Consider the following 138,272-nt stretch of genomic DNA (forward strand, 5'->3'; position numbering starts at 1 on the left):
AGCACCTCCGAGGTGTGTCTGCGTGTCTCTGACGGACTGATTTCCCCAGCGCAACAGCCGCTCAGTCACCATGTTGCCACGATGGTAAGTAAGATTTCATTCCTTTTATAAGACCAAGTCACGTTCCTCTGTGTCTGTGTGTCCATCTTTATCCAGTTGTCCCCGGTGGACAGCGAGGTTGCTGTCGTATGTCGGTGATGGTTTCCTGCACTCTGCCAACGCTGTTGCGTCTGATGGAGTCCCATCTGCTTATGTTCTGCCGTCTGCCCGGGGAGACACGTCAAAAGAAAATACTGCAAAGACCCACGTCACAGAATTCGCTGCTGATGTTTTCTCCTAGGAGCTTTATGGTTTCAGGTCTTACGGTTAAGCCCAGAGCCTAATCTGTGATGAGTTTATAGAGGTATATGCTCGTTCATAGTCCACACTCAACCACTGAGCCACGCCGGCCGGGCATCTTTCTAAAAATCTCTTAGGCACAGTCTGGCCCTGGTGTGTTTTTAGCCCTCGAACAAGCCGTGTTTCTCGTGGCTTGTTTTTCTGAGCAGTTGTCTCTATAGAGTCAAAAGGAGGCTCCACTGAGCCAGGCTGGCCGGGCACAGATGTATTAGGGTGGGTGTTGCAGGAGAGGAACGCGAAGGTTTACCTGCTGTGCGGTTTGGAAACTCAGCTCTCGGTCCTTTGCGATCTCCGTCGCTAAAAGCATCAGGTGCCCTTACCCTTCCGAGTTTTCTTCCCGAAGGCGCACCATCATCGCCCATCATCAGAACCGAAGTGGTTTCCATGGCAACCTCCTCCTCCGATCCATCATGCTTTCTGACGGTACCATTCCATTCCGTCCCTGGGATCACATGGGCGCTTTCAAAAAGTAATCCTAATAATAAAACTCTTGAAAATGAAGCCAGGAAAGTATCAGCAGGCAACAGGAAGGTAAATGTAATCCCCACAGACACCCTGAGACCATAAGACTGAGAGAGAAGCCATTCCCAGGTCGTGGTGGGTTGAGGGTGTTAATGAGTATTTCACATAAAGGGTAACATTATCGCCCTCGCCCGTTTGGCTCAGTGGCTAGAGAGTCGGCCCACAGACTGAAGGGTTCCGGGTTCGATTCCAGTCAAGAGCATGTACCTCGGTTGCAGGCTCGATCCCCAGCCCCTGTCACGTGAGGGAGGCAACTAATTGATGTGTCTCTCCCCATCCCTTCCACGATCTCTAAAAACCAATGGAAAAATACCCTTGGGTGAGGCTTAACAAAAAATAAAAACTGTGAGAGTAACATTATTAAACAGGATAAGGGGACGGAGGCAGCAGAGAGCCGGCCACAAAGAGCGAGATGGCACGGTGGTTGGGGGACAGCCTGCGTCTTCTCCTTGCCCCCCATCTTCTCTGGTAGGTGCAGGTGGCCAGCGTGGAAATGGAATTGAACTAGAGCTGCAGGGGAGGTTCCCACCGGGAAAGGTGTCCCTTGCCGCGTTCAGAGCGGAGCCGAGAGCAGCGACAGGTGCTCATGTGGTTCTGGGAGGTGAAGGCAGGCACCCCACCTTCCCATCACTCAGCCCTTAAGGCAGCTGGCAGCTTTGGGGGCCAGGCTCTTCCCATGAAAGTCAGGACTTGAAGTGGCTTGGGCGGTCTCCTTCCGCCTTGTTCCACTGTTATATTTCTTTATATATATATATACACACACATACATACATACACACACACACACACACACACGTATATTATTGATTTCAGAGAGGGAGAGAGAGAAACAGAAACATCAACGATGGGAATCATTGATCGGACACCTCCCCTCCAGGGGGTCACAGTGGGCATGGGGGGCAGGTAGGGGAGCCCTCGCTGCATGTTCTGTCCAGTTCCCCGGTTCCCATGGCTGTGGCTGTGCTGTCCACACACAAGTCCCTCATGTCCAGCACGGTGCCTGGTAACAGGCTGTCTGTCTCCATCTCTGTCTGGTACACATATGCGTAGTGTAAATACATGCGTGGTTGATATATATTACATGTGTGTGTGGGTGGATGGATGGATGGATGAAAGAAGAGACAGGCAATCTATGTGTCTATTTAGTACAGTTTATGCATAATATATATATATATGTATATATATATATGCATACTTGATATGTTTCTATATTCAATGTATGTGTGGACAGATGGGTGGATGAAAGAAGAGATAGGCAAGCTATCTCTAGTACATATATGTATATATTGTGTGTATCAGTGATGGCGAACCTATGACACGCGTGTCAGAGGTGACACGCAAACTCATGTTTTTGGTTGATTTTTCTTTGTTAAATGGCATTTAAATATATAAAATAAGTATCAAAAATATAAATCTTTGTTTTACTATGGTTGCAAATATCAAAAAATTTCTCTATGTGACACGGCACCAGAGTTAAGTTAGGGTTTTTCAAAATGCTGACACGCCGAGCTCTAAAGGTTCACCGTCACTGGTGTATATACACATTTAATATATGTATATATTAAACGTGTGGATGGATGATGGATGGATGAAAGAAGAGATAGGCAATCTATGTGTCTATTTAGTACAATTTATGCATAGTGTATATATATATGCATGATATATTTATATATCCAATGTATGGGTGGATGAGAGATAAGCAAGCTCTCTGTATCTCTAGTACATGTATGTATATATCATATATATACACATGCTTAGTATTTATTAAATGTATGTGTGGATGGATGAGTGAAAGAAGAGATAGGCAAGCTGTCTATATCTCTATTAGCACATATATGTATGTATATTGTATAGATACACATTTAATCTATTTACATATGAATTATCTGGGTGGACAGATGAGTGGATGGATGGGTAAACTCAGCAGGCATGATGGGAACGTTGCTGTACAAAGTGTTCCGCCTTCTTCCCTGTCTTTGTCTTATGCTCACGTAAGTACCAGAATGGGGGTGTTCACTCTAAGCCACTTGTCCAGGGGAGAGCACCTCTGCTCGCATCCCCCACATTTATTAGCTCACGGTGGGGGGGGGGGGGGGGGAGGCCTTTGTGGAGCCCCTTGGGCGGCAAAGAGGCTCCTGTGTATCCCGCAGGACTTGAACCTGCTGGGGAGACCCAGCTGACCTGGCTGCTGGGTGGGCCCTGCCTGTGGGAAGGGCCCCAGGCCCCGCCCTGAGTTATGCTAATTGCCCTCCCGGAGCCCATTAGGAAAAACACAGATTGTCAAGCTGAGGCTTTGAGAGGAAACAATGAATGAGTCTTTGCCTCCTTCTTTCTTTTTGCTGCAACTAATTGGGTCCATTTCTCTGCTCAGGTCCCTGGAAAGATGGATGCCCCTCCAGTTTGTAAAATAAACAGAAATCTCTCTTTTTGTGCCCATTACAGCCGCCGCCTCCTGATCGTGCTAATAGGTGAGTGATCCTTCACATCTTCTCGGGAACGTTTTTTCCTCTCCTCACAGCGTTTCCGGAGGACTTCCTTCTCCCCTGCCCTGCCCCTGAGGAGAGGAAGGAATGCCCGGAAGCCTGCCTGTTCCCGGAACCGCCTGTCAGCACGAAGGGACAGCACACTTCACCCCCCGGGCCTCAGGTACCATGGGCTCTAGTCACAGGAACAGTGAACGCGCAGCCATCATCGGGGAGGCCATCCTCCCGGCGTCCGAGGACGCCCCCCGATTTCGGGGGGCAGATCTGACAGGTCAGGCCTGAGGGGGGCAGGCGACAGGAGCCGGGGGAAGGTGCCGGGCGTCGTCCCCAGGGCACTCGGATGAGCAGGTGACGTGTGACGGTGAGTCTCTATCCCCACGTGTGGCTTGGTCACCGTGCTCCTGTGTGTGGATTTTGTTTTGAGTAACTGCTAATGCAGCAGCTTAGAACTTTATTTCACCCAACATGAGAGTCACCCCGATTTCAGGGTAGCCTGGGTCATGTGGACCCTGCAAATGTAACCAGAGGGGAGGAAGCTGGCCTGGGACACTTTTGCAAGCCCCCCAATACTCCATTAAGGTAAGACGCTGGATGTACCTTCATATTAAATCTCTGTCACACCCACAGCATAGCGTTCTCTCACACTGTATTTATTTCAGCAGCAGACAAGAGCCACCGCCCGGTGGACGGATGGATTAGCCCCAACAAGGGAGCAGTTCATTCACGTGGCCTACTCCCATTGCAGGTCACCGCAGACTGCGGACGTGGAGTGGGGCGCGTGGCCCAGAACCCAGGCAGGTTGAGGGCAAGGACGCCCTGTGCAGACACCTTGCACCACCCGGGCCTCACTCATCCGGGCGGCCCCACCATCCGTGTAAGCACCGCAGTCCCGGGAGAGGAGCGGCCCAGGCGGAGGGCAGTGTCTGCTTGAGCGCCCTTCCCTCCTCTCTCCACCGTGAGCGTGGCTCTCAGGTAAGAGTTCTCAGGTCACAGTTCAGTTACTTCGGTGCCTGCGTTTGCTAACATGGGGCTGGGCTCACGGCAGCCTTCGTCAGTCCGAGGGGCAGCAGGACACCAAAGAGGACCTTCTTCCAGGCAGAGGACACTGGGTCTTCGGTCGCCGAAGACGCTTCCTTTCAGGGGACGATCCCAGATGGTCACAACCTCGGAGGAGGAGCCGCTCCAGGTCCAGGGCCTGCAAGAAACACAGCGAATGCTGAGATGCCGCCAGCTGCTCAGGTAGGAAACTTCTGTGATCTCTCAAACCCTCTCGCCTGACAACACAGCACACACCAGAACATCCACAGGCACATTCTCCTCTCCCCGACACATCAGAGAGGAGAGAGGGTGGTCAGCAACAGAGGAGAGGAGTGGGAGGAAGATTAGAGATAGAGAGGGACACAGACAGAGGAGTGAGTGGATGAGTAGAGAGATGGAGGAGAAAATGAGGTCAGGGATAGAGAGATGAGAGGGAGGTTAGAGACAGGGTGGTGAGGAGAGAGAGGGGAGAGAGGTCTGAGTAAGTGGAGTAGAGAGGGATGTTAGAAGAAGGAGAGGGGGTCAGAGAGAGAAGAGGGAGGTCTGTGGAAGAGAGAGAGAGAGAGGAGACAGGAAGGGGGTTCTGAGAAAGTGGAGAGAGAGACAGAAGAGTGGCGTTTGGAGAAGGATGAGAGAGAAATAGAGGGGAGGGGAGAGATTGAGGTCAGAGGGAGAGGGAGGAGGTAGCGATCAAGGAGGAGATAGGGAGGTCAGAGTAAGGAGAGATGAGAGAGAGAAAAGAGAAGAAGGTGGAGAGGGCAGTCAGAGGGGAGAGAGAGAGAGAAAGGTCAGTGGAAGAGAGTAGAGGGAAGTCAGGGGAGAGATAGGAAGGTTAGAGATCGGGGGGAGAGATACAGAAGAGGGGTGTATGTCAGATAGGGGAGAGAGAAATAGAGGCAGAAGAGAGACAGGGCAGAGGAAGAGAAGAACGAGAGGGAGGTAAGATGAAGAGGATAGAAGAGAGAATGAGGTCATGGATAGAGGTGAGAGAGGGAGTTCAGAGAGACAGAAGTGAGGCAGAGGGAGGAAGATTAGACAGAGGAAAGTAAGATAAAGAAGAGAGGTGAGAGAGAAGAGCGAGGTAGAGGGGAGAGAAATAGGTGAGAGGATGGTCAGAGTTGAACAGTGAGGTAGTGGAGAAGAAATGAGGTATAGGGGAGAGAAGAGAGAGAGGGTGTGGTCACCAATAGAGGAGACAGGTGGAGTTCAGAGAAAGTGGAGAGAGACAGAAGAGAGGGGTGGAGGAAGATTAGACAGAGAGGTCTGTTAGAGATCAAGGAGAGAAAGATAGGGAAGAGAGAGGTAGAGGAGAGAGAGGTCAGAGATAAAGGAGGGAGGTGAGAGATGGAGGTTAGAGATCAAGAGAGAGACATGGAGGTCAGATGTAGAAGACAAAGAGGTACAAGAGAGTGGGAGGGAGGAAAATTAGAGATAGAGAATGGGTGATCAGGAATAAGAGAGAGAGGTTGGAAGCAGAGAAGAGAGAGGAGTGGGAGTTCAGAGATAGAGGAGAAGGTGGAGAGGACAGAGAGAGTGGTCAGCAAAGAGGAGACAGAGGGAGTTCAGAGAAAGTGGAGAGAGACTGAAGTGAGGCAGAGGGAGGAAGATTAGACAAGAGAGGGAGAGGAGTTCCCAGAAACTAGAGAGAGATTCAGAGAAGAGTCGGGGTTGGAGGAAGATGAGAGAGAGAACAGAGAATGGAGATAGAGGAGGGAAGTGAGAGATAGAGGGGAGGGAGGTAGAGATGAAGAAGAGAGAAATAGAGGAGAGGGAAGTCAGAGACAGGTGGGAGGATGGTCAGAGTTTATAGGAGAGAGCGGGAGGTTAGGGATCAAGGAGAAGGAGACAGAAGAGAGAAGTGCGAGTTCAGAGATAGAGGAGAGGAGAGAGGTCAGTGGAAGAGGGGAGATAGCGAAGTTAGAGGCAGAGGATAGAAATACAGAGCAGAGAGACTGAGGTCAGAGATAGAGAAATGCAAGGTAGAGGAGAGAAAAATAGAGAAGAACGGGACCAGACACCGATGGGAGAGAGAAAGGACAGCTGGAGGTCAGAAGGGGGCAGAGAGAGAAGAGCAAGGTAATGAAGAGAGAGAGAGAGATAGGGAGCTGTCAGAAGCAGTGGAGAGGGTGGGAAGAGAGGTTAGAGATCAAGAAAAAATAAGACGGAGGTAGAGAGGAGAGAGAGATATCAGTGGAGTAGGATAGGGAGTAGAGGGAAGTCAGGAATAGAGGAGAGGAGGTCAGAGTAAGAGTGGAGAGAGGGATGTTAGGATCAAGGAGAGAGCAGAGATAGGGAGGACAGAGGAGTGGGGGGTCAGAGGCAGAGTAGAGAGAGGGTGTTCATCAACAGAGGAGACAGAGAGATTTCAAAGAAAGTGAAGAGAGACAGGAGAGAGAGGATATAGAGGGTAGATTTAGAGAAGAGACATCTCAGAAGAAGAGGAAGAGAGAGAGAGAATGAGCGAAGAGGTAGAGGCGATAGAGCAGAAGAGAGGTCTGAGGAAGTGGGGAGAGAGAGAGGAGAGGGAGGTGTGAGTTTGAGGAGAGAGAAATAGGTGAGAGGGTGGTCAGATTAAAAGAGAGTTAAAGAGGAAGAGTTGAGTCAGAGAGGGAGTTCCCAGATAGTGGAGGGAGAGATAGAGAAGAGACACAGAAGTCAGAGATGGAGGAGAGCTAGCTCAGAGGCAGAAGAGAGAGATGTCATAGAAAAAGGAGGGAGAGAAAGGTCAGAGATAGAGAAGTGAGATGTAGAGGAGAGAAAGGGAGGTTAGCGATGGAGGAGAGTGAGGTAGGAGGAAGAGGAAAGAGAGAGGGCAGTCAGGGTGAGTAGTAGACAGAAGAGAAATAGAGGAGTGAGGTTATAGATACAGGAGAGCTAACTCAGAGACAGAGAAAAGGAGGTCAGAGACAGAGAGGTCAGACAAAGAGGACAGAGGAAGGGGTTAGAGGGAGAGGAAAGGTCAGAGATAGGTGACAGGGTAGTCAGAGTAGAGGGTAGAGAAGTAGTGGAGAGAGAGGGAGGTGAGAGAGGAAGAGGAGACAGAGAGAGTAGGAAGAGGAGAAAGGCAGATTTAAGTTGGAGGGGGAGGAAGATAGGAGAGGGAGAGAGGTCTGAGGAAAAGGAGATAGAGAGCGAGGGTGGTCAGCAATAGAGGAGACAGGGAGTTTAGGGAACGGGGAGAGTAGAGAGGGGGAGGAACATTAGAGATAAAAGAGGTGGGAGAGAGATACAGAGAAAAGAGGTACTGGAGAGGGAGATACAGAAGAGGAAAGTATGTCAGAGATCAAGGAGATAGACAAAGAGAAGAGCGAAACAGAAGATGGAGGTCAGAGAAAGTGAGAGAGGGTGGTTAGAGATAGAGGATGGGGGAGAGGAAGGTCAGAGATCAAAGAGAGAAACAGAAGAGAGATGGAAGTAAGGGGCTGAGGAGAGTGAGGTCGGAGATAAAGGACAGAAAGAGAAAAGACAGGTGGAAGTCAAAGAGGAGAGGGAGGGAGGGAGGAAGAGGAGAAAGAGGCCAGAGTTAGGGTAGAGATAGAGGAGACAGATGTCAGTTGAATAGGAGAGGGAGACCAGAGAGAAAGGAGAGAGACAGAGGTTAGAGATAGTGAGGAAGGTCAGTATAAGAGGAGAGACAGGGACGTTAGAGATCAAGGAGGAGAGGGAGGTTAGAAAGAAATGAGGGGAAAATGAGATAAAATGGAGAGGACGGTTAGAGATAACGGGGGGAGAGAGAAAGAAGAGAATGAATGTCAGAGATGATAGGGGAAAGAGAGGTTAGAGATAGAGAAGGAAGGCAGAGGAGAGGGTGGTCAGAGGAAGAGTTAGAGAGAGAGGTCAGAGATAAGGGAGGGAAGATTGAAGTAGATGAGCTAGAAATAGGTGGGAGAGAGGTTGTTGTAGAGGACAGAGAGGTAGAGGAGAAGCAGTGTTGAGGGAGGTTGGTCAGCTATAGAGGAGACAGGGAGGCAGAGGGAGGAGAGAGGTGAGACGTGAGAGGATGGTCAGAGTTGAGAACAGAGAGGGAGAGGAGAGAAAGAGAGAGAGATGAGAAATAGAATTAGAGGAGAGCTGATCATAGAGTACATGGACGTCAGTGAGAGAGGGGTTGAGAGAGAGAGAGAAGGATGTCAGAGGCAGAGGAGACTGAGTAAGAGAGGAGAGAGGATAGAGAGAGATGGAGGTTAGAGATCAAGTAGATAGATATATAGAAGTGTTAAGGGGATCAGAGAGGAGCTCAGGGATAGAGAAGAGAGGTAGGAGAGGGGTGGGTGATAGGAATAGGAGATTTGTGGGGGTCAGAGAGAGAGAAGAGAGATGGAAGTCAGAGATCAAGAAGAGAAAGAGAAAGGGGCCAGAGCAAGGGGAGAGAAATGGAGGTAAGATGAAAGAGGGAGAGAGAGATCATTGCGGAGGAGATAGAGATGAGAGGTAGAGGAGTAATAGAGGAAAGGGAGGTCAGAGATAGAGGGGAGGGAGTTTAGCGATCAAAGGGAGAACAGATAGAGGAAGGTTAGAGATCAAGGGGAGAGAGAGAGGGTGGTCAGTAATAGAGGAGACAGGGAGTTCAGAGAAAGGGGAGAGAGGAGAGAGGTGAGCGGAAGAGGACAGGAGGTTAGAGAGAGAGGAGTGAGAGGGTTATCAGGAATAGGGGAGAGAGAAATGAGGGAGATCAGTGTAAGAGGAGAGGGAGTTCTGAGAAAGTAGAGAGAGATACAGAGAAGAGTGGGGGTTGGAGGAAGATGAGAGAGAGAAGATGGATGTTGAGGAGAGAGAAATCGATGAGGGGACGTCAGAGATAAAGGAGGTTAGAGATCAAGAGAGAGAGAAAGATGGAGGTCAGAGATAGAGGAGAAGCGGAGGGAGGAAGATATCAAGGAGAGAGTGGAGGTTGGTCAGAGGAAGAGGAGAGAAGAGAGGGTGGTCAGAATAGAGGACAGAGAGGTAGAGAAGAGGAGGGAGAGGGTGGTCAGCAATAGAGGAGACAGAGAGGGAGTTCAGGGAAAGTGTAGAGAGAAGAGATGGGGAGGAAGGAAGATGAGAGTGAGGTGAGAGGGAGGGGAGAGGCAGAGGAAAGAGAGAAGTCAGTGCAAGAAGAGAGAGAAGTGGGGGTCACAGTAGAGGACAGAGTGTAGAGGAAGAGGAGAGAGAGAGAGAAGAGGGGAAGGTCACTGGAACAGGAGGGGAGAGTGAGTGAGGTCAGAGAGCAGGGAGAGGCTAAGAGGACGGGTAGATCAGAGGTAGAGGAGGGAGAGTTGTTTGGGTGAAGAGAGAGGGAAAGGGCGGTGGGAGAGTGATTAGAGGGGGGAGAGGAGTGAGAGTGGGCATGGGAGTGGGGAAAAGGGAGGTCAGAGAGGCATATTCTTGGTAGAGGAGGGAGGAGAGGAGCGCTGGCGGTCAGAGGGAGAACAGAGATTAAGGAGAGGGAGAGAGTGGGGGAGACTTCAGACAGAGGAGATGGAGAGAAAGAGAGGCCGGTTAGAGGAGATGAGGCAGGAGAGATACATAAGAGCAGAGAGGGTGGTTTGTGAGAGGAAATAGAGGGAGGTTTGTGGGACAGGAGGGAGCTGAGGAAGATGGAGGTCAGAGGGGTGGAGAGAGTTTGAAGAAAGAGGGAGAGAAAGATATCAGTGAAAGAGGAGCTAGAGGGAGGTCAGAGATAGACAGGTCAGGGAGTGAGGAGAGAGAGAAGGAGTTCAGAGAAAGTGGATAGTAAGATGAGAGGATGAGGGGGGGGGGGAGAGGGTGATCAGCAATAGTAGAGAGGGAGGTCGGAGGTCAGAGATAGGCGAGAGGATGGTCAGAGTTTAGAACAGAGGTAGAGGAGAAACAGAAATAAGGAGGTACAGGAGAGAGAGGGTGGATAGAGATTAAGGAGATAGAGGAGAGAGGGATAGAGAAGAGAGACAGATGAAGAGGAGGGAGAGAGAGAGGTCATAGGAGAGCGAGTGAGGTCAGCGATAGAAGATAGGGAGACTGAAGTTAGAGGAGAGGTGTGGGAAGAGAGAGTGCAGAGATATAGGAGAAAGAGGAAAGAGAGATCACAGATAGAGGAGAGGAGAGGTCTGAGATAGGTGACAGGGTGGTCATTGTAGAGGATAGAGAGGTAGGGAAGTTGGGGGAGGAGGTTAGAGTACAAGGAAGCAGAGAGAGGGGGACCTGGGAAGAGGAGAGAGAAAGGCAGGTCAGAGAAAGAGAGGGAGGAAGACAGGAGAGCGAGGGAGGTCTGAGGAAAAGGAGAGAAGGGAGAGGGAGGTCAGAGATACCTAAGAGCGTGGTCAGAATAGAGGACAGAGAGGTAGAGAAGAGAGTGAGGGTGGTCAGCAATAGAGGGGACCAGGAGGGAGTTCAGGGAAAGGAGAGAGAGAGAGAGAGAGAATATGAATAGAGACACAGGTCAGAGGAAGAGGAGCGAGAGGGAGGTTAGAGATCGCGGTGAGAGAGAGGAGAGAAGAGAGAGTGAGTTCTCAGATAATGAGGATAGGGAGGTCAGGAAGAGGAGAGGGACATTAGAAATCTAAGAGAGAGACTTAGAGAAGAGAGTGCAGGTGAGGGAGGAGAGGGAGAGAAGGGGGAGAGAGAGAGGTCACAGATAGAGGAGAGAGAGCAATGTCAGTGGAAAATGTGAGAGAGATCAAAGGCAGAGGAGATAAAGAGAGTGAGGTCAGAGATGATGGAGAGAAAAAGAGAGGTCAGTGGAAGAGGAGAGAGGGAGGTCAAATGAAGGAGGAGAAAGACATACAGGAGACAATAGAGAGGAAGAGGAGAAAAAGACCTCAGTGGAAGAGGAGATAGAGTGATGTTAGAGATCCAGGGAAGTGGAGATCAGAGGGAGGTCAGAGGAAGAGGATGCAGAGAGATGAGAGTGATGGGTGTCAGAGTCGTGCACAGGATGAGGAGAGAGAGTGGTCAGCAGTGGTGGGGAGAAGAGGGGGAGGTCAATGGAACAGGAGGGGAGAGTGAGTGAGGTCAGAAAGAGCAGGGAGAGACGAAAAGAGGACGGGTTGATCAGATGTAGAGGAGGGAGAGGGACAGGAAAGGGCATGCCAGAGTGATTAGAGAGGGGAGATGAGAGATGAGGAGGGTGTGGGGAAAAGGGAGGTCAGAGAGGCATATTCTTGGTAGAGGAGAGAGTAGTGCTGGCAGTCAGAGGGAGACCAGAGGTTAAGAAGAGAGAGGGAGTGGAGTGGGGGAGACTTCAGAGGCAGGAGATGGAGAGAGGGAGAGAGGCAAATTAGAGGAGCTGAGTGGCAGGAGAGATGAAATGCAGAGGAGAAAGGGAGAGGATAGAGAGAGAGATGCATAAGGAGAGGCAGATAGTGAGGTCAGAGTAAGAGGAGAGAGAGGGAGGTTAGATATTAAGGAAAGAGAGGAGAGGGGATCAGAGCTGGAGGTCAGAGGAATTGGAGAGGGAGTGAGAGAGATCAGAAGTAGAGAAGGAAAGAGGAGAGAGAGATTGAGAAGTGAGACCGATGTCAGAGAAAGGAAGAGCGAGGTAGAGGAGAGAAATAGAGGAGAGGGTAGTCAGAGGAAGAGGAGAGAAGAGAAAGTCAGAGGAAGAGGAGAGAAGAGAAAGGGAGGTCAGAGAGAGATGGAGCGAGTGCAGGGGGACAGAGACAGATGATAAATAGGGAGATGTTAGTGGAAGAGGGGAGTGAGGGAGGTTAGAGATCAAGCAGAGAGAGAGAGAGAAGAGAGACTGATTTCAGTGATTGAAAAAAGCCAGGTAAAGGAGAGAGAAATAGAGAAAAGAGAGAGAGAGGGGTAAGAGGAAGAGAGCAAGAGGGAGGTCAGTGTAAGAGGAGAGACGGGGAGAGTGGAGATGGAGGAGAGAGACACAGAGGAAACAGGTCAGAGAGAAGAGTTAGAGCAGCGGGAGGTGAGAGATCAAGGAGACAGACAGAGCGTAGGAAGAGGAGAGAGAGAGGCACATCAAAGTTAGAGGGGGAGGAAGATAGGAGAGGGAGAGAGGTCTGAGGAAAAGGATATAGAGAGCTTAGAGGAAGGTCAGAGAGAAGAGAAGAGAACGAGGGTGGTCAGCAATAGAGGAGACAGAGAGGGAGTTTAGGGAAAGGGGAGAGTTGGGGGGAAGGAAGATTAGAGATAAAGGAGGCAGGAGATATAGAGAAGAGAGGTATGGGAGAGGGAGATAGAGGTCAGAGGAGGTGGGGGGCAAGAGATGCAGAGGGCCCATCGGGTCAGAGATGGAGAGAGAGTGAGGTCAGAGATAAAGGACAGAAAGAGAAGACAGATGGAAGTCAAAGATAGAGGAGGGGGAGGTAGGGAGGGGGGTTTGAGGGAGGAAGAGGAGCGAGAGGAAGAGACTCTAGGGTAGAGATAGAGGAGAGAGATGAAAGGAGAGAGGTCAGTATAAGAGGAGAGACAGGGAGGGTAGATATCAAGGAGGAGTTATAGAGGAGAGGAGAGGGCGATCAGATAGAGAGGTCAGAGATAGTGGAGAGATATAGGAGGGGGAGGTCTGAGGCAAAGGAGAGGGTGGTCAGAGGAAGAGTTGAGAGAGAGAGAGGTCAGAGATAAGGGAGGGAAGGTCGAAGTAGATGAGCTCAAAATAGGTGTGAGGGAAGTCAGAGTAGAGGACAGGAGAAAAAGTGGAGAGGGAGGTTGGTCATCAACTGAGGAGAGAGGTAGAGATCAAGGAGAGAGAGATAGAGGTGGGACGTGAGAGGTTGGTCCGAGAAAGTGGAGATAGAGAGAATTAGAGGAGAGCTGATCAGAGGGAGAGGAGAAGAGAAAGAGGATGGTCAGCAATAGAGGAGTCAGAGAGGGAGGGAGGGAGAGAGAATGGGGGGAGAATAGAGAGGGGTCAGGAAGCGGAGAGAAAAAACAGTGAGGTCACGGGATCGTGAAAGAGAAAGAAATAGAGGAGAGGGAGGTCAGAGATGGAGGAGAGAGAAGTAGAGGAAAGGTATCTCAGGCAGAGGAGACAGAGTAGAGGAGATCACAGTAAGAGGGGAGAGAGGTTTGTGGAAGTGGAGAGACAGGTATGTTAGAGATCAAGTAGAGAGACAGATAGCATTGTTGAGGAGGTCAGAGATAGAGGAGAGAGGGTGAGTGATGGAAAGAGAAAGAGGGGTGATAGGAGATTTGTGGGGGTCAGAGATAGAGAGGGAGGTTAGAGATCCAGGAGAGAGAGATAGAGAGACTTAGTTCAGAAATAGAAGCGAGGTAAAGGAGAGAGAAATAGGAGAGAGAGAGGGTGGTTAGAGATAGAGGAAGGGGGAGAGGGAGGTCCGAGATCAAAGAGAGAGAGAGGGGAGCGGTGGAAGTCAGAGATACAGAAGTGGGAGGTGAGATGAAGAGGAGCAGTGGAGACAGAGAGAGGGAAGTCAGAGATCAAGGAGAGAGCAAGAGAGAAGAGGGAGGCCAGTCTCAGAGAGAGATGGCGGTAAGATGAAAGAGGGAGAGAGAGATCATTGCAGAGGAGATCGAGAGGGTAGTTAGAGATAGAGAGTGAGGTTAGAGATCAAGGAGGAGATAGAGAAGAGTGGTAGAGGAGAAACAGGAAAGGGAGGTCAGACAGAGGAGGGAGAGAGCAGAGAGAGGCTAGAGATAGAGGAGAATTAGGCAGAGAAGACAGAGTGAGGTCAGAGATAGAGAAGAGGGAGTTTACAGATCAAAGGGAGAACAGAGGGAGAAGGTTAGAGAGAGAGAGACAGAGAGGTAGGGGAGAAGAAGAGATAGAGGGTGGTCAGAGAAAGTGGAGAGAGAGGAGAGGAGGAGGGAGGAAGATTAGAGAGGTGAGGAGATGATGACAGGAGGTTAGAGATAGAGAAGAAGGGGGAGGATTAGAGAGAGGGTTATCAGGAATAGAGTAAGAGAGATTAGAGGAATAGCAAAGAGAAGAGGGAGATCAGAATAAGAGGAGAGGGAGTTCTGAGGGGGTTGGAGGGAGATCAGAGATAGAGAAGATGGATGTTGAGGACAGAGAACTAGGTGAGGGGAGGTTAGAGATCAAGAGAGAGAGAAAGATGGAGGTCAGAGGTAGAGGAGAAATGGAGGTAGAAAGTTCAGAGAAAATAGAGAGCGGGAGGGAGGAAGATTAGAGATAGGAGAGAATTTGTGATCAGGAATAGGGGAGAGAGATAGGTCAGAGGCAGAGGAGAGGGAGGGGGGAAGATTTCAAGGAGAGGGAGAGAGAGTAGTCAGTGTAAGGAGAGAGAGACGGGGGGTCAGAGAGAGGAAGTAGAGGGGGGTCAGAGGAGAGGACAGCTTGTAGAGGAAGAGCGTTGTCAGCAGTGGAGGAGAGAGAGAAGGTGTTCAGAGAGAGGAGAGAGAGAAGAGAGGGGGAGGTCAATGGAACAGGAGGGGAGATTGAGTGAGGTCAGAGCGAGCAGGGAGAGACTAAGAGAGGACGGGTTGATCAGAGGTAGAGGAGGAGAGTTGTTTGGGCAAAAAGAGAGGGACAGGGCGGTGCAAGACTGATTAGAGAGGGGAGATGAGGAGGGAGTGGGGGAAAGGGATGGAGTGGGCAAGACTTCAGAGGCAGGAGATGATGTAGAGGAGTAAGGGAGAGGAGAGAGAAGGACAGATGAGCAGTAGAGGGAGGTGTGTCAGACAGGAGAGGGGCACCTGAGGAACATGGAGGTCAGAGTTGGAAGAGGGGAGAGAGAGGGAGACTAGAGTGGGAGGATAATGGAATAGCAGGGAGGTAAAATTGGGAGAAGAGAGAGAGGGGGGAGGAAGGAAGATTAGAGACAGAAGAGAGAAGGTGATCAGCAGTAGTAGAGAGGGAGGTCAGAGACAGAGGAGTGGGAGGTCAGAGATAGGTGAGAGGATGGTCAGAGTTTAGAACAGAGGTAGAGGAGAAGAGGAACAGAAATAAGGAGGTATAGGAGGGAGAAGGAGATAGTGAAGAGTGGGAGGTCAGAGTTAGAGGAGAGAGAGAGAAATAGAAATAGAGGCAAAGGTGCAGAGGGCAATATTTGAGAGAGAGGTCAGTGGAAGAGGCGAGAGAGGGCGGTCAGAGATAGAGAAGTAGAGAAGAACGAGGCCAGAGACAGAGAGAAGTGAGAGAGGTCAGCTATAAAGGAGTAGATAGGGAGATTGGAGTTAAAAGAGAGGCATGGGGAGAGAGAGAGTGCAGGGTATAGGAGAGGAAAGAGATCACAGTTGGAGGAGAGGAGAGGTCTGAGATAGATGACAGGGTGGTCATTGTAGAGGATAGAGAGATAGGGGAGTCGGGGGAGGAGGTTAGAGTACAAGGAGGCAGGGAGGTTTGAGGAAGAGGAGAGAAGGAGGTCAGAGATACCTAAGAGTGTGGTCAGAATAGAGGACAGAGAGGTAGAGAAGAGAGAGAGGGTGGTCAGCAATATAGGGGACCAGGAGGGAGTTCGGAGAAAGTGGAGAAGAGGAGAGGGGGATGGAGGAGAGTGAGGTGAGTGAGGTGAGAGGCAGAGAGAGGGAGGTCAGATACAGAGGAGAGAAAGAGAAGAGAGAGATGGAGGTCACAACCCGGGGTTGGGGGGAGAGAGGGGAATAGAGACAGTCTTCAGAGGAAGAGCAACGAGAGGGAGGTTAGAGATCAAGGTGGGAGAGATAGAGAAGAGAGTGGAGGTCAGAATTATAGCACAGACAGGAGCGGGAGGTCAGGGAGAGGGGGGAGGAGAGACGAGAGAGGTCAGAGGAAGAGAGCGAGAGTGATGTCAGGAGAGAAGAGAGCGTGCACTCTCAGATAAAGGAAAGAGAGGATAGGGAGGTTAGATATAGATTAGAGGGAGGGAGAGAATGATCATAGAGGTAGATCAGTGGTTCTCAACCCTCTGGCCCTTTAAATACAGTTCCTCATGTGGTGACCCCCAACCATAAAATTATTTTCGTTGCTACTTCATAACTGAAATGTTGCTACTGTGATGAATCGTCATGTAAATATCTGATATGCAGGATGGTCTTAGGCGACCCCTGTGAAAGGGTCGTTCGACCGCCAAAGGGGTCGAGACCCACAGGTTGAGAACCGCTGCGGTAGAGGGGAGTGAGGTCAGAGGAAGAGGAGAGAGAGTTAGAGAAGAGAGTGTAGGTGAGGGAGGTAAGAGAGATAAGAGGGAGAGAGAGAGAGAATGAGGGTAGAGGAGAGTGGAGGTCAGACAGAGGGGGAGAGAGAGAAGTATGAGGAAGGGGAGAGGAGAGAAGGGTCACAGAGGAGAGAGAGGAATGTCAGTGGAAGACGTGAGAGTGAGAGATCAGAGACAGGAAATAAAGAGAGGTCAAAGAGAGGGAGGTCAGTGGAAGAGGAGATATAACGATGTTAGAGATCAAGGAGAGAGAGAGAGGGAAGAGAGTGGAGGTCAGATGAAGAGGAAGTAGAGATAGATTATGGAGATGGGTGTCATCCTATTGGATAGGAAGAGGAGAGATGGTCCTCAGCAGTGGTGGGGAGAGAAGATGTTCAGAGAAAGAGAGGAGAGGGGGACGTCAGTGGGACAGGAGGGGAGATAGAGTGAGTGAGGTCAGAGAGAGCAGGGAGAGACTAAGGGCGGACGGGTTGACCAGAGGTAGAGGAGGGAGGGTTGTTTGGGTGAACAGGGGGACATGGAAAGGGCTGTGCGGGAGAGATTATAGACGGGAGCTGAGGAGGGAGAGGAGAGAGTGTGAGTGGGGAAAAGGGAGGTCAGAGAGGCATATTCTTGGTAGAGGAGAGAGGGAGAGGAGCGCTGGTGGTCAGAGGGAGAACAGAGAGAGAGAGAGAGAGAGGGAGGGAGGAAGGAAGACTTCAGAGGTAGAGATGGAGAGAGGAGAGAAGATAGGGAGGGGAGTGGTAGAAGAGGCAGGTTAGAGGACATGAGTGGCAGGGCAGATGAAATGTAGAGGAGAAAAGGAGAGGAGAGAGAGAGATGCATAAGGATAGGGAGGAGAGGCAGAGAGAAAGGTCAGAGTAAGAGAAGAGACAGAAGTCAGGGAGCGAGGAGAGGGAGAAGTCAATGGGAGAGGAGAGAGAGGGAGGTTAGATATCAAGGAAAGAGAGGAGAGGGGATCAGAGAAATGTGGATGTAGGGGAGAGAGATGGAGGTCAGAGGAGAAGGAAAGAAGCAAGAGGTAGTTCAGAGACGGAGGTCGCAGAAAGAGGAGAGAGAGAGAGAGAGATGTCAGAGGAAGAGGAGAGAGAGAGAGGTCAGAGAGAGAGTTTAGTGGAAGAGGGGAGTGAGGGAGGTTAGAGATCAAGGTGAGAGAGGGAAGAGAGACTGGGTTCAGAGATAGAAAAAAGCCAGGTAAAGGAGAGAGAAAGAGGAGTGAGACAGGGAGATCTCACTGCAGAGAGAGAGGGTGGTTAGAGATAGAGGATGGGGAGAGGGAGGTGAGAGAGAGAGAGATGGAAGTCAGGAATAGAGCAGAGGAGAGAGAGATCAGAGAGAAAGGGGATAGAGGGACACAAAGAGAGGGGTGAGTGGAACAGGAGAGACAGAGGTGAGAGATCAAGAACAGAAAGGGAGAAGAGAGATGGAAGTCAGAGATAGAGGAGAGGAAGGGAGAGAGGGAGGTCAGAAGAAAGAAGAGAGAGAGTGGTGAGGGTCAGTGATTGAGGAGAGAGAGGTAAGAGGAAGAGAGCAAGAGCGAGGTTAGTGTAAGAGCAGAGACAGGGAGGGTAGAGATGAAGGAGGAGATGGAGGTTAGAGAGAGGAGAGAGCAGAGGGAGGTTAGCGATCAAGGAGAGAGACAGAAGAGACAGAGGTCAAAGGGTGAGAAGAGAGATAGCGGGAGGTCTCAGAATGTGGAGAGAGAGAGAGAGAAATAGAGGAGAACTTGCTGGGAGATAGAGGAAAGGGGGGTTAGAGGGGAGAGAGAGGTCAGTGAAAGAGTGAAAGGGGGTTAGAGAACGAGGAGGGAGGACGGGAAGGTCAGAGAGAGAGGAGAGGAGATCAGGAATAGAGGAGAGAGAGACAGAGGTGGAGAGAATTAGAGGAGAGCTGATCAGAGACAGAGGAGATGGAGGTCACAGAGAGAGGGGCTGAGGGAGAGAGAAGGATGTCAGGCAGAGGAGAGTGAGAGAGGAGCGAGCTAGAGGAGAGAGAAATAGGTTAGAGGGTGGTCAGAGTAAAAGACAGAGATTTAAAGAGGAAGATGAGAAAGAGGGTGATCAGCAACAGAGGAGACAGAGAATGAGTTCCAGAAAATGGAGGGAGAGAGAGAGAGAAGGAGGGGGATAATTGAGAGAGAGGGCAGTGGAAGAGGAAAAAGAGAGAGAGATGTTAGAGATCAAGGAGAGAGAGGAGATGGAGGTCTGAGAGTGAGGTCAGAAAGAGAGGAGAGAGAGGTGTGTGGAAGAGGAGAGTGAGGTTAGAGATAGAGGAGAGACACACAGAAATCAGAGGACAGAGAAATAGAGGAGAGGGAGGTCAGCGGAAGAAGAGAGAGAGAGAGAGGAGAGGGAGGTGATGAAGATCAGAGATAGAGGGAAATCAGACATGGGGGAGGTAGGAAGATTAGAGAATGGAGAGAATTGGTGATCAGGAATATGAGAGAGGTCAGAGGTAGAGGGTAGAGAAGTAGGTTAGAGGCAGAGGAGAGGGAGGGAGGTAGAGATAGAGGAGAGAGAGAAATAGAGGAGAAGGTGGAGAGGGACAGAGAAGAGACTGATCAGAGATAGAGACATGCGAGGCAGAGAGAGAAATAGAGGAGAGGGAGGTCAGAACATGAGGAGAGAGATGGACATTACAAAGAGGGAGAGGAGAAGAGAACTAGAGGACAGAGGAGAGAGAGAGAGGGTTGGAGAGAGGCAGAATGAGGGTAGAGGAGAGGGAGTTCAGAGACAGTGGGAGATATAGAGAGTGGTCACAGAGAAAGAAATGTCAGTGTGAGATGTGAGAGAGAATGAGGTCAGTGACAGAGGAATAAGGAGGAGGTTATAGATCAAGGAGAAGGAGAAAGAGGTACTGGGAGAAACAGAGAGGGGAGGTCAGAGAGAGGAAGAGGAGAGAGAAACATCAATGGAAGGGGAGATAGGGTAGAGTAGAGTGAGGTCAGAGAGCAGGGAGAGGCTAAGGGGAGGATGGAGTGATCAGAGGTAGTGGAAAGAGTTGTTTGGGTGAAGAGAGAGGGACAGGGAAAGGGCTGTGAGAGTGATTAGAGGGGAGATGAGACAGGAGACAGTGTGAGAGTGGGAGTGGGGAACAGGGAGGGAGAGGAGCTCTGGGGGTCAGAGGGAGAACAGAGTTTAAGAAGGGAGAAGGAGAGAGCGGGGGAGACTTCAGAAGCAGGAGATGAAGAGAGGAGGTAGGGGAGAGGTAGGTTAGAGGAGAGGAGAGGCAGGGTGGATGGAATGCAGAGGAGAAAGGGAGAGGGGCACAAGTAGAGGGGGCTGAGGAAGACGGGGTTCAGGGGAGGAGAAGAGTGTTTGAAGAAGAGGGACAGGGAGTTCAGAGTTTGAAAAGAGAGGAGAGAAAGGGAGATCAGTGGGAAAGGAGAGATGGAGTGGAGAGAGAGAGCCCAGAGTAGGAGGATAATGGAATAGCAGGGAGGAACAATTGGGAGAAGAATGAGGGCGGGAGAGGGGAAGGGACAGAGAGAGCAGAGAGAAGTGTGTGCAGGATGTGCTGGGACTCACTGTGCTGTCCTGTCAGGTTGGGCCTCCAGGGGTCCCGCGTGGGACTGGCTGGGACACCTACCTGCAGTGCTGCCAGTCATGAGGGCTTTGTACCTGCACGTTTTTTATTTTATTGATTTATTGGGAGAGAGTGGTTAGTACAATCTGCCGGGGCTGCGAATTTTATTTGCTCCGAGGCTTGAGGGTCTGCATGCAGGATGGAGTGGGAAGGAGGGTGTGGGGTTCCAGTGGTGGAACTGAGAACAGGGCACTTTTCTGAGCTAGTTTAAGGTCGCTATCCCCAAGGCCACTAGTGTGGAGACTGTGATTAGGTTCTGTTCCCTTTGGTCCCTTGCCCATGTGTCTACACCTCCCACACTCCATCCCCTGCCAGCGCCCCTCCCCCAAGAACCCAGCCACACTGCCTGGCGCCCAGCAGGTGCCCAGTCACCACAAGGTGAGTGCGGGTGACGGTCACCCGGGGCTGCCCCAAGTGAAGGTGAGGAAGAGTCCTGTTGGGCAGAAAGCACCTGTGCTGGGTGGTGCTGGGGAGAAGCGCGCTGTGATTGGTTGTGGTTGGCTGAGTGACACCGAGAGAGGCGAGCCCAGCAGAGCTGAGTTCCTGACATCACTGCTCCAGCAGAGTCCCCACCACCCTGAGGAGAGATACCGTGTTCCCGACACTCGTCCTTGGTGACTGGGTGGCCTCCTCTGAGTCCCGCCTGAGGACAGTGCCTCCCTGTGTGTTTCCCTGAAGCCCTGTGTGACCGGATGATGGAGAAGCTGATAAAACATGGGAGCCTTGCCTTCCTTATGTATGATCCCCCACCCCCGCCCTGAAATTCAATAAACATTTGTGTTATTTACATTAACCACATGACGACTGAGTCTTGCATTTGGTTTCCAGGGTTTGGTGACCCAATGAGTACAACGGGGCGTTTCACATCAAGTGGGGGCGGGGGGGGGGCAGACAGGGGAGGGAGGGTGCCCACCAGACGCTTTGTCACAAACCTTACTGTCAGCAGACGTGCTGCTCCACACAGACCTGGGATCGGATCCTGCTGTGACAGAGGGAACCTTTGAAATGGAAGGTTCCAACCTCCCAAGATGCTGGGACGGTGCCAGCAGCAGAGAGGAGCGGGGTGGGGGTGGGGGTCTCAGAGCTGCCGAGGCCTGGCAGCCCGGCGTGGGCACCCAAGACGGAGGCGTGCTTACGTCCCACGAGTTAATTCAGTCACTGCAGACACAGCGCGTCCCAGCATCACTCATTGTGTCCAAATGCAACAAAGACATGAGGCACCACTGTTCTATGTTCAATTCTGACGGGAGCCCTTGCTGCTCTACGCCCAGAGTCCCTATTAAAACCTCCATTTCCCTGAGGAAGGAAATGAGGCTCCGAGCAAATAAATAACCCCCCAACCTATACCCGAGTCTGGGTCCAGGCCGCGCATTCCTCAGCAGTGGGAGCGGGTGCACCCACACCACGGTGAGGAGTGACCGCTCACGTTCACACTGCGCCCAGGCCCCGTGCCCCGCCTCTGAAACCCCGGGAGGCTGTCACTGGGGAGCGGCTTACAGGCCCTTCTGAGAGGTTTGCAACATCTTCAGGCTCCAGAGGTGAATGAAGTGCCAATAAAAAATGAGAAAGTGACGCAGACATTTGCACACATGAAAGGAAGACCACTGCTTGCTTGTGTCCCTGTGTGAGCTCTGAATGCGAAGGTAGTGACGCACGGAGGACGCGGACCGTCTCACCCACTGACGCTCCTGGTTTGCTGATGACCAAGCACAGCAACGGCTGGGTGACAACCTCCTTCCCCGGCCCCTAACTCCCCAACGAAGGACCTGCCAGACCATCACTGTGCTCCCCTACGAGAAACGACGCCAGTTCCCCAATAGTTCTGCCGAGACGTGGGCCGCCCCCACATTGTTTCTGGAAGGACCTGCTCCCCCAAGGGGTTGTGTTGAAGAGACTTGGATGAACTTAGAGCCCTCGGTTTGTTAAACACCCGTCACTGTGCGTTACAGGCTCACCTAGTTGTCTGCCCAACCAAATGCAAGGGGGAGAGCGCGTTAAAGAGCATGTGGAAACACCCACAGATCAAACCTGAAAACCGGAAACCTCCCTCTCTAGGTCACCAGGGCGCTTGGCTGGTCCCGGTCCCAGCCTCCTGCGGGGGTGGGGGGGGGAGCATCAGCACCTCCTTTCTCCCAGGTCTCCGCACTGGAGGCTTTTATACTTAATCGCCCTGCAGGTGACATCAGCTAACCACACGTCCTTCAGTCCCGTCTCTGAGGCGGCGCCAGACCCCTCTCTCAGCCTGGACCGCCCCGATGGCCTACTCCCTGCGTGGTACCTGCGCCTGGGTCACTAGCACATACTTGACACTTTGTCCAGAACCCAGTTCCTGCTCTTCCCTCCGACCCGATGGCGCTGCATTTCCCTCTTCCCCTTTAAGGGCAGCCCCGCCTTTCTATCTTCAGGCTCAGAACTCTGGGGTCTGTCTCAACCAAACAGCCAATCCACCAGCAAACCCTTTAAAATACAACCAGAGCCCAGCCCCTGTGGCTCAGAGGTTGAGCACCCCTACTGGGGATCAAGCCCACAACCCGGCCACATGCCCTGACCGGGAATCGAACCGTGACCTCCTGGTTCACAGGTCAATACTCAACCCCTGAGCCACACCAGGCCGGGCACCACCGAGGTTTTAAATAGCAAGTCTACAGCCCTGAGTGCAGGTGCCGAAGCCTCACACCACGTGGCATCTCACACACACACACACACACGAGGACGTGAGGGTGAAGGGTGCTGAAAGAATAACCAGCAGAATTGCCAGCAGCCTGTCAGGACGGCTTCTCGGTCTGGCTCTCCTGTTCTCCTGTGCAGCTGGTCCCGGGGAGCGTCTGAGATTTCACTCAGTGCTGTGTGGAAGGCAGGCATCCCAGCCTCTGAAATAAGAGCTATAACGAAGGACGACATGCGGGCTGGGTTCCCCCCCACGGCCCCTTTAGGAAATCTGTCCAAGTCATTGAAGGGGTGTGTGTGATCAGGTTACACACACACACACACACACACACCGTCCACAGGGCATCTGAGGTTTGCGTCCCACACCCTCCATGATGCCCATCCCTGATGGCAGCCCTTCCTCTCGTGCCCCTCCCTTTCTCTCAGCCCCAGCCCCTATTCCACCTCCAGCCCGAAGCCCTATCTCCCTCCCCGCCACTGAGCAGCGACCGGACCTCTGCTCCTTTGTATGCAGCGGGCTCCCTGGGAGCACTGACATGATTTGCACATGGGCTGCGGGGAACATGGGCCTTTCGCCCCCGGGTGCCCTTGCTGTCAGCCCAGCCTTCCCCGCTGTTCCGTGGGAGGTTCCCACCAGAACCCGCCGACCGAGTTCACCATGTTTCCTGTATGAACTGCCAAGGTCTCAAGGAACAACCTTGTCAACAAAGGCGACGCTGAGGCGGTGCGGTGTAAGCCCGTAACTGCCTTGTAAAAGGTAAATGCCGGCTTCCGCCCACTGTTTCCCCTCTGTATTGATTTTATGTCTGGAGGCAAAACAGAATCCGTCTGCAAACTCCGTCTTTTCTCTTCCTCCACGTATTTCAGGGAGAGGGGACGTAGCCGACTAGGACGCAAGCGTACACGGCCCAGTGAGGAGGCAGAGGGAAGCTAGGTGGTCAGAGAGTGGGACCACCAGGGGTGGGAATAAAACCCGAAAACCCCCCGGCCAGCATGGCTCAGTGGTTGAGCATTGACTAGGAACCAGGAGGTCATAGTTCGATTCCCGTCGGGGGCACATGCCCGGATTGCAGACTCGATCCCCAGTAGGGGGCGTGCAGGAGGCCGCCGGTCCATGATTCTCTCTCATCGATGTTTCTCTCCCTCTCCCTCTCCCTCTCCCTTCCTCTCTAAAAATCAGTAAAAATATATGAAAACAAATAAACAAAAAACTGAAAACCCAGCTGAGCAGTTACTAGCACAACCTAACTGGGCGGAGAAGGAACAAACTTAAAAATGTATGGCTGTTGCTAAGACAGGCAAATTGCAGACAACCAATCACATGGGAGCAAGGTGTATCAACCAATCCCAAGGATGTTGCTAAGGCAAAATACTTTTGAAAGGACCAATCAGGAACTAATAAGCATCAATAAAAAGATTTTTTTTAAAGTTGCCTCGTCTAGAAGAGCGAATGGAGGGTACTCATTAACACAGCCAAAACCTTCCAAAAGAAATGAGTTCCCTTAACTCACCACACTTCTCTCGTTCTTTTCTTTTGAGTGGCAAAGTCTCGTGCCTTATTTCTAATCCGACATCTCGATGATTGGATTGTATGATGTACAACAATATCTTTTTTATGGAATTTAGGACAGAAAATAGTACATGACTGAGACAGTTTCACTAAGTGGTTCTCAACCTGTGGGTCTCGAACAATGAAAACCCATCCTGCATATCAGATATTTACATGACGATTCATAACAGTAGCAAAATGACAGTGATGAAGTAGCAACGAAAATAATTTTATGGTTGGGTCACAACATGAGGAACTGTATTAAAGGGTCGCAGCATTAGGAAGGTTGAGAACCACTGCATCTGTAGCTATAGGTATAGAGGATTAGATGTATAGATATAGGTGTACATATAGATGTAGGTATAGAATAGACACATAAAATAGATATACACATATAAAGACAGAGACAAAGACACAGAGACACTCACACAGAGACAGACAGAGACAGAGAGACATATCCATAGAGACAGAAACAGAGGGAGGTACAGAGACATATAGAGACAAACACAGACAGAGCTACAGACGTGTGGTCATACACACCCACAGATATGTGAGGATGTAATTACAGACATAGCTATGTAGGCCTAGAAGCAGAGAAGGATAGGTTTGTAAGTGAGCAGACAGCACACAGGCAAATCCCAGACTTATTCCTCACAGAAGTGCTTTCCTTTCCCGTCCGATTCTGTGTGTAAAGCCAATCCTGTACAACCTGGTTCCTATGAGCCCTAACTCCATCCTATTCTGAGCTTAGAGATAAGGGAGGCGATAGGGCGTTTAGGAATTCCTCCTTTTCCAATTAAAGAAGACGGATGAAAGCACTGGGGCGAGCGTATCCCTTTAAGATCAATGACTCCGGTCAGGCCAATTACCCCAGTCCTCTGGCTGTAAATTAAAGGCGACCTCGCTAACTGCAAGGTCTGGGAGATTAACTGGCCGGGAAGATCAGCTGTGATAAGGGGCCCAGGCTCCGGGTTCCCTCTGGGGTGCATTTGTCCCTTGCAGAAGGTCCTCCACGTGCCCCTGACAGCTAGCGCTGTGCGAGGTGGGGAGGGATGGTCCAGCTCTGAAGAGCCTGTGCTTCCGGGGACACTGGGTGTCAGTGGGGCCCTGGGACTCCACTGCCACAGGCAAGTCCCAGGGGAGCTGTCCTGTTTCTTCCCTTTTTTCTGGTTAATCCTCATCCAAGGACATTGTCCCATCGATTTTTATTTTATTATTTTAAAAATATATTGTTATTGATTTCAGAGAGGAAGGGAGAGGGGGAGAGAGAGAGAGAAACATCAATGATGAGAGAACCATGGATCAGTGGCTGCCTCCTGCACACCCCACACTGGGGATCGAGCCAGCAACCCGGGCATGTGCCCCGACCAGAATTGAACTGTGACCTCCTGGTTCCTAGATTGACGCTCAACCACTGAGCCACACCGGCTGGGCTCTCCACTGATTTTTAGAGAGAGTGGAAGGGAGGGGGAGAAACATCAATGTGACATCGACTGCTTGCCTCCCACACACGCCCTGACCAGGGCCGGGGATCGAGCCTGCAACCCAGGTAGGTGCCCTTGACTGGAATCGAATCTGGGACCCTTAGGTCTGTGGGCCAACAGTCTATCCACTGAGCCAAACCGGCTAAGGAGAAGCTGTCCCATTTCTGTTCGAGCCCCAACTCACCCAGATTTCCTGGGGACGACGGAGCCGCCTTTGGTGTCTAGACACCAATCCCACTTAAGACTCTCTCGTTACTGAAATAAGAGTTAATGTTGACTTATCACTTGTGCTGGGAAAACAAACACGGCGCACACGCCGGAGCCTAATTAGCGTGCTCGCTGCAGTTACGTGATGTTTACCAGCCATGCTCCCGCCCGTGCGCATGGAAACGGGCACAACTCCGCAGACCCTCGCCGCTGTTTAAGCTTTGACTCAGGAATGGCATTCCTGGGACGTTCCCCTAAGAAATAGCGTCGCAGATGTGAAAACACACACAGTGCTGATAACATATTCATTGTGAATTATTTAAAAGCTACGCAAAGCGACCCAAGTACCCAATTAATATGGGAACAGCTACGTGGATGCCACCCTCTTGAATTGGGATCGTTAGGGGGACGTTAAAAATAGGATGACCAAGAAAACAGAGGAAACCAAAATAGCGTATCATGTGGTGTTAATGAAAAAGCAGGAGAAAAAAATTGGCCATTTTTAATCACTGTGATTACAGAACTACCCAGACAGGAGTATAGGGTCATAGGCAAAAATGGAAATAGTTGGTATTGGAAATGAGGGAACTGTTCGTGAAATATTTTTCTTCAGAAGCCTTTATAATGTTGCCGTCACCTCATTTTTCTGTTTGTTTGACTTTAATGTGACTGATATTTTTAATGAATAAAATGTGTTCATTTTCATGTGCCAAATCTATTCTTCCTTCGGTGCTTCTAGCTAACATTGGTGAATGTTGACGGAAGTAAATGTTATAATGAAAAGCGTATTAAATTCACACAACTAGTATGCGTAAATATAAGGAGTTAACTGTTCAAATATGTGTTTGCAAGTGTGTAGCATTGATAGTCCTGAAAGTTATTAAGGCTTAAGTCTGCACTGAGACCTCTGGTTTGCACCCTGGCTGGGCAGCTCAGTTGGTTAGAGCATTGTCCCCATATGCCAAGGTTATGAGTTCGATTCCTGGTCAGGGCACATAGGAATCAAGTATGCATGAGTAAGTGGAACAATAAATTGTTATTTCTCTTTCGCTCTCCCCCCACCACTCCCTCTCTAAACCCCGTAAATATAAAAATCTTTTAGACGTATTTTTATTGATTTTAGAGAGGGAGTGAAGGAGAGGGGGAGAGAGAAACATCAATGATGAGAATCACTGATCGGGTGCCTCTTGCACGCCCCCTACTGGGGATGGAGGCCACAACCCAAGCACGTACCCTGACAAAATTCACCAAGGAGTCCTATGCTGAGAGGAATCCTGGATGCCACAGAGAGTAGAGAGAAAACCCAAAGATCTCGCGTGTTACAGACGACGTGATGTGGGAATCGCACCCACAATTACCCCTGCTTCTACAGACGCCTCTCCCGCCACGTGATCCTATTTGATGCACTTATTTGCAACATTTCAAAGCAGATCCTTACAAGTTGTCCTTGAGGACACCGGCCGGGCAGCCCTTTAGGAAAGGGAATCCCTTCAATCCGTAAGCACCACTGCTGGCTCCGGCCTGGGTCTCTTTCTCCCATTTATATAAAGCACGTTTGCTCACCAAAGAAAGTGCCTGCTCACCCTCACAAGTCCACATGTGTGGTCCGTAGTCTGGCTACTTCCAACCTTTCCAGCTATGATTTCTCTTTTTAAAAATGTATTTTTATTGATTTCTAAGAGGAAGGGAGAGGGGGAGAGAGAGAGAGAAACATCAATGATGAGAGAGAATCACGGATCGGCTGATTCCTGCACACTCCCCCACTGGGGATCAAGTCCACAAGCATGTGCCCTTGACAGGAATCGAACCCGGGACCCTTCAGTCTGCAAGCTGACGCTCTATCCACTGAGCCACACCAGCTAGGGCAATATGAACTCTTTGCTCTCCGGGGTCTCACCCTCCCAAGGGCCCGCCCTGGCAAGATGTCACAACACGAGCGGCGGTGGGGTTGAAGAGAAACAGGCGGGCTGGAGAGACCCAGCAGGAATAAAATCAAGGGATCTGGTACTAAAATTCCCAGAAAAAGGGGAATCACGCCTCTCTAAGGGTATCTAGCTCTCAGGGCAGAGATACGTCCACACGATTGAGGGGCACAAAAGTTTTCAGAAAATGAGCCCAGAGGTACATCAGTTCACTCAAGCGGGTGTTGTTTATGACTCGGGATAAACAAGTTACGCGACGTTGTGTGAAAAGCAACGCCAAGCATGGCTGGTGTGGCTCAGTGGTTGAGCATCGACCTGTGAACCAGGAAGTCACGGTTCGATTCCCAGTCAGGGCACAGGCCCGGGTTTTGGGGTCGATCCCTAGTAGGGGACCTGCAGCTGATCCATGATGTTTCTCTTTCTCTTTCTCTCTCTCTCTCTCTCTCTCTCCCCTCTTCTTCTCTGAAATCAAGAAAAATATGTATTTCTTAAAATCATCACTCTGTACACGCTGAATATATTACAATGTTATGTGTCGATTCTACCTCAATGAAGCTGGAAAGGAAATAAAATCAAATCTGACCTCGGATGATTTCTCCCCGTGTTCTCCATTCCATGCTTCCTCCATTTTCACAAAACCAAGTAAAGTCCCCCACCGGTTTCCTAACAGGTCTTTTCACCTCCCCGCCCGTGCGCTGGTAACAGTCTTAGTTATCTGTGTATCGCTGGCCGGGTATTGTGCGCGCTCAATAGGCAATCAAGAAATAGCTGCTGAACTGAATGCATTTTCCTAATCAGATTGGAGTGCTTTGGAAATAGACTCTTCCGCACAAGAGAAAAATGTGAAGACACTTAGTAGGAGCTTAATAAATATGCACGGGCTGGTCTGAACTGGCTGCCGGGTTTCATTCTCCGGTGAAATGAAATGAACGTCCATCGGGGGACGGCGCCTCCTCCCGCTCGGAGTGGAGAGGAATTATCCCATTGAGCGGTGAGATGCGTATCGGGCCTGGCACCCAGAGAGAAGGGAAAATTAGGTTTTTCAAAGAGTTTCAGGGTGAACAATGCAAGATGTTATTAGTGACACAAGTAAGGACTCGTTATTAATGCAGCCTACGACCTTTATCTGCATGTACGGGAAGAAGAGATTTTTACATGTGAATGGGGCGAATTGTTCATTTTCATCCAGGATCGGAAACAAAGGGCAGACATTCAAATTGGGAACCTTCAGGTCTAACTGAGGCCCGAGGGGAAGAACGCGTGGCCATGTCCCGAGGCCTGTGCTAGGGCTCCCCAACGGAGGCTGTCCCGGGGGAGAGGGTGTAGGCACAAGCAAGCGACTTTTCACATAAAATATGCAAATAGAATCCAACCATCATTTAAAAGAAAAACCCAAAACCCTCATGTGTCAACTGAATGAGATTTCTGAGGAGGGAAAATAAGATATTCTTTTAAAGTTTGCTTCACCCTGGCTGGTGTGTCTCAGTTGGTTGGAGCATCAACCAAAAGGTTGCGGGTTCAATTCTGGTCAGAGTGGTACCGAGGTGGTGGGTTCGATCCCCAGTCAGGGCGTGTGCTGGAGGCAACAGCCTGTAGCAGTTTCTCTCTCATGTAGATGCTTCTCTCCTCCCGCCCCTCCCCCCCTTCTAAAAATCAATACAATTAGCCCTGGCTGGTGTGGTTAAGTGGATAGAACGTCAGCCCATGGACTGAAGGGTCCCTGGTTTGATTCCTGTCAAGGGCAGGTACCTCCTACCTGGGTTGTGGTGCAAGGGGCAACCCATTAATGTGTCTCTTTCACATGGATGTTTCTCTCTCTGTATCTCCCTCTCCCTTCCTCTCTCTAAAAATCAATGGAAAAATATCAAGTGAGGAATAACAAAAATAAAATAAAGGAAGAGAATCAATATAGTTTTTAAAAAATTAAAGTTTTTTTCCATACAACAAGGCCTGTTTAACATACTCCTCCTCGGATTTAATAGAGGTTAAAGAGATTTAACCAATCTCAGCTGGGATTAAATATTATGCATGTTTTTATAAACGCAGGGAGAGAGTCAGTACTCGTCCTTGTGAAATGAGTGAATCTTCCCTCATGCCTGTTAGTGCTCCTGGTAATTTAACAAGTGGCTGGGTGGAACCAACGTGAAGATTTAATATTTAGCTTTTCATTGAGGGGGGAAATAAAACAACTTAAAAGATTTATGCAACATGCTTAACACTTAACAAATATCGTCTCCACTCAGGGAAGTAAATATGGGATGAAAATAGCCCTAATTGCTTGCTCCCAGGCAAGTGCTCAATTTGCCAATTTAAAAAAATGTATTTAATAAACAGGTTATTAAATCAAGTGCGATGCTCATTAGAGATCGTATCAATTTCAGGCATTCATCTCGGCTGTGGCTCCCGCAGGCGGAGGCCCCACTGATGACGGTGCTTAGGTCTGGATGGTCCACTTCAGGGTGAACAGGAATCAGGCCAATGTGGAGGCGCACTGGGCAGGCAGGAGAGGCCATGGGCGCGGCGGGGAGGGGTCCACACGCTTGCGCAGTGCTGTGTGGGCCTCCTCGCTGGGAGTGAGCTGGGAAGTGGTGCCCTCAAAGCATTTCAGCCCTGGCCAGTCTGGCTCAGTGGTTAGAATGTCAGCCTGGGGACCAAACGGCCATGGGTTTGATTCCCCATCAAGGGCACATACCTGGGTTCTGGGTTCCAGGCTCCATCCCTAGCCCAGGTCAGAGTGTGTGTGGGAGACAGGCAATCGATGTGTGTCTCTCTCATATCGATGTTTCCCTCTCTCTATTTCTCTCTCACATCAATGTTTCCCTCTCTCTCACATCGACGTTTCTCTCTCCCCACTCTTTCTCTCTCACATCAATGTTTCTCTCTCTCTCTCTCTCTCTCTCTCTCTCTCTCTCTCTCTCATATTGATGTTTTCTTTCTCTCCTTCTTCCTCCCTCCTCTCCACTCTCTCTAAAAAACAAATGGAAAAATATCCTTGGGCGAGGATTTTAAAAAAAAAAACAGCTTAAAAAAAAAAAGCATTTCAGAGGTTAAATACCACAACTCTAAGCATCTCGTGTCCCCAAGTGGGACAGGTGAGAGCAAAGGATGTAACCTGGGAGAGGGGTCAGGCTGGGGAAGTTCTGGGGGGTGACTTTCTGGGGAACCTGCTTAACAGGCTGGGGTTTCTTTCCTGGCAGTCACGTGACTTAGGGCCCTAACCAGATCTTGGGGGGCCCCGTGATGTGTTTCACTCCTCTCTGCGTGATGTTCCCGGGACGTCTACACAGAACCCAGCCTTGGTCTCTGTGTACATTTTCCTTGGTGAAGTCCCTGATGTGATCTTATTCCCAGGTGTGATGCCTGCTGGTTCCATATTTTGGGGGTGACGTGATAGACACAGGACGGATGTATGATGCAGCTTCCCTTTTGGAACAACATCCTGGCTACCACGGCCATACGGTGACTCTGTTGATGAGCAGAAGATAATATACCGTTTTCCCCCTGTTACGTCAACGCCCCTGGTGTGAGAGCAGCTTATTAGTACAGCCCAAACACAATCCTTTCATTTGTCTTGATTTCAGAGAGGAAGGGAGAGGGAGAGAGAGAAATGTCAATGATGAGACAGAATCATGGATGGGTTGCCTCCTGCACGCCCCACACTGGGGATCAAGCCCACAACCTGGGCATGTGCCCTAACGGGAAATCGAATTGTGACCTCCTGGCTCATAGGTCGATGCTCAACCACTGAGCCACGCCGGCCGGGCTCATTGCCTTTTTAAAACGAAAAGATCATGTGTTAGCTTCAGTTTATTTAGTAGCTACTACATTCTGGACATGATGACTTTTTCATTAAAAACATCCTCAAAGTAGTACTAAGTATCTGTATGTGACAGAAAACCTCCTGCACTAATTACATAACGTGCCCCAATTCAATCGGCTAATAAGCGGCAGAAATGAGATCTGAAATCAAATGCTCTCACTGCACGGCCTGCGACAGGCCACGGCTTCTGCGGACTCCAAGACATTTGACTAAAACCACGAACTGAGTAGCTACCGTTTGTGTGTGTGTCTCCTCCCCACCCCCATCACAGTGCTAAGTGCTAAGGACACAGACAAAATGACAAGCGTGTCTTCTTGTGGTGACAGTCAAATGAAGAGGAATTAGCACGCAGTGAGACAGCGTCTTAAAGGGTGCCGCACGACACCCCCAAAGTAGCATTTAGCCATGCCCCAGGGGGAAAACATCAAGGCAGGTTTCTGAGACGAGTGAGCTGTGCTGTGGGGAGTCCTAATGGAAAAGGGGGAAACGCGGTGGCAGAGGAAGCTGCTTGCAAAGGCGGAGTGACCTGATCCCCAACAGCCGAGGCACCGTGAGGTCCGCCCGCCTCCGAGAACCCGGGGGACAGGGGCCAGGCATCTCCCAGAGCCAGTCAGGTGCCAAGCCCAGGAAATGGGGCCAGGGGAGTCTTCCCAGCACACAGCGCCGGGACAAACAATGTCCACATGAACAACAGGCATCTTTCTAAAGGCATGCTCATCTTGCAACATGTTTTTTATTGATTTCAGAGAGGAAGGATGAGGGAGAGACATAGATATAGCAATAATGAGAGAGAACCATAGACCGGCTGCCTCCTGCACGCCCCCTACTGGGATTGAACCTGCAACCCGGGCATGTGCCCTGACAGGGAATCGAACCAGTGACCTCCTGGTGCACAGGACGATGCTCAACCACGGAGCCACGCCGGCCGGGCAACAATGTAACTCTTGACCTCAAACTCAGTTCAGACTCGAAAGCTGATGTGAGATGGAACCTTGACCTGACTGTGCAAGTCAGGACCACAGAGTTTCTCAGAGAAATGACAGGAATGAAGCTTCACAGATTTCAGGGAAGCGAACGTCTCAAACAGCACAGATCACTCACCAGGAAAGGAAACCGTGAGGACAGGACTTCCTCCGGATAGAGAGCGAGCGCTCACCGGGCGGCACAGCCCTGAGAACACAGGGCGGGTGCAGGCAAGAAAAGGCTACGATACAGAAGGCAGGACAAGGGAACTGAACCCAGAATATGTAAAGGTTTGTAAGAGCCAATGACAGAAAGACAAACTATCTAGTTTTCAAATGGGCGAGAGACTTAGATAAATCACAAAGGAACACATGTGAACAGACAATAAGTTCATGATAAGACACTATTAGTCATCGGGTAAATGCTAATTACAACCACAATAAAAAGCCACTAACCACCTTCGAGAATGGCTGGACATAAAAAGACTGATAATTTCAAATGTTGTGGAGGAAATAAAGTAACCAACACGAATACCCTGCCTGTAGACTTTTATACTCTTTGGTAATTATTTCCATGGTTAAACATACCCCAATTATTGGTTTTCCATCGATTTTGAGAGAGTGGGAGGGAGGGGGAGAGACAGAGAGAAACAGCAATGTGAGAGAGACACATCAACTTGTTGCCTCCTGTATACCCCAACCAGGGTCTGGGAACCTGCAACCAAGGTCTGCGCCCTTGGCCAGAATCAAAGCTGGAACCCTTCAGTCCAAGGGCTGATGCTCTAACCACTGAGCCAAACGGGCTAGGGCAATCATTCTAATCCTAGGTGTGTAACCAAGAGAAACAGAAATATGTACCCACCCAAGACTTATGCAAGAATCTTCAAAGCATCCTTTACACAGCCTCAAGCTAAAAAGAGCCATGGATAGGCATATGGGTAGTGCTTATTTGCAAGTTGCTATGAGAGTACAACTTAAACATTCAGGAAAAAAAGAGGTATATGGATAAACACATTTCAGCATATGTTTACAATGGAATATTCCTCAGTCGCAAAGATGAATAAACTACTGATGCATAGAATACGGATGGATCTCAACAAGATGACGGAATGCCAAGAAAACCAGACACTAAGGAATACACCCCTTCAAAGGCAGCGACCTCTGCGGGGTCTGGGATGGAGTTAACTGGAGAGGTCACAAGGAAACTCTGGGACCCAAAACTCACTCAACTTAAGATCTTAGCATTGCGTCTTTGAAAAGTATATCCTCAATCCCAGAAGGCAGTCTTCAGAAGCCAGAACTAGAGCCCTCCTTAAATCTTGTCATTTGGTGGCAGTAAATTATTTATTTAACAATGTTTTTATTGATTTCAGAGAGAGGAAGGGAGAGAGAGAGAAAAATATCAATGACGAGAGAGAATTATGGATGGGCTGCCTCCTGCACGCCCCCTACTGGGGATGGAGCCCGCAACCCGGCCATGTGCCTGACCAGGAATCGAACCGTGACCTCCTGGTTCCTAGGTTAATGCTCAACCACTGAGCCACGCTGGCCAGACCAATTTATGTATTTTTAAGTATGTTCTTTATTGATTTCAGAGAGAGAAAGGGAGAGAGAGGGAGAGATAGAAACATCAATGATGAGAGAGAACGGATCAGAGAGTTTGGCCTTTTCTTCTGATTTCGACCGTCAAGGACTCCCCACAGCCCTGGGGTCTCTGATGTCCACCGTATTTCTAGAATCTTAGCCGTTTTTGCTGTCACAGCCGCCCAGCTTACCTTTCCCATGAAAAGCCACGATGACTCGTGTCCTTGTTTCAGGAGGCTCCCCTTCAGCAGGGAGGAGAAAGACAAAGACACCCGGAGGGATGGAGACCTAACACAGGGAAGCTTCGCTATCTGGCCAACACGCACTGAAAACTCATCAGCGGAGGGCTTTCTGGAGGGAAGGAAGGAGGAACCATCGCTCAGAGGAGATAGCATCTTAATTGAAATCAGCAAACTCTCAGATCTCTGTGTGTATCAATGTGTGCCCTGGAAGAGGGAACATTTAGAATCTCTGGGATGTTTTCAAATTCTGAAGTATTTTACCCCTTTTTCTTTTCTTTTAATATATTTGTATTGATTTCAGAGAGAAAGGGGGAGGGAGAGTGAGACAGAAACATCAATGGTAAGAGAGAATCACTGATTGCCCTACATTTGGGAACCAGCCCGCAACCCGGGCATGTGCGCCCTTGACCGGAATCGAACTCTGGACCCTTCAGTCTGCAGGCCGGTGCTCTATCACTGAGCCAAACCAGCTATGGCTTATGCCCCCCCCCCCTTTTTTTTTTTTGGTTGGAAGGGGTTGGGAGGAGAAAGTTGTGGGAAGTCAGTATCCCTGAACTATCCTCCACTTCTAGAACCTTCTCTCGGTGCTATTTCACTGGGCTTGCTGGAACCCGGGCTCATTTTTGAAGGAACAATATGCAATTCTATGTAAAGATCCAGCCAGCCAACGATTCCTCTGGGTGGTGGCAATGCAGATAAATTCTTTCACTCAACACAATAGAGACAGAGACCCAGGTGGGAAGGGAGCGCACAAGGTCCCCCAGTCAATCCTAAAACGCAAATGTCCTGGTGGCCCATCCACGAAGGCTCGGCCTCTCTTCTGTCCTCAAGCACCAGATTAATGAGATGTGCAGGGGAAACCAGGCTTTAAAAGTTACTGCTGAGATTCCCTAGCCAGGACGCGGAAGGCGGGCCCAGCCCAGGCAAGAAACTTTCCTGCACTGTCCCTGATGGGTCCACACTCTCAAATGAAGACCGTCCATGTTTTTTTTTTAGTGATTTCAGAGAGAGGAAGGGAGAGGGAGAGAGGGATAGAAAGATCAATGATGACAGAGAATCATGGATGGGCTGCCTCCTGCATGTTCCCCACTGCGGATGGAGCCCACAACTGGGCACGGCAAGCAGGAACTAGGGAGCAGCACCCCACGTACCGCTATCAGACAAAACCAATCCCCTGCAAACGACAGGAAGTGCTCAGTCACGCTAACTTCCTCCTCACGCCTCAAAGTGTCAGCCTGTCAGCCCCATGGAAGATGCAGCCTGCTCGCATTTCAGTTTTGATTTCCTATTCAAAGTCTAATTAGTCACCACTCCTCTTTAGAAGTGATCTTTTCTTTTCTTTTTTTTTTTGATAATGTAGTTGCTTTTGATGGTGTTGCCTTCATCATGGCGGCAGACTTGTCCTTAATCCTGTCATGGGGGTGGGGGTGGGGGTGGGGTTCGGGCAGGGGACAGGGTGCTTTCTCCTATTCTGAGCTAATGAGATAAGGAGCCGGGTTTCCTCATCACCACAGATCAAATCCAGAAAATCACAGCAAAGCGCTGTGTCCATGTCAGCCTGACACCACGGTGTTCATGGGAAAAGGGGAGGGGGACAAAAAATAAAGAAACCCTTAGACTTGGGGGCAGACAGGCCTGCGTCCAAGCCCAGCTCTGTCCCTCACACGCTGTGTGACCATGGGTGACCCACTGTCCCACTCTGATCATAACGTTCCCCAATTTTATTTATTTCTTTAAAATATAAATTTATTGATTTCAGAGAGAGAGAGAGAGAGGAACATCAATGATGAGAGAGACTCATGGACCGGCTGCCTCCTGCACGCCCTGTACTGGGGATCGAGCCCACAACCCGGGCCTGTGCCCTGAACGGGAATCGAACTGCGGCCTCCTGGTTCATAGGTCGATGCTCAACTACCTAGCCACGCCGGACGGGCTGACCCGTCCATTTCCCTCCAACTCAACACCAGCACAACATGTACACACTTTGTAAACTACAGGAGACCGCGTCCATATGACCCATCCATTTCCTTGCAACTCAACACCCCAACACGCCACAATTTGCAGCTACATTAAGGAAGCAAAACAGGACCAGCTCTGATGGACAATCACGAGCCACGCAGCTCAACATGTCACCCTGGTTCCGGGCTGCTTAAGAGTCTCACCAGGAGCCTGTTTATAATCCCCTGCAAGTAAAGTGCTCGCAAATAGAGGCTGTTCGGTCCTCTCGGGCGAACGGGTCTTTGTTCGAGGCGCATTCACGGAGCAATTTTTAAATAATGACTTAATCCTTTTTTCCCGTGTGAAGGATGCTTTCAGGCATCAGAGGCGGGCTCTCTTCCAGCCGGCACGCGCATTTATTAGGGACGCCTTGCGTCTGAGGAGTGGGGGTTATTTGCTTGGCTGGAAATGGGACATTAGCATTTTAAGAGGATGATGCACAAGCTTTTAGAGATAATCGCCTCCCTGCCCGTTGTGTGGATGTCATCTCGGAAAATGCAAAAATGCAGCGACGTGGTGGTTTATTTCCGGTAAGAAATGATGAGTTTATAATAAACAGTTTATCACAAAGGGCGTCACCTTTCTGCAACTTCTCCCTTTTAAAAAATTGCCAAAATGTGGGTAACACATGAGAGGTTTGCAAGGCCGAGATGCCCGGAGTTACGCGTGCCTCGAGCTCACATCAACGAGGACTCTCTCTGCGTGTAAATCAGCATCCGGCACAACCCACCGAGGGCTTGTGCTGTCCCGGGTGGGCGCTGGGACGGCCCAGTCCCACCACCTGCTCCTTTCCTTCTTCCCTGCTCTGTCCCGAAGGGCTGCTTCTGTCCCCTCACCTTCTCGAATACCCAAAAATGTATACACACACTTTGTCTAATTATAAAGGCAGGATTCATCAAGATACATTTTATTGTCAAAATTAAGCTACCAGCCCGGATGGCGTGGCTCAGTGGTTGAGCTTCGACGTATCAACCAGGAGGTCAGGGTTCAATTCCCAGTCAGGGCACATGCCCGGGTTGTGGGCTCGATCCCCACTAGGGGGCGTGCAGGAGGCAGCCGATCCATGATTCTCTCTCATCATTGATGTTTCCATCTCTCTCTCCCTCTTCCTTCCTGTCTGACATCAATACAAATATATTTTTTAAAGAATTAAAAAACTATTGAGCTACCAACTGTTAAAGTGTGTATACATTTGGGGGACGCCCTGTATTTCCTTCCTCAATCCCCTGTCCGCCCATCCTACAACACCCCTTTCTCCCCCACTGCCTCCTGGGTCACACCCTCAGCCCACAGGGACCCGCCCGTGTGCAGTGCAACCTTGGCTCACCCATCACTGCCCCCACCCAAGCGATTGCTTCTTACCCTCCACCCCCATTTTTAAAGTATATTTTGATTGATGTCAGAGAGGAAGGGAGAAGGAGAGAGAGATGGAAACATCAATGATGAGAGAATCAATGGATCAGCTGCTTCCTGCACGCCCCCTACTGGGGATCAAGCCCACAACCCCGGGCATGTGCCTGTCTAGGAATTGAACCGTCACCTCCTGGTTCATAGGTCGATGCTCAACCACTGAGCAACACTGTCCGGGCTTGCCCCCCACCCCACACTATCTATCTATCTATCTAACAGCCAGGCTTCCCCAGGGTCGTTTACATGCGCTGTCTCCAATTCCTCCTCCCCCGTCCTTTCCAACCCTCTCCCGTCTGACTCCAGTCCCTGCCACTCCATGTAAGTCCTGCCAGAGTCCCCAGCGAGGGTTGTTTGGGCAAGTCTTGCCAGCACGCCTCCCTTTTCACTTTCCTCCACTTGGCTGGGACAACAAAGGGAGCCCCTCTTCCCTATAGGTGAGGGGGACAGAATCCACCCCGTGGGCCAGGATGCAGGACCCCAGCAATGCCCAGGACGTGGCCCTGGCTCCCCTCCAAACCTCCTGCTCAGGCAGGGACACGGCGTAGGAGATGCAGCCCGGGCCTGACCTGTCCTCATCTGAGTCTTCAGAGGGATGGGGACACCCTACCAGGGGTTTCCTAGGAGTTTCCAGCTGCTGGGGGAAGCTCCTATCAGGGTCCTCGTGGCCACTTTTCAGTGCCACAGCAAAGACGAAGCACTCAACCTACTTTCCCTCTAATCCTGTCTTTCACTCCTATTTCATGTACTAGAAAAAAAAAAAAGGAAACTCAAAGCACATTTTTAACTTTAAAAATGCGTTGGCCTGGTCGGTGTGCTCAGTGGTTGAGCATCGACCTATGAACCAGGAGGTCACGGTTCACTTCCCCGTCAGGGCACCTGCCCGGGTTGCGGGCTTGATCCCCAGTAGGGGCTGTGCAGGAGGCAGCCAATCAGTGATTCTCTCTCATCACGGATGTTTCTATCTTTCCCTCTCCCTCTCCCTTCCTCTCTGAAATCAATAAAAATATATTTAAACAAGCAAACAACAAACACCTCTGATTCCTCAGTGTTCACCCTGTAGAGGTTCCCTGAAGGCGGCGGCTCCAGGAATGAATTCTGGTCACTGATCACAGACCAGTCGCTCTGTTTCTGTTGCTAATTCTATGGATTGAAGTTCACTTATTAATGAGACAGATGGAGCCGTGGGTGTTTGGAGGTGTTTGCAGATGGCGATGGGGAATAAACCAATTCATCAGCTCTTAGCAGGGAGCCCTCGGAGGACTTAGCGAGGTTCTCTTTGGAACTGGAGCTGCTGCACGCAGGTGTGTGCGCCATGTGCTAACTGTCCCCCAGGAATCCTTCCCTGTCACTTCCCCGTCTTCAGTACTTGTCAGCGCTCGGCATCCCCCCACAGCGTGACACACAGGCCCCCTGAGGCCCCCCCGACCCCGCCTGCCTGCCCACCGATGGGCTTCTGCCCATTGGGACCTGCAGGTGCTTAGCAGCCCAGCGTCATCGGCACGGGCAGTACCCACAGTGACAGGGGCAGAAAGAGAATGTTGGGGAACCAGCTGTCACTGTAAGGAATATGAATCATGCTCTGTGACCGTGGCTGTGCTGTTCCGATTAAAAAGGCACCTTCTGACCTGGCTGGGAGCTGCACGCGGCCCTGGAGCTCCCCTGGAAACGCAGCCTGTCCTCCCCACTGGGAGTTGCCTGTGATCATGGAAGGATGAACAGCTTTACTGCAGAAACCAGAGCGCCAGCCCTTTGCAGACCCCCAGCCTTTGCACACCCACAGGCCTTTGCAGATCCCCAGCCTTTGCACACCCACAGGCCTTTGCAGACCCCCAGCCTTTGCATACCCACAGGCCTTTGCAAACCCCCAGCCTTTGCATACCCACAGGCCTTTGCAAACGCCCAGCCTTTGCACACCCACAAGCCTTTGCAGATCCCCAGCCTTTGCACACCCACAGGCCTTTGCAAACTCCTAACCTCTGCATATTCACAGGCCTTTGCAGACCCCCAGCCTTTGCAAACCCACAGGCCTTTGCAAACCTCCAGCCTGCTTACCTGTAAACTGCCCATTTGGCTTCACCCTTTGACCGACTTCCCATGTAATCTTTGTCCTTCCGCCCACCATCAGCAGCTGGCTTATGGGACGGGGACAGAGCAGATGTTTGTGGGTGCCCTGCAGCTCCCCCACGCTGCCGGCAGGATTGGAATCAACGCTCACGTAGGATTCCACCCTGTCTCTGCTGAATGGGCTCAATAGGTGAGAGGCAGCCGGGACCCATTGATTGTGCGGTTACAATAGGGACCCTCGAGGCTGTTCTTGTCAGAGTGACCCCAACCAAACTTCAGAGACAGCGCTAACCGATGCAGTGACGTTTCCAGCCCAGTACCTAGGAGGTCACGTGCCTTCTGTGATTCTGAGCAAGTGATACCCATCCCACCCCTGGTCCTCCAGGGAGGGAGGGAAGGAGGTGCAGAGCTCCAGGTCTTGGCTAAGTCTCTTGTGAGCTCTAGTCTAGCTCCCACCCACATAGCTGCCTGCTGTATGAGGGACAATGTGTTAGTAACACATCAATAATGATCTCTTGCCCTGGCCGGTTTGGCTCAGTGGATGGAGCGTCAGCCTGTGGACTGAAGGGTCCTGGGTTCAATTCTGGTCAAGAGCACTTGCCCAGGTTGTGGGCTCGATCCCCAGTAGGGGGTGTGCAGGAGGCAGCCGATCCATGTTATTACTCTCTCCATTTTTGATGTTTCTTTCTCCCTTCTTCCATCTGAAATCAATTAAAACAAATGGAGACTCCAATTCCAATTTCCCCTGCTCATAAACGTTTATAATATTGAAATCTTAATTTTCCTATTTTTAAAAACATTTAAATATATTTTTATTGATTTCAGAGAGGAAGGAAGAGGGAGAGAGAGATAGAAGCATCCATGATGAGAGAGAATTATGAATCGGCTGCCTCCTGCAGGCCCCACACTGAGGATCGAGCCTGAAACCCGGGCATGTGCCCTGACTGGGAATAGAACCGTGACCTCCTTGTTCATAGGTCGATGCTCAACCACTGAGCTATACCGGCCGGGTGACCCCAGAGGGTTTATAAATAAAACGAATGAGCCAAAGATTGGATCGTAACGGAACACAGATGTGGGACCCAGAGGCAGTCTTTAAAGCCAGGCGCCCATTCCAGAGAGAAGCATCCCCCGACCCCTAAAAAGGAAAGAAATAAAGCCCCATGTTTCTTGAGGACCAAGAGCCAGCCAACCGAGACCCTGGTGTCTTCCCTGGTGTGCTTACTTTTTCTTTTCCAAGGGAAGGAGGAGACAGAAGACAAGATTATGAAGCCATGGGCGCCAGAACGCGAGCCGGGACGTGGGTTGGCTTGCCCTGAACCTAATGCGGTTTTTATGGACGGATGTAAAAGACAGACATTTTTGGCTTTGCCGCCAGATGACAATGTGGTGACCCCCGCGCCTGAATTCCGGCCGACGTGTTTGTCTATTGCAACGTGGCTGCGAACCTCACAGCACCCCGGGGAGGGGCAGAGCGGGCGAGGAGCCGGAGTACTCACATATGATGCCAGAGCGGGGTCGTGAAATCGGTGTGAAGCCCGGCTAGCTGGGAGCAAGTAGAGAGGTGGAACCCTCACTGGTGCTGATGAAAATGCAAACTGATGCATCGTGGCCCTGGCTGGTGTGGGCCAGTGGTTAGAGCGTCACCCACAGACTGAAGGGGCTCAAGTTCGATGCCCGGTCAAGGGCATGTACCTGGGCTGCAGATAAGATGGCCAGCCCTGGTCAGGGCAGGTGGGGCAGGCAACCAATCTATGTGTCTCACATCGATGCCTCTCTTCTCCTCTTCCTCTCCCTTCCTTTCCACTGTCTCTGAAAATCGATGGGAAAAAAATATCCTCCCGTGGGTGAAGATTAACAAAAAAATAAATTAAAAGTAAACTAAAATGGCGCATCGGGGTTGGAAAGCAGTCTGGCTTCTCCTCCGAGCCTAACCATATGACTCAGCATGTCTGAGTATACACCCGAGGAAAATAAAAACATATGTGCCCATAACATCTGTACACACATTTTATAGCAGCTTTATCCAGGGCTCGTCAAAAAGGGGAAACAATCCAGATGTCAATCAACGAATCACTTAATAAATAAATGCTGGAGAGCATTATGATGAACACTTTTTGGCCAGAAAAAGGAACGAGGCACTGATACATGGAGGAACCTTGAAAACATTAAGCAAAGTGAAAAAGCCAAGTTGTAAAAGGCCACAGAGGGTGTGATCCTACATTAGAATGAAATACCTGGAGCTGACGAGCCCACAGAGACGGTATCATTGAGTTAGTATCTGCCTAAGACTGTGAGGGTTGAGGGTAAGTCACTGCAAGAAGTACAACGTTTTGTGTGTGTTTTTTAAAAATATATTTTTATTGATTTCAGAGAGGGAGAGATAGAAACATCAATGATGAGAAAGAATCATGGATCAGCTGCCTCTTGCACGCCCCTCCAGGGGGGACCGAGCCCACAACCTGGGCATATGCCCCGACCGGGAAATCTAACCGTGACCTCCTGGTTCCTAGGTCAGTGCTCAACCACTGAGCCACACTAGCCAGGCAAGAAGTTTCCAAGTTATTATGAAGGTGATGATAATATTCTAATATTAACTGTCACTTGATGGTTACTTGAGTCGGTAAATACACTTAAAGCCATTGAATTGAAAAAAGAAATGGAAATTGTGGATTGTGGCTTTAAAAGAACGGAAACAATGCCACGAACCACGTCCCCTCGCCGAGAGTCAGAGTCCTAAGCATTAGCGGGATATCCGTAAAGACGAAGGATGATTTCAAAATTAATAACCTGAGAAATAGGTGCAGTTCAGTTCCTGTTTCAAATCAGAAATCAATAGAGTCCTTAAGTCTTATATGGAGAAATAAATCCTGCCCGAATCCTTCTCTTCTGGGTGGTATTACGTGATGACACGTTCGGATAAAAATAAATGCCTTGTCACACAACGTGAGCACGGAGGATTGTCCACTAACAGCCGGCCCGTATTAAAATAAGAAAACTGGCTCTAGCCGGTTTGACCCATTGGTTGGAGCATGGGCCAGAGAGCTGAAGGGTCCCGGGCTCGATTCCAGTCAAGGGCATGTACCTCAGTTGCTGGCTCCATCCCCAGTCCTGGTTGGGGCATGTGCAGGAGGCAACCCATCAATGTGTCTCTCTCTCAATGTTTCTCTCTCTGTCTCTCCCCCTCCTCTCCACTCTAAGAATCAATGGAAAAAAATATCCTCAGGTGAGGATTAACAAAACAAAAAAAGGCTGGAGAGGCAGCCTGAGCGAGAACGTGGGGCGCCTTGATGGAGGCATCAGCTTCCTCGAAATTGGCAGTGGGGAGCCATTGAGGGGTCGTAAGCCGGGCTGACATGGTCACAGCTGTGCTGGGGAAGAGGAACTTGGCAGTGAGGTTGCAGGATGGAGAGGAAAGCTGAGCGACTGGGGGAAGGGAGACCGATTAGGATGTAATTGCAATGGTCTGGGTGGTGCATAATGAGGCCCAAATGAGGGCGGTAGCGAGAGCTGAAACGAGGAAATGTGTGCGAGAGGCACTGGAGGAGACAAAGCAGCGTTATTGGGATTTGTTTCTGGCGAGGGAGAGAGAAGCGTCCAAGGAGGCCTGTCCAGGCGACTGCAAGATAAAACACGCTGTTAACTGCAATGGATGAGTTAGGGTCGCTTCTTTCAGAGCACTGGGGCTGAGCGTGTTGTTGTTGTTGTAATATATTTTTATTGATCTCAGGAAGGAAGGGAGAGGGAGAAAGAAATAGAAACATCGATGATCAGAGAGAATCAGTGACTGGCTGCCGTGTTCACGCCCCCTACTGGGGATGGAGCCTGCAACCTGGGCATGTGCCCTGACGGGGAATCGAACCCTGACCTCCTGGTTCATAGGTCGACACCTAACCACTGAGCCATGCATGACAGCAGGCTGCTGTTGCTTGCTTTTGTTCTGTTTTGTTTCTCAGGTACCAGAACTATCCCCCCAGACACAGCAGCTCACTGTGGCCTCTCAGGAAGACACCATGCCCTTTGCCCGCCATCGATGGACAAAACACACCCTGACCTTCTGAGAGAATGGAAGATGCCCGGCTAAAAGGGGCATTTACCAACTTCTTTGCAGAGGAGACTGGCTGGCTGGCAACAGCAGAGGGTTGCAGGAGGTCACTTATATAATTTTGAGTCTGCAAAGGGAAATGCCGCGTTCCTCTTCCCCCCCCCCGCCCCCTGCTGGCTGGAATGCACATGTGACGGCAGTGCTAGGCAGCCCTCACGGACCATGAGGGGCGGCTGCAGAGAACAAATTCCTTCCTGTTCCTGTCACTGTGAGCCCGAGGCTCTCTAGTGCTGTGAACTGACATCCTAAACCAGAGCCCACGCTCGTGCTTTTGGCCCCTGAGATGTTTCCCTCCTCTCCCAGCATCAGGTCCTGTGGTTACTCGGTACCTGGGACGCTCCTAGGAGCCGGTGGTAAGTAACTCACCGCTCAGCATGCCCCCACCTGGGACTGGACGGAGACCATGCGGCAATGTCGCCAGCGGAGCTGCGCCGTAAGCACAGCTGCCATCTGCGGGCACTTTCCAAGTGCAAACACCGGGTTACACCCGCGTCTCAAGAACACTGGGAGCCAGTCCTGTTCCATCCCCATTTTACAGATGAGGACACTGACCACCGAGAAGGTAGACAGCAGCCCCCGAGGTCGTGTATCTATTGGCCACTTTTTCAGTCTCCAAAATCCACCAACGCCGACCTGACCCTACAAAGCCTCCCGGGAAGAGCAGGGAGACAAGTCCACCTCCTTTCCCCTCCCACCGGCCACCACTCAGTCCTCCCGAGCTGAGTGAGCTCGTTTAGGAAGAAGCATCAGGAGAGGCTCTGAAGCACCTAGGACAATGGTCGGCAAACTGCGGCTCGAGAGCCACATGCGGCTCTTTGGCCCCTTGAGTGTGGCTCTTCCACAAAATACTGACTTCTGCGCATGGGCCACGAAGTTTCAATCACACTGTACATGCGCGCCCACACGTGGTATTTTGTGGAAGAGCCACACTCAAGGGGCCAAAGAGCCGCATGTGGCTCTCGAGCCTCAGTTTGCTGACCACGGACCTAGGAGATAGTGGGTGTTGTTGGGGTAAGAGGGCAGCCCACGAAAGAGACGCCATTTTATGCAAAACAGCTGAAGCGTTTGTTCAAAGTCCCATAGTAACATCGATTTTTAAAATATATATATTTTTATTGATTTCAGAGAGGAAGGGAGAGGGAGAGATGGAAACATCAGTGATGAGAGAGAAGCATCAATCATCTGCCTGCTGCACACCCCACACAGGGGGGTCGCGCCCGCAACCCAGGTGTGCGCCCTGACTGGGAACGGAATGGTGACCACCTGGTTGTAGGTCGACGCTCAACCACTGGGCCAGCCACGCCAGCCTTACGTTGTTATAAAAACAACGCCGCCTTCTATTTAGCTAGTGCCCTGCTCCTGCCCAGGTCCCGAGGCAGCCGTGCCTTGTTGTGAATCCTATTCACGCATTACGTGCAAAGCCGTCTGTCCCGCACACGTCATTACCAGGGCTCGCTCCCACACAGCTCCAGAGTGGGGGCCCCAAGACCAGTCTGGGTGCAGCAGAGAGGCTGGGCATCCATGCTGTGTGTGGCCATGCGACACTGCTCGTCGCTGGGGGGGCGGGGGGGGGGGGTAAACGCTAGGCCCCTCCTGCATCCCACCCCGGGGCGCTTAGAGCAAGATGCCCGATGGCCCCCACAGCGGACTCCAATACGCTGATGATCTACCTGCAGCAGATAACCCGTCCCACCTGCGCACCCCCCGCCAGCTGAGGCACCAGCTAGGTGGACAGAGGAAGAAGAGCATGCTGGGAAGTCAAGCCTCAGCCCACTAGCCGAGCATGTTCCGAGCCTCTCTGAGCCTCGCTTTCCTCGTTCTTAAAGGAAGCACAGACATTCCTACACCACCAGCTCATCGCAGTGATGGGCGATGGGAGACTCTCAGTGGGTAGATCTCTTACCGTGATATTAAAAAAGACAAGCAGAGACTGAGCAACAAGGAGGAAGGCTCACACCTTTCCTGTGGCTTCGAAAAGGGGTAGGTTTTGCCAGGGAGACAAGACAGTCAATGGAAAGCCTTTGGTCATGTCCTCTCTGCTTTCCCTCATTGTGCCGTCCCCTCTGTCAGAAGGGACACGCTCTCCAGCTGATCAAAGAAACACTCCAGCCCACCATGACTCGGAACATGGCGTCCCTCCCCGGAGACCTGTCCTCTGAGGCAACACGCCCCTTCCCCGAGTCTGAGAGGCTGACACCAGCGATTCTTTGTTAAAACGCCGTTTTCCGTGTTCACTACAATGACTCCAGCCAAACCCGAGCCGCCTGTGGCATTGATGAAACAAGACTGAAGGCCAAACCCGCAGGAAAAGACCCGTCCCTCCTACCTTTTGTGATCAAAACCAGAGACAGGTGGGCTTCCCGTGGAGGTGGCCGAGTCGGTAACGATGGTGCTCGCCTTCCTCGCCTTCCCTGCCACCACGGCGACATCACAACTCAGGTACAGACAGGCCATGGCTACCTGACCTGCAGGAGGGCGAGCTGCCCCAATATAAGAAGTGAGGTGGAGGGTGGAGCCTGGCTGGAGGGGCGGGACCAGCAGGTCCCATGTGCACCTGGGGGTGCATAATTGGGAGGGACATCTCAGCTGTGGAGTCCCCTCCCATCCCAGGAGCCAGGAGTCCCAGCCCCTCCCCAGGGCCCAGGCCCAGGGGTCCAAGGCCAGGAAGAGAAGTAGAGAAGTCCCCCACAACTTGTGGCGGTAAAAACCAGGGGGCGGGGGGATGGTACTGAGACAGAGAAGCCTGGAGGCCCAGGTGCAATTCATGAGGGTCTGTGCATGGACATCCTGGGGCTCGCTCCCTCTGAGCTCCAGGCTGGGGCGGCTACAAAGATGGCAGGGGATCGGGGGAGGGGCAGAACTGAGTGCCTGGCTTTGGGGCAACAGAAGTGCTGGGGTTCCTTGACTGGTGTGGCTCAGGGGTTGAGCATCAAGCCAGGAACCAAGAGGCCATTGGTTCAATTCCTGATCAGGGCACATGCCTGGGTTTCGGGCTCAATCCCCTGTGGGGGGGCATGAAGGAGGCAGCTGATCGATGATGTTTCTCTCTCATCAATGTCTGTCTGTCTGTCTGTCTGTCTCTCTCTCTCTCTCTCTTCTTAAATTGAGACCATGGAGCCTTATTTGTTTATTTATTTTGTTAGTCCTCACCCGAGGACAATTTTCCATTGATTTTTAGACAGGGTGCAAGGGAGGGGGAGGAGATAGAGACAGAGAAACACTGATGTGAGAGAGACAAGGCGATTGGTTGCCTTCTGTACGCACGCCCACCAGGGCTGAGGATTGAGCCTGCAACCGAGGTACGTGCCCTTGACCTGGGAATTGAACCCAGGACCCTTGGGTTTGTGGGCTGACGCTCTATCCACTGAGCCAACCTGCTAAGGCAATATTTCTCTCTATATATCCCTTTCCCTTCTTCTCTAACAACAACAAAAAATCAATAAAATGTTTTTTAAAAACCACAAAACAAACAAACAAACACAAAAAGTGCTGGCGGAGGCCACTGTTCCTTTGCTGAGACCGCCCCCTGCAGGTGAGGCGGGCACCATGTCTGCGTCACCATCAACCTAGCTAACAGGGTTCCCAGGTGATTAAATTTTTTTGTTAATCCTCACCTGAGGATACTTTTTCCATTGCTTTTCAGAGACTGGAAGGGAAGGAGGGACAGTGAGAGAGAGAGAGAAATTGAGGGAAACATCGATGTGAGAGAGACACATCTGTCTGCTGCCTCCCGCACACCCCCTACTGGGGATCGAGCCCCTGGTTCCTAGGTCAGTGCTCAACCACTGCACCACTCAGGCTGCGCCCTGTCCTCACTTTATCCCTTCCCTTCCTTGCTGTTATTATGCACATGCTTCTTTTTTTAAGACCAGACTTTACGTTATAAAAAATGCGATGTGAGGGAAAGGAGTCTTTCTTATGCAAATGCTGAGGGACGCAGAAAGTAAATGAAAACAATTCATAATAAGGAAAGTTCTAAATCAGCCAGCGTGGAGTAGGGAAAACAAAGTTTAGACAAATGCTCCCCATAAATCTCTTTGGAGTGTATGTAGCATTCTTTTTCCGCAAAATGCAAGACCCTCTTAGTTAAGCAAAAGCAATGACTTCGTCAGGTGGTGACGAGGACTCCCCTGAGCACGGCAAGTGTCCATCTTCCCATTTGTCATTTTTCTGATTTTATGTTGTCTCAGCCAATCTGGACAACATCTGTGTGTGTGTGTGTGTGTGTGTGTGTGTGTGTGCAGGCCCATGCACAGAAAATCAATTTTTCATGTAACACAAATCTGTATTTACACTCTTGTAGAGTAACTCTAGTTATTGCCCGGCAGGCATGGCGCACTGGTTGAGCATTGACCTATGAACATGGAGGTCATGGTTTGATCCCATCAAGGCACATGCCAGGGTTGTCAGCTCAATCCCCAGTGCGGGGGCGTGCAGCAGGCAGCCGATCAATGAGTCTCTTCATCATTGATGTTTCTATCTCTCTTCCTCTCTGAAACCAATAAACATGTATTCTTTAAAAAGTTTGCTGAATTCTATTCTGCTCTCATCTAACCAATGAAGGGGGAAAATAAATAAATAAATAGATAGATAGATAGGATTTCACTGCAGACCCCCTAGACATTAAAGGGATCATAAATATATTTTTAAAACACTTATGCCAATAATTTGACAAATTAGGTGAAATAAATTTTGGAGGAGACACAAACCACCAAAGCTCACTCAAGAAGAAATAAATAACCTGATATCAGACCCAAATGGCTTCACTGGGAAATTCTACTGGGCATTTCAAGCAGAAATAACACCATTTCTAGACAAGCTTTTCCAGGAGACAGAAGAGGAAGAGACAATTCCCAACACATGTTATGAAGCCAGAATTACCCTGAGATCAAAACAAAAACACTGCAGGAACGGCAACCTAAGAGCACTACTACCCATACTCACAGGAACAAAAGGCCTCAACAAAATATCAGGAAATCGAGTCCAGCAAGCTTAAAAATATATACAGCTCAGCCGCATGGCTTTGTAGTTGAGCACTGACCTATGAGCCAGGAGGTCACAGTTCGATTCCTGGTCAGGGCACATGCCGGGGATGCAGGCTCCATCCCCAGTAGGAGGTGTGCAGGAGGCAGCCAATCCATGATCCTCTCATCATTGATATTTCTCTCTCTCTCCCTCTTCCTTCCTCTCTGACATCAATAAAAATAAATTTTTAAAAAATACATTCTCCTCCCCCTTCCCAAAATACATCATGACCAAGAGAGTGTATCCTAGGAATGCAGGTTTGGTTCAACATTAGAAAGATCAATCCGTGCAATTCACCATTTAATAGACTAAAGAGGAAAAACCAACCACCATCTCCATAGATGCAGAAGAAGCCTTTAGCAGAATCTGCTATCCATTCATGATAAACACACTCAGCAAACGAGGGCTGCCAGGGGATTTCCCCCGGGTGACAAAGGTCACCGACAAAAAACCCAGGGCAAATATCACCGGTATTGATGGAAGAGCAACTGCGCTCCCCGCAGACTGTCTCTCCATCAAACCCTTTTATTCTCCGTGTTGGTTTAGCTCTTCCTGCCCATTTATTGTCTTTACAAATTTCGAACGGAATGAAAGAAGCAAGCTTACAAAGGATCCTCCTGGTAGCTTTTGACCTAATTGAGGGAGTAAGTGAAAAATTCCTCAAGTAGCGATACAATAATGACAAAATGAAGCTGATAGAAATAAGAAGACATTTAGCCATCCATCAGAAATGCCCTATGGCTGGGAGTGAAAACTGTCAGAGGAGGTGGCAGACTCAGAGCTGACGTCTGAGGCCGGGGGCCCGAGGGCCGGAGGAGTCTGGGAAGTGGGTTTGGTGGAAGGAGGAGCGGATGGAAACATAACATAATGGGAAAGATGCTCATGCCAGGATGCAGAACCTACAACAAGATGCAATTCTCCCTCTTGTCTCAAAAGGAAAGTTCAGCCCGGCTCAGTGGTTGGGCATCGACCGACCTATGAACCAGGAGGTCACTGATTCGATTCCTGGTCAGGGCTCATGCCTGGGTTGTGGGCTCGATCCCCAGTATGAGGCCTGAGGGAGGCAGCTGATTAATAATTCTCTCTCATCATTGATGTTTCCATCTCTCTCCCCCTCTCCGTTCCTCTCTGAAATCAATAAAATAAAAATATATTTTAAAAAAATGGGTGATTATGAGCAAATGACATCTGAGTGTCCTAAATCCACACAGAGTCCCATGGAATGTTTGTGTGTTTTTTTTTAAATCCTCACCGGAGGATATTGTTCCATTGATTTTTAGAAACAGTGGAAGAGAGAGGGAGAGATAGAGAAATATCAATGTGAGAGAAACACATCATGTGCTTGCCTCCTGCACACTATTTTGACAGGGTTTGAGACCCCTTTTGGCCTCATCTCTGCAACACATTATCTGGAACTGAAATTTTGACAATGAATGAATGAGCTGAGTGATGCTAATTCTGTAAGTAATTTACATTTGTACAGTTTCTCTGCAACATGGTATGGCTGCGAGGGCAAGGGATCCCGGCCTGTACTTCTGTGATTTCCCTCGTCACCACACCAATGCTAAGTACGGAGGAGACAGTCAATACATTTGGTGAATTAAAATGGGATAAGATTGTACAGTTGATCCATGATTTTTATCCCCAATATGCACGGATCACCGTTTCTAATATAAAAGGCACCATAGTTAACAACAGCGACTTTTCACTTACATCCTCTTTTTTCTTTTTAATCCTCACCCGAGGATATTTTTCCATTGATTTTTAGAGAGAGTGGAAGGGAGGGAGAGGGAGAGACGGAAGGAAAGAAACACTGATGTGATAGAGACACATCCATTGGCTGTTTCCTGCATGCGGTCTGGGGAGGAGCCTGCAACCGAGGTACGCGGCCCTGACAGGAACCAAACCCAGAACCCTTTACTCTGCAGGTCGACGCTCTATCCACTGAGCCAAACCGGCTAGAGCATGTACATCCTCTTCTTAAAAAGAAATTATTAATTTCAGAGAGGAAGGGCCAATTTGATTTTCATGGACTTAGCCCGGAATGGCCCAGCCAAGGCCAAAGGGCCAAAGCTAGTCCCAAAGGGCTGACAGTAGCTCAGAAGGGCCAATCTAGCCCCTGAGACCTCAACCTCGTCCCCAAGAGCCACGCTGATCCCCAAGAGCCCAGCCGAGCCCTGAAGAGCCCGGCCTCGCCTCTGGAAGTGGGCCTCCCACCAAACACAGCTGAACTAACCCTAAGGACACAAGAGCTCCCGCGTTGGCGCTTGTCACAGCTCCCTGCACAGCAGCAATGCTGAGCCCAGGGCCGTGGGATGAGGACGGCCCCGGGGGTGCCCAGAGGAGAGCACGGCCTCCATGCCTCCCAGGTCACGCGGGCCCTGCAGTCCCTGTCTTTGCACAGGTGAGCGCTGACTGCTGCTACCTTTGTTTCATTGGCATTCCTGGCTCATTCTTTTGCATCTCTCCCCATCCTCTTCCCCATCCCCCTGGCACAGCCTTCTCTTTGAACAGGAATTGAGACACAACCTGTGTTAGAAACACCGCCCCAGGGGTGGACCGGCTGGTGCTGGCTGCTCGGAGAGCTGTCTGCCTTCCATGCTCACATGCCGGCTTCGGCCCAAAGAAGTGCACCCAGTGGCTCCTGCCTTGCCTTTCTCGGCTGCTTTTCCTCCCTGTCTACACGCCCCGCCCCAGCACAGCAGGACTGGGCCTCTCTTGCACGTGCTCAGGCTACTTGACTGTTGTCAACGGAACAGATTGTGCAAGTTTCGGCATCCGTGGCCGCGCTATTTCTCCTCTGCAGCCCGTGCTCCCAGCTCCCTGCCGGTCCTCTTTTCTACAGGCTTCCTAGGCCTCTCTTCCGATGCGCGCTCAGTCCAGGGGAGGGGGCCTCTTTGCTGACCAGCCTGAGCGGTCCCTTCAGTGACCCATCAGAATCACTCTCCTTGCAGCTGAGAGAAGGAACCCGAATCTGTCGCCCTATGGGTTCCCCCTTACACTCTCTCTGCAATATGCCCCTTTCTCTTCCCATGAGAGTCCGCTCCCTTGACAGAACCTGCTTCAAAGGAAATGACAACCCTGGCCGGTGTGGCTCAGTGGGCAGAGCGTCAGCCCGCAGACTGAAGGGTCCCATGTTCGATTCCCATCAAGGGCACGTACCTCAGCTGCAGGCTCGATCCCAGGCCCTCACAGCAACCGCAGGAGAGGGGCACTGTCACTGTCCCCTTTGGCAGATGAGAAAACTGAGGCCAGGAGATGCCCAGTACCTGGTCTACCTCATAAAGGGATCACCTGGCAGACCCCGGATTTGAGTCTAAGTCAACCCAACATCAAGACCTACATTCTTAACCCCCATAGCACAGTGATTCCTCTTTAATACTATTGCTAATATCTTATTAAAATAACAGAGACCCACAGGGAAAATAATTACCTAACAGCCAACCCCCAAATTCAATCAATTTTCTTTCATTCCAATCATCCAATACATAACCATGTGCATACCAATTTTATCTATTTACATTAATAAACATTACGGAGAAAATTATACTTTTCTACATTTTTTTCCATTAAAATTTTATCAAGCATGTAATTCTTGGCAATAAATGTGAAAACCTGAATGAAGCAGGTTATTTCCTAGCAACATATCAATTACCGAAACTGACCATTACAAAGTGGAAAATTTGATAGGCTAATTACCATAAAAAGGATAGCAAAAGGCACCAGGATTGGGTGGACTTCCAGCTGAGTTTAACAGTCTTTATTTATAACAGGTAATCCCGTAGGTAAAAAGATGGGCATTTATCCAATTAATAACAAAACACTACAGATGCCACAAGAAAGAAAAATATTGTACAATCCAAATTTCAAATGGGATATTAGAAAATGGATCCCATAAAGTTATTTTTAAAATATTGTGTTATGCCCCTGCCGGTTTGGCTCAGTGGATAGACACTGCAGACAGAAGGGTCCCGGGTTCGATTCTGGTTAAGGGCATGTACCTCAGTTGCAGGCTCCTCCCCCGCCCTGGCCCTGGTCAGGACACATGCAGGAGGCAACCAATCGGTGTGTTTCTCTCACATGGATGTTTCTCTCTCTCTTCCCCTCTCCCATTCTCTCTAAAAAAATCAATGAAAAAATATCCTCGGATGAGGGTTAAAAAAATAATAATAATAATAAAATACTGCATTATGACAAAGTAAAGTTTATTCCAGAAAACTAGGCTGGTTAATATCAAGAAATCACCCTGGCCCAGTAGCTCAGTTGGTTAGAGCATCATCCCGACAGGAGAAGGTTGTGAGTGCCATCCCCAGTCAGGGCACACACAAGAATCAACCAATGAATGCATCAATAAGTGTAACAAATCTCTCTCTCTCTCTCTCTCTCTCTCTCTCTCCCTCTTCCTCTTTCTAAAATAAAAAAAGATAAAATATCAAGAAATCTATCTGCATAATACATTATATTAAAAAATGAAGAACAAAACATTTGCAAATAAATCAATGTTGAAGTGATGTTTGATACAATTTAGCAGTCTTTTAAAATAAAATTTTAAGTAAAACATACAGGAGGGAAACTAATAAAATATAAACGACCAAGCATAGCAGAAAATATTACACTAAATGGGTAATATGTAATATTTAAATTAAAGTAAAAAAAATCAGACTGAAATACCCTCTGTAACAGTTATTAATTTAACATTACCTTGACTCAAATACAGAAACATTGGAAAAAGATAAATAATGCTGTTTTATAGTGATCATATTTCTTGCTCAAAAATCCCAAAAGACTGAAGAAAAATAGAATTTATAATAGGATTTGTAAGCAATAGGCACCTACCCATAGAAATGAGGAAACACTATGTTAGTTATTGAAGCAAAAGTAAATCATAAAGGACTTAGAAATAAATGTAACAGAAATTATATTAGACACAGATGATGGAGCCACAGAATCTCTTGGAAGACATAAAACAGTATCTAAACAAATGGAAAGGTAAGCCATCTCTTTGGATAGAAGACTTGAGAACACAAAATATACAATCTCTCTAAGTTAATAAACATAATAGCAATTCAGTTAGAGCCCAGGAGAATCCTTTTTATGATTATATAAAAGACTCTTAAAGTTTAGATTTTTAAAAATCACTTTTATATAAGCTAATACCTTTTTTATTTTTTTAAAAAAATATTTTTATTGATTTCAGAGAGGAAGGGAAAGGGAGAGGGAGAGATAGGAACATCAATGATGAGAATCATTGATCGGCTATCTCCTGCACGCCCCCTACTGGGGACCTAGCCTGAACCAGGCAGGGCATGTGCCCTTGAATGGAATCAAAACCGGGACCCTTCAGTCTGCAGGCTGACGCTCTATCCACTGTATTATTATGCAAAGGAAGGGAAGAATGGAGAGGAGGCCTGGTCATGCCAGGATGCAGACTCTTCTAAAAACACCGTAATGGCATCAATGTGGTGCTGGCCGGGAGGGAGAACAGGACTGAGAGGACAGAGAGAAAATCCAGGAACACACCCCCGGCCCATCTGAACACTCAGCTGGTGTTTCAGTTCAGTTGCGACAGAACAGACTTTCTAATCAGTGGGGCCAGGGAACTGGTAGAAAATAAAATTGGCTCTGGGGTTCATACTAGAACAATATACGCGAGTGTTTTCCAAGTGGATTACTGGTAAAGATGCATCTGTAAGAAATGAAGCAACAGAGCTCTTGGAGGTCATCTCAAAGACAACAGGTACCATCTGGGAGCAGGAAACTGCTTCCAACTAAGACTAGAAACCTCAAAGCTATAGAAGAAAAATAAATCAACGGATTTGCCCATACAAAACATACATGTTTAATGATCAATCACACTATACAAATAAAATAAGTGGGAAAATATTAGATTTGGAGGGAAAAGCAAAGAGCCCCAGAGCCCCTATCACTGCCATGAGTTAAACCACCTGTGAATAGTTATTACAATTTTACTGCCCGGCCGGCGTGGCTCAGTGGTTGAGCATCGACCTATGAACAAGGAGGTCCCCGATTTGATTCCTGATCAGGGCACAGGCCCGGGTTGTAGGCTCTATCCCCAGTAGGGGGTGTGCAGGAGGCAGCTGATAGATGATTCTCATCATTGATGTTTCTCTCTCTCTCACCCTCTCCCTTTCTCTCGGAAATCAATAACAATATATATATTTTTAAATCACAACCAATTGGAGGTGTGCCTCCCAGCTGAGGGCTGTGTGTGAGGGTGTCCCGGCTGGAATGGCAGCCTGTCTGTGTGAACAGGGAAGGGTGTGACTGAGGCAGCCCGCGGGTTCTCAGGTGGAAAGAACTGTCTCACAGGATCCCACTTGCCAGGGTCATGAATATGACGCATTAATATTCATTAAGTGAAGCACATTATCATGTCAGAGGGAGACTGCTGGGGACGCACTATTCTCATGCCGTCGCATTTTCCAATTAGGAGTCTCGCTTTTGCAAATCACCAGCTTCCCGGTGCCCAGGGCTTTTCCTGCCGCTTCCTGGCACGAGACTTCTGAGAGCAGCTCAGCACCCCCTGCAGAAACCAGGGGAAGGGAGCACAATATGTTCCTTAGTGACGGGGTAGCCTGGACGCAGGGAGCCTGATCCGGAGGAGCCCTCTGAAGGGGAAGCAGGACTCCTCCTGGGGAGAGGAGCTCAGACCATAAGGTGTGAGAGGGGCTGCCTGCAGTAACCAGAAAGGAATGGCCCCAGGGAAGACCCTGAGCTCTCCTTAAGCCCTGGACGCCCAGGTAAGGGAGACCCAGAGTAGAAGAGTGAGCACAGGAGCCAGCTGACATCCACCGCTGGGGCTGGTAACACAGCAGGACACCAGGCTGCCAGCAAACAGGTGCGTTTCTTCCAGATTCAAGTCCTCCCCACCCCCCCGGCCTTTTTTAAAAAATTATTTCAGAGAGGAAGGGAGAGGGAGAGAGAAAGAGAAACATCAATGATGAGAATCGTGGATCGGCTGCCTCCCACATGCCGCCTACTGGGGATGGAGCCCAACCCGGACATGTGCTCTGACTGGGAATTGAACCATGACCTCCTGGTTCATAGGTCAACACTCAACCACTGAGCCACACCGGCCAGGCTGAGCTAAGATTTTTAATTAAACTTTGCTGTGTGAATCTGGATGTTTTTACATGTTTTATTGCCATTTTTCTCTTTTATTCAGCCCTTACCCTTTTCTGCCTGCTATCTGTTAGGCATTAAGTTATGTCCTGGGAATTGATGAATACGATGTAGTCCCTGTGCCTGTACAGCTCACAATAAAAGAGAGATACATGGGGGGAAAAATAAAACTATAATACAGGGCCATAATTCCACAGTAAAGTTATAAATAGTGTTTTAAAAGCACAGAGAAGAATAATTTATGGTGCCCTAAATTACAGTTAAGTATAATAATAGCTACCATTTACAGAGCCTCTTCCTATCTCCTGCCAGGCCCTGTGCTAAATACCTCACTTATATCCACGACTTAATTGGTCTTCAACAGCAGCGAAAGGTGGATATTTCTATTATTATCTCTTAATATAAGAAATGAGTCCGGCAGTACAGAGGATAAATACGTTATCCAAATTCTCACCGCTGGCGAGCCACAGGAATGCAACGTGAGCTCCAGGCTGTCTGATCAGAAATACGGGTGGTATTTTCATATTTCAGTGTGTGATGTTTAAGCCGTATTTTGGACCCGTAACCAGATGGGAGATTCAAAATGGACCCTGATCGCCGATATGCTTCTGACGGCTTTAAAGACCGCCCGGGTGTCTGCGATTTTTCCCCCCTTTGGTTTGTTTTGGTGGCTGTTTCTCTAATGCTTTTCTAAATCACAGCCCCTGGTTCAGACGCTTTTATCTCCAGAGGCCACGGCAGACATTGCTAATCCATCATGGCACTTGTTTCCGAGGAGCTGAATGATTGCCCTGCCCTTCCACCTGGTATCCCAGGCAGGCATGATTAATTGATCAAAGTCAACAGGAAAATTGAACGTATTTGCCGTCTCCTGTTCCAAAGGTGCGCTGCTCTGGTGCATACAAATTTAGGAGGGAAATACACTTTTAAAGGAACATAAGGTAGCAGCCCTCCCCGGCTGGTGGGGCTCAGTGGTTGAGCATTGATCTATGAACCAGGAGGTCAGGGTTCCATTCCCAGCCAGGGCACATGCCCAGGTTGCAGGCTTGATCCCCCCCCCCCCCACCCCATGAGGGGCGTGCAGAAGGAAGCTCATCAATGATTCTCTCTCTCATCTTGATGTTTCTCTCTTTCTCCTTCACCCTTGCCCTCTGAATTAAATAAAAATATGTATTAAAGGCAGGTGAGGTAGAGGAGGCCCATGGAAAATACCTAGATGGAGATTTAGTCCATAGTAGGTGCTTTATTTCCTCTTGGTAAATAAAGTCTGAGTCCATTTTAAAGTCCGTTGGGCAAGCCCTTCCCTTTCTTTTCTCTGTTATTTAACCGCTCCGGTGTTTGGGAGGCACCAGGAGGGCTGGTAATTATACTTGATTCTCTGTGGAGAGTATGGCGAGTTCGACAGGACTTGCTGGAGGATGAGCCGGAAGGGGAATCTGAGCGGGCCGCCTCCCAGGCTCTGCGGTGGCCTCCTCAGCCTGACGGATGGTGGGATGAGAACCCAGGGTAATTATGTGGGTCAGCGGGGGGCTCACGCAAGTCCTGTCATCTGTCACCCCTGGACGCCCGCCCTCCCCGGGACGTGACAGATGATGCATGGAGCCACCGTGGCAATGTAAACCCCGTGCGCTCCAGAATCCCTCGTCTGCTGTTCTCATGACAAGCACTTCTTTCATGTACAATTTATTACTCTCTGGAAAGCCCTGTCTAGACACAGCCCGAGTTTCCAGGGAGATTTCCTGATCAGGAAAGCATTCTCCCCAAGATTGAAGAATGAGGTGCCGGACGGGCAACGAGTCTTTCTGGAGGTCTGAGTTAGGATGCGTTCAGAATTGGAACTACAGTCCACGTTGAATATAAACCCCGAGCCTGGCCGGTGTGGCTCAGCAGTTGGGCGTCAACCTATGAACCAGGAGGTCACGGTTTGATTCCTGGTCAGGGCACATGCCCCATTGTGGGCTCAATCCCCAATAGGGGGCGTGCAGGTGATGTTTCTCCCTCCCTCCCTCCGTATCTATCTATCTATCTATCTATCTATCTATCTCTTTCTCCTCCTCCTCCCACTCTCTCTAGAAATTAATGGAAAAATATCCTTAGGTGAGGATGGACCACAACAAAAGAGAGAATATCAACAAAAGAAAGCATAAAGAGGAGTATAGGCCCTGATATAGAATTCTGATTAAAACAGAATGCTATGTGGAAATTTAAGATGCAGAGCAGTTTGCTTAACTGATACAATTTGTATCAAATATGAATGGGCACATGCAGATACCTACCTGAACAGGTGCACTGGCCACGGGTATCAATGGGGGCATCTGAGTGGGGACCTGGTTGCCTTGGTGATGGGAATGGGGGGAGATTTACTTCTTATTGTACACCCTTTAGTACAGGTTTGATTTTGCACACTTGTTCATGTGTTAGTAAAAACACTGAATTAAACTTTAACATAACAGAGGAATAAATTATTATCCAAATGGAACAACAAATCAGTATCTCCAATCCAGAATCACCCCCTAAACTCCAGACATGTTTAGCTGACTGGCTACTGGGTTTCCCTACTTAGGAGGAATTCACCAAGTTCAACACCAACAAAATGAAAATCACCCTCTCCGTTTACATTCTGGGTCTCTTTTTCTCTCTAAAATTAGAGCGAATAGTCGCCCAGCCGGTGTGGCTCAGTTGAGCATTGACCTAAGAACCAGGAGCTCATGGTTCGATTCCCGGTCAGGGTACATGCCTGGGCTGCGGGCTCGATCCCCAGTGTGGGGCGTGCAGGAGGTAGCCAATCCATGATTCTCTCTCATCATTGATATTTCTCTCTCTCTCTCCCTCTCCTTTCCTCTCTGAAATAAAAAAAAAGTATGTTTAAAAAAATAAATAAAATTAGAGCTAATAGTAGATAATAGAACTTATTGAGTCCCTGTGAATACTCAGCGAGATGATGGCCCTGAGTAGCTAATCAAAGGCACATATACAAAGCATTATCATTACAATCAATATTATTGTTAGCAGCAGTTTCACCATGTTTTTGATGCAGTTCCTTGTTTTCTCTGGAACTCCTGTCGCGCTAATGTCTTTTTAACAGCTTCTGTATTTAGGGAGATGGTGTATTTTAATCTCAATACAGATGTTGACCCCTTCAGTGCACATTTAGAGAATATTCTAAGTTGGCAATCAGGACTTCTATTTGCAGAGCAGCTCAGTGTATTTATTTTGTTTTTATAAATACATATTTTTACTGATTTCAGAGAGGAAGAGAGAGAGAGAGAGAGAGAGAGAGAGAGAGAGAGAGAGAGAGAATGAATGAATTATCAATGATGAGAGAATATCATGGATCGGCTGCCTCCTGCACACCCCCTACTGTTGATCCAGCCCACAACCTAGGCATGTGCCCTGATGGGGAATCTAACCTTGACCGCCTGATTCATAGGTCAATGCTCAACCACTGAGCCACACCCGCTGGGCCACCCACTTTTTTAATATCCCGCTTTTTGCACACAATCATACGCCATGGACATGTCTTCAAGTCAAGAGACACAGTAAGGAGGCGCAAAATGTTCGTAATTTCACGATCATGCACCCATTCTGCTTCTAAGAGAAATTCAGTGCTGTCCCTTTTTCTTGGCACAACACACAGTGACACGACAGCCAACTTCGTGCCGGTACCCTCACCTACCGACGCGTTTGTTTTTCTGGGATGGTTTCCCAGAGTGGGATGACTGGGTCAAAGGATATTTTAAATTTAATAGATATTGCCAACCGCCTTCCAAAAAAGCTGTAATAAAGCACATGTCCACTGGCAATATATTACCGTCCCTGCTCCTCGCTCTCCGCCAGCGGTAGGTGTTATGGCTCTGCCCAGGGCTTTGCCGTCTGATAGGCATAAAGGGATGTCTCCTTGCTTTAATTTGCACTCACGGACGATCAGTGAGGTTGAGCATCCTACCGTTTGCTGGCCATTTGGAATTGCTTTCCTGGGCATTGCTTCTTCATAGTCTCTGCTAATCTTCCTACTGGGATGCTTGAAAGGGCTATTCACATAGAATGGATGTTTACTCATATCATTTGCATTAAAATATTTCCCCCAAATCCATCATTGTAGCCTATTCGCTTTATTTATAAAAACGTTTCCCATACAAAGGTTTTTAATTTTTGTATGGCCCATCTACACATGATTTTGTTTGAGCCAATCCTTAAATAATACATGAAGTGTCCTAAATATTCATTGTCTAATACTTTATTGTCTTATTCTTCTCTCATTTAATCTTTACCCCTCACTCCTGGAATTATTTTGTGTTTTGGGTAAGATGGATATTAATTTTACTTTCTTCTGGGGGGATAGCCCACAATGTCAGTACCATTTATAAATAATCCATGTTTTTTTTTCTACTGGTTGAAATATTACCGTCATTTTGTATTCAATTCTCATTTATCTTCAGAGAGAGTTCTGGATTCTCCAGTTGGTTTTACTAATCTATATGTCTGTTTATACTCCAGTACTATGATCAACTGACTTGAGTGGCTGTTTAAATAATTTTATTCCTATAAATTCTTAGGGTCATTTTACCTAATTTCCAAAAAAAGACAATGTTAGGATTGTAATTGCAATTATATTTAAACTATAAACTGATTTCAGAAGAATTGGCATTTTATTTATCACCCATTGCATGTTTTTCTGCTTGTTCATATCTTGGTTTATGTACTTTCCTCCAAGTCTGTCGAAATGTTATTTATAAAAGTTTCTCCCAATCTCATGTTGTTTATTCCTATGGTTTTATTGTCCTTCTTCTTGGCGCTGTGACTATAATTTTGGTCCCACTTCAGTTTCTAAGTGCTTCTTGCTATGTCAACAAAAAGCTTTCTCCTTGCAGTTTCATCATATCAAATCTCTTCACCAACTTCTCTCATGTTGAAGGAGAGACCTTTGTTTTCATTGTTAACTGTAGGTTTTTGTGTTTCCTAGACATAAAACAATTTCACTGTCTAAAGGATATAGGTTCAGCACTTCTCCTTGTATTTACATCCTTAATTCCTTTTATTTTCTTATTGCAGTTCTAGAACTTTCAAGAAAAGATTCTCTAACAATAGACATGCTCATCTAGTTTTTGATAGAAATGGTTTTAGTGATCTGGGACTGAAAATAACACTTGCTGTTGACTGTTGATAACTTTAACATCTTTTAATTCCTGCTTTTGCTTTAGTTGTAATGGCTAATGACTTTGATCATTAAAAAAATATATATTTTTTCTTTAATTCCTCAAAGGAATGGATCATGTCAATTCAGGACGTGATAGGCAGCTACTCTTGCTTTCGTGGAAGACATGTTACTTTGGCATATGTAGAATACTTCATGAAATGTATTAGTTAATATTTTATTTAATACTCTTGCATCCATATACTAAATGTTAGCCTTGATTTGCTATTTTGCTATATTAGTCTTGATCTACTAAGGTCGAAAGAGGTCATAAGGGTGGTGCTGTAGCCTATAAGTCTGGTGTCCTTACAAGGCGACTATGTTATGCTTTGAATCACTGAAACAATTCAGTCTTTGCACACTCCTCCAAGCATTACATACACATTATCTTATATATAGACATCCACATACTGTGTGTAAATACTGTATATATAATATATGTGTATGTATTTTATTATATGTAGTGTGTGTATATTTATATTTGTATGATATCTGTAATTTACATTTATATTTGGTGTGGATTCAGAAGTTTTTTTCTGGACTTTTTCATTTTCTAATATATTTTTATTGATTTCAGAGAGGAAGGGAGAGGGAGAGAGAGAGAGAAATGTCAATGATGAGAGAGAATCATGGATCAATTGCCTCCTGCATGCCCCCTACTGTGGATCGAGCCTGCAACCCAGGCCTGTGCCCTGACTGGGAATTGAACTGTGACCTCCTGGTTCATAGGTTGAAGCTCAACCACTGAGCCATGCTGGCCTGGCTTTTTCTGAACTTTGTAGCGCTCTAATTCACCCTGAAAAAATAGTTCCTGAAAGGAGCAGAAGCAGGTGGAAGGCTCATCCGGGTCACAGGAGAAAGGATTAAGGGAGACCTACTGCTCTTTGCCCTTTTTCTCCCCAGACATCTGACTCTTCCCCCTCTTCACCCCGCCCCCCGCCCCCGCTCCCGCTCCCCACTGTCCTAGGGCCTGCTTGTCAGTACTTAGAGAGATTTTAATTACTTCTTGTAATCGCACAGTATTTTCTCCTCCCTTTCTCTCCGCTGTCCTGGCCTTGGAAACTGAGACGCCCCCCCTCTGGAGAGGGCCCTGGGAAAAAGCCTATTAATAAATAATTAAGTTTGGAGACTCCTGCAGTGGGGAGTCAGGACTGGTGGTCATGTGACCGCTGTCTCCATGGTAACGCACCAACAGGAACTCAACTGCTCCATTTCTCTTTTCATACATGTGGAGAGAGTGGGGGCAGAGGCGTAGATTTAAAAGGGATTTGTTTTTGTACTTTTCCTCCCCCCTCATTTTCTTTAAAAAAAAAATCCGTGACTGAATTTAGAATTCAAGAAAGGCTATGTTTCTCACAGATGAAATAGGATATACGACTGGGTGCAAACCTTCCCTGGCTCCCCAACCCCCTTCCCATCCCTAGCCATCTGGGTGTCTGTCTCTGGCTCACGCCGCCCTATCAAGCTGTGTATCGATCCTCTGCCATGAAGTCCACCAGGAGTGGCCACTGCTGGCTTTGCCACGGGCTTCTCTGCCCCTCCCCTCTTCACCGGGCCTGTCATTGAACCTAACATTCTGTAGGTTACAAAGAACTTGGGCTTGGGAGCGAGGCAGGTCTGGGCTCCATTCCCAGCCTGTTCTATTCACTAGCGGTGATTTAGGGAAGTTCCCAGACCTCTCTCAATCTCCTTCATTGCCCATAAAGTGAAAATGAGAATTCCTGCGCCGGGCTGCAGGAAAGCTTCGAGGAGGTAGCAGGGATCCGGGGTGTAAGCGAGTCGATTTTTTTTCCATCCGGTTGTCTGGATTTAAATCTTCTCTTTGCCTTTGGCTCCCTTTCTCTTTTAGGGCCAAGTGAATTTCCCCAAGTCCCGATTTCGTATCAGAAAAGTTGAGTTAAACAATCGATTTGTCTACTTCGTGGATTTGGAAAATTGACTGGAGGTACCGGGTGGGCAAAAGTAGGTTAACAGTCATGAGTACTGCGCAACACACTTTATTCTTGTAGTGTTACTTATGAAATATTTTATTATTTTTCTATTTGAACAACCGTAGACCTACCTTGGCCCTACCCCTGTATATAAACGCCTTTGGCAAATAGTGATCCCTAAATGCGTGCCCATCATAATTATTCATTGTGATAATAAGGTGCTTGATCAATAAAGCTATTCTGATAATGAGGAGTGGTTTTGTGGGACAAGGTAACGTGATATTTCCTGAACAGGTGGGGTCAGCTGCCGTGGACACAACATAGAGCCACTGGACACCGTGTCCTCGCTCCGATGGGCAGTGCATCTGCTCCACACAGAACCTTTCGTTCCAGACCCTGCAGGAGCCTGCTATGCCTGTCTGTACGTAAGTACTGGAAAGCTTGGCTTTTTCCACCTTTTAATGCCACCCATGGCCATCACAGTGGAAAAAATCAAGCATCTTTTTCTTGTTTTGTTTGTGTTAATCCTCACATGAGGATATTTTTCTATTGATTTTTAGAGAGAATGGAAAGGAAAGAGACACACAGAGAAACATCGATGTGTGAGAGAGAGAGAGACACATCGACTGGCTGCCTTCACACATGCCCCCACCAGGGCCAGCACTGAGCCTGCAACCGAGGTACATGTCCTTGACCAGAATCAAACCTGGGACCCTTCATCCCCAGGCCGATGCTCTTTCCACTGAGCCACACCGGCCCGGGCAAATCAAGCATCTTAAGAATGGTTCGTCCTTACTGTGGAGAACTATGCAAATTTCCTTCCCCAAACTACCCTGACAGCGGTGGGTACAGCCACAGGTACCAGCAGAGTCTGACGGAGCAGATTTGCAGGCAGCTGTGCAGGACGAAGTGCCTGCCTGTACGCGAAAAACTGGACTGAAATACTGGAAACAAGGCCTCAAGATACCGTGGAACTGCGGGCCCTTCAGCATGAGAATCCTCACATGCCTGCCCCAGCTCCCACCCGACTCAATGCAAGAGGTTCCCACAGGCCGACCGCTGCAGGCTCTCACCCCCTCTCCGGGGTAGGGGTGTGCAGCCGCAGTTAATGGACTGTTCTGCCCTCTACACATTACTTCCATCTTAGCGGTGTCTGCAAATCCAACAGGAGAGGGTAACTCAAAAACCCCCCAAAACTGCCATAAGATCCCTGCGTTTTCCCTCTCCCCCTCCAAGCAGCTTTCATTTCCTGCTTTGGGGAACAACCTCTTGTCTCTTCCGGCCATCTGGACATTTTAAGGTTTATCACTTCGGTCTTAGAAACGCATCAAATCTCCGTGCTCTCTGCGGGGCGGAGTTTCCACCCAGGCGACCTCTTTCTCCACGCCCCGTGCCCACACCCCGTGGACCGCATCCCTGCCTTGGCGCTATGTGAGGCAGGGGTGGGGAACGACCGGCCCAGGGGCTGTATGAGGCCCAGGAAATCATCCGGCCTGGCCCTGCCAAGGCATTAGGGGTGAGCTAATGAAATGTTTGACCGAACAGAGCAGGCTGATTTTTAAGTGGATCACTTTGTGTATGGCCCTCGAGCGAGGTTATAAATGTCCGAATGGCCCTTGGCAGAAAAAAGGCTTCCCCGCCCCTGCTCTGGGGCCTGGGAGTTCTCCTGCCAGCTCTCCATCCTTCTTAGGTACTGTGTACTTTACACACGGCTTGACGGATGGGTTTCACTTAACGTAATGTGGTTTCACCCCAAATGAGCGCTTAGACGCAGCAGATGAAATTTTAGTTCTCTGAGATGCCATGGATGTAAATCTGATTAATTGTCTCGCCGACTCGGGGAACATCCCTGGATCTCATTTCCTGCCTCGGCCGCTGGAGCTGGCGCATTAACTCCTGGCAGCGGTGTGGCTCGGCCCAGCCATCCATCACCAGTAACTACACCGAAAACACCTCCGGTGAAGCATTTTGACAGGCAGCTCGGGCCCTGCCTTCCAGGAAAGCAGATTTCAGTCACTCGGCCCCTTTGACCCTTTGGACTCTTTCCTCGACCCCAGGACGGTGTCCACAGGTGAAGGTGGGGTGGACAAGGGCTCTTTTCCTTCTGCCATTACTCGGGGAAGGAAGCAAGACCATGAGGCGACAGAGTTCTTTCCTGGTCAATGTGCAATTTCAGGAAAGAAATTTCATGCTAGGTTGCCATTTTCCCTTTTTCTTTTGTTGTTTCTTTCTTTTTAAAAAAATATATATATGTATATACATATATGTATCTATATACTATATATACTTATTGATTTCAGAGAGGAAGGGAGAGGGAGAGAGAGATAGAAACGTCAAACGTCGAGCCCACAACCTGGGCACGTGCCCTTGACTGGAATCAAATCGTAACCTCCTGGTTCATAGGCTGATGTTCATCCACTGGCGCAGAAGTTGCCATTTTTAAATTCCCCTAAGATTTACTGAGCTTATCTTAATTCCAGAGGCAGGCATTCTGGGGGTTTTATGATTCAAGCAGAGGAAACAAACGTCCACATGGATATCTGTAAACTAGTCTTCATAGCGGCTTTGTGTATCCTAGCCCAAAGCTGGGAACACCCAAATGCCCAGCAACAGGTGACTGGATAAAGAAATGGTGGCCGCCTCCATATAACCAGGTACTACTCAGGAAGAAAAGAAAATTCACCTCGGGTACACACAACTATACAGATGAATCTCAATGTAACTATGCTAGGTGAAAGGAACCAGACCAAAAAACAGAACAACAAAACCAAATAGAGTACCGTACTGTGTGGTTTCATTTATATAAAATTCTAGAAAATGCAAACAAAAATGTAGAATCAGAAAGCAGACTGACAGTTGCCTGGGGACGTGAGTAGGGACGCCATGGATGGAGAAGGGCCCGTGGGAAGGAGAGCCAAGGGTACGTGGAAACTTTGAGGGCTAATGATGGCTACGCGCTCGGTACCTTAACTGTGGCCATGTTTTCATAGGTATGTGTATGTGTCAAAATACAGCGAACTGTATACTTTAAAGAAATTGTTTGACTCTCAATTGGGTCTCAATTGAAGAAGTAAAAAGAAAAAAGAAAAACACAAAAAACCCATGGATGTGGAATCAGATTCCTGGATTCAAATCTTGGCACCAGCACCCGAGCTGCGTGCTGCTGGCAGTTCAGCCGTCGTCTTTACTCCTGCCTCCTCCCTTGCAGAAGAGGGAAATATTTACCTATCTTTTTAAAAAATGTTGTTACTGATTTTAGAGAGAGAGGAAGGGAGAAAGGGAGAGGAAGAGAGAGAGAGAAACATCAATGACGAGAGAGAATCATGGATCGGCTACCTCCTGCTCGCCCCCTACTGGGGATGGAGCCCACAAGCTGGGCATGCCAATCGAAGGGTGGCCTCCTGGCTCACAGGTCGACACTCAACCCCTGAGCACTTACTAAGGTAGAAGCCCAGCCCAAGGCAGCTCCAAACCTGATGGGAAACTCTGGGCTGAATGGAGATGAAGGGGCTGATGAAGGAAGATTTTGACCCTAAACACATGTCTTTTTTGTCCTTAAGATAAGAGGAAGCAGTGAAAGGGAGGGCTGACAAATGATTTGTTAGCAAGACAGTGGGAGTGAGATAGAGCTAAGACAAAGGACCATTTAAGTGAAATATATGGAAACCATCCGCTCCCAGGCATCTTAATCTCAGGAACGAAGTTCTCTTTGCTGAAGCCTAGCCAGCCTGCTGGTGTGGTGTGTAGCCCTGGGGGATGCCTCAGGGGACGTGCTCTGTGCCTTCCTCGGGGAAAGAAAACAAGTGTGGCTCTCGTCCCTGATTTCCTCAATGTGCCCTACTTCTTGTTCTGGGCTCCCTGCGCATTTTTCTCACGGCTTCTTTCTCCCAGAATGCACCCTTTGCATTTTTCCAAACCCTATTTTTTTTTTTCCTTCCTATTTCCTTGCCGTGTTTCTAAACCTGGGCTCACTCTGCTAACCAAATCAGCAGCCCTGTCAAATGTAATTAATCCACCGTGTGCTTCCTCCCCCACAGCATTCAGAAAGCTGCTGAATAAGACGGTGCTCATCGCTGTCTTTCCAAGAGGCTGTCATTTCTACCGTGCCCCCCAGCCGCCCCCCCTCTTTTCAAGCCACCAGTCTAGGCTCCCACAACTGCTCAACTCCACACTGATTTATTGATTGATTGACTGATTGATTGATATCAGAGAGGAAGGGAGAGACAGAGACAGAGACAGAAACATCAATGATGAGAGAGAATCATGGATCGGCTGCCTCCTGCATGCCCCCTACTGGGGATCGAGCCAACAACCCCGGGCATGTGCCCTGACCTGGAATGGAACCATGACCTCCTGGTTCATAGGCCATGGCTCAACCACTGAGCCACACCAGCGGGGCTCCACGATGGGCTATGGCTTTGCGAAGTGCTCTGTGCCATGTTTTAATAAAATCAAGAAAGGGACATTCACTGTATTCTATTTGTCGTCTCGTTCCCTATTAAAAGCCAATCATGAAGTTGAAATTTCTCTGGCATGATTTTATTAATGCCACCATAATTAGGTTTATATGTGTTGTTCTTTTCATTACGATGTTTATGCGCGCCCACAAACACACTTAAAACCTGCATTTTTTAAATTGGCTAAGAAAATTAAGCCCAATACTGAGCCTGCTGACTAGAGAGAATATTCTGGAAGAATCATCTGGAGGTCCAATGACACGTCTCGGTTTTCCAACTCCTCGAGGAGTCAACCCCAGGATTACTGGCCAGAGTGTGGCTCTGGGTTGGGCTTCCTGGGGCTGGAATATAGGAGTAGAGGTTTCCTGCTGAACACAACTGCAGCTGCCAGCAACAATCTATCCAAAGTCCACTGTGAAAAGCTGAGGTTTAACTAAAGGGGTTAAAAAATATCCAAGTGTCAGAGCCAGGAGCCGCAGGCAGGAATCGCAGATGGCTGTACAGAGGCGAGTGGTGGGCGGGAGTGGATCCAAATGAGAGCCCAGGAGGGGATGGAGCGGGGACTTGGGCACGATGGCCCTGAGCCCGGGACCGAGCTTCACACGGGCGGGAGTCGCTATCTTATCAGCGTGAAATTAAAGGGCAGCTAACGACCACCGATCCTGAGCATCATCCTCACCGACCCAGGAGGTAAATCCTTTCACCACAGACTGTGGGAATGTAGAGCAAGAGGGGGCTCGTAACGTCGTCTCCTTTTGAGTTCCAACGCTCCTGCATCCCAGACACGTTCATGCTGCCCACAGTGAGCATGTCCTGGACAAGGCTCAGCGACGGAAGAAAGTTGCATCCATGGACCACATTGTATTATTGTATATTATGAGCGCCAGGCCGGTCCCTGGCCCTTCTGAGATGTGTGGACAATGGAGAAGGCTGGCACCTGGGAGACAGCCCTCCCCTGACCTTGCTGGCTCCCTGACTGTGGACTTGGAACCTCCGGAACGTGAACAATAAACCTCTGCTGCTAAAAGCCAGCTGGTCTACTGTACTTTTAAAAATCTTTTTATTGATTTCAGAGACAGAGACAGAGGGAGAGGAAGAGGGAGAAGCATCAATGATGAGAGAGAATTATTGAACGAACAGCTGCCTTCTGCACACCCCACACTGGGGATGGAGCCCAAAACCTGGGCATGTGCCCTTGACCGGGAATTGAACACTGACCTCCTGGCTCATAGGTCGGTGCTCAACCACTGAGCCACACCAGCTGGGCGAAAAGGTATTCACTGACATCCAGTGTACACAATGATCGTCTCTAGCATTTCCCATGATGACACTCTGACTATGCAGTTAATCATACCAGCTGTATATTTAGGAAAGCTAAAGCAAACGTTTAAAACAAATCCAATTACACGGAAGTGTCGGACTCTTTAAAAAGTCGTGCTCTCTATATTCTTTAACTATGTAGGGCTCTTCACTGTTGCCGGGCTCAGCTGTTTTAATAAAGTGGTCAGTTCTGGTTCTAAAAGGAGATTATTGAGTGTGAAAGCTCACGCCTGCCAGTGAGCATGCCTAGGGCAGAAGCCGGGCTGTGTGGATGATGAAGTCATAACCAAATCCCCATTAGCCACCCGATCGCTGCTTGAACTGAACTACCAGGTGGAATTAAAACTCCGGAGTGTGCTCTGTCATCGGTCAGCTAAGCCCGCCTTATGCCTACACATCACAGCCATCCCTCTGTCCCCTAAACTCCCCACTACCCGCCTTCTCCGTCCCCCACCCCCAAGCCTGAGAAAGAGAATTAGCATTTCTGAGTGACATCCAGTTTCTAGACTGCGGGTGGCAAGGGCAAAGTGACCTGGTGTCGATTTGATTTGGGCCACGTCTACCCAGCACTTCACGTATTTTTTCCCTTTTGTAAAAAAAACAAGGATCAGCCGTAACTTGCATAATTGGGTGTCCGGCATGGCTTTTTTTTTTTTTTTTTTTTTTTAACATTTCATGATTTTTATTTCTAACTTTTCAGCCGGCTGCCTATGTGTGTATGGAGACGGAGATGCAAACCTTATTATTCCACATTTGTCCCAGTTGAGTGACAGTCCCCAAGACTATCTACCTGAGTGACCCCAACAATCCGACTGTTTTTTAGTCAACTCACGTGTTTCTGCCATGTGGTCGGCCATGGGCCAGACTGTCCGATAACCTTGGGGCTGGCCGGCTTCAGTCCCTAGAGAATCATGGATCAGCTGCCTCCTGCCCGCCCCACGCTGGGGATCAAGCCTGCAACCCGGGCATGTGCCCTGACCTGGAACCAAACCAAGACCTCCCAGTTTTAGGCCAATGCTCAACCACTGAGCCACGCCATGCAAGCATCAAGTTCTTTGCATTTCAATGGTCTCTGACTGGGTAAGTGACAGGTGTGTTTCTGTAAAGAACCCATTTCTAATCTCTGCTTCAAAGCTCTGCTCTACACCTTGGAGGGAAGGAAGGAAGGGAGGGAGGGAGGGAGGGAGGGAGGGAGCCCACGGAGGTGACTCAGCAAATGGCAGAAGGCATTTCACCTTCCTCAGAAAACATGCTGATGACTCAGCACAATGGCCACAAAATGCCAGGAGCTTGGGGTGCCAAAGACAGCAAGCGATTGTGTTCAAAAACGCAATTACCAGAAGGAAAGAAAAAGGATTCTCTCTCTCTCTCTGAGGAATGGAATCCTTTTCATCATGGACCAAGTACATCCCAAGTCTTTCTTATCCTGTCTCGATGCCCCGTGATGCTCAGATCCTCCCCGTTACAGAGGACCTGGACGCTTCATCAACTGCCTCTAAGATAGTGTCCTACTGCCCTCTCCCAGGCGATCACTCAACTCTGGTGCCAGCCCTAGGAGAGAGCTGCTATCCATAAGGAAGGCCGACAGCCCCATTTTCAGAAGGGGGAGCCTTTCAGAATCCTTTCTCCTCACGACCTAACTAAGGGAGCTATTGCGATCCTAAAAATAATCTGCATGAGAAATTGAAAATTGGCACCATTCAAATTCTCTAAACCTGGGGGCGGGGGGCGGGGAGGCTCATGGAGTGATCAGTAAAAGGTCCAAGTGCTTTGCCGACTATCTTCACACCTTCAAGAATTGGTAAAAATATTGCTGCTGGTTTATTGATGAGGAAAGAGAGACTAACGGTGCCGTCTTGAAAAGTAGATTGATAATGCCCAAGTCATCCTTTAACATATTAATAGACCCGGTTGACGTCTCTGCATAACACTGACATGGTTTAACTGACCCGGTCTTCCCCCCTTTATTCCCCAAAGGTCTCTGAGACCCCTGGCCGGTGTGACTCAGTGGTTGAGCATCGACCTATGAACCAGGAGGTCACAGTTCGATTCCCGGTCAGTGCACATTGATGTTTCTATCTCTCTCTGTCCCTCTCCCTTCCTCTCTGAAATCAATAATAGGAAGGGAGGGAGGGAAGGAGGGAAGGAGGGAGGGAGGGAGGGAGGGAGGGAGGGAAGGAGGGAGGGAGGGAGGGAGGGAGGATGGATGGATAATTGCCAAGTTACATCTTCAATCCGCTCTCCGGGCTCTAGATCAAGGAAGGAGTGAGACTTGAGGGAGGAGTGGGGAGGGTGGGAGTCCTGGGGACACTATTCCGTCACCACTTGTCGGCTGGTAAGCTCCACCGAGGAGATGAACACATCCAGCCCGACAACAGGAAAGCACGCCCTGCCTTCCGAAAGAGAGGTGTGTACGCAGGTGCTGTGCACCTACCGACATGTGTGAGCAGATGGCGTACGTGGTGGCTAGAGGCAGAATGACAGCCCTCGCTTCAGGAACAGGCCTGCATTTCTCCACTCCACGCCCGGCAGGTCTCCCAAAGTCAAGGTTCCCGGTTGCCCTGGCAACAGCTGATCACATCACTATCTCCCGGAGCCGCCCAGGGTGTTGCCACTCAGCTGCACTGGGAGTGGTTCCCATGTGATCCTAGTTGCTGGGGAGACGGACAGCCTTGCTCCAGGAGGTGGGGAACCTTGGATGGCCAAGCTTCCTGCCTTTCATGGCCTATTGTTTCTCTCTCTCCCTCTCCCTTCCTCCCTGAAATCAATAAAAATATATTTAAAAAAATAAAAAGCTCTTAAATGGTTCACTGTTACTACCTGAAGTATAGAGCTTACTTAGAAAAATAAAATAAAAACAGGTTTATTATTGCTCCGTTTTCAATGGAATTGCCACGTATAGTAAGCAAGCCCGAGTCACTCTTGCCAGTGTCCCTGCCCCCAAACCAAACCTGTAGATTTTCTGCTCAATGTACAGGAAGGGAAAAAAGTGCCTTAAGATAATATTGGACCTTTCAAAGTAGATTCATAAAAGCTGAGAAGTCGTGTTCATCCTGTGAGTCACCCTCGGTCGGCTCTCTTTTAAAATGCAGCCTCCGTCTTCTTCTAACCGAGGGCTTTAAAATTTCAATGTTCAAGAACACCAGCTTTATTAAAATTAGGGCTTGGGGAAATGGCTCAGAAAAGAGAGAAAGAGAATATTATCCAGGCATTTAAGAGATGCTAATTAATGAAGTTCTTAAAGCCCAGAGAGGACATTCCATACAGCAAGGGTTTCTGTACCGAGGAATGAAACTCATCTAAAAACAGAACAAAACATCCCGGCCAGCGTGGCTCAGTGACTGAGTGTCCACCTATGAACCAGGAGGTCACAGTTCGATTCCAAGGTCAGAGCACATGCCCTGGATGTGAGCTCGATCCCCAGTAGGAGGCGTGCAGGAGGCAGCTGATCAATGATTTTCTCTCATCAATGTTTCTCTCTCTCTCTCTCTCTCTCTCTCTCTCTCTCTCTCTCTCTCTCCCCCCACCCCAACCCCCTTCCTCACCAACACTTCCCACACTCAACAGAGTAAAAGTAACATCTGATTTTATCTTTTTATTACTGCATGTTGTGGTAGCCTGGTGATGCTCAATCTCTCTTTTTCTCTCTGCTCTGGGCCCCAAACTGAAAATCTCCTTCGAGTGAAAAATAGATTCCTTGCTAGAGAAATAAATAAATAACAGGAAATCATTTTCCGGGGCTGGTAATGATTCCCTAATACTGATATCAATCAGATAATCCGTGTGCTGTCTGTGGACAGTGCTAGGGCTGGAGGGGGGCTCAGCCCTGGCCATAGAACAGGATAACCTGCCAGGTGAGGGCTGGGGAGGGAGAAGAAGGGCCTACAGCTTGGGGGTCAAGGTCAGGACTCTGAGAGCAGCATTTGATTGTCTTCCTGCCTTATTTCTCCTCAAAATACAACTCAAAGCAAATAAATAAAGAGGAAGGCTGATGTGATGCGGGGGCTGCCTAAAGGATTTGGGGAGGTGTTGGTAAGAAGACCCAGGAATCCCCAAATGGTCACTCCGTTGTCACCAGAAGGTCCCTGGGAAGGAGAAGGGTATGGGATGGATGGCCTCATCAGGAAGTCCGTGTTCCTGACAGAAGGGGGAACCTGAGGCCTCATGGTGGTGAGCGGGCTAGAAAGGGATGTGAGGGGAAAGGGGGTTCGTGTCCTTCACGCTGGGAAGCCTGGATCCTAGAGTCCCTGGCAAAGCAGAGAACCCGTCAGCCTCCCCACAGCTGCTTCCTGCGGGGGCTGGGGAGGCCTCAGCAGGTCCCGGGAGGGGCCCAATCAGAGGCCATGGGAATGATCTGACCCCACCCTCACTGAAGGCAGCTCAGAGAGACTGCAGGCTGGATTCCTAGTCACTGAGCCAGCATGTCCTTAGAGCAGGGATGGGGAACGTCCGGCCCGCGGGCCATGTTAAGTGCTCCAAATCATTAGGTCTGGCCTTGCCAAGGCATTAGGGGTGAGTTCATGAAATGTTCAACCAAACAGAGCAGGCTGATTTTTACGTTGGTAATTTTGTATGGACCCCGGATGATGTTATAAATATCCACATGGCCCTTGGCAGGAAAACGGTTCCCCACCCCTGACTCAGAGGACCGGCAAAGAGGGCGTCAAAGAAATAAATGATAAAAGCAAAATAGATCCAATTCAGCTGCACTGAACCTGGTAAGAAGAGAAAACGTAGGCTACTTTAACCTCAACATCTGTGTAAGTTCTGTGTTTAGATCCTTTTACTGCCCAAGAGGGTGGGTGTCCTGGACACAGGATTTTGGCACGCTGAGTGTTTGAAGGTCTTAAAGGGACCTTAGAGAGTGCTGTCATATTCCGACAGACTCGGGCCCAGCTGAGGAGCCCGGAGTGAGGGCAGGGAATTTTTAGGAGGTGTCTCTTTAGAGAAGTAAAGTTTTTCTAGATCATACACACTGAAAAACAGTCTGAGGAGGGACACGTCTCAAAATAGCACAGTCTGAATTCCTGGGCTAACATGTCCCCTTCATCACTTACATGCTGATCATCCTTGAACAAGTTACTCAACCTCTCTGATCTCTGGTTCAGTATCTGCCCTTTAGTGTAAGAAGATGTACCTAGGCATCTGCTGTGAAATGAAATAAATTAGAACAGGGGGAAAAAACTCTTCTTCAAACTGCAGAATGGCATAAATATAGTATAATATGAAAAAAGGAAGCGAGAAGAAAGAGAAAAAAAAGTAAGGAGGGGTTGGCCTCCATCCGAGGGCGCGTGATATGGGAAGGTGTTTCCCAAGGGGCCAGGGGAAGATGAATTGCCGAAGTCAGGTGAACTACACTTACTGTAGTGAATGATGGATTTAATTATACAGACTGTATTATATTTGTGCATAAAAAGTACAACAGAGCGACACTGCAATTATCCTATTGAGCAATGTTCCTGCCAGCCCAGAGGCTGCCTCTGATGCTCAAAGTGGTCGGATGTGACCTCCACACAAAAGCTTCAGGGAAAAGAGAAATGCTGGGGCCCACAGAGTGACAGCCCCCTGGGGCCCACACAAGGTGACTTAGTCCCCTGGCCTGTTCCCTTACTATGGGATGGATGGATACATGGCTGGCTGAATGGCTAACCTTAAGTTTATGAGCTGGACAGTTTATAGTTTAACTAAGGGTTAGAGTCTAGATAGTCCTATATATATGTATGTGTGTGTATGTATATATATATATATATATATATATACATACACACACATACACATATACACACACATACATCATACATATACATACATACACAAGAGAGCGAGAGAGAGGGGGAGAGAGAGGGAGAGAGTTTTATTTCAGTTGAGTCCTTTCCCTAAGTTACTACCCAAGTAGAGCCTTAAGTTTAAATGAGGGAATCCTGCCAAAAAGTTGGCTTCCTCGCCTGGCTGGTGTGGCTCAGTGGTTGAGCATCAAAATATGAACCAGGAGGTCTCGGTTCGATTCCCGGTCAGGGTACATGCCCGAGTTGTGGGCTGGATCCCCAGTAGGGCGTGTGCAGGAGGCAGCCAATGGAAGAGGATGTCTCTCTCCTGAATGTTTCTGTGTCTCAAGCTCTCCCTTCCTCTCTCTAAAAATCACATTTATAAAACAACAACAACAGCCAAACCTTTATCTGTGACCGTCTTTTCCAGAGTCTATCAGTTCTTGGGACATTCTTTCTGCAGTTATGCCAATGCTCTGATTGGAGTACCGGTTTCTCTCTCATCAGTCCCACCCCAGTGGGCGGGGTCTTTGTGCTGTTCTGCGTCTGCCTGCTGGATTGGTCTGGGGCAGGGGTGGGCAAACTTTTTGACTCGAGGGCCACAATGGGTTCTTAAACTGGACCGGAGGGCCGAACAAAAGCATGGATGGAGTGTTTGTGTGAACTAATATAAATTCAAAGTAAACATCATTACATAAAAGGGTACGGTCTTTTTTTTTTTAGTTTTATTCATTTGAAACGGGCCGGATCCGGCCCGTGGGCCATAGTTTGCCCACGGCTGGTCTGGGCTGTCACTCAGATCTCCACGGCCTCACACACATGCAGCCTGCGTTAGGAGAGCTTAATGCCACAGGCGGTTAATCTCGTTTTTTATGTTTATTTTGTTCCTAGTTTCCCTCACAGAGACTAATTTATTTTGAAGTTCCAGGAGCACTTTACCATAACCTCTCACTTACTGACTATCATAATAATAATAACTACTTGGGGTGCTTATTAGACATCAATCGCAGTGTTAAGTGTTTTGCATATAAAGTTCATTGATTTAATTTGCACAATATCCCTACGAGATACGGGGTGTTTTGAAATTTTTTAAAATTTATTTTTAAAATATATTTTTATTGATTTCAGAGAGGAAGGGAGGGAGAGGGAAAGAGAGAGAGAAACATCAATGATGAGAGAGAATCACGGATCGGCTGCCTCCTGCACGCCCTCCTACAGGGGATGGAGCCCACAACCCGGGCATGTGCCCTGACCAGGAATTGAACCTTGACCTCCTGGTTCATGGGTTGATGCTCACCCATTTAGCCACACTGGCTGGGCATATTTTTATTTTTTAAAAATGTCTTTGCTTTACTTTACAGATGGAAAAAGTAAGACTTCTGGAGGGTTAATGAGATGTCCGAAGGCCCTAACAGGGCTGGCCTTTTAACAATGTCCCTTTTTCCCACTGTCCCTGTGAACATACAGGGTGCACAGCACCTGACTCAAAGGCTGGTCCTTTGAGGACAGGGTGGGGCATGTTCCCTTATTCCCACCCCAAGTTCACCTGCTCCCGCTGTCTCTCCACCAGGTCTAAGGACAGGGAGGCATCCTCACACCTCCAGACACACCTGCTTCATTTATAACAAGGATTTGTTCATAGAGAGAGATCTTGGAGGTACAGCTTCGATTAAAATCCAGCTGAGTGATACAGACCACAGCCTCGAAAGAACAGAGCCCGGCCGGTTAATATGGACTATCGGGAACCGGGGAACCGCAGCCGTGGCTTATCGTTTACCGAATGTCACGGGGAGGTCATTCCCATTAGGCAAAGACACATGCTTGTCGGAAAGTTTTCTGAACTGCACACACTGTAAAAATAGCATACATTCCTTCCCCTGAGCCTGAGGCGGCACGCGCGAGCAGGTGGGTACTGTTAAACGCACTGTCCTTGCCACGCACAAGCCAATCACTTCTCATTTTGTCAGTCACACTCTCGTCAGTACCTGCTGGGTCAGCGATTTAACTTCTGTTTCAATGAGACAGCAGGCCACGTGGCGGTGAAGGACTGATCCCGACATTCCACGCTACAGCCAGTGTGACCTTCCCAGCACGCGAGGGGTCACCCACACCCCTCCCTAACTTACAGCCCCTCAAGGCGTCTGCACAGATGTAGGCCTCGAGCTCCATAGTGTGACGCACACTACTTTGCATATCTGGCCTCGGCAGACCTTGAACCCCAAAGCCCAGCTCTCCTTCTGCTTTGCAAACCCCCCCATCCTATAGATTGGCACATGCTACAGCGTCTGCCTGGGAGTGTCCTGCGTGACAGTGTTCCACAAGGAACTGTGTCATGTTTTTTGTTATTTTTATTTTTGTTAATCCTCTCCCGGAGATATTTTCTCCATTGCTTTTCAGAGAGAGTGGAAGGGAGGAAAAAAAGGGAGGGAGGAAGAGAAATGAGAGAGAGAGAGAGAGAGAGAGAGAGAGAGAGAGAGAGAGAACACTGATGTGAGACACATCCATTGGCTGCCTCCCACAGGAGCCCCACATAGGGTGGGGCAGAACCTGCGACCCAGGTATGTGCCCTGGACCAGGATCCGAGACCCTTCGGTGCATGGGCCAACACTCTAACCACTTAGAAACACTGGCCAGGGTGAGTAATGTTTGATCATTTATTGAATTTGTTGTACTTCGTTGCATTTACCAGGCACTTAACTTTATGCCCGGCACTGGGTTTGTAAAAAAGTGCACGAGGGGAAATACTATTAATATTCCCACTTTACAGATGAGTAAACTGAGGCCCACAGACCTTAAAACATCTCATCAAGGTCAAACCCCAGCACGTTGCAGGATCAGGATTGGAACCCAGGTACCTGAGCACTGGGAGCTTCTAAACCACACTGTGCAGCAGGCACGGAGGCTCCCTGTGGGTGCAAAACAGACACAACCTCTCTGCAGAATACAGACGCCACCGCAGCCGGGGGGGAGGGGGGGGGGGCGACATGTAACAAAGAACAAGGAAGATGCGTCCAGAAAAACCCTCTCCCCGGGGACGGAGCAGCTGTATTTTCTCACCTGAAAATTCCCTTCTCAGTGGTGCCCGCAGCAAACACCTTTTATTTGGTGGCTCCCACTCGGAGCGTGAGTTCTCGCTGCCCAACAGGTCTGCCTGCCTACCTGGCCCATTACCTGATAAGAGGCAGCTCATAGATTTCCTTTCTTCCCTCCTGTCCCCTGCGAACAGCTCTGTTCGCAGGGGAGTCTGTCTCATCTCTTCCCGCCTCATTGTTTTAAATGGGGATGTCGATATCGCTGCACAAAAGCTCACAGGTCACCGGGGAATTGGCAATCCCATTTTTAATGGGCTCCTCACAGCGTAGAGCAGGAACAGTTAGGGTGAGATGTACCAGAGGAAAAGAGAAATGAAGCCCAAAGCCAAATCGTGGTTTCAGAAGCAACAGGTCCCAAAGTGAGATCTACAACAACGCAGCCCTGAGCGAAGCTCCGTGGCAAATGCCTGCGGCTGACGAGCCGACGTTTGGTAAATACTAGCGATTACAACCTATGGTATTTTAAAATATATGTATTTTTATTGATTTCAGAGAAGAAGGGAGAGGGAGAGAGGAACTTAAATGTTGAGAGAGAATCACTGATCGGCTGCCTCCTGCACACTCCCTACTGGGGATCGAGCCCACAACCCGGGCATGTGCCCTGACTGGGAATTGAACTGTGACCTCCTGGTTCCTAGGTCGATGCTCAACCACTGAGCCATGGCCAGGCACTATATCCCTATGTTAGAGATTGGAGTTCTACACTAGGATATGAAAGCTCTGAGAAGTCCTGCAATAGGGACTTGAACCCAGATTTTTCTGAGTTCATTTGGGAAGAGAACGTCTCTTTCATCACCTTTGATTTGTAGGAAGTCTATTAATAACCCACGGAATGAACATTCCATGAATCGCAGCTTGGGGAACACTGACTTCAAAAGCACTTAGTTTGATTGCCCATTTGCAGCCCGGAGGGCAATATCTAGAATCCTACCCTGGGAAGAAGGACACGTTAAATTCACAAGTCCGGTGGCTCCCTGAAGCGGTTACTGCAGCAGCTGGCTTCACTGTCAGTCCTTTCCCACATGGCCCCACCCACGCAGCGACCATCACTAACGAGCACCCCTTCGGCAGGAGGAGGACGGTGTCCAGGCACAGCCTGGCCGCCCTCTGTCTTCTGAGATACCCCTCCTTTTTTAAAAAAAAAAAACTATTCATTTCAGAGAGAAGAAGGGAGAGGGATATAAAGATAGAAACACCAATGATGAGAGAAACATCATCAATCAGCTGCCTCCTGCACGAACTCTCCTGGGGATGCAGCCCACATCCCGGGCATGTGTCCTGACCTGGAATCGAACTGGCGACCTCTTGGATCCGAGGTCGATGCTCAACTGCTGCACCACACCGACCGGGCTCCCTGTTCTTACTGGTTTGGAAAAATCTATCCCAGAAGTGGCCTGGGAGCTTCCTCCCTGTCGCCCTTGACTGGGTCACGCGTCCCTGCTTAAACCACTTAGTGGGGAAGGAACCGAAGTGACATAATTCGATTCAACAAGTCACTCTGCATCCCCGGGACAGGGAAAGGAGTCACCTTCCCTTAGCAGATGGAGGGGGAGCCCCTGAAGAGCAAAGCAGAGCTGTGTCAGTGCGAGGCGGGGCGGGGAAGTGGCTGTGGAAGAGGGAATGACGACACTGGCTACCCAGACCCCTGTGCTCAGGGGCCTCAGAAAATATGGAGAAACCGAAAAAGCAGGAGACAAATCGGGAGAGGGGTGTGCAAGCCAAGCCAGAGTAAGAGGCGTTCCAGGAAGGCGGGACACTGAGGCTGCGGACAGGCAGGTGAGGTGCAGGCTTCGAGGTGACTTGATCAGGAACCATGTGCTTGGTGACGGGGTGCAGGCTGAGTGAGTTCAGCAGACTGATGAGCTGGGAGGTGAGGCCTGGAGGAGCCCTGAGGTGAGTCATGCCTGCGGACACGTCACAGGTCCCTTTGCAGTAAGGCGGACAGCTGGTGAGAACAACGCCAGAGGAAGAGACGGCATTTGAGAAGGTGTTGGGGTGGCCACCGCTGCTGCTGGGATGTTTTAAATGGGAGAGATGCTCTCAGACTTAAGGGATAAAGGCTTTGCGCCCTGGCTGGTTTGGCTCAGTGGATAGAGCATCAGCCCATGGACTGAAGGGTCCCGGGTTTGATTCTGGTCAAGGGCACCAACCTCGGTTGCAGGCTGGATCCCCCACCCTGGTCGGGGCATGTGTGGGAGTGAATAGGAAGATCAAGAAATATAACTCTTATAATCGCCTTTCAATCTTTTTGCTCTTCAGATACGCAACGTGCTTTTCATCTAAAGCAAAGCCATACATGACTCCAGAGAAACTCAATCTGAAAAATGGAGATGGATTGCTAAAATATTTACTGTTCAACAAAAGAGCAGAAAACTGCTATAATTCTCCCCATTCCTCTGTTATCACTCCCCAGCATGTGTGCTCGCATGGATCACACACGCATCTCGGGGAGAATCTAGCAGAGGGTTTTGATTAAATGCTGTGTTGAGAAAACAATGCGGAGACATTTTAATTAGGTCAGATAAAAGGGTTGTGCTGGAGAGAAATATCTTAACAATCACTTTTAGGCTCTAGCCTTAAACCATTTCCTAGAAACTCGGGCTCTGTACATTCTCGCGGCGCCATTATCCGAACACTTTGAAAGCTCCTGCTGCCATGAATGACCCATGGCTTCCTAGCCCACGGATTTCCATCGCCGGGTTTCTGAACCATTGAGGCTCATTCTACTCCACGCAAACAAACACCGAATTCTAAGTCCACGGCGTTGAGTCACTTGTTCGCCCTCACTGAAAGCACAGTTGATAACAGACCTATTGCTCTTTAGGAAGCGATGCCACGTACTGCTTCTTGCCTATGGTGGCTGCTGATAGCCAGGGAGTTGTGGGACTGATAGATGTGAATTAGAAATTTTTGAGACCAAGAAAAAAAAAAAAAGAAGGATCTCTTATCCTTGGAGACAGTATGGAGAGACCTGGAGAGTCTCATTCTAAGGGAAATAAGCCCATCAGAGAAAGCCAAGGATCCCATGATGTCATTCCTATGTGGAATCTAATGAACCGAAAAAACTGATGAACAAAATAGGGTTAGAGCGGAAACTGGGATCTGAGGAACGGAACCAGGGAGCAGTATGAGAATGCTACCATGTCTCACCCAGAAACATAAATGATGGAAATAGATGGGTACTTCCCCCCAAAAGAATGCAATCTGTTGGAGAAGACTGCCCGAACAAATGTAGCCATCCTTAATCTCAAAATATTATATCCACTACATACATATATAGCCAGATAGCAACAGTACACATGTATACTTGTTAATGTGTTTCCTACTACTTAGTCATAAATCGTATCTTTCCATCTAGGTCAGTGGTCGGCAAACTCATTAGTCAACAGAGCCAAATATCAACAGTACGATGGAAATTTCTTTTGAGAGCCACATTTTTTAAACTTAAACTATATAGGTAGGTACATTGTTAATAACTTAATTAGGGTGCTCCTAAGCTGGCCTTTGCTAAAAATGTCCTCAATCTGATGGAGGTACATTCGCTGAGGTCGACCCCTTCCAACTCTCCCATCCACACGCATCTTGTGTACTTGTTTTGTCTATCTCCTTTCCGAAAACCGACTTCAGCGAAGGGCCACGAAGTTTCAATAGCACTGTATGTGCGCGCCCACACATGGTATTTTGTGGAAGAGCCACACTCAAGGGACCAAAGAGCCTCGGTTTGCCGACCACTGATCTAGATTGTAAGCTACTAAAAAAGGGACTATTTTGCCCGGCTGGTGTGGCTCAGTGGTTGAGCGTAGACCCATGAAACAAAAGGTCACTGGTTCCATTCAGGACACATGCCCAGGGATCCCCAATAGGGGGCGTGCAGGAGGCAGCCAATCGAGGATGTTTCTCTCTCACTGATATTTCTATCTCTCTATGGCCCTCCTTCCTCTCTCTCCAAAAACAATAAAAACATTTATTTTTTCATTTAAAAAGATATTATGTTGTGTGTCAGCATTATTAACATCAGTTGATGTCAAGCTTAGATGGGTCAAACCAAATTAAGCCTACCTGGGAATGTTCACCACCGCCCCCTTATATTTAATTTGCTGAAAAGAAAATTAATGTATTTTCTTATCGGAGATGCCTCCGAGTCTGTCAGTGTGACCCAGCGTGCTGATAAATGAAGCCAAGGCAGCCTGGACATAGCTTAGAAATAACCCCGTCTCTCTCATTTAACTCACTGAACTCTGGTTCCCGATTTCAGACTGGCGTCAGCGTCTGAAACTTCCATACCCACACCCTCGCTCCCGTCTGCCTGGGGTGTCCCGAAAGGGGTGTCACTTGCTAAGTCCATCTACCTTTCACTATGGCAGCCCCTGGGAACCTAAAAATGCCGCAAAGCAAACCTGTGGGGTGAACTCAAGAAAGGCTTGTCTTTGATTTCCAACAGAGCTCAGAAGCCAGACAAGAAGCAGTGAACCTGGGAAGCTTCGTTAGACGTCGTAAATGTAGAATCACTTCGTTTCAGGTCCAAGCAAGTAGTTCATTTTTCTTTATTATTATTATTATTATTATTATTATTATTGATTTCAGAGACAGAAAGGAAGAGAGAGAGAGAAACATCAATGATGAGGGAAAATCATCGATCGGCTGCCTCCTGCAGGCCCCACACTGGGGTTTGAGCCTGCAACCAGGCATGCGCCCTGACTGGGAATTGAACCGTGACCTCCTGATTCATAGGTTGACACTCAACTCCTGAGCCATGCCGGCTGGGCTCCAGTGGTCTCTTAAAGGTGACTGTATCCTTTTCAACCCACCAAGCAGCCATGCAGACTGCATCTAAAATTAGCTGCTGTGATGTATTTGTTTTTCCTTTCTCATCTAAACACAGGCAACAGGACAACAGAGCCTTTTGTGTCCTCTGACTGCTGTATCATAGGGAATTCTTACTTCCTATTTGTACTCAGCCGATGAGCCAACCTATTGGGAAGAGTGTGAGGGACCTTTTCCCAAACACCACCTCTTACTGATGTTCCAGGAATTACGCAAATGATGCCATTCATTCTCCCACCTCCTCCTCTCTAGAGAGGCTCCCAGGTTGGAAATGAAAGGAATTCTTCTCTCAAATGTGTGTAATCCACACTCATTACTTTTGACAGCAAAGGGTGGGATGGCGAGATACCACAGTAGCTAAGGCCTTAATCGCACCACCTCTGCCACCAGCTTAGCGGCGCGGCCCTCGGTGGGTCCTCGCTGTAGAATCAAAATGCAGGCAACTCATGCTTTCCCACTGCACTTGAATAGAAGGGAATCTACGGCAGGTGAAGGAGGATCAAAAGTGAGGACTCGAGGGGGAAAAAAGACCTAGCTAATGTCTCTAGGGACAGAGACACTGATCTCGCCAGGGAGGAGCTGCCTATAGAAGAAAGGCCAAGTTCTCGTGAAGAACAATGAGGCTTTCAATGAACTCGCCTGCCTCTCCTCTCCACCTGTTCACATTCCCCACAGCGGCCTCACTCCCCGCTTCCTCCAAGCCCTGGTTCCTCACCCCCCACTCTACTTGTGCATCTAAGCTCCTCTCTAGTCATCTTTTTAAAAAATGTATTTGTATTGATTTTTAGAGAAAGAGGGAGGGAGGGAGGGAGAGAGAGAGAAAGAGAAACATCCATGAGTAGAAAGAATCATCGATCAGCTGCCTCCTGCATGTCCCCAACTGGGGATCGAGCCCATAACCCGGGCATGTGCCCTGACCGGGAATCAAACTAGTCACCTCTTGGTGCATGGCTCAACACTCAACCACTGAGCCACACCAGCCTGGCAAGGAAGTTAATTATTTTTAAAATGCTATAGGATTGCGTGGCTCCTTTGTTTCTTTTCATTGCACACTTATAGTTTCTGGAACATGAACAGAAAAAAAAGGTAAGTGTCCTTGTCATGAATGAATCATGACAGAATTGAGCTCCGTTGCCATGGTGAGCCCCATCCACCCAATATGATGGACGTTCTGGCTTCGTTCCACTCTATGGGGCGAGGGCTGAGTCAAGGGTTACCTTTCCCTGGTCACGGAAGTGACCAAGGCTTCAAAAACTATTTAATCCATGGGCCGCCTCACGCTGGCCTAGAATTAAATTCTCACCCTGTGAGCAGACACTTCCCAAAGGGCTCCTGTGCCCTCCGCAAATGATTATTCCTGCGGCGCGGGAACTTCTTAAATCATTTCCCGAACTTAGGTCATTCTTACACGGCTTCCCGATACCCCCTGTCACACAAATTACTTAAAATGCTTCTTTCCATCCTAAGCAATACCACCCACGAAGGAGGGTTTGATGTGCGTGTTATAATTTCATAGGGAACGAGATGAGTACTTTTCTCTAACAATGAAGAATGCTACTTGAAATTCTCTCGCGCGACACCAGGGTCATTCACACCAGAGCCCCGGGAACATTGCTTGAATATATTACTGAGAGCCAACCCGGTTAGGAAGTGTCTTGGTGGAGATCTGGAACCGAAGACCCAGCTCAAAATGGCTCTATGCTGGTTCTGACAACATGCTGAGTTGTTTTTCAGAGTCAATGGAACAAAACCACAAGGCGTGCAACTGAAACACATGCAGAGGAGAGAACTTTGACCAACGCTCCCTGTCCCCAAGGAAGCCAGAGGACTGGGACAGGACAGGAACCTGAATGCCAGAACCTTTCAAAAGCCAAGGGGTTGCTGTCCACAGGGACGGGTGCTGAATCCTCACCCTTTACCACCTCTTACCATAAACTGCCAAACTACCAAGTCCCAAAGCCACGCTATGGAAACCTCCCCGTCAAACCAGCATGGTCTCCTTAACCCATACGTCTTGCCCGGATCCCCAGGCCGAGGAGACAGATGTCAGCTCGGGCTCGTGTCTCCTGGCCAGCCGACCTTGCAATAAAGCCTTTCCTTTGCTCCAATGCTGGGCAGCAAGCCCTTGTTCGGTAACAAAACCTGCATCTCGAAACCAGCCCTGAACTGCAGGAGGGCGCGGAGCCTCTGTCGCCAGCCTCTTGCTGAGGGCTCCCGTTTTATTTGTGTTGGAGTGTGAGGGTTTTTTTACATACTCACAATGTTTCTCTAGGCTGAGATTAATCTTATCTTCCCACGTACGTTGGCGCCGGAGGTTCTATTTGCTTGCTTGATGGGTATGAGGATTGGCTACTTCAGGACACTTGCAGGGAACAAAGAAAACCAGCTTCTCTTTAATCGACGCCTACCTCTCGAGAGAAGAGAATGCCTCACCCCCTGAGCAACAAGAAAACACATACAGTCGTGTACCCCTATCTCCTTGTTGCAGCCTGGAGCCCCATCCCTCCCCTTTTATTGATTTTTTAAAATATATATTTTATTGATGTCAGAGAGGTAGGGAGAGGGAGAGAGAGAAACATCAATGATGAGAGAGAATCACTGACCGGCTGCCTCCTGCACATCCTACACTGGGGATCGAGCTCACAACCCGGGCATGTGCCCTGACCGGGAATGGAACCGTGACCTCCTGGTTCATAGGTTCATGCTCAACCATTGAGCCACACCGGCCAGGCCCATCCCCCTTCTTTAAAAAGTAAAAAATGTGGAGCCACAGGTCCTCCCAACAGGTACACTACGTGTTTTCACTTTGCATACAACATATCTCACAAGCCGACTTGTCCTTAGCACTTTCATAATCTGTTTCCCTTGCAAGCTGTTTAATGCTGGAGCAGGCAGGGAACAGAACAGCGTATGATTCATGGATCAACTGCATGAAATGCGGAAGTTCTAGAGCAGAAGCTTTGGGGAACAGGGCACGGGTGCCTTCGCCATCGCCAACACCCTTTACTGAGTGACGGTCACGGGTCTGACACTCAGCCGGCCATGGTGGGTGACACAGAAAACAGATGTCATCGCTCATCTCCAACGGCTGGCGCCGGTGTTGAGAAAACACCTTTGTTTTATAAAAAACCGATTCAAACAAGTAGATAAATAAGAATCACAACATGAACTTCAGCACAAAGAAGGAAAAGCAGTCACTTCAGGAGATGCGGAGACAAGATAGGCTGACATAAAATGCTCTCATGTATTATTTAAAAATGCATACCTACCTGTCTCGGCAAATTAGTCTTGGAATGAAAGACTTTTTTAAATGTACAAAAATTATCTCAATCAATAAGAGCAAATGGGAACTGCATATTAAATAATGGAAAATGTATAACTTACCCCCAACACAGTTTTCGATGGTGTATTGGAGCTCCTAGAAAATAAAAAAGACCAAAAAAAAAGGATGAAGATTGAGAGGGGTCAATAGAAAACATTGTTAATATTTGCAGACAATAAAATTTTATACATTAAAAAACCCAAAAAAATTCATAGAAAAAGATATTAGCATTAGCTCTAAAAACTACAAAATATAATACTGATTTCTGATACAGAATCATCAATAGTGTTGAACATGTCCAAAAATCAATTAGATAATGGAAAAGAAAAAATGGCCCACTTTCAATAGAATAAAATTACATGGCAACTCAACTTAAGCCCAATAAAGACTTGCAAGACATTTCGAGTTCAACTTTATTGAGTACATATTTGTCTCTGCTTCTTTTTAAAAATTTCAATAAAATTCCAGGAAAGAATTTTAAAAGTATTAAATCCACAAGAAAATGGTAGAGGGGATAACTTTTTAAAAGGTATGTTTCTATGACCAAAGAACGTTCAATGATGAATAGTATTCCACATCCCTTTTGCTAAAAAAAATTTGCCAAAGATTTCTTAGCATTGACATAAAATATTGCTATGCTGTGAGATGGAAGTTACTTAAATATGTGCAAACCTAAATTATGTACAAATACCTGATGCTCACGGCACTTACAAAACTGAAACACGTAGTCAAACTTAGCAACAAATCCAAACAAAACTACAAAAACGGCCTGGCCGGCAGTGGCTGAGTGTTGACCTATGTACCAGGAGGTCAGGTTCGACTTCCGGTCAGGGCACATGCCTGGGTTACAAGCTCAATCCCCAGTATGGGGCATGCAGGAGGCAGCCAATCCATGATTCTCTCACATCATTGATGTTTCTCTCTCTCCCTCTCCCTTCCTTTCTGAGATCAATAAAAATATATTTTTTAAAAACGAAAAACAATGACATTTCCATCAACAACACTAACTCAGTGAGAGGGATGGTGTTACTTCACTGAAAGGAAACTTCCATTTTCAGTGTTAATATAGTGCTGTCCTGTGCTTGGGCCATGCCACCACTCAGCCCCTCATTTCTTCTCTAGGCCAGCCATCCTCACTACACTAGTAAGCTTTCCCTTGTCTTGCACCTGTTATTTATGAATTTAATTAATCTCAGCTCTAGAATTCTTTAGAGGACTCCTGGTGCCCATGGGACCACAACCCAACATGCAAACTTGCTTGGACGGTGAAATGATGAGTTCGTTATTTGCTGGTCACCCAGGCATCCAGCATATGTTTTAATTAAAATTTAAAATAATAAGCAAGGATGCCTGTAGTCTTTGACAAAGAAGGTAAAATAGGACCACCAAGTAGATGCTAGTTATGCAAGATCATTTCTTTAAAAAATATATATTTATTGATTTCAGAGAGTTAAGGAGAGGGAGAGAGAATCATGGATCGGCTGCCTCCTGCACGCCCCCTACTGGGGATTGAGCCTGCAACTGGAGTACATACCCTTGACCAGAATCAATCCTATAGCCCTTCGTCTGCAGGCTGACCCTCTATCCATTGAGCCAAACCGGCTAGGGCTTAAGTTGGACTTTTTAATGATGGCAAGGGATAGATACCTTTAGGACCAGTCCATATTAAGAGCTGGGTAGGACAGATCTAACATGAGGACAGTAAGTAGAACCACCACCACCACCACCACATTCAGACTTTAACGCATTGGCAACACCACAAAAGATACAGAAAAACTATTAAATTATATTCCACTGAGAGGTGGGGATCGAAGAATGTAGGCGTCGGCAGAGCCGGTCTGAATCTCGTCTCTGTGCTTAGTAGGTGGGTACCGCTGGACAAACAATATTCATTGTTCTGCATATTGATTTTTCATCTATAAAACCGGGATACTACTACCAAGCTCACCAAGCCATGCCTGAGGTTTATATGGACAGGGAATCTGACAAGTATGTCTATTCATTCTTTCCGTATTCTCGTTTCCCCCTTCCCCTCCCCCCACCCTTAATCATATGCAGACGGTATTTTGAATATGTAAGATGCTGTAAGCAGCTGACATATAATTCTGTGTGTTGCTAATTCACTCCATGCTTTAGTGCTTCTCCTATATTGGAGCTGTCACCTCTTACCTGTTTCATTCGTTTAAAGAAGCCAACATGTGCGAGACGGTTCATGTGGCTGGTTTCTCCCCGGTGGGGAATTCTGATTGTTCCCAAGCTCCTCCCGCCCAATATAAACGGCGATGTTGCTGACATGAAAGAGAAATCACTCTAACACGTTCCCGAAGGTACAAAAAGGCTTCGGCGGCCATTATTACCGTAGGATGCCATTTTTCATGTGTGTTTATTTATTCTGTCAATTCACCCTTTCATTGGCACCTCCTGAAAGTGCCGGTGTTTCTAGAATCCCTGGGCTTCTCATGGGAGGAAAAAAGCTTCCTCTTGGCTTAACTCCTGCCCTGGAGACTGGCGACGGACTCAGTGCAGCCTGGGTTAAGGGGTGACCCCCCACCACACACACCACAGGTCCCCACTGGGACTTCCCAGGACCCCTCGCAATGCAGACTCAGGATTAAAAAGCCTATGTAATGTCAGTCCCGAGTATAACAAAACACATTGATTTAGCTCCATTAGCCTCCACACCCCCGCTTTTTAAAAAATATATTTTTATTGATTCAGAGAGGAAGGGAGAGGGAGAAATAGAATCCATGATGAGAATCATGGATTGGCCGCCTCCTGCACGCCCCCTACTGGGCACGGAGGGCATGTGCCTTGACCAGGAATGGAACCATGACCTCCTGGTTCATAGGGCCACATTGAACCATTGGGACACACAGGCCAGGCGACCCTCATTGATTTTTAATGAGTATAACTGTGGGGGGGGGGGGGCGGTGACTAGAGCCACTTTTTTCTTCTCCTGAGTATGTAAATGAGCTTGGTTGCTACCTTCTGGATCAGACAAAGAGTTAAACCGAGTTTATGCTAGTTAGTGGCAAATTTAAAGGCTACAGCATTGGGGAGGAGTGGAGAGAGAGAGAAAGGGGGGGGGGGGGAGGGAAGGAGAGACACCTCTGGCACATGCGGTAACTAATCACGCAAACAATTTATTTGCCTCAAAGCTCATTGTGAAAGGGCGATAATTGTTTTCAATAGAGACGCAGTTGAATTATAATTGGGCGTCACTGAAAGTCACCGTAATATTGAATAAAACATGAGCTATGTTAACCGGTGTTATCTTTGCCATTATCTTGAGGTAGAGGAGCGATACAGCTGGTGAGCCGCACCCACACCCTTGTCTTCCTCAGTCAATCCTGCTGGGGCTTACACCACCAAACCAGTATTACTACATGAAATGTTGGGGGGGAGGGGGAGGAAGAGAAAAAGCTGAAAGGGGGAGGGAGAGGAGAAAAAGATACAAAATATGAATAATCAAAAGGAAATAAATACATATCTATCAACAATTGAATCTAAAAATCAAAATAAACGAATAAGAAATCTAATGAAAGAATAAACTCGTGCATATCATAGACTCAGAGGCATGGAAATGGAACAGACTGACGATTCTCACGGGGAAGGGGGTGGGGGTGTGGGAAGAGATTAAACAAAGATCTTATGTGCATGATCTATGGACACAGACAATAAGATGGCGAAGGGCTGGGGTGCGAACTGGGTGAAGGGCGGTGATGGGGGGAAATAAGAGGGACATCTGTAACACTCTCAACAATAAAGATTAAAAAAAGAAGAAGTCATGGCTAAGTAGATGCCAGGTCAGACTGGTCACCTCTGTGTGGCACCTCCTTGGCACATCACCAGGGAAGAGGGGACACAGGGTCAGTTTCCAAAAGAGCGGCTTTGTAAATGCAACGGGAGGCACCCCGACCGGGCTGGCTGGCGGTCTTGCTCTGAGCAGGAGTCCCACAGCCTGTGATGTCCTGAGCACGCCTCTCTGAGCTCAGCCTGGACAGGGCTATCGACCCCTATTGTCCAGCTGCCACCCTCACCGTGTCTGCTGTCACACTCCTTGTTCAATAGATTCCGGCTCTGTGGCAGATTCTGCCCTTGTATATATATATATATTTTAATATATCTGTATTGATTTCAGAGAGGAAGAGACAGGAAGAGAGAGATAGAAACATCAATGATGAGAGAGAATCATTGATCAGCTGCCTCCTGCACACTCCCTACTGGGGATCGAGCCCACAACCCGGGCATGTGTCCTGACCAGGAATCAAACTGTGACCTCCTGGTTCATAGGTCAACGCTCAACCACTGAGCCATGCTGGCCGGGCCCGTCCTTGTATTCTTGTGCTCTAAGACACCAAAATGACAGTCAAGGGGATGGGGGGGGGGGGGGTTGAGGCGGCCCAGACTGGAAAGTGTGGCTGAGCCTGGCAGACAGGGACGACGGTCACAGGTGGCAGGATGATGGCCGTGGTGAGGCCCACAGACTGGGCGGCTTGAGGACCGGCAACGCGGCCCGTAGTCCCATCTCCGGGTCCTTAGGCCCGACCCCAGAGGCGAGGAACAGCAGCTGGTTGGATGGACCAACTTTCATTTCAGCCCACACAGCACGGGGTCACGGCGGACAGCTAGGGCCGAGGAGTTGGAGCACTTTTGTTTACATTTAAGCAAACCCCACCGAACGGCTGATAGGCGCTCCGGGCTAAGAAGACAGAACCTGAGAGCTGCCGTTGGGAGGGCTTTGTCCTATGGGCGCTGCTTGCTTTCCCGAGATGCTGCACACAGCTGGCAAGCACAAGGCCACTTGCAGGGCACGCAAGGCTGGGGCCAGCTCGGCTCCCCTCGAGGGTGGACATTGGGCTCCCAGGCACATGCATGTCCTGCTGTTTACAAGGACACAATGAAAACTGAGCCAAGCACACGCCGGCCAGATGTGGTCTTTGCAAACTGCGTGGTGGGCCGAGAACCCCAGAAAACCAGAGAGAGTTGAAAGATGCCACCCCAGGGAGGACCAGGTATCCAGGAGAAAATGGGGTGATTGGGGGTTGAGGTCAGCACAAAGGCAGGCTCAAGGTCAGCAAGGACTCTTTAGCGGTTTGACTTTGCTTTTTTCTGAGAACAGTTTCCAGGACGCGCTGCAGCTGGAGAGACCCCTCTGGGCATTGGCTCATCCACCCATTTACCACGCAGTCATCTTGGCAGACGTGGGAGTCCTGCTCACACATACACTGCCTTGGGTTCTTGAAGGAGATTCAAGTTGAAGAAGAATTTAGTCAGAGGTCAGGGCAGAGCCCAAAGAGCTGAGGGCTGGGGAGAGGGTGTGGGCCCAGTGGGGGTGACCTCTTTCCTCAGAGTTTAACCCAGGGTCATGCCTGTTAAACAGACATAGGGCAGCATTGTCTGGTGGTCAAGGTATAAGAAAAGCTTCCTGCCAGCTGGGGTGGCTCAGTGGTTGACCATCAGGAGGTTTGATTCCTGGTCAGGGCACATGCCAGGGTTGTGGGCTCGATCCCCGGGCAGTGCAGGAGGCAGCCGATCCATGATTCTCTCTCATCATTGATGTTTCTCTCTCTCTCCCCCTCTCCCTTCCTCTCTGAAATCAATAAAAATATTTTTTATAAAAGGAAACCACAAGAGCTGTAGCCAGTTTGGCTTAGGGAATGGAGCATCAGCCCTCAGACTAAAGGGTCCATGCAGGCTCCATCCCTGGTCCTGGTAAGGGCACATGCAGAAGGCAACTGATTGATGTCTCTCTCTCACATTGATGTTTCTCTCTCTCTCTCTCTCTCTCTCTCTCTTTCAATTTCATTCTTTCTAAAAATCAATGGAAAAATATCCTCAGGTGAGAATTAACAACACCAATCAATCAATCAATAAATGTCAATAGCTAATTGAATAGTACCCAGACACACATCTGGACAGTGTCCGCTAACTGTGGGGGACAAGGCAACCGGGGCAACCCCTCTCCTGCCACTAGTCTGGCTGTGTGACCTTCAGAGCAGCGGCCACCAAGGCCCTGTGTGCAAATACAAAGCGAAGAGAGAAGAGAGATGTTTGCGGATAATTAAGCCCGGAGATATGCGTGCATCAATTATTCAGTTTCCGCGGGTCCTCATTAACACAGGCTCCTCAAGTGCAGGCAGCACCGCCATTCGCATGCGGACCGGCCTCCGGTTCATCCCTGCGTGTTCAGTGCAGGGAAACACAGCGTGTGGGAGGGAGAGTCCTGGAGGCGTTGGCTGAGTCACCGGAAGGTGAGAACGGAGAGACTGGCCATGGGATTGTGTGCCTGCAATTCAGCATCGCCCAGGAAGGAAAGGGCCGAGTGCCACTGCCCACACTTCACTGCGATGCTTGTCCTGGTGCCACACGATCCAAAGACCGGGGACCTCAAGAAATTAAAAATCGAACTCCCATTTGACCCAGTCATCCCACTTCTGGGAATATATGCTAAGAAACCTGTAACACTCATCAGAAAGAATGCATACACCCCCATGTTCACAGCAGTGCAATTTACAATAGCTACGATTTGGAAACAGCCTAAGTGCCCGTCAGCAGATGAGTGGATTAGAAAACTGTGGTACGTCTACACAATGGAATACTATGCTGCTGTTAAAAGGAAAGAACTCCTACCATTTGCAACAGCATGGAAGGACCTGGAGAGCATTATGCTGAGCGAAACAAGCCAGTCGGAGAAAGATTAAGCATCACATGATCTCACTCATATGTGGGATATAATGATCAACGTAAACTGATGAACAAAAATAGACCCAGAGACATAGAAACATGGAACAGACTGTTAAACCTCAGAGGGCAGGCAGGAGAGGGGGGGCTGGAAAGAGATCAACCAATGAACTCATATGTGTATATGCATAACCCATGGACACAGACAATAGGGTGGTGAACGCCTGGGGAGGGGGCGCAGGGTAGGAGAGGTCAATGGGAGAAAAAGGGGACCAATATAATACTTTCAACAATAAAAATTTAAAAAAAAAGACTGGGGAGAGGTAAGACCCCGCAGCCTGTCATTTATATCCACTTGCCTTTGGTTCAAACAGCTGCGACTAAAAAGAAACTATTTTTCTCTTGTAGTTTTTTTCACTGCTTTGTATACTTTTTTAAGGAGAACTCAGTAAGTGAGGTTTTATTCTGTTTTTAGGCCCTGAGTTCCCTACGTTTAAATCCATCCCAGTCCCTCACTTCGCGGGTTGTCGTTTGAGCCCCAGCTGTCCTATGAAAATTTTGTGCTCGAATGTAATTCAAAACACACGCGCTCTGGACTCACAATCCCTCCTCCTGGTGTTCCCCCAAAAGTACCCCTTGCAACTGTGACAGGGGAGACGGGAAAGGCAGTGGTCCGTGGAGTAAAGCAGTGAATAGTGGAGAAAGGTCATGACATGAAGGACATGAACGGGGAAGGCCAGGTGCAGATGGGGGGATACTCTACAGCAGTTAAAGGACTGGCCTCGACCTACCAAAGGCCAACAAAAATTTTTTTTCTTTTTTTGTTTTTGTTAATCCACACTCAAGGATATTTTTCCATCGATTTTTAGAGAGAGTAAAAGGGAGGAGGAGAGACAGAGAGAGAGAGAAACATCGATTGACTGCCTCCTGCACATGCTCCGACTCGGGCCAGGGATCGAGCCTGCAACCGAGGTGCCTGCCCTTGACTGGAATCAAACGCAGGATCCTTCAGTCTGCAGGCTGACACTCTCCACTGACCCACACAGGCCAGGGCAAAAGAAAAAAAAGATCTTGAAAATACAATATTCAGTGCAGAAAGCAAGTTGAAGAGTAATTGTTAACACTGCAGAATGATTAGTAAAGAATGTAGTTAGTGTAAATTAGAAACAATGTTTTAGAAAAACAAGAGGATGCGTTGCTATGGACACATATACACAGAAGGTAAACATTACAATAAAACCGTGGTTGGGACAACGGGATAATGGTGGCTGCAGGGGAGAGGGAGAGGAGACAGATGTGGGTGGAGAAGGCGGCTTCCAACCTATGGGTAATGCTTTGTTCAAAAGCCATGTGCTTTGAAGCAAAGGAACAAGTCATTCTTGTCACGGGGAGCAGAAAGAAATTATTGCAAACTCAGTACGTGGTTTGAGGTCCCTGTTCGGGAATCCACTGGGGAGTAGGGATCACTCCCTAAATGAAGCCCCCTTTTCTGAGCTCATTTATCGAAGCTGGAGGTCTCAATGTCATCTCGATGACACTCCGTAGGACTTCAGAGAGCTGGTGGCACAACACCCTGGCTCGGGAATTCTCGGGATGTCGCTGAGAGCCAGAGGTGACAAGGAGGGCAAAGTGGGATGCAGGGTATGTATAGATGCATTGTCTGAGAAAGGAATTTATGAAATGTAGGGGAATCATGCATGAAACAGAAATGTATGCGAGCCCGGCCGGGATGGCTCAGTGGTTGAGCGTCAACCTATGAACCAGGAGGTCACGGTTCAACTCCCGGTCAGGGCACACTGCCTGGGTTATGGGCTCAATCTGCAGTAGGGGGCGTGCAGGAGGCAGCTAATCAATGATTCTCTCTCATCATTGATGTTTCTCTCTCTCTCCCTCTCCCTTCCTCTCTGAAATATATATATACATACACATATACATACATATATGTATTTAAAAATATATATACATACACATATACATACATGTATGTATTTAAAAATAATGTGTGACATGTTCTTTTAAAGGAGGGAGGCCCGGGAACAGTAGGTGTTCTCCGTGGACACTCCTTGGTGTCTGCCTCCCCAAACAACACGAGACTGGGCAAGGCTCTGAGGACCCGCAGGGACTGTGTGGCCAGGGTTGCTGGAAAGTAAAAAATCTCACTGTGTCTGAAGGCCGGGCCAAGCTGGATGGGACCGCATGGCGCCTCCTGCCCTCCCCGCAGCCTCCTGCAACTGTCCTAGAGTGTTAGCCTGGAGGGCAGCCCTCCATGCTGAGCCCTGGGAATCAAGACGCTCCCAAGTGATAAATCAATTATGAAACGGAAACCTCGATGGCAGCCTGTCTGCTTAATTGTTTGACAAGTTAATCCCCAAGCAACGGGCTCCATTCTCCCTCTAATGGTGAGAACACAGCTGTTGTGGGTCCCCGAGGTCTGGGCAGTGAAGCATCAGTGAGGCCCCTGGGATCCCAGGGATAAGCAGTGTTAAGGGGCCAGAGCCTCGACACAGAGTGGAGGTTTGCTCCGGCTCCTGCCCGGAAGTGGGTTTGTTACTAATTATGTGGTTGCTAATTAAAATGTGAATTTGTCTGTTTATTTACGTGTCTTTTTTTTTTTTAATTTCTCTTCCCTATTTCTTTTCTTTCTAAGAGCAGCCTGTGGCCCTAGCTGGTGTGGCTCAGTGGATACAGCATCGGCCTGCGGACTGAAGGTTGCCGGGTTCGATTCCCGGTCAGGGCACATGCACAGGTTTCGGGCTCGATCTCCAGTGTGATGCGTGCAGGAGGCAGCTGATCAGTGATTCTCTCTCACCCTCTCCCTTCCTCTCTGAAATCAATACAAATATATTAAAAAAAAGGTAAGAGGAGCCTGTGATTCAAACAGCCAGTGCTTCCAGAGTGTGAAAAGCCCTAACGGTGGTTCCAGTCTCAGCCCCGCCGCCCCCAGGAGACTGCTGTGTCAGCTGACACAATAGTGAGACTCGACCTTCTCACTGGAGGCAGGGAAGTGTGATGGGCTTGTCTGTCCGTCTGTCTGTCTGCATGACGTGGCTCCTGTTGTCCCAGCCTTGTGATCATGTCTCGGTGCCTTTAGAAATTCCAAGTGACAGCATAGCGCTGAGAAGCTGGGGTGCGCCCAGTGCGGGCCAAGGACCCCCCTGCACCAGCCCCGGCTGGAGACGCAGACAACTAGATTCCCACGGGACCTCCTGCGTGAGTGGGGATCATTAGGGAGGGAAGTCGGCAGCTTTTAATGAGCTCCCCGGAGAGATTAAGACCCAGTCGGATGAGGCTGGGTGGGAATTCATTGCTGGTGGCTGGACGGAACGATTCCCAAGCACACTCCCCAGCAAGGGCCATGCCTCATTCTCACACACTTCACTATTACTGTGTCCCCTCTCCCACCCTGCCTGCCGCTGGGCCTGGGCACCAGCTGTTTTCTCTGCCTTCAGGGCTCTTCTCCACGTGACCAAGTGTGGTCCCCAAACTTCATCCAGGTCTTTATTTTGTTTTTTTGTTTCTTATCAATCCTCACCCAAGGATATTTTTCCCATTGATTTTTAGAGAGAGTGAAAGGGAGTGGGGGAGAGAGAGAGAAACATTGATGTGAGAAAGACATAGTGATTAGTTGCCTCTCACACGCTCCCCAGTTGGACCGGGGATCAAGCCTGAAACTGAGGAGTGCCTTTGACCGGAATGGAACCCACGACCCTTTAGTCCACAGGCCGACGCTCTAATCACCAAGCAAAACCTACTAAGGCTCAGGTCTTCCTTTCTCCTCAGAATCTTTCTTGGTCTCTCCGTCTATCACAACACTTCTACTGAAGGAAAGGGTGGAATTTAACAAGTTTCCCGGTATCACGTATTACTATCTAAAATAGAACTGCATCTTTGTTTGTCATCTATCTTCCCTCTGAGCGGGAAGCTCCCAAGAGGCAGGGAGTCTCATCATCTGTGCTCAGGGCTGCATCTGAGGTGCGTAGAACAGTGCCTGAGCCACAGTAAGCACTCAAGCAGCAGCCATGAAGGGAGTGAATGGCACAGTAAGACTTGCCTTTAGGCATCAATGCTAATATCATCTACAATGGCAAAATCAGTGTCAAACTCCATTGTGGCACCTCACAGCTTAGACTGTAATAGCCTGTGGGAAACAGGACATGAAAATCTACAAAGAACAAAACTGAAAAGGCTACATTGTCAAGATATGCAGGAGTCCCCTAACGTGATGCTTACAGGAAAGTGTACAGCCCTAGATACTTACATTGAAAAGGAAGACTGGCCTCCAATCGATAAGCTAAGCTTTCACATTACAAAACCGGAGAAAGAGGAGACAATTAAACCCAAGCAAGCAGAAAGGAGAAAGTCATAAAGGCAAAAGCAGAAAGAAATGAAATCGAAAACATAAGAACAACAAAGAATATAAATGAAGCCAAAAGCTGGTTTCTTTGAAAGATCAATGAAACGGAGAAAATTCTAGCAAGACTTACAAAGAAAAAAAAAAAGATAAAAATTACCACTGAATTTGAAAGGAAAGAGCAGACATTGCTACATCACTGCAGACAGTAAAAGGAAATCATAACCTATAATCAACTCCATGCGCATAAATTTGACAACTAAGACAAAATGGGCCGATTCCTCAAAAGGGATAAAATACCAAAACTCACCCGAGATGAAATAGATAACGTGAATATTTATATGACTCTTAAACAACTTGAATCTGTTGTTAAAAGCCTTCCAAAAAAGAAATCTCCAGGCTCGGATACTGGAAAATTCTACCAAACATTTAAAGACAATAGGATACCATGTCTACACCATCTATCCCATAAAATAGAGAGAACACTGTAGGTCTCAGTTTGTAAGGCAAGTGTTACTGTGATACAAAAACAAAGACAGGGCCAAGAAATGAAATATGCGAATCAATACCCCTCATGCGGAAAAACCCCACAAAACCTGTCAATAAAATACAAGCAAATCAATAGATCAACATATACAAACAATGTATCACAAACAAGTAGTGTTTATGCCAGGAATGCAAGGCTAGATCAATATTCTGAAACCTATGAATGTAATTCACTATTTACAGTGTAAAGAAGATGAACCACAAGGTCATATCAATGGGTGTAGAAAAAGCAAAAAAAAAAATTGTTAATCAAACATAAGGTCACTACATAATACTAAAGCGATCGATCCAACAAGAGGATATAACCCTTGTAAATATATACGCACCCACTACAGAAGCGCCTACATGAAAAACAACAATAAAAACTCTTGGCAGACTTTAAGGGAGAGATCGGCAGCAACAGTCCTAAGTAGGTGACTCTGATACCCCACTGACTTCAATGGATAGAGCTTCCAGACAAAAAAATCAATGAGGAAGCAATGGCCTTAACCGACCCATGGGATCAGATGAATTTAATTGATATTTACAAAACATTTCATCCAAAAGCAGCAAAATAGACATTCTGTTCAGGTGCCCCTAGACCAGTCTCAGAGCGAGACTGCATTAGGACACAAAATAAGAACACTATGTCTGAACCTATCCCAGAAAACAAAGGAGGAGACAAAAACCCTACACAGACTAGGAGTGGAAGGCAGCTTCTGCAAGCCAAGAAAAGCATCCACACAAAACCTACACCCATCATCGTACTTGTTGGTGAAAGGCTGGGTGCTCCCCCCCGCCCCTCCCACTGGGACTGAGAAGGAGCAGATTCTCAATCCTGCTGACCTTGGGCTCCCTCCTGGCAACTCTGGACAGTTCTTGACTCTGTCCAGGTCTCGGGCCCTGGCCTGGCACCCGGATCAGGGACTCAGGCCATCTGGGCAAAGGCTGGACTTGGGGCTCTGCTCAGCTTCCCACCCCCTTTCTACATCAGTCCCTTAGGTCCACCTTATTGAACTTACCCTCTATCACTCAATCCATTTCCAGGCCAGTGGTCATCAGCCCTGTGGAACAGAATATTAAAATCACTCAGGTCATTTTCAACAATACCAACGCCTTGGGGTCCTATCTCCTGGATTGACTCCGCAGCATCTGTATTTTTTAAAAATACATTTTTATTGATTTCAGAGAGAGGAAGGGAGAGGGAGAGAGAGAGAAACATCAGTGATGAGAGAAAATCATTCATCCACCAGTTGCCTCCCACACACGCCCCCGACTGGAGATCGAGCCCGCAACCTGGACATGTGCCCTGACGGGAATCGAGCGGAGGCCTCCTGGTTCCTTGGTGGACGCTCCACCACTGAGCCACACCGGCCGGGCTGAACGAGGCTTTTTGAAGGAGCCTCCTGCAAGGCTGTCGTCTCCCTTTAGTGGGGATAATGGGATTAGCCTGTCTGTGTCCTAATAACAAGTTCAATGTATAGGGAGGAAAAAATCGGAAGCCACTTAAAAGCTGCTGTTTGGCACCGACATATTATTTCGGGAATGAATAATCAGGAAAGATATTATTCCGGGTGCCGTCACCAGGCAGCGATGTGAATAAAACGCATTCGATGAAAATTGTATTTCGAGTAAATATATGCACTGGAAGAAAGGGATCACCACCCATAACTATGTATCCATTCCCAGCCCAGTGACAGGCTGGGTGCAGGGCCTGGGTCTGAAGGGCAGGCGGAGGAAAGTGGTTTGGATCTGGGTAGGGCTCATGGTTCAAAGGTGAACAGGCATCCCTCCCGTACCTCCTTCATGGACTTACCTTTACCCACGCCTGCCGATAATGGCCGACACCTAAGTGGGCCCTCTTCCCTCTCCTGCCGTCGGCATCTTCAAGCACCCTTTGACCAGAAAAGGAAAAGGGAAGCCTGGGTCAGTCTTGCCAAGGTAACAGCCTGGCGTCATGTTTGACTGTTTTCGGTGCGGGACAGGAGTGACTGCAGAGCTTGTCTCTGTGAAAGGGGCTGCCCACGTCTGAGATGCGCAGGGTTACTCCCATAGGGGTGCAGGCCCATCAGCCACGGTGGCTTCCCCCTTCTCAAGTGAGACACCCCCCTTTGCTCATTTGAGGGAGATTCAGAGGACGCCAGAGACACAGGGACTCGGAAGATATGGGCACCAGGGGTGCGCTTCTCCACCAATTTGGAGCAATTTTTTAAAAATATTTTTATTGATTTCAAAGAAGGGAGAAGAAGCAAGAGAGAATTATTGATGGGCTGCCTCCTGCATGCCCCCTACTGGGGATCGAGCCCGCAACCCGGGCATGTGCCCTGACCGGGAATCGAACTGGTAGCCTCTTGTTTCATAGGCAGACACTCAACCTCTGAATTATACCTGCCGGGCTTATTTATATTTTTAAATACAACACAACACAACCTGTCAGGAGGTTCCCGTTACATTTAGAATGAAATCTCCATTCCTGACCAGGACAGACAAAACCCCTTACTGTCTTCTCTGCCCAGCACACCAACCTCACTTTCCATCATGACCTTCCTCACTCACGCTGCTATCAACACAAGGACCTTTTCTCCTGGTCCTCCAAAAATTAGGAGCTACGTATTCCTGGGACCTCAGGCCTTTGGGTTTCCCACCCCCTCTTCTAGAATGTGCTTCCCCTGGGTCTTCACATCCCTGACCTCAGAATCTCCTCAGCCAGCCAATATGCCTCAGCAGTTGAGCTTCGATCCAGGAACCAGGAGGTCACAGTTCGATTCCCGGTCAGGACACATGCCCGGGTTACAGGCTGGATCCCCTGTTGGAGGCATACAGGAGGCAGTCAATCCATGATTCTCTATCATCATTGCTATTTCTCTCTCTCGCCCTCTCCCGTCCTCTCTCTCTCTCAAAATCAATAAAAACATGCTTTTAAAAAAAGAGGCCCTCCCTGACCAGCCGTTCTCGAGTGGCCCTCCAAGCACCCCCTCACCTTACACCCATGCTTGATTTCCCTGGGCCCGAACTGTTTTTTAAAAATACCCTATGCATGCTGTAGCGGACTCCTCATTTGTTATGTCCCCAGTGGCTACCACAGAGCCTGGCATTCAGTAAATATTGACAGAATGAATGATTGAAAAAGGCTTTTTATTCCCTAACTGGGCACCCCAGTCTTTTTCAGCATGCACTGCATTTTTCATGGTAGATGGGAATCAATTTTCTTAGTGTGTGATACTGAGCCCTGCCGATGTGACAGAATTTTTGAAGATTCCTATGGTTGTTAAAAGCCTCCATTATACTGTGCAGTGTGGGTGAGGGTGAATGAAAATGTTCATTTGCTGCTGGTACGTAACTTGGGAGAATCTGAAGCTCTCTGGGAATTATTGGGTAATATTTATCAGAAGCTTAAAAAAAATTAGCAGAGCCCTGGCAGGTGTACTCAGCGGTTAGAGCCTCGGCCCGAGCAACGAAGGGTCTCAGGTTCGATTCCCCAACAAGGGCACGTACCTGGGTTGCAGGTCGTTCCCCACCCCAGTCAGGGCTCCAGTGGGAGGCAACCAATCAATGTGTCTCATATCGATGTTTCTCTCTCTCTTCCTCCCTCCCTCCCTCCCTTCCACTCTCTCTAAAAATCAAAGGAAAAATATCCTCGGGTGAGGATGAACAATAAATAAAATAAAAAGCAAACATTTTGACCAGTATATCCACTGTTAAGATTTTTATCCTGAGGGGACATGAAATTTGAATATGTACTTATAAAATGAAATAAGAAAATCCTGAGAATAATTTAAATATACAACTGGAATCTGGCTTAATAAGCTTTCTAGAAAGTTGACTAGCCTGCAATCATGAAAATCATGGTTTAAAAGATTATTTAATGTCATGAATAGTTGATCTTTTAGGTTGTAAAAAGATGTTTACAATGTGATGATATTTTCATTGGGAAAAAAAATATCTCCATGGTATTTGAATATATAAAATCATGCATGATGAAAAGGTTGAACGTGCATATGATAAATGTAAGCAGTGGGTGGAAGAATTATGAATGATTGTTTTTTCAAAAGCTTCTACAATGAATTACGTGTTTCGATTTATTAAAATAACAATTTCACCCAGCCAGTGTAGCTCAGTGGCTGAGCATCGACCCCAAGAACCAAGAGGTGAGGATTCGATTCATGGTCAGGACACAAGCCCGGGCTGCAGGCTCAATCCCCAGTGAGGGGAGTGCAGAAGGCAGCCAATCGATGATTTTCTCTCATCACTGATGTTTTTATCTCTCTCTCCCTCTCACTTCCTCTCTGAAATCAATAAAAAAATATTTTAAAAAATAAGATCTGTGATTTGCTGCAGAATTGTCATGTGCTAATGGTGCGAGAGGCTGTTTCATCCATCCATTTACTCAGTGAAAAACGAAGCCCTCCACTTTCTCAGGATGGGGAATCTGGATGAGGCGACTGTCCATGCTGCTCGGGCACAGGTCACATTCAAACACGTGAGCAAGTTTCACTAGAACCGCAGTGCGAGGAGGAGCACCGGGAGAGGGGCTGGAGTGGGAGTGAGCCTCCAGGCACGGGAGCAGCATGGGTGCTGGGAGGCCTGGAGTGTGAGGAGAGGGCCCCGTGCCCTTCAGGACTGACCTCTGGATCCCAGCGGCGGGCCCAAGGCAGAGCCCACAATGGGCCAGTGTTGCGAGCCCACAATGCATGGCCTGCAATGCCCGCGGCAAGGCGGCCACGGTGCAAAGGCGAGGTTACCGCTGGCCCTGCGGGGCCCCTTCTGTGGCTGGCCGCTGTGAGCCCGGGGTTTGTGGATGTTGGGGGAGGAGGTCAGCGACCCTGAGAGCTTGTGACATTGCCATAAAAAAATTCCTAGCGTTGGAGTTAATGATGGGTGACCCTTTTAACATGTAAAAGTTCAATGCCAGGCTATCTCCACCCAGGCAAGGTGACGGCAGCAAATAATGTTTCTGTTGAACATGACTGTCATGCACAGTCCCTGGTGAAAGGTCAAAAGGAGCCCGGCCTGCATGGCTCATTGGTTGAGCATCAACCTATAAACCAGGAGATCACAGGCACACGCCAGGGTTGTGGGCTCGATCCTCAGTAGGGGCGTGCAGGAGGCAGCCGATCAAGGATTCCCTCTCATCATTGAGGCTTCTTCCTCTCCCTCTCCCTTCCTCTCTGAAATCAATAAAAATATATTTTTTTAAAAAAAGAAAGGCTAAAAGGAGAGAGTCTGTTCTTCTGATTAACCTGAATTCCTAGGTATACACTGGGTTTGCTTAATCTCCCTGTCCTTGGTTGTGCCCGAATCCCAATTTATCTTACAGTTTTAATGAGCAGGGTTGCAGGTTTTCTGACTCTTTAACTCAGCCATTTGTAGAATAAAATTCATGCGGATCCTACGACATTGCTGTCTAATTATTTCAGAGCGGGGGGGGGGGGGGGGGGGGGGACTCTCTGACCTGCCGAAGCCAGAGTGAGACCATTATGATGATGAGACAATGATGGCTCAAGACGCCTCTCCCCTCCAGTGGGGAAGAAAGCGGATGGTCATTTGGCCAAACAGGACCCATGTTCTTGGGGAAGGGCCCTGACTCCAGTGGCCTAGAGCTTGGGGGGAAGAGAGAGTGTGCTGCCGGGTGGGGTGGGCAGGTACAGGCGTATACCGTGGGGATGAGTAGCAGGAGGCCGGGCCGTGGTCCTGAGGCCGACTGACCCAAAATGAAGCTAATAGATCAAAACAGCAAAATCAGGAACCAGGAACACTTAGCACTGACGATGTGCCAAGTGCCCGTCCAGCCTCTTTACACGAAGCCCTTCATTTAATTCTCACAAGAAGCATCCCACTCTGACTCCCTCCTGCAATTCTTAAGTGTGTCTGTTGCAAACGGGCCACTTCAATACCCCGTTTCTTAGAGCTCCTTTATATATATGTATATATACATATCCTATATAATAAAAGGCTAATATGCAAATCAACCGAACAGCAGAATGACCAGTCGCTATGATACGCACTAACCACCAGGGGGCGGACACTCAACACAGGAGCTGCCCCCTGGTGGTCAGTGTGCTCCCACAAGGGGAGCGCCGCTCAGCCAGAAGCCCTGAGCCGGGCTCACAGCTGGCGAGCCCAGCAGTGGTGGCAGGAACCTCTCCTGCCTCCACAGCAACACTAAGGTTGTCCAACTGACGGCTTTGGCCAGCTGCCTGAGGAGCAGGCCTAAGCCGTCAATTGACAGGGAGCGGGCCAAAGCCATCAGTCAGACATCCCCCAAGGACTCCTGGACTGCGAGAGAATACAGGCCGGCTGAGGGACCCCCTCCCCCGAGTGCACGAATTTCATGCACCGGGCCTCTAGTACATATACACTGAGTGGCCAGATTATTATGACCACCTGACGTTTGTAGGCAAATTAGCTATAATTTCGCGATAAAGTTGCTAGAGGGCCAGACCATTATAAATAGGGAAGCAGGTTGTTTACCATGACAGTAGAAGTGATTTTTTTCTGAAGATATGGGTAAACAACGTGATTTAACAGCCTTTGAACGTGGGATATATATACCCTCACATCCTCGCGTCACAAAGATGGCCACCCCCACGTTGTCACAAGATGGCCGGCAGGGGAGGGCAGTTGGGGGGGACCAGGCCTGCAGGGGAAGGCAGTTGGGGGCAATTGGGCCAGCAGGGGAGCAGTTAGGTGTCGATCAGCCTGGCAGGGGAGCGGTTGGGGGGCAATCAGGCAGGCAGGCAAGTGGTTAGGAGCCAGCAGTCCTGGATTGTGAGAGGGATGTCCGACTGCCAGTTTAGTGATCAGGCCTTAACCGGCAGTCAGACATCCCCCAAGGCGTCCCAGATTGGAGATGGTGCAGGCTGGGCTGAGGGACACCACCCCCCTCGCCAGTGGACGAATTCCATGCACTAGTATGCATGTGTGTGTGTGTGTATGTGTGTGTGTATATACATATATATGTGTGTGTGTGTGTGTGTGTGTATATGCACACCCACATACACACACATGCGAGCACACACACACACACACACACACACCTATATTTTTTATTTCTAAGAGGAAGGAAAAGAGAGAGAAAATCATTGATTGGCTACCTCCTACACGCCCCCTACTGGGGGATCAAGCCCACAACCCGAGTATGTGCCCTGACCGGGAATCGAACCATGACCTCCTGGTTCATAGGTCAACGCTCAACCACTGAGCCATGCTGGCCGAGCATAGAGCCCCTCTTCAATGCCTTGCACACCCTGCTCACCTGCAAGAGCCCAGAAACACTAACATTCTTTGCTGCAGGCCTCTCTGCAGACCCATGAGTATCACAAAGAGTTCTCGCAGCCTCCTTCCATACCAGCCCCCGCCGCATTGACACTCAGCCCACGTTCACCAGGAAAAGGCCAGTAATAGGTTTTGCTGGGAGAACAACCTCAGAGATAAATGTTCTGTGTGCAATCATTTACCTTCCCCGGGTGCGTGTGTGCGCGCATATGTGCGTGTGCGTGTGTGTGTGTGTGTACGTGCGCACTGCTGTCTCAGGCACAGGTCCCACTCATTGCTCACTCCTGGCACCGGGGATGCCATCAGGTGACAGAGGGGCCACTGGAGCATGAGCGTACAGTTTCAGGAGAAGCTGTGTGGTTTGCAGGGCAGAGGCCTGCTTGCTGGCTCAGGCAGATAGGCACGTGGCTCCCCAACAGCCTGCCCCCTCGTCACTCCAGCCTCCTTTCAGTTTTCAGGCAGGAGAAAGGCTATTTGGTGATATAAATGGGCAGCCAGCGGATGGCGTGGGTGGCGGCCAAGAGCCCTGTGACATCGGCACCCTCCGCGGCCACAGGAGAAGTCGGGCTTTAAGGGAACGGCATGTATATTTCACCAAAATCTCTTCCCTGGTTGAGTGATAACCCTCATGCGTTCAAATGGTGATTGAACACCTCTATTGGGATCAGCACTAGGTTCCTAGCCATGGAACAGGGGTTCCCGAGATCTGGTCTCACCTTCAAGAGGTCAGAGATTCTGCTCGGCTGGTGTGGCTCAGTGGGTGAGCATCGACCTATGAACCAGGTCATGGTTCGATTTCCGGTCAGGGCACATGCCCAGGTTGCAGGCTCCATCCCCAGTGTGGGGCGTGCAGGAGGCAGCTGACTCATGATTCTCTCTTATCGCTGATGTTTCTCTCCCTTTCCTTCTCTCTCTAAAAACCAAAAACATTTTTTAAAAAAAGAAGAAAAGCTATGGTTCTCTTTGAAAATGGACTTCCTCAAGGATTCATGGCCAATGCTAGTGGAATCAGAATTAGCACGGGAGTCTCATGAAGAACTCCTTTAAAAGACTTCAAAATTGCCTCGAGTGCCTTTCACTTGGCATCCATTCCTAAAAAGAATATTCTGCTTTAGCTCAGGGGCCACTAGCCGTGTGCAGCAGCTGAAATATACACACAAACTTTGCATTGAAAGAGGCACCGTGTCCAGAGGTGGAAATGCATGGCCCTGGCCAGTCACCCTGAGGAAGCTGTGCTTGCTGGTGCCAATCACCCTGACAGGGGCTCTGGCCAGGGATGGGGAAGGCTCTGGACACATAACCACAGAAAGCACAGGAGGGAGAGTGGAGGTCTCGGTGGGGAAAAGGTAGCTTAGGGAAGACCTGGTAGCTGCCCTCAGGTAGATCGGGAGCTCCTGTGAGAAGGAAGAGAGTGTTTCTGAAGGCGGAAATTGGACCATGGGGGAGAAGTAACCTAGAAAAGGCCAGCCACCACAAGGCAGCGCGTGCCCCCTGTTGGTGGGGCTCTGTCACTACAATCTCATTTACTTCTTAACTTCCCAGCAGGGACACAAACAGCAAGTAATATAAGGTTCCTTTCAAATCCTAACTTTGTATAATTCTATTACCTTCCTAAGGCAGGCATGAACTTTTTCTATCAGATATTAGGGTCTTTAAAATTAAGCTAATTATAACGTCTCCGTAAGAACCACTCTTACACTATCTGTGGCCCCGCAGTCCCTAGAACAATGGAAGAGACACACACAGAAAATGTTCCAGCAATACCGCCAGCTCAAAGAACCTTCGGTATTCCTTTTATTCCCCCTCCTTTTTAAAAAAATCTATTTTTATTGATTTCAGAGAGGAAGGGGGAGAAAGAGAGAGAAACATCCATGATGAGAGGGAATCATGGATCGGCTGCCTCCTGCATGCCCCACACTGGGGATGGAGCCCGCAACCTGGGCATGTGCCCTGACCAGGAATTGAACCGTGACCTCCTGGTTCCTAGGTCGACGCTCAACTGCTGAGCCATGCTGGCCGGGCTTATTCCTCCTCCTTGATCACTGATCCCAATCCACTGAGTACAGAGTGGCAAAGACAGAAACTTACACACTTTCTCTCAGGTACTGTCCAAGAAACAGACAGTTGAGAAATGGGTTTTGAACTTCACATACTTGTGCCGAGTAATAGTGAAATATGCACAGTTAGTGAAAGGTGACTGACTGCTGGCTTCCGACCTGTGCACACAGCAAATCTTGGCATCATTCCTCTACTTACCTATCTCTCTGCCCCGAGAGCCGTTCTCTTTTAATGGCGAGAAGCCATTGGGAGATGAAAAGGCATTCAGTCGAAGGGCGGGGGGAGGGTCCGTGGCAGACGACTGGCCAACGCCGTCTCGTGCACTAATGCCTGTTTCAGAAAGGGGCTTCCTTGCGGAGACTCGGTGTCCCCGACTGAAAACTGGGAATGGCACCGCAGGCCTCCACGGGTTGACACACAGCCTGGCAGATCGCAGGAGGCATGAAAATCCGTTCCCTTACATTTGCCTCGGGAACTCCTCCAACCAAGAGTCAGCCCACGAAATAGCGAAGGCCTCTGCTCTGCTGGGATTTTCTCTTCCAATACCACTTGGGAAGTGGCTACCTATATGCCAGGAATGGGAACTGTGTGTTCATCGCCCTGGGTGGTGTTGGTCAATGGTTGGAGCATCAGCCTGCACACAGAAGGGTCCTGGGTTCGATTCCAGTCAAGGGCATGTACCTTGGTTGCAGGCTTGATCCCGGGCTGCTGTGCGGGAAGCAGCCAATCAATGTGTCTCTCTCCCATCGGTGTTTCTGTCTCTCCTCGTGCCTTCCACTCTCTAAAAATCAATGGAAAAAATATCCTCCGGTGAGGATGAACAACAATAAAAATTTCTTTTTAATTAAAAATAAATAAAAGCAACCAAGATGGGAGGGTTTGGGTAGCCAGGAGAACCCAAGGGGACGAAAAGAGGGTCTGATAAGACAAAGAGAGGGACCCAATGACCTTTCCTTCTTAATTTGCATAGAACTTACAATAAACACATCCCTTTAGGCTATCATTTTGAGGGCTCACTGCAAAATAAAACCAAGGACATGGCAATAGGGAACTGAATTAATGGTCTGCTTTTCCATTCTTCTCTCCTCTCACCAAGCAAAGCTGGCGTGGGAGGCCTGAAGCTTCTGAAACCACACATCATCACCAGGGACATTGCCTTGACTTTCTTTTTTAAGATTAAAAATTTTTTAAATATATTTTTATTGATTTGAGAGATGAAGGGAGAGGGAGAGAGAGAGAGAAATTTCAGTGATGAGAGAGAATCATCAATCAACTGCCTCCTGCACACCCCCTGCTGGAGATCAAGCCCGCAAACCGGGCATGTGCCCTGACCGGGAACTGAACCGTGACCTCCTGGTTCATAGGTTCTGTACAGAAGCTCTCTGGGTCTCAATGCCGAGGTGACCTTCCTATTGTGGGCACGAGTATGCGTGAGTGTGTGTGTGTTTTTTTCCTTTTCTTTTTTACTTCTTTCTTCCCCTGCAGGTGTGTTTGAATAGCAGCCCATTACTGCCCACTCTGTGCTATAAATATTTATAAGCATGCTCCAAGAAAGCTATTGTGTCATAAACCAGCCAGGAGCATGGCTGCTACTATTTTGTGGAGGTGGGAGGCCGTTTCTGGGGCCCTGGGCCTGCCCGACAAGGACGGAGCCTGTGATGTGTGAAGGTCTCAGCAGAGGTCAGTGAAAGACGACAGGTCAGTCTCTGAAGAGGGTGGGGCTGGGACAAGGGCTGTGGAGCCCTGAAGTCAGAGGAGGGTACCTGGTGCCTTAGTTTTCAGAAGCAATCTTGTAGCTCAGTTAGCCCTTGTAGCACACAAGGTAGACTTTATGCCAATGAGCTTTAAGGAGGGGTGAGAAGGAGAGTGAGGAAGGAAGGAAGGAAGGAAGGAAGGAAGGAAGGAAGGGAGGGAGGGAGGGAGGGAGGGAGGGAGGAGAGGAAAGGGGGTTAGAGATAATTGTTGAAATATTTAACAACAGCACCAGAACCAACCTATTTCATTTATTTTTTTGTTAATCCTCGCCCACGGATATCTTTTCCATAGATTTTTTTTTTTTTTAGAAAGAGTAGAAGGGAGGGAGGGAAGGAGAAAAGGAGGAAGGAAAAGAAGAGAGAAAAAGACACTGATGTGAGAGAGACACACCAACTGGTTGCCTCCCCCATGCACCCCGACTAGACCGGGATCGAACCTGCAACTCAGGTACAAGGCCTTGACCAGGAATCCAACCCACAACCCTTTGGTGCGCTGGCCTAGGCTCCAACCACTGAGCAACACCAGCCAGGGCAGAAACCAACTCATTTTAAACAGATACATAACCAATGTTATTTGGGGGAGGAGGGACAGTCGGTATCATTTCTGGGTTGTCCCTTTGTTGAGAAAAGCAGGTTTCACTGCCTTGCTCAGTGCCTTTCTCGTAAGAGCCGAGAACAAAGGCGTGCTGTGTAAATGCGTGATGGTGTCGGGTAAGCACTTGAACTCAACGTGTAAGGAGTAGGTGACGGCTGTCGTGGTGACGCCTGTCAGAGAGGCGGGTGCAGAGAAAAGAGCGAGCAGTGCCACAGGTCCCAGGCGAGGTGCAATTAAGGAAACAGCGAGGGCGTGGGCAGAGTGTTTGCAGAAAAGCAGAGAGGGCAGCGTCCTGTCAGCCAAGGGGGAGAGAGAAATCACAAGTCGAATTCTGCAGTGGAAACAGCACCTTGTTGCTCTTGGCCTTCTAGTCAGTTTTTTTGCTGTTTTCTTTACTTTCCAAAGAGGATGGAAACCAGAGAGGGAGAGGGAGGGAGAGAGAGACAGGGGAGGGGGAGAGAGAGAAACATCCGTGACGAGAGAGAGAAACATTAAGTGGCTGCCTCCTGCACATCCCCTACTGGAGACCCTGCTCGAAACCCAGGTATGTGCCCTGACCGGGAATCCAACTGTGACCTCCTGCTTCACGCTCAACCACGGAGCCACGTCTGCCAGGCTGTTCTGTCTTTTTATTTTTCCACCTGGAAGGCCCACAGAAGGAATCAGCCCCCCTTCTGTGATCCCTGTACCAGGCGCCCCTGTCAGAACACCATCCCTGGAACATACATGTGTGCATGGGTATGTATGTTAGTATCTACCTGTCAATGCACACACGTGCGTGCCTGGCCGCTCCTGGCAGGGTGGACATAACACAGTCATGTCGCTCACTGGCTCTGTGACCGAGAGGAGTTTTGTCAAGGTGTCTAACCCTCAGATTCCTTGTCTGTTCTATTTATACCACCGGGTTTTAGGGAAGATTAAATAAACTAGCTTAGGCTGGCCGGTGTGGCTCGGTGAGTGAGCGTCGACCTATGAACCAGAAGGTCACGGTTCGATTCCAGGTCAGGGTACATGCCTGCACTGTGGGCTCCATCCCCAGTAGGGGGCGTGCAGGAGGCAGCCAATCGATGATTCATCATTGGTGTTTCTCCCCCTCTCTTCCTCTCTGAAATCAATAAAAATATACTTAAAAAAATAACCAGTGTACATGAAACACGCAGCACAGCTCCTGTACATGTTACACAGTGATTCTGGCCCTCAGGCTTCTGTAAAATTTACCGTGTGCTGCCCTGAAGGTATTCCCTCCCTTGCTGTTTTGTAAGCTCTGGAGGTAACGCTAAGGTCTCTGGTTTCTTGCCACAGAGAACTTCTCACTCCACAAACCGGTGATGGATGAGAGAATGAGCAAACACAGGGAGAGAAGAACATCCCATGACCGGCTCGCGTTTCGCCAGAACTGCTTTCCCCGAGCATGAAATCGTGGTGTTTGAAACCAAAAGGAGACATGAAACAGAAGCCAGCGACCCTGCTGAGTTATTCTGGCTGTGTTAGCCCCGATGGCCAAAAACGACTTCACGGTACCCCCAGGGGAAGGCTGTACTTTGGAAAGGTCGTGGGGAGATCTAGGAAACGTGTCTCAACAGGCCCACGACAGGTAAGCCCTTGGCCACACACCAAGGCTCAGGCCGGGGCTGACCTTTGCATCATCACTGACCCGGAAGTATTTCCTGCGCTCAGCTGCTTCCCCCGAGGCCTCTGGAGTATCTGCAGGCCCCTCTCCTGCCCCTGCTGCCACCATGGCTCCCTGATGTGCAGAAGAGTCTGGGACAGGGGAGGGGGAGCAATGGAGTTGGGAGTTTGGGGGACAAGCTGAGACTGGATCAGCTCTACAAGCCCTTCCGGCCCTGAAAATCGAGTTCACGCAAAAGCAGTACCAGTCTCCTATCCAGCCTTCCTTCCTCTCTAAGAATAAATCAGCAAACCGATGAGAGCCGTGGAAATGCCGTCCTGTGTCCTGGACATGACTCCCTGAGTCTGATTGGCAAGCTTGGCAATCCTTGGAAATCCCTAATTTGTCATATATATATATTTGAGAGAGGGAGAGGGAGAGAGAGAGAGAAACATCAATGATGAGAAAACATCATTGATGGGCTGCCTCCAGCACACTCCCTACTGGGGATGGAGCCCACAACCCGGGCATCTGCCCTGACCGAGAATCGAACCCGGGACCCTTCAGTTCGCAGGCCGACACTCTAGCCACTGAGCCAAACCAGCCAGGGCTAGCTTATTTACTCTTACTATTATAACCAATAACAGTAATATCTAAACAAGCAGTGTTTCTCTTTTTTTTTTAAAAATGTTATTATTGATTTTTTAGACAAAGAAGAGAGAGGAACATCACTGATGGGCTGCCTCCTGCACAGCCCCTACTGGGGAACGAGCCTGCAACTGAGGCCTCTCACGGCCCTGGCTCCGGCTGGAATTGAACCCAGGACCCTTCAGTCTGCAGGCCGACGCTCTGTCCACTGAGCCAAACCAACTTGGGCCCATGTTTCTCTTTTTGATTCTGCCCTGTGTCTCCTACTGCCTCTTAGACACCAGCCCAGCTTTCATCTACTACTACACAGTCATGAGTGACAGGAGGTTCTGAAAGCAGCTGAGGAGGAGATGGCCATCGGTTTCCCCGGCCCCGAGGAAACCCAGCCCGGCCGGGACTGGGTGAGCACTGGAAACCTGGGGACTGAGGACAAGGAAGGAGCAGGATTTATTCAGAAGTTCATGATAAGCCGGCAATGAAGAGAACACTGTTTCCCAAAACCTGACTTTATGCAGGAAGACAAGAGCATTTTAACCAGATACTAAAACGACGAGAACAAATAATAGTATACAAATTCTATTAAAAGTGTGTTCATTTTTCTTCCTAACTGAGGTCCTTACCGCATTTCACGAAACTGGCCCATTCTTTATAAACGGTCTCCGGCTTATGATGGTTCAAGCACCGAGCCACGCGGGCCGGGCCCATAAAGTGTATTTCCTATTCCAGGGACAGAAAATATGGCGTGGGGAATGGTGCCAACCTCCCCTCTCCTTCTGCTTTTTCAAGGAGATGCTTTCAGGAGTGTTTCCTGTCACCTGGTGCAGCGGGTGAGGGAGGGGGAGGTTAGCATAGATGGGGGGAGGGCGCATGAACATGACAGCAAACCACAAGGGCGTATTTTTACCCCCAACACTGATGTTTTCGATTATGACGGAGAGGCATAACTAGGTGTGAACAGTAAGCAGAAACTGTTAAAAAATAATCAGCCCTCCTTCCATAGCCTCACATGCTTGTGATCTCCATTTTTATTAGTTTTCGATTTACTCCACATAAGTCATTAGAATGGTATCAAGTGAGTGGATCAATCTACTTATTTACAAACTATTTCAAGACAGCGGGGGGCGGGGGAGGCTGTGGAAGGAAGGGAGGGGAGCAGAGACCTCGAGGTACGTGAGCTCTTCCCGAGGACTCTCCCGGCTCTAATCAAATATGTCCACTTGAAAAACAAGCTAGGAGAGGAATCCTACAGAGATGGTGTGCATTCAAACGAGGGAATCATTTGCAGGGTCATCATGAAACATGGAAGAGATGTGAAGACGAGAGGACTAAAAATCGTCCCTTTGGCCAGGAGGTCATAGTTTGAGTCCCTGTCAGGGTCATATGCCTGGGTTTCCGGCTCGATCCCCAGTAGGGGGCCTGCAGGAGGCAGCTGATCCATGATTGTCTCTCATCATTGATGTTTCTGTCTCTCTCTCCCTCTCCCTTCCTCTCTGAAATCAATAAAAATGTTTTTAAAAAATAATAAATTGCATCAGGCACAAAGATGCCGAGTTTGATATTTGCTTCAAATTATTACAGGGCAAAAAAAAAGGATTGACCAAAATCCTAAGCACTGCGGCTGGGTAAACTTGAAGGTTCCCTGTACTAATCTCTTGACTTTCAACAAATTTGAAAGCTTTCCAAACAAAATGTTTAAAAGAGAAAAATAAAATGCACTGAGCAGAGGGCTCACTTTTCAGGCCTGCCTGAGGCACGTGTGTGGGCACATCCCTTTCCCCTCCTAAGCTCCCACTTGCCCCCGATAAAGGGAGGGTAATGGGATCTTCCTGAACTTTTCCAAAAAAGGATGTGGTTTAAAAACAAAACAAAACGCAGTCATACCTTCCCTCCCCACCCAGGGCCTGACTAACATGCAAGGACCCCTCACCCCTTGGGCACAAGCCCTCCACGTAGGTGTGCGTCCATGTGCTGGCCTGGAATGTGCCCACCACGCCGGTGAATGGCCCTGCTTGTCTGCACCCGCTCTCGGGCACGGCTGCTTACTTTTATTCCCCGCCGTAGGCCCTGGGAGCCTTGTGCTGAGTGGTACAGCAACATCAATAGACTCCACTGTTTGATTAAGCTGATCAAGCACCGGGCTATCGTGTCAGCCGCTCAGAATCATAAAATCTTCCCTTAGCACGTCACAGAGCAGCTGTGTGTGAACACATTTCCATTCATCCTTATAATCTTTTTAAAATTCATTTCCTGCTCACACTTGGGGACTCACGAGGGTGCGCCTGCTTGCCATTGTGCTGTGCTATAAGCCAGGGCCGCCGAGGCAACAGCTCTTCGGATTATGGGTGCACCTCCTGGCGGGGCCTGCACCCCCCATGAGAGTCACTCTTCACACCATCCTGCGGGGCCTGCACCCCCCATGAAAGTCACTCTTCACACCATCCTGCGGGGCCCGCACCCCACATCAATGTCACTCTTCACACCATCCTGCGGGGCCCGCACCCCACATCAATGTCACTCTTCACAGCAGCCTACAAAGTGCGCCTTGAGACACGCTCACACCTCCAGCCCACGGGCCAGCTCCGGTCTATCATAGACTACTGTTCTCCTAATGACAACACTGACAGCTGCCGATCACAGAGCCTTCGGTGCAAATTTCACCCTTCTGTGCAGAACGAAGGCACTGCTATCATCTTGATGTCACCGACGAGGAAACTCAAACCCGGGAAGAGTAAATTACTTTCCTGGCCCCAATGGGACTCATTCCTGCCTGACTCCCATGCTAAACCCACTTCCTATTCCCCGTAGGATCAGAGGCAAGTGGCAGAAAGTGTCTGTGTTTCCCTGAAACGTGGACGGCCCGTACTGACTTCTCGGGCTGGGGCTCCCACAATGGATAATACAAGTGAACGTGGCTTTTGTTTTTCATATATTTTCATTGATTTCAGAGATGAAGGGAGAGAGAGAGAAACATCAATGATGAGAGAGAATCATGGATTGGCTGCCTCCTGCACGTCCCACACTGAGGATGGAGCCCACAACCCGGGCCTGTGCCCAGACCGGGAATTGAAGCGTGACCTCCTGGTTCATGTGACAAACCAGGATGCTCAACCACTGAGCCACGCCGGCCAGGCGCAAGGGAACATGTTTTGAAAACTCCGAAGATCCCCTTGCTTTATATGTCGAATTATCGCCACCTCTGTTTCCCGCAGGCACTGTCTGGCTTGTGAATCTCCCCCCCGTGGGGCTGGGTGCCTATTTTGGTCCTGCCACACTGTTTCCCTGTCTCAACAGAATGCCCTCTCCCTTTGGGTAATGGTGACAGAGGTGAAGCTGGGGACACAACTCCTACCCACCCCGCTCTCACCCAAACAGCCCAGGAGACGCTTCCAGAAGGCGTCTCCTCACGTCTGCTCCCAGACCTGGGACTTGCGAAGGCCCAGCGCGGTCTGTGTCGCTGTCTCTTACAGGCCTTGATCATCTCTGATGAGCCCTCCGGGCGATCCCGTTCCCTCCCCTCAGCGCGGCGTCCTGGTGTGCTGTCCATGTTATATTAATAAAGGTCTGCGGGGAGAGAGCGATGTGACGGAGGTTAAGAAATAATTGTAAAGGAAATGTTTGGACAGGATGTTAATGCCTGTCAGCGGATTATCCCCAATTTAAACTTAATCGCCAAAATCATATTGCAATTTCCAAAAGGTAATGAAGGAAGGTTTGTCGAGGTGTGAATAACAGAGACGCCGAGAGCGGAGACCAAGAAAACTTCTTGTTTAACCCCTTTGGGCCGTTTCCTGGCAGAGGGTAGCGACACACATGGTGATTTGGGGCGTGTGGATCTTGGCAGAAACGTCGGGTGCACAGCCCAGAGAAATACAAGAGGTCTTTGTCTCACATCAACACAACCAAGTATTGAGACACGGAGTCGAAATTTAAAGCCGTGTCCAGCGGGTTCCAAAAATCTGGGTGTTTGTCATAATGTGGGCAAGATATTTAGACTCTTGGTAAATGGCTCAATTCTCTTCCCGACTGCTGGGTTTTGCCCGAGATCTGACTTGATGCTTCCAATGGCCTGTCACATCTTTCTGCTTGGGTGGGTGCCCGGCCAGCCCCTCTAACATCAGACCAAGCCTATCACGTTTCCCCAAACACCAACTTTCTCACTTCTTTCGTGGTGACAGCCCTTTCTCTGGCGCTGACCATGGAACGTTGGAGTCATCTTTGACCCTGGAAGCTTCGCACCATTGATTTACACCCTGGCCTATGATTCTCTCGCGCTGTCCTTCAAAAATAGACATGACAACAACAGCGTCTGGGTGTGCGTGCTTCCCGTGAGACAGGCTCGCACTGTGAGACGCTTTTCATGCATTATCTTAAGCCTTCACAGCATCTCTGTAGTGTGGACAGTATTATCCCATTTCAAAGATAGGTAAACTGAGAGCTGGGGTGGTGACTGGCCTGGCTGCTTGTTAAGCAGGTACTGGAGTAGAGCTGTCTGTGCTGATGGGACCCAGTGCCCAGAAGGGAGCCAGCACACAGCAGGCCCTGGGGAGGCATTTGTTATTGCTGCTACTTCATCTTTCCATTTTTAAAAAAAATATATTTTCATTGAATTCAGAAGCGAGAGGGGGGGAGAGATAGAAACATCAATCATGAGAGAGAATCATGGATCAGCTGCCTCTTACACATCCTACACTGGGGACTGAGTCCACAACCCGGGCATGTGCCCTGAGCAGGAATCAAACCGTGACCTCCTGGTTCATAGGTTGACACTCAAGCACCGAGCCACACCAGCTGGGCCGTCTTTCCTTTATACCACACATCCCAGTGCCTGCCTCCGTCCCCGCGGCCACTGTCCTTCTCCTGCCACTCACAGCTTCCTGCCCGGAGGTGTGCGTCCCTGGCTCTCCGACAGCCCCGGATCCACTCTCCTCCCTCCTTTCTGCCTGCAGCTGCTGCATCCACATATTTTGGTGGTTCTTGGGAAGATTGTGCCTCCTTCTAATTCACAGTCACTTTCCTGTGGAAAAACTGCAACCTGAGCCTGCCCTCCGAAGCCCTTTGTCATCTGCCACCTTCCGCTGTCATCGCCCTCGACGACTGGAGCCCTCGACTCCAACAAGGCAGGTGTGTTTCCAGGGCCCGGGCAGCCTCTCGGAATTGCTCAAGTGTCTCCTACTGTGAATGCCCCGTGGTCTCCACTTTAGTCGTCTTCTTCACTAAGACCCAATTCAAATGCCCCCTCCTCCACGAAGCCTTCCAGGACTGCCTGAGACCATCTTAGTCAGCGTCCCCCTCCCTGATCTCACAGGGTGCACGGGGCGTGAGTCCAAGCCTGCTGTGGACCAAGCAACCTTTGCCCTGAGCTAAAGGCAGTGTGATCCCGTAGGAGGGGCACATACTTCCCACCATGAGGGGCTGGCGTCAGAATCCCAAATCCGCCACTAATTACCAGTTACACTGAGCAGATTACATACAGATGGGCTTGTGCCAACCTTTGTAATGACAGCTTTAGTAATGACTGAACACGGCCCGGGTGGCTACGTGCCTTAAATGTGTTATCTGCAAGGGAGGCGATTGTGGGGTCCCCGTTCGAAAGAGAAAGACACTGAGATTTAGGGAAGGCATGAAATCTGAATATTGAATTAAGTCAAAAAGCTGGTAAACATGAGCTGGGATTACTCTGGGATCAAGAGAGAGGCCTTAGTTTTTTATCTCAGGGAGCCTTGCGTTTACACTTCGAAACACCCTATCCCAGTGGCCTTCGGGGCCTGTGCAAGCAGGTGCTATGGAGACCCCTACCCGCCCAGCTTCTGCAACTGTAGGTCCATTTCCTTCCTTCCTTCCTCCCTTCCTTCCTTCCTTCCTCCCTCCCTTCTTTCCTTCCTTCCTTCCTCCTTTCCTTTCCATTTCTTTCTCTCCCTCCCTTCCTTCCTTCCTTCTTCCTCTTCTTCCCTCCCTCCCTCCCTCCCTCCCTTCCTTCCTTCCTTCTTTCCTTCCTTTCTTTCTCTCAATATACTTTTATTAACTTCAGAGAGCAAGGGAGAGGGAGAGAGAGAGAAACATCAATGACGAGAAAGAATCATGGATCGGCTGCCTTTTGCACACCCCACACTGGGGATCAAGCCCCCAACCTGGGCATGTGCCCCGACTGGGAATGGAACCGTGATTTTCTGGTTCCTAGGTCGACAATCAACCACTGAGCCACGCCGGCCGGGCTGTAGGCCCGTTTCTCAGCTGCCTGTTCCTATCCTTTCCCTGTAGGGTAGGAAGTGCAGGAGGGAAGTGACTGACACCAGGTAGAAGAGAGAGACCAGGATCTTCAGAGAAAAACGGTGTTCCCATCTCTCTGAGCTACAGAGGCAGAACCTGACACCCCACCCCCAGCCTCAACTCCCTTGCACTCTCTTCAACCTGCAGGCCACCCCCCACCCACTCCCCTGAAAACCAGACACCTTGTGCTTCGAGAGAGATGTCCTTTTGTCCATGTCAAACCTGCTGGCATTTAACTTCATGGGGCAGAATACATAGGAACACCCACGTGGCCTCCGGAGAGCCCTTCATCACTTCATTTACCTCTCTGGACTCCAGCCGTGCCAGCATTCCCCGAAATATAAACCTCTGATCACCCTCATTCTCTCTGCCAGCAAGACACAGTTTCGCGTCTCTGCCCCCCTCTTTCCTGATGCCTCTAATCAGCCCACCAGCCCTCCCCTGGCCTTTCGCCCCATCATTTATCTCCTCGTTGAGATGGGACCGCTGGCCTCGGCGGCTGTGCCCAGGAGGAGGAGGAGTCGCTGATGTACAGAATGGATAATAACGCTTCTGCATCTCATCTCCACCCCTCACACAGCCCTGTGTCTGGTGGCAGTTCCGACCACCGCCAGGCAGGGGGCAGATGGCAGATGTCTTCTTGGAGCTGCCCATAATGACACCGGCTGGCTGTAGATCTGTCTTTTCTGACCGCTCTCTCATTTGAACGCAGACATTGCCGTTAATTCAGAGGCTATGGGCGTGTGCACAGCGTTGGAGTCTCAGCCTTCTGGGGAGCACCGCCTGGCCCCGGTGTGCAAAGCAGATAATTGCCTGTCGGAGAAATTCCTTACGGGGGCTCTGGCCCCCGCAGCACTTGAACCCCAATTTGAGGGTCAATGTCTGGTAACAGAGGCCGCTCCACCACCCCAGAAGCTGCTGGATTTCCAGGGCGGTAAGTCAGGGTTCCCAGAGGAGAGCAAGTTGATGTCTTGATGCGCAGGGCAGTGAGATGAAAGCCCGAGAAAATGCCCTCTTTCCTTTCCAGGGTGGAGGTCAGGGTTCAATTCCCAGTCAGGGCACGTGCCCGGGTTGCAGGCTTCATCCCCAGTAGGGGGCGTGCTGGAGGCACCCGATCCATGATTCTCTCTCATCATGGATGTTTCTCACTAACCCTCTCCCTTCCTCTCTGAAATCAACAAAAACATATTTTTAAAATATCTTTCTTTCCTCTCAGGGACACTAGTCATTGGATTTAGGACCCACCTTCCTCTGGTATGACCTCCTCTTAACTGACAGCTTTATTATATCCACACTGACCCTGCTTGCAAATAAGGCCACGTGCTCGGGTCAAAGGGGTTAGGATTGGAACATGTCTTGTTGGAGGACACAGTTCAACCCACTGTTCTCTTTTCCGGTCTCTCCCTAGATGGGGAGGGTCCCATGGAGCCGGCCCACGTCCCAGGGGAGGCCGGAGTCCCCAGGTGGGAGGAGCCTGGGTCCCTAAATGACTACGGGGAAGGCCTCCCTAGACACATGGGACAGAATGGTGCCATGAGTGAGGACATAACGCATCAGTGTGACCAGCCACTGATTAGGATGGCAATAAAGAAACAAGGGAGCCCTTGCCAGTGTGCTCAGTGGTTAGAACATCAGCCTTCACACTGGAGAGTCACGAGTTTGATTCCTGGTCAAGGGCACATATCTGGGTTGCAGGTTCGATCCCCGGCACTGGTTGGGGCAAGTGCAGAAGGCAACAGTTGATGTGTCTCTCTCACATCTCTCTCTCTTCCTCTCTCCTTCCTTCTTGCCCCCTCCCTCCCTTCCACTCTCTCTAATAATCAATGGAAAAAAATATCCTCAGTGAGGATTAACAAATTTAAAAAAGGAAAACATGAGGGAACAACCAGTCTATATTAGGCCTCAAGGCGGGCCCTACGTGAACCTTGGAGAAGATGTGGCACAGGGGCAAGCGGACAGTGTGTTACCAAAAGACCTGGATGCCCATAAGGATAAATTATCAAGTAAAAAGGTATAGACTGCTCTTAGGCCCCTGAAAAGTGCAACACTGTTGCATTCATGCCCAAACTCTCTTCCCGTTCCAAAAAGTACAATCGAGTTAGGATAAGTCATCATTAGGCAGAGCAGAGAGATGACTCAAATGCAACGTTTGACCCGGTTAACTGGCAATTTCTGTCACAACAAACCCGACGCATAAAATCTCCACTTCTGCCTGAGCCAGGGAGGAAATCTGATCGTCTGCTGTTTCCAAGCAAAATCACTTTATGAAATTATTTTCTGTTTCCCATAATTCTCCTGAAATGACTACAGTCCAAATAACCGATTGATTTGGAGCCATTTTTCACTCTCATGCAGAACACAGAGCGATTTCTCATGCCCATCCCAAAGCAAAAAGATGGTAAATCACACGCGCATTGCAGATAGAAGCATTTAACGACGGCTTCCCTGTTGCGTTTGTAAATAATTTTTCATTTCACGAAGGAGCCAAATATCTCAGTAGGTAAAATCAATAGCGGCCACCCGAGCGGGTGGGAAATTCTTCAGGCTTAATACGGTTTCATGCATGCCTGTCGGAGCTGAATGTCTTAAGGGAACAGAGAGTGAGTTCCCGCCTTACAAGCAATGTATGAATTAGAGCATTTTCTTTTTTAAAATTAATCTGCCGTCTATGGCTCATTCATTTCACAAATATTTATTAAGCGCTTATTGTAGGCTGCATACTACATCAAGGGTTTGGAAAACACAATAAACTAAAACTGGGGACCTATTCCAGAGGGAAGACTGTACAGGGAAATAAACTGATCTTTAAAGAGAGCTCACCGCGTTTCAAGCATTTGGCAAACGTTAATTCCTGGCAACCCTAGGAGGTGATATTAATAGGCCTATTTCACAGATGAGGAAACCAAGGCACAGACAGCTGAGAGCATGATTTCCAAGTGCCCAGCACAGCTAACTGTAGAGCCCAGGCAACCTGACTCCAGAAGGCACGCTTCTCTTACGCACAAAACCAATACGCAAGGACTCATCTCGCCAGTGGGAGCAGAGACAGACTCTCAGAACCCTGATGGCAAGATTTTGTCTCATTTGATGATGGTTTTTCCCAGTTCCTAACAGAATGCCGTCATGTGGCAGTCACCTTTAAAAAATTACTGAATGCCGAACTAAGATGGAGCCATGGAGAACGTCATCTGGGGAACCCACACAGGCAGCTCCGACCTGTGTCTGGGGAAATCACGAAAGGCTTCACAGAGGAGGTGACTTCTCAGCAAGGTGCTTCTGAAGAGATGTTGGGCATTGGATAGGTTACTCAGAGGAGGAAGGACATTCTAGAAAGCTCTCCCTGCTGCCCCTCTGGACCGCACCTGTGCCTGTGGGCAGCTCCCACCCCCCACAATGCCTTCCCCTGGGCAGAGCTTAGGCCCAGGCAGAATCTGGAAGAAACTGGTACCTTCTTCTGTCACCAGCAACAACACTCCTGTCCCACCACCACACTTGGGGCCACCTGCTCACCTTGCCCCCAGGGACCACGGAAGTCTACCTTTGGGCCTTTGTTGCTCCTCCCCTTGGCCCGTTACATCTGTGCGAAGCCCTGTGTCCCACGTCACCAGCACGGAGCCATCCATCCTGCTGTGGGCAGGGACGGGTGTTTTCTCACAGGGGACGTCTCCTCCTCTCTGGCTGATGCCTGGTCCTAGAACTCAGAGCCTTATCCCTCCCTCCGCCAGCAATTCCAGGGCGACTGGTCTCCAGTCTGTCCCTCCAGCCAAAGCTTTCTGAGTCTCACCAGCTCACTTGCTTTCTACCTGGAGCAAAGGGGCGACACTGCACATGGAAAGGAAGACTCGAGGCACCCTATGGTGACGGACAAACTCGTTGAGGAGGCTTTCAGAGGGTCAAGAGTTTATTTTATTTTTTTTTAAATATGTTTTTATTGATTTTTAGAGAGAGAAGAAGGAGAGGGAGAGGGAGAAACATCAATGATTAGAGAGAATCATTGATCGGCTGCCTCCTGCACACCTCACAGTGGGATCGAGCCCACGTGCCCTGACCGGGAATTGTACCAGCGACCTCTTGGTTCCTGGGCCGACACTCAACCACTGAGCCACACCAGCCAGGCTAAGAGGTATAAGAGTTTAGATAGAAGAATCACTGTGAGCTGGGGGCTCAACCTGGGTCAATACATTTCAATTTGTGGGCTTTTTTCTCACCCTTCTTACCTCAATACAAACTTTTCCAGGGGATATCACATTCTGGGTGTTGTGTAGACAGGGACAATGTGAGACCGATAATGTATGCATATCACGTAGCACGAAACTAGGGTGGCCATATCATTTGTCTTCTAAACTAGGACACTTGGGGAGCTAACAGGGAATTAACCAATAATTACTCCAAGACAACAGGCATTAACCAATTCTGTCCCTGGCTAACAGGATACATAATCACCCTACCCATACTAAATCTACTTCTAGGCAACTAAAAGCCCATGATGCGTTAAGAAATGCTGAGCTCAGCTGGTATGGGTCAGTGGTTGAGCGTCAACCTAGGAACCAAAAGGTCATGGTTTGATTTCTTTCTGGTCAGAGCACATGCCCAGCATGTGGGCTCAGTCCCCAGTAGGGGGCATGCGGGAGGCAGCCGATCCATGCTTCTCTCTCATCATTAATGTTTCTCTCTTCCTCCCTCCCCCTTCCTCTTTGAAATCAATGAAAAATATATATATATATTTTTAAAACAAAGCCTTGATGATACACTGTGATGGCCAAGGATGGCCGGGCTGAGTGCTGTTAAGTAAACATGAGCCCCATGACCAGGGAGACTCCATAGCCTCATGAAAACAGCATCCTACAAGGCCTGGCATTACCCTTGTGCCCATTTTCCAGTCCCCCAGAGCGATGATGTCTGTCTCAGCCAGAATGGACATCAATGACCTGTATTTTCAACGTCACATGGTCTGCTAGCTGCCGCTGGTCCTGTCCCCATATCCCTATATGCTTCTGATGTTCCCAGACCGGTCTCATTTCCTCTCTCTCGGGAGGCAGCTTGCACTGCGCAGCTTGCCTATTTAACACAAACCAGCTTTTGATCTTAGACCTAAAGCTCTGAGTTCTTGGAAGGGGGAAAAAGGCTTTTGCTTAATTCATAAGGACTATGTGATGAATAAGAATGAGAACATTTCCTCTGTGCTCACAACGACCCTGATGCCTCACGCTACAGCCGGATAAATCTGGACAAGATTCTCAGAGAATGAGAATTCGGTTTCCTAATATTTTCACAAAGAATGAAAACCCAACAGGGACTTCCAGTTAATCTGCCAGAAATTATCTAACCATCTCCCCTTAGCTCTCTTTCTGCCTATCAGTAGAGACCAGGAATCTTGGCCCAGAATGCAGACCGGCAAAAACCAGCAATGTTCTTTATTTTCCTATAGCTTCACCAATCTGATTCTCGGCAAAGAGCTAAACTCTGGCAATTTATGGCAAACAGTGCCGTAAGTCCATTCGAACCTGATGTCTTCTCAGTCCAGTCACAGAGTAACTTCTCCTTCTCTCCCTGGATCTGATCTGAGTTTCGTGTGTTCATGCAGAACCGACAGGCTACATAGTTTGCAGGGCCTGATGCAAAATGAACGTGTGGGGTCCCTTGCTCAAAAACTAAGAATTTCAGCCCAGCTTGTGTGGGCCAGTGGTTGAGCGTCAACTTATGAACCAGGATTCCCGTCAGGGCACATGGCCAGGTTGTGGGCTCAATCCTCAGTAGGGGGTGTGCAGAAGGCAGCCGATCCATGATTCTCTCTCATCACAGCTGTTTCTCTCTCTCTCCCTCTCCCTTCCTCTCTGAAATCAATAAAAATATGTTTAAAAACAATAAAGTTGAAAAGGCAGGACCAAGCTTTCTCTACCTTCAAAAGGGAGCGAGCACTGAGTGAACTGGCTAGGGCAGAGGCCCTGGCCCAGGGAATGCAGAAGGGAGTGAGGACCGAGGAATGAAGGGCGAGACTACAAAGCTCAGAACTCATTTTCTACATTTGTCTTTAATGAGAGAAAACAGAGAAAAGATATAGGTGCAATTAGGGTGTAATGAGATCCATACCCAAATAGCTATTGTCTGGAGCTAGATGAGAAGAGCGTAGGGAATATGAATGTACACAAGGCAGTAGGTCCCGAAGGCTGGCGGGGATCCTGATATTAAGGAAATGGGTCCCTCACTGGACCGCTTAGAGTGATGGGAGTACAAATCATTAAAAACCCCCGCAGAGCTGGGGGACGGGGTGGTGGGGAATCAAAGTGGGGAGAACCCAGGGAAACGTTCGTGGGGCCACTGCAGAAATTGCTCGCCTCACCGCCATGGTTCCGCTTTACGCCATCGTTTGGGGCGAAGAGAATTGAGCCTCAAGTAGATTGGAAAATGAGATGCGAATATATTATTATCAGGGGAATTTTAACAATTAATCGCAGGACAGTCTTTCCTTTTTTTCTGCACCAACAATGTACCTTTTGGGGCTTTTTAAAAATAGGCCAGTGAGACTTCTGTCTGGAACCTGATAGGGAATCGCTGTAAGTTGACATGAGCGACATGACCTCCACAGATCTGGGGACTCGGGAGACAAATCCACCAGTGGACCTCACATGACAAAAGATAGTCTTGGGGGAACGACTCCCCTGAATGTCCTTCTAGGAGAGCGGGCTCGGAGCAGGCCACCTCATTCGCTGAGGGAGGAAGGGCCTCAATTCCTCCCTCGGTTGACAGGTGAGCCTCACCTGCCTGCTCTCCGAGCTGTTCCCAGCACTGTGTGCAGTGGGCTGCCCATCGAGTCAGCAGAAGGGCATGCTGGGGGCTCTCATCGCCCACCTTGCCCTCCCCTCCCCCGTGGACGGGCCAACCGGGAGCCTCCTAAGAGGGACACAGTGCCTGGCGAGCACGAGTCCAGCCGGGAACCCATGTGCCAGAAGGGACACCTTGTGCCGTGCTATCTGAGTGAATATTAATTGGCACAGTGCTAGTTCCAGACAATTGATTCCCAACCCCAGAGGTTCCCATTCCAACGAAGAGGCCTGGGCGGGGGGTAGGGGGGGCGGGGGAGAAAAAGCCTAATTGGTGAGTATGTGGCTCATGTCTGGTGTCATGCTGGGCAATGATACAGGGTGGCTGAGCTGGGGGGGAGGGGGTGGGGGGTGTTGCTCCTCTGGACTTTGGGGAACATCTCAGCACACTTGCTCATTCCGTACCTCCTCTGCCCGTGGGCTATGTTTTTCCTTATGTGCCCTTCAGAGGCAGCCGTGCGCTGCTGTTGTTCCAACATAATGCTTGTTCTCATGGAGAGAAAAGTAAGAAACACTGTGGGCCTCAAGGTGAAAAGGACATGGTCCGTTCGGATCTTTGCTTGGACCGCTTACGGGGGTTTTCTGAAGTTTTCTGCAAGGACTAGAGAGCACAGCTCAGACTCTCCCTTACAATTCCCACGGCTAAAATTTATCATCATACCTAATATCTGACATTTTCTAAGTGCTTGGCAATCATTGTTATTGATTTGATCGTGACGGCCAGCCCCAATTATTCACAGATAATGAGAAAGAAAGAGAGGGCAGAGGAATGGTGTTCACAGGTCATCCAGACACATGCAATCTTGACAGAAGCCGCAGGACGGGAGTTTCATCACTTTTTCCTGTTTCCAGTTGTAGTGATATGTGAGCACTGGAATGACCAGAACCTGGACCCAAAGAGAAAAAGAAAACTCCAGACATCTGGGTGAGTAATAAACTCTGAGATGGTGAGAGTTTTTACAGGCACATTGATCGGAGCGTGGGGCCCAGCCATGCCCAATGAGCTAAGCCACAGTCCCGATAGGCTCCGGAGGCGTGGGCCATTCAGAAACCTCTGGAAGGTCAGAACTAGGTGTAGGCTTAGATGAAGAACAAAAGAAAAATTGTCAGAAGGGAGCCACAGGCCCTTCATCCATTCCGTTCTTTAACTCGTTCACGCCCACTCATCCTTCAGCTCAAACCTCCAATGTTACTTCTTCCTTGGCGAGACTTTCTTTTACTCTTCCTCAAAGATCGGGGAAGGCAGAAGGGCATGCTGGGGGCTCTCGTCGCCCTCCTGGGGCCCCCTCTACTACCAATAAAACACCCTAAACTTCTCCATGGTTCTTTAAAAAGGTGCAATTACATAATTAGCTGTACAGTGTGTGTCTGTCCTGCTAATAGGGTGTAAGATCCTTTAGCCTTGCTCACTTGGCTAGTACTCTATGCCATGCGGAATGCATGGAAGGTGCTAGATATCTGTTGATGGAATAAATGATTAGATGAGTGAATGAATGGATGGATGGATGGATAGTTGAATGGGATGGATGGATGGATGAATGGGATGGATGGATGGATGGATGGATGGATGGACGGACGGACGGACGGATGAGAGGGTAAGTGGATGGATGGATGGATGGATGGATGAGTAGGTGAATGGATGGGTAGTTGAATGAATGAATAGATGAAGCAGTGAAGGAGGCCTTTACAGAAAAAGTGTGCTGACTCCTGGTTTAGAGCCTGAGGAAGTTACCATCCTTCCTTGTCCACATAATGTTTAACCTCAAAGGATTTCAGCAGAGGGGGGAGCCCCTGTGCCCGTGTGGGTTCGTGAGTTACAGGAGGACAGCTGCGCACTCATTCACTCAGCGAGTCCCAATAGTGCCCCTGCTATGTTCAGGGGACGGTGCCGCAGCTGGAGGCAGCTGGTGTAATGGGAACACGTTAAACATTACTTCACCTAATGTCAGCCCAGACCTGTATTCTGGCCTCACGTATAAATGAAATATGGGTGAAACTCGAAACAAGGGTTTTATCCTTCTCTTAAATTGTCCCGTTTCCTCCCGCTCCCTGGCACAGAACACAGAGCGGAGGGCAATAGTGCAGACTGCCCTGGGGTTTGCCTGTAAAAGTCCATGTAAACACCAGCTCTTATTACTCTTCACTGGCCAAGATCCATGTGTCTTCCCGTCCTTAGGTAACTTACAGCGCCAGCTGGCCACGTCTATCCCCCTCCCTCCTCCAAACACACCACACAGGCTCCTCCCAGCTCCTGCTCACAGGTGAAGGATGGGGTGACTTCCACTGACAGCGAAGGAGCGGGGCGCTGGGCAGGCGCCAGGCACGGATTCCTAGTACCCAGCGAAGCAGACAAGAACCAGCTCCAACTTTCTGCCACATTCCTCCTCCTAATGCGGTGTCTGTATTTATTTATTTATTTACTTACTTATTTTTTTAGAGAGAGAGGAAGGGAGGGAAGAGACAGAGAGAGAGAGAGAGAGAGAGAGAGAGAGAGAAACATGGATGTGAGAGAGACACATCAATTGGTTGCCTCCTACACGAGCCTGGACCGATCCTGCAACCGAGGTATGTGCCCTTGACTGGAATTGAACCCAGCACCCTTCAGTCCGTGGTCCAACACTCTATCCACTGACCCAAACGGCCAGGGCTAATGCTGCATGTTTTGATGGAAGCCCTTCAAGGGCCCTTTGCTAAGTCAGGGTGTCCCCAAAGAGAGAAAGTAGCCCTCCGCTACGGGCCAGACACATGGAGTGTTTGGTCTTGGTGCACTTGACCTTGCTCTCCGGCTTCCGATTGCTACTCCAGCAGCAGGTCCACGCTGCAGGGGTCTGTGAGGCTGGGGGTGGAGGTGAGCCATCCCCACACAGGGAGGACACCAGACGCTTCCTCCCTGAGGGTGGACAGCCCTGTAGGGACCTGGACGGCGGCTCAGAGAAGGCAGGCGCGGGCTGGTGTCACCAGGCACAGAGAGGACCCTCTCTCCCTGGGCAGACCCTCTGTAATAAGATTACTGTATAATCCCTGTTGCTTGTCCTAGGAGCGACCTTATCAGAGGGACGAGGCGGCATTTCATGTGGGGATCTACTGAATGCATTATCTCCCAGCTGCTCTTCTTAATTTCATTTTCAGAGACTGGGATTTGTGGCTGATAGAAAAGCATGGAAACACCAGGCCGGCCCCCACCAGCCCCCAGGGCCTCTGGGCACCGACACGAATGCACAAGACGAGCCCAGCACTGAGATGCTGTCCCCACTCCAGGTCCCCCACCTGTCACCATAGGCTCTGAAGGTCACTGAAGGTCACCATGGCGACATCTGCCAGCCTCCTCTCAGCCTGGTGGGAGTCAGCTCTGGTCATTCATGGCACCGTGTGATGTCCCCCCAGGGACTGAGTGCGGGGTGAGCCAGGCCAGGGTTGAGCCATAATCATGGCCATAATCGGGGCCAATATCACACCACTCTTTGCATGCTGGGTGCCCTTGTCAGTAGCCAGGGTGAGAGGCGGTGAGACAGCTCTGGGGCTGCCGGGCAGTGTGCCCCACAATCACTCGCCTCCCTTGACCACAGTCTACGTGAACCGCCAAGAACAGCACGGCACGCCAGCCTTCCCCAGCAGGGATGGTGGGACAGGACAAGAGGAGGGATGCTGAAGAGAAGGAGCAAGACAGCCCATAGGAAGGCGGGCGTGATCCCTGGGCCTGGGGCTCTGGTCCTGGCCATCTGTAGAAAGGCCCAGGAGGCCACCCTAGACAACAATAACCCCAACCTGAACCCAGGACTCCTGAGAGGTGAGGGCCAGAGAGGTAGGACCCAGAACTCCCCGACCCTCCCGTGGGGCCACCCAGACAGCTAAGAGACATAAGCAGCCATTAGCCCTGGGTCCCAGATGTTCAAGTCACACAGATGTGCAAGTCAGGGCTGCAGGGCCCTGGGTCCCATCTCCACAGGCTTCTATGCTGCCCATGACCCAGATTAAGACCCTCTAACCCTCAAGACCGTGCCCCCTGCATCATGAGGGGAGAACTGTTATTCTCTGCTGGGAGGGGCAGAGGAATGTGGGCCCGTGTGGGCCGCCTGGACCCTTTCCCGAATCCCTATTGCGTTGCTCAGTTAAGACTCAAAAGCATAAATTATGTAAAGGCCGAGAGCTGAAAGGGCAGACTCTTTCTGGAGTTCAACGTCGAGTCTGGAGTTCAGAAAGCTTTTAATGACATAATTGCAAAAGTCAAAAATCTACGAGGGTGCAAACCTCTCTTTGAACTAAGGACTGAATTCTCAGACAGTGGCGCAGTGTTCCTCTCTGTCTCCGGGGCCTGGGGAGTGGGCGGAGGAGGACAGGGAGAAACCAGGGCCTCACAGAGGATAAGGGGTTTGCGGACTCATGCAAGCCTTTCTCGTCCTCCTAGAGGTCATTTAAAAAAAACCAACACTTAGCTCATTTTATTTATTTGTTTATTAATCCTCACCTGAGTATATTTTTTCCATTGATTTTTAGAGACAGTGGAATGGAGAGGGAGAGACAGAGAGGAACAAACACCATTGTAAGAGAGACACATCTACGGGTTGCCTCCCGTATGCCCGACCCGGGTTGGGAGCCTGCAACCGAGGTACATGCCCTTGACCAGAATCAAATGCAGGACCTTCTACCCACTAAGCTAAACCGGCTAGGGCTCCCAGATGTCATTTTGATTTTTTTCAATGGGCCCAGAAGACAGCAGACAGGATGTTAAAGTTAGGGGGATTTTCTAGTATCTTAGCTCCTTAAAAAAACAACGTATTTATGTTTGCAACTACAAAGTGTCTACACGTGGTTGGGAAAGAAATTCACGGGGTTCTCAGTGGCATACACTGGATTCAAACTGGAGCCACCAAATTCCTGCCAGACTCTGACATTCCCTCCCAAAGAGACCCTCTACTTCAATGGGCTTCGCCAACCAGCACTGCTGTGAAATTATGAAGGGCATGAGCTCTGAGGCTGTGTGCCTGGGGGTGGGTCCAGGTGCCAACACGTCACCTAAGCCAGCTCCCTTACCTTCCATTCTCACAAAGGCCCAGGTAGGTATGTCCTAGTACTGTCCCCATTTCAGTCATCAAAATGCCAAATTTAAGAGCATTGACTGGCACAGCCTGGCCAGCGTGGCTCAGTGGTTGAGCGTCGACCTGTGAACCAGGAGGTCACGGTGTGATTCCCGGTCAGGGCACATGCCCGGGTTGCGGGCTCCATCCCCAGTGTGGGGTGTATAGGAAGGAGGCAGCCAATCCATGATTCTCTCCCATCATCGATGTTTCTCTCCCTCTCCCCCTTCCTCTCTGAAATCAATAAAAAACATATTCTTTTTAAAAGAGTACTGACTGGCACTTAAACCTAAGATTCGGAAGGGGCTCCCACAGAGGCCTGTCCTGTTCACATACAGATGGCCAGGTGCTAGACACTCCCTCTGACTTCGGGTTTCCCACCTGCCGGGGTAATTTATGGAACCCCTGGTGGTGGCAGAAAATTTGCACCCCACAGATACATTGCCCTGACTGAAGGGGTTTCCTGTGGAGACGCCTGAGGCACTTTCACTCTCTTGCTGTCACAGAGCTCCAGCGATGGTGATGGCAGTCCTGGGCCCAGGTGCCCGTGTCTGCAAAGGGCTCTAGGAGCCCAGCTACACGAGACCGCAGCAACACACAGAGTCCAACATCCCCACGACGGCTCAGGGCAACAGGTTTACTGCTCCTCCACCTCCCGGCCCACAGCCTGGCAGATCACCCTGCTTGGCACCTCCCCTTCTCCAATGCTGACTCGGGGTCCCCAGAGCCTTCCAATCCACAACTGTTTGAGTCCTTTATTCCCAGCCTTGGACATGGAGATACAGCGCACATAACAGCACACACCTGCTCACCCCCCTCAGCAGTAACCCGCCCATCTGCTCGATTCCCATTGGTCCCCACAGAACCACAGGTGTGGTCACCGCATTCTCTGGGTCAAGGACACCTTTTAGAAATGGACTCATTCGGCGGAATAGTTTTTAAATTCAAATTTGTCACATGACCGGCTTCCCCTTCTAGCCGCGGCTCAGAGGCCACCTCCTCCGGGAGGCCTGCCAGGATACCCTCTGCCCCAGCACCCCATCTATTTCCTTCAGACCCTTTTCCCAATGTCAGTATCAGGAACGACGAGCCAGAGATGACTTTGCCCAGGGCTGAGCAAAAGCAACCCCAGAGAGGGCCGAGCCCTGACGTACACCATGTGTTTTCCCCACGCACATTCCCGGGATGAAGTTTCACTTACAAAGTGAGCACAGTGAGAGGTGGACAATAATAAATAATAATAATAAAAAAACCCAGGACAACAGCAGGGGAGGTGCGCCTAGCTGAGCTGGGGAGCAGATCCCGGAAGACTGCCTGGAGGCGGCGGCGCCGGAGCTGAGTCTCGCAGAAACCTGACTTGGACATAAAGAGCCACTAAAGCAGCGGTTCTCAACCTGTGGGTCGCGACCCCTTTGGGGGTCAAACGAGCCTTTCACAGGGGTCGCCTAAGACCATCGGAAAACACATATATGATTACATATTGTTTTTGTGATTCATCACTATGCTTTAATTATGTTCAATTTGTAACAATGAAATTGGGGGTCACCACAACATGAGGAACTGTGTTAAAGGGTTGCGGCATTAGGAAGGTTGAGAACCACTGCTTTAAAGCATGCCACCAGGGCGGGTGGGCATCCAGCCCAGGAGGCGGGGCCCAGCAAGCTCTGAGCTACCCGCTGAGCTACCCGGGTGCGCACCCGGCTTTGGATTAAACCACCTGGAGGGGTGCCTCGGTGCGGGAACTCGCCTGCTCACGGGGGGCGGCAGGGTCCACCCGCAGGAGCAAAACCACGTGCGGAAGACCGGGCCTGATTGACAGGTCTCCGTCCCCGCCCCCCGGCCCCCATTGGTGAGCGTTTCCTCTGCCTTCGAGCACCATCCTACGCCCACACGCGCCATTTCTCATTCCCAAAAGGGGAGACAAGATTCACACCTCACCTCGCAGACCGAGCACCGTTATCTGGCATTAAGGAACCTGCTCTATAGGTACAATAATTCAACTTATGTGGAGGGGGGAGGGGGAGGAGAGGGGACATCTCCCAAGACTCCCAGGGATGCCGCAGACCGCAGACAGCACCCAACCCCAGGTCCGCCATGCCTTCTCCTCCACGGCCACTCCCAGGGCGAAGCTGAACTGACACACGAGGCATGGCCCCTCCTCTCCAACGTGTCTCACCGAACGGGACTCACCTCCTCGTGACGCGGGGAGGCGGCCACAGGCCTCTAGGAGGAGATGACATGATGCGAGGCCTGAGACGCGCGGCGCCATGAGGCAGCGGCAGGCGACTCCCGACCTCCTGGCGACACTTAGGAAAGCGCTTTCAGGCTTCTCTTTGGCATATCCGAGTCGCCAAGGCCGCCACGCTCGCCCTTGGGGGCCATTGTTAAGTAAAATAAGGGTCCCCTGAGCGCCAGCACGGAGACAGCCTCAGAGCGGACAGTCGCTCTGATAAGCAAGATGGCGGCTGCGGCTGCGACTGCGCCTGCGCGGTGGACGGGCGTGGGAAGCGTGCAGACGCCTGCAGGTCTCGCCCACACGTGCTGGCCCCGCACAGTCTCGCGAGACTTCACTGTCATGCTCAGAACGGCTCGCTGGCAATTTGCAATGCATCCTCAAAAAAAAAAAAAATAAATAAAAGTGGAACCGCCGTTTGACCGGGGGATCCCACTTCTAGGAACGTGTCCGAAGGGACCCGAAGCACCAGCCAGAAAGAACGTGTGCACCGCTGTGTGCATAGCAGCGCGGTCAACAATTAGCCAAGGTCTGGGAACAGGCGGGTGCCCATCCGTGGAGGCCGGGATGGAGCAGCCGTGGTCCGTTCACAGTTCACACCCTGGGATACTGTACGGAGGCAAGAAGGACGGCTCTCGCCTTGGCTGGTTCGATTCCGGTCAAGGGCACATGCCCAGTTGCTGACTTGATCCCCAATAGCCTCTGGCATCCCCGATCAATGCTTCTCTCTCATCATTGATGTTTCTCTCTCCCTCTCCCTTCCTCTCTGAAATCAATAAAAATGTTGTTGTTTTTTTTTAAAGACAGATCTCTTGCCCTTTGAAACATGGAGGGACCTGGAGAGTATCATGCTAAGCAAAATAAACCAGAGCAAGACAAGTCTCACACTTGTATTCATAGGTGGAATCTAATGAACAAAATAAACTGATGAGCAAAATAGACCCAGAGACACAGAAGCATAAACAGAGGGTGGAATCTCAGAGGGAAGACGGGGAAGTGATGAACCATGTGTGCATATATGCATAACCCAGTGACACAGGCAATAGGGTGGTGAAGGCCTGGGGCGAGGGGCAGGGGAGGGGTGGCTAGCAGGGCTCATTGGGGGGGGGGGGGGGGGAGGAGACATATATAATACTTTCAACAACAAAGATTTAAAAAAAATAAACAAACCCAGTTCATCTGCCAGTTCACCTGGGGAGCAGCCTGAGACCGTCTCGGAGCCAGGGAGCCATGCTGTGCCGGGAGACTTCACTGTCACACTCAGAACCAACCCCTATGAATACCCTTCTTGAAACCTGCAAGGAGGGGGGGGGGTCCCCCTCCAAGCCCCTTCCAGGAAGTAGCTTCAGCCATTGGCACAGATGCTAGAAGGCAGGGGCCAGGTCCCCAGGTTTGCAGAAGCTCAGACCAGCGTGTCTGCATTCAGCAGTGACGACGACAGCTTGTTTCAGATTCAGAACATTCTATGGCGATCCCTGTACTGTATTAGCACTTGAAAGAACTTAAACTACAGCCCAGCTGCTGTGTTTCAGCGGTTGAGTGCCCACCTATGAACCAGGAGGTCGCGGTTCTGTTCCCAGTCAGGGCACATGCCCGGGTTACGAGCTCCATCCCCAGTAGGGGGCGTGCAGGAGGCAGCCAATCCATGATTCTCTCTCATCCTTGACGGTTCTCTCTCTCTCTCCCTCTCCCTCTCTCTCTCTCTCCCTCCCTCCCTCCCTCTCCCTCTCCCTCTTCCTCTCACTTCCTCTCTGAAATCAATAAAAATATATTAAATAAGTAAATAAACTACAACTACAAATAGTAAGGGCCTTCGGGACACCGGGGAGATTTCGGAGCTGTGAACACTGAAAGAACTCGGACAGGAAGTGGGAGGGCCAAACCCAATATATTAAGGTCATCTGCCAGACATCGTCCTCCAAAGATTCCTGAACACACGTCCTACGTTTGTTGGGGAGAATGTCGCCCGAAGTTGGTGGCATGTCCCTACTGTAGGGAGGAGGCAACGGACACGTGCCTGTTCCGTGTGCCCCAGGAACATTCGAGCAAGATGCGCAGCCGGTCACGGAACCCAAGAGCACCAGCCCCTGCCCCGCCCCCAGCCTGGAGACCACTTCCCAAGGGCGGAGGTAGGAAGATCATTACTGCCTAATGAGCATGATCCCAATAATCAATCACCCCAATTGAACGGCTTAGTTGTACCTCTGATTGTCTCCGCATTATTTAGGAGCTGTTTAACGGCCGCCAGCTGACAGCAGGCATCTGACACATGCCAGAGAGAGTTAGGAAACTGGAAACATCTCTTTCTAATTGTGTAGACAGGCCTATCGATTGCTGTTGTCTCTTTCGGGGGCTTTCAAAGCACAAGCCGTCCTCTGCATGTTCAACACACGCACATCGGCGCCCACGCATGTAGAGAATAAATCTCGCCCGATGCAAAGTCTGGCCCACGCAGGTGTCACCCCTGAATGGGGAGCAAGTATCTTGAGAGCAGGGGTGGGGAACCTTTTTTCTGCCAAGGGCCATTTGGATCCTTATCACATCATTCGTGGGCCGTACAAAATTATCCACTTACAAATTAGCCTGGCCCGGCAGGCACGGCTCAATGGTTGAGTGTCAATCTATAAACCAGGAGGTCACGGTTTGATTCCCGGTCAGGGCACATGCCCGGGGTTACAGGCTTGATCCCCAGTAGGGGGCGTGCAGGAGGCAGCCGATCCGTGATTCTCTCTCAGAATTGATGTTTTGATTTCTCTTTCCCTCTGAAATCAATAAAAATATATTTTAAAAAACCAGCCTGCTCTGTTTGGTCAAATATGTCACTAACTCACCCCTAATGCCTTGGCAGGGCCAGACTAGATGATTTCCTGGGCCTTATACGGCCCGCGGGCCGGACGTTCCCCACCCCTGATCTAGAGCCAAGAAGGCAGGGGACCAGGCCCTAATTTCAGTGTCAATACTAGGCCCAGAGTCCTACCCAGAGATTGAGAACATCCCAACCAGGGTGGGCAAATTCTCCAGGTCTAGAGGCGTGGGGCACCCTCAGAAGCCGGTTCCCTGAGTGCTCACTGCCTGGTACTCGCCCCATGTAGCTGGCCCGGGTGGCTCAGAGTCAGGGTAAAGGTGGACGTTGTTTCTCGCTCTTTTTCATTTTTGCTGAACAGCCGACAAGGGCCGAGGAGACGCTGCCCTTCGGTGCGTGTCTGTGACTGGGAGTCAGACAGCGAGGAGCCAGCTGTGGCTCAGAATCTCTGCTCCTGCCGGCTCCTGCGGCTGGTGTTGCTATGACACCCTCGGCTCTCCCTGGATGTTCACTGTGAGAAATTTATTTATTTTCCTTTTCAATGTGAGAAATTTAAAGGTAATGACGTTACTATCCTGGTAGAAGATAACTTGTTTTTTTAAAATATATTTGTCCTGATTTCAGAGAGGAAAGGAGAGAGAGAGAAAGAGAGAGAGAGAGAGAGAAACATCAGTGATGAGAGGGAATCATGGATCGGCTGCTTCCTGCACACCCCACACTGGGGATCGAGCTGCAACCCAGGCATGTGCCCTTGACTGGAATCGAACTGTGACCTCCTGGTTCATAGGTCAATGTTCAAACACTGAGCCACGCCAGCCGGGCGGAAGATGACGTTGTGAGCTCATGTCTGTCTCCGGGATAAAGCCCAACTTGGACGTGCTGTGCACGCGTCTGCTTAGCAATGATGCTTTTTTATTTTTCCGTCTTTATTCCCATCAGGTTGTTTTTCTGCCTTTTTCCCTCTCCCAGCCTGCTATGGTGGGGGCGGTGGGGGGATGTGCATGACAAACGGATGTCATGATGGCAGCACTCTGGGGAGCCTGAGCTCTGATGAAGGATGCTGAGACCCCCACACAGGCCCACGCCCCGCGCCCCCACATGTTCACACCAGCAGGGGGAGAACCTCTTGCTCCAAGCAGGGAAACTTGGAGAGGCTCACGGCGAGCCAAGAGCTTCCGCCCAGTGACGTTCTGATGAGTAAATGAATCTGAGAGGCACTGACTTTATGCTCTGGATGTTTGCAAGGCAGAGCTCAGGACAGGAGGGTGACAGCCATCAGTCAAGCCCGGGAGCCCGCTGGTGACAGTCGCTGACACGCTGATGCACTCACAGGGCTCGCGGTGCCAGGGCCTCCCGAGGCTGGACGAGAATGGAAACCCGTTTGCCAGAGGCTGCCCACCGTCTCCCCTCAGCATCCCAAACCCCTGGCTCCTCTAACCACAGCCCAGCATTTGAGCTCCTTGCAGGTGCCAGGAAGAGCAAGATCAAGAGCCACGGATGTGGCCCATGCCTCTTAAATGCTCATGGTTTCGTAGAGAGCAGGCAAGAAGGCAAAGAGTGCAGGAGAAAGACTGAGCATTGAATTAGATCAGCTTTGACCTGTGAACTGGTGAAGAAAGGTCAGAGGAAGGGCTACCTGGGTAGGGTTTTGAAGATGGCATAGGAGTCTGGCAGCAGAAGAGGAGCCTGAACAAGGTCATGCAAAAGTGAAACCGTCGGTACCATCGGATCACTGATTCGTGGGCTAGTCAGTGTGTCTGGGGCCCTCCCTCAGGCTCCAGATTTCAACTCAATGAGCCTGGTTGAGTGACTCTCGAAGGACCTCCACACGGCCTTTGCCACGAGACCCTAGCCGGGAGACTTCTCAGCCCCAAGAGGCGGAGAGGGGGTGTCCGGGCCATGTGGGGTCTGATCTGTGTGGAGAAGGAAGGGCCTGTGGAACACGTCCCCTCCAGGACAGCTGCCTGCCCGTTTGCCGTACGCGCACGGCTATTTTGTTAATCCTCCCCTGAGGACATGTTTTCCCCATTGATTTTTAGAGAGAGTGGGAGGGAGGGAGAGAGAGAAACATTGATGTGACAGAAACAAATCAATTGGCTGCCTCCTGCAAGTGTCCCAACCAAGGCTGGGCATCCAGCCTGCAACCCAGGTACGTGCGCTTGACTGGGAATCGAACCAGCGACCCCGGGGTGTTTGGGCCGACACTCTAACCACTGGGCAACACTGGCCTGGGTGCACCCAGCTTTTTGGTTATAGTTTAGGTAGAAGAAGAGAACGGGGTGGGGGCCAAGGAGGGTATGGAAGACCCACCTTCTCAGCACAAACAAAGAGCTTCCTTTCCTTCCGGCTTCGGCACACAGAGAGGGAACAGTCCCTCACCCTCTGAGTGGGAATGTTTGTTAGCGTAAAACCTCCCCCCCCCCCCCCCCACTCCGGGCCCCAGGAGACGTCAGCTGCTCGCTGAGATCTCTCGCAAAGGAAAAGGTCTTTAAATATCAGCCCAGCGTCCAAGGACCCACAGCCCACGTCCCTCTCGGCCCCCACCCACCTTCCTGCCCCCAGCTCCTCCATCCTGTCCTCCCTGCCCTGTTTATTTTTAGTGGCGAGAAACTCAGATCCGAATCTTGAGAGTTGATCTTTTGGGGTGAGTTTAATTAACTACATCTTTAACTCCGCTCGCCTTGGCCTTGGCAGGAGGGAGCCATTTGTCTTACGGATGACGGGCTGACGGAAAGGGAGAAGGAAGAGACCGCGCCGGAGCCAGCAGCCCGCCCTCATCTTCCCCACCTCATGGATGTCAGCGGCTGGATGGGGGACTGGAGGGTGAGGTGGGTGGGAGAAGGAGGGGCATCTAAGCCTGACTTTGGCCACACGAAGAGTATGCGTGTGCATGAATATGTGCATGCATGAATGAGCAGGTGAGTGTGCATGTGAGTGTGTGGGCGAGTACGCCTGTGTGTACATGCATGTGTGTGTCTGAGTGTGCATGTGTAAGTGCGTGTGTGGGTGAGTATGTGTGAGTATGCGTGTGTGAGTGTGCATGTGTGTACGCGTGCATGTGCGTGTGTGCATGTGTGAGTGTACATGTGTAAATGTACATGTGGTGTGTGCGTGCATGCATGTGTGCGTGCATGTGTGTGTGCGTGTGTGCATGTGAGTGTGTGCATGTGTGAGCGTGCATGTGTAAATGTACGTGTGGTGTGTGTGCGTGCATGCATGTGTGAGTGTGTGCATGTGTGAATGTGCATGTGAGTGTGCAAGTGAGTGTGCATGTGTGTGTGCGTGCATGTGCGTGTGTGCATGTGTGTGCGTGCATGTGTAAATGTACGTGTGGTGTCTGCGTGCGTGCATGCATGTGTGTGTGCATGTGAATGTGCACGTGAGTGTGCAAGTGGGTGTGCATGTGTGTGCCTTGCCCACGTGTGCATGCA

The 138,272-nt window shown here is 49.5% G+C and overlaps 1 long non-coding RNA gene across 1 annotated transcript; it reads right to left on the reverse strand.

Moving 5' to 3' along the window:
- Nucleotides 1–4,057: 4,057 nt before the first annotated feature.
- LOC138998417 (uncharacterized) lies at nt 4,058–99,598 on the reverse strand. The gene is made up of 4 exons (XR_011469155.1): nt 99,520–99,598; nt 98,726–98,767; nt 86,206–86,239; nt 4,058–4,599 (listed from the first exon to the last, which is right to left on the reverse strand). It is a non-coding gene; the product is annotated as an uncharacterized lncRNA (long non-coding RNA).
- Nucleotides 99,599–138,272: the final 38,674 nt, after the last annotated feature.

The sequence above is a fragment of the Myotis yumanensis genome, unplaced genomic scaffold (assembly GCF_028538775.1).
Source record: "Myotis yumanensis isolate MYYU_CA2020_CCGP unplaced genomic scaffold, mMyoYum1.0.hap1 SCAF_20, whole genome shotgun sequence".
Classification (NCBI taxonomy): domain Eukaryota; kingdom Metazoa; phylum Chordata; class Mammalia; order Chiroptera; family Vespertilionidae; genus Myotis; species Myotis yumanensis.